General features: G+C 47.8%; 1 protein-coding gene and 1 long non-coding RNA gene across 4 annotated transcripts; both read left to right on the top strand.

Annotated features, from left to right (window-relative positions):
* Positions 1–54,349: 54,349 nt before the first annotated feature.
* On the top strand, positions 54,350–56,144 carry LOC144166397 (uncharacterized). The gene is made up of 2 exons (XR_013321667.1): positions 54,350–55,032; positions 55,667–56,144. It is a non-coding gene; the product is annotated as an uncharacterized LOC144166397 (long non-coding RNA).
* A 26,008-nt stretch (positions 56,145–82,152) lies between these two features.
* On the top strand, positions 82,153–121,312 carry LOC144137605 (cysteine/serine-rich nuclear protein 2-like). Of its 3 annotated transcripts, none has more exons than XM_077669549.1 (6): positions 82,153–82,363; positions 92,891–92,964; positions 93,240–93,481; positions 98,399–98,559; positions 102,786–103,067; positions 110,902–121,312. In XM_077669549.1, the coding sequence occupies exons 3-6, from the start codon at positions 93,250–93,252 to the stop codon at positions 111,541–111,543; spliced, it is 1,317 nt and encodes a 438-aa protein (XP_077525675.1). In that variant the 5' UTR covers positions 82,153–82,363; positions 92,891–92,964; positions 93,240–93,249; the 3' UTR covers positions 111,544–121,312. The 3 variants fall into 3 exon arrangements, with proteins under 3 accessions (XP_077525675.1, XP_077525668.1, XP_077525684.1); XM_077669558.1 differs by lacking the exon at positions 82,153–82,363 and adding an exon at positions 89,391–89,829; XM_077669542.1 differs by lacking the exon at positions 92,891–92,964.
* The last annotated feature ends 18,228 nt before the right edge of the window (positions 121,313–139,540 follow it).

The following is a 139,540-nucleotide window of genomic DNA, read 5'->3' on the forward strand; positions in this document are numbered from 1 at the left end:
CGGGCGAAGCTGGCCATTGTCGGCCTGCAGCTGTCAACCAAAAAGACGGGGGTGATGCATCGCCGCCGGGACCGCGGCTGCTCGCAGCGAACCACCCTGTGGCTCTAAAATGCCTCGGCCGTGCGGCTGCTCATGTACGCGCTGCCACTGGTCACCCTAAGCAAGCCCAGCTGGCGGCAGCTGGAGGGTGACCAACGCAGTGGCGTCCGCACCTACTTAGGCCTACCTCGACACTCCCAGTGTGCGAACACTGTGGCTGAGGTGGGGGCATAGACGCTCCAAATGATGGCGGAGCAGCGCGCCCTGGACCACACTGACCGGCTGCGGCGGGCTGAGGGAGGCAGCCCCCTGCTGCAGCGGTTGCTCACACACCGCCACTCGTGCATGGGGCGCATGCTGTCGTCGCGATGCTCGCCTCACAAACCCGCAAACACATTGCACTGGTTCCGAGTCTCTCGCGGTTGGACAGCACAGCAGGTTGGTACCTAGGCCCGGGGGTGGCCTGGAGCCGCAGCCGACGAACGCCGGGGTCGCGCCATGATGCGACCCCCACTCCCAGCTCGAGGTGGTAACAGGAACGGCCGCGCCCACTGCGGCTGCCCGAAGCCTCGCGCCGCTCGCGTGGGCGCCAGATCCCACCGGCTCCTGGGTTCCGTGGCCGCTTCGACCGCTGGACCTCCCGAATTGTAGGAGAAGCAACTGGCGGTAGCGCCGCAGGCCGCACTCGGTCCCGCCGGTGATTAAGCAGGCCATCCTCGCTGTCCATGACAGTGATGACTGGCCTGGTTCCGGCCACCACGGAACCACGCCAACCAAGCTGTTCCGACAAACACTGAAAAATGACACGAACATACCAAAAATAAAAAACACACAAAACCCCCTTAGAAGAAACCAACAAAATACCTAAAACAACAAACACACAAAACACCAAAAACAGCAAAACACGCCAGATACAAAAAACAATAAACACATAAAATACCAAAAACAACACACACAAAACACCAAAAACAGCAAAGCACACAAAATACCCCAAAAACCAAACCCTCAAAACACCAAAATCAACAAACACACAAAAGACCAAAAACAACAAACACACAAAATGCAAAAAAGAACAAACACATAAAATACCAAAACAAAACACACACACAAAATACAGAAAAATAAGAGTCCCCCTCCAGTTCCCTTCGCAGTCCTAAGAGAGCACCGAAAGCCACTTCCTTGGGCAACGTAACGCAAAAGGAGGATCACCATCAGCGCTCCAGAGAAGACGAAGGTCTTTTACTTCGGGTCTTGATTTTTATTGGAATTACTGTGAGTCCGTTTTTTTCTGCTTGTGAGTTAGTGTATTGGTTTCATAACGTTCCAGTGTTGGTCTGTACAGCTGTGGCTCCCTTCAGAATGGTTTCTTTTTAAAGGAGACAGTGCTGTTCGGTGGTTCGGGGCCGGAGCTCGCTTTTGGAAGGTATATTATACTTTGCATTTGGGGCGCCAAGTATGAGTTCGGACCAGGGATGGGGCGTCATAACACTTCAGCCTTCTCCGTCTCTCAGTTCCTTGGGGACTGAGGATGGGGCGGCATTGCTAGCTGCAGTGGATGCGGCAGGGGAGGGGGTGGATAATCCCCCCCTGCAGAACTCAGAGGGCGCTGCGTACGGGGCCAGTCCCTCGGGCGGGCCTGTTTCCCCTACTATCAGCTCTCGAATTCCAGATTTTACTGAGGAAGTCTGGGCACTGGGTCGTGAGCTGTTTAATGTACTTTCTGATCCCAAAAATAAGATAACTTCTGTTGTGCGCCAGTCAGTAATGGATTTATTTTTCGACCTTCAGAGAAGGGCGTCGAGCCTAAGCGTCGGGAAGGCCCGTGCTGAGGGCCAAGTTGTGGAGCTCCGGAGGCTGCTGGATGAGGTGCGTGCGGGGTATCCTGGTGCTCCGGTGGTTGGTGAGAGGCCCTCTTCGTTCGCGGAGATGGTGGCGCACCCGGCGACGTCCTCCGTTGGGGTTGCGGATGCGTCTCCTGCGTAGGTCCTGGCTTCTCCTCCGGTGTCAACATAGCCGGAGCATGCCCTGCAGCTGCGCCTCACCGCGCCATCGACGTCTACAGGGAAGGACATTGCGTTACTGATTAAATCGACGTTCAATCCAGCTCTGGGTGGGCCCAGTTACGTTTAAACCAAATCGCCTCTGTCTCACAGTCACCTCCAGGGACAAATCAGACATTGACAAATTCGAACTAGTGATTACATCAACACAGTTTACTCAGTCGGCCCTGGAGGTTAGGCGACCAACTCGGCGTCTTCCACAATTTCGAATCCCGGGTGTGGATCCGGACATTGTACATGCCATGCTATTAGAACAAATCAATGTCCGAAACAACCTAAACACTTCTCCAAATTAGTTGAAGCACCGCGCGCAGTTCCCCGATCGTTACGGAAACAGGGTGCAAATAGTGGAGGTGGTTCCCTCTGTGTACCCTGTCCTGAAGCAGAGAGAAGAAATACTCATCAGATGGACGCCGTGTCATATCAGGCAAAACTTTAATGTGCCCACTTGTTTTAAATGATCCGTATTGGGCCACGCAACCGCTCACTGTACTGAATCATTTGAGACTTGCAAGGACTGTGCGGAGCGCCACTCCACCTAAACCTGCACCATGCACAACCCATCTGGGTACAAATGTAATGAGTGCTGCAAATGGGTACGCCCACAAAACCAGTATTTTAAAGCTTTGAAGCCTCCTCATGCCCATCTGTGCTTGCGTGGGTTGAAAGGCTGAGGGCAAGCACCGAAGACGGCTGTTAATTCTTTTTGTACCGCAGGTCTTCTTTTCGCCTCGTTACATTGAAGTTACGTTTTCTATATATATATATATATATATATATATATATATATATATATATATATATATATATATATATATATATATATATATATATATATATATAACACACACAATAAGAGTTGTCAGTCAAGAAAACCTCGGAAAGTAAAGGGGAGGAGGTGGTAGGTCCTTTAAACAGATAAAGAATTTGGAATTTTTTCTCCACTTTCTTTCTTTCCAAATTCTTTATCTGTTTCAATGACCTACCACCTCCTCCACTTTGCTTTCAGGGGTTTTCTTGACTGCCAACTCTTATTTTCTGTGTTATTTTCAACGAGCCCCTCATTTCCTATTCTGATTCGCTATATATATATATATATATATATATATATATATATATATATATATATATATATATATATATATATATATATATTGTAGTGCGAAAGACGAGCAAGTGGCGCGCAGCCACCATGCGAGCGCTAACGAACAACTGATTTGCTACGCGGCCACAACAGTCAGCATTGTCCTTGTGATTGGCGTATGCCCGCTCAAGGGGATTGACCACCTGGTTTGTACAGACGACGACGAGGCAACAAGGTCAGCCACCGCAGCGGCATCGTCATCGGCACGAAGCTCGTGAAGTGCTCGAGACATTCTGCCGGCTGGGCCACCGATCCGTTTGCCACTTCTGAGTGCCCCTCCTTCCTTCCACTGTCAAGGCAATAAACCCGCCTTACAATATATATATATATATATATATATATATATATATATATATATATATATATATATATATATATATATATATATATATATATATATATATATATATAAAATAAAGGTTGGCAGTCAAGAAAACCAGAAAATCTCGGAAAGCAAAGGGGAGGTTGTGGTGGATCATATATAAACAGAGGAAGAATTTTTTGAGTCAGAAAGACAGTGGTGAAAAAATGCCCGCCCGGTGGGATCCGAACCCACGACCTCCAGAATACCGGTCTGGTGCGATAACCACTACGCTACCGGCGGGGCTGTTTCCCCACCACTTTCTCGGGTATTTAGGTTAATGTATTTTTTTTTTCTGCACTTGGGGGTTGTAGCCAGCGCCACTCGGGCTACTCGGGGGGAAGGGGACCTTCTTTTTAACCCACGGGCCGTGACTCGAGTGTCTACGACATGTCGAGAGTGGTCGACCAGCGTTGAACCCCCTTGTGATCCAAATTCTCCTTGTGATCCAAATTCTCCAAGCGAATTTGGATCACACTCGTGCTGCAACCACGCATTTAATTGATTATATTGAGGCAAGCTCCGTCAATCTGGCTATAATTGGAGAACCGTATGTTTGGTCGGGACGTTTGCCTGGACTGCCAAATTCTGTTATTCAATTGGCGCTACCTTCTGATACGGAAGTAATATTGAAATAATACGGAATTACGAAAGTAATACGGAAATAATACGGAAAGTAATAATAATAATACGGAAATAATATTGACTCTTTCCCGGTTTTGATCTCGCAATACGTGGTTCCTGTGCGATTTTCGGCTAGGTCCTTTTCTTTTCTACTCGTTGCAGTGTACGCAGCTTCATCGTTACCAATCTCAGACAGTCTGGATTCAGTAACACCGGTTCTGATTACTGCTTCGACAAATCATATCATAATTGCGGGGACTTTAATGCCACGAGTCTATTCGTTTTACCTTCTCGTATAGTGCCTAGAATATTCTAGGCACTGTAGTTTTCGCTTCCTTTGTGATGGCGGTGCACAGTGTCGCCGGAATGGCTTACTGCTCCCCCGCTAGCGCTCGGGCAATCTTGCAAAGGGTGTATTGAGTGTGTGAGGGCGTGTGGACAGTGCGATGGGCGTGTTAGTGCAAGGTTGGAGGTTGCAGACAGTTCATCGAACACCGTTACATCGAACGCCACATCATAGAAGCCGTTTCATCGAACGCCGTTTGGTAGAAGGACGTTTCATCGAGGACATTTCATCGAATTATGTTATGCACAATGGAGCAGGGCTTTCAGAGCACATGGGTAGAAATAAATGATATTGTTATTTTTCCTCGGGCTATCTTCATCCTTTGTTTCGACTTTGCAAACTGCGCACTTTTAATGCGGTAGAAACTCTTTTGTTTGTTCAAGTAGGGGACCAAGCGCTTTGGCACGTGAACAGGCTTTGATGAGTTTGCAAGATACTAGCATCTATATAAGCGCCTCGGCTAACGTTTTTTCACAACGGCTTCAAAAATGGAATTGACAACTACCGTACGTGGGAAGCCTAAGCTCTGTCTCGACGGCTACGCATACACTGTCGACAAAAAGGTCGACAGCAGAGTGTACTGGAAGTGTGAGCGCTACGATCAGTGCAGAGGCCGCGTAGTAACCATTCAACAAGGGCAAGCCGACCAACAAGTACGCAGAACGCAAGAACATAACCACGCTCCGGACAGCACCAGGGTGGAAGTCTTGCGTGAGACCGAAGCTTTAAAACGAATGGCTACCCGCAGTACTACCGCTCCTGTTCAGATACCTAGGTAAGTACAATCCGGAGGCACTTTCATGTGCTAAGCTTCTCAGCGCATTCTTTTTTTTTTCCTACGCAGCAAGTGTCCGGTTCCCTGAGTGCTGAAGGACGCCAAGCCATTACATGCCACGACACGCTGAGAAAGGTTATTAATGGGGCACGAACGTCACTTTTTCCTCCAGAGCCAAGTGACCTAGCCAGCCTAGTCATTACAGACTTTTTCCGGATTGTTGGTGAGAAGACCTTCTTTCAGTTTTACGGGACATCTCAAGACGGAACCAGGATTTTGTTATTTGGGACGGATGACAACATAAAGCATCTTGCCGAGGTAGGGGCATATATGGTGCTTCCCGGTCTAGCAAAAATACATATGAGCGTTTTATTTGATTAGTCGCCAACAATTCTGTGCGACGGAAGTTCAAAGCTGTTCCACTGCTTTATTACCAGATCTACAATGTCCACGGGGTTAAAAAATATTGCCGCGAACCATGCATTGGGTTTGTTTATTTGTGTTTTGCTTTTTCCGCCCGGCTGCGCCGGTCTGTGTTATCGGTGTGAGAGCGTTCCGAACTAACACTAACAGCTTAGAATAATCTTCGTTGATGTAGAGTGTTCTGGATTCAATTCGACTATTCCAGAAACTCTCGCGCAGAGTGATAAGTTCCCGCTGAGCAGATGCCCCGGCATTCGAAATCGTCGACACCAGTCTACGCACGTCACTTTGTTGACTGCTGTTTCGCCGCCTGTGTATTCGTTGAGTTATTAGGGGAGCAAAAGTTCGCTCCAATAAACTTGTTTTTTTCTCCGTCCTCGTAAAGAAGAATTTCACCCCCAGAACGAGAACGAATTATCTACTTGTCATCCCCGCAGACCTTCGTGACGAACTTTTGGAAGCGTGCCACGACGACCCGTCTTCAGGACATCTCGGAACAGCTCGTACTATTGCAAAAATCAAGGCGAAGTACTTCTGGCCCCGACTTACATCCGACGTCACCCACTACGTTCGGAGTTGCCGTGTGTAAGCCCGCTGCGTAATTCTCGTTTTGTTTACCGGCGAGACGCGAAGTTGGAAGCCGCGAGCGCATGCCTCGCGTTCCTTCCTTTTGTGCGGCGAGAGGAGGGGGTGCTTTTCCCGAGAACCTACGTTGCGCTGGTATGCGGTCAGCTCTTCCCGCGGGTCGGGCGGCGGCCGTCCTTGGCTTCGGGAGGGGATTAGCCCCGACTCCCTCATTGTGCCGGCGAGTGCCCGTGGACAAAGGCGAGGCGGCGAGACGTTAAGACGTTACTGTAAGGCGTTAGTCTAGACCGTTCTAAGCCGTCCGGCTTTCTCTTTGGAGCAGTTACCGCCCGTTCAACCTAGTGGGGTGGCTGCTCCTCACGGTATGCGACTTTGGGTAGCCGAGGCCTTGCCTTGGCTTAGCGGTGGCAATAACGTTCGCGGAAAGCTGACTAGGAGTTGCATGAGAGAGATTATCGGGTCATGTGACCGCGGGGTGACATGTTTACGATTGGTTAGTTCTTTTTTTGTGTGTGTGTTTTGTTTGTTTGTAGTGGACCAATCGGGGCTTTGAGAGCTGATGTCACCCTGATGTCAGCCCGGATATCCGCCTGACATCATGTGCACTCTCGCACCAGCAGGGGCGCTGCCCAAATCCTATAAATGCTAGGAACCCCATTACCGGGGGTCGGATTTTACTTCTTGCAGGCGCTTCGCGCCATCGGCTATGCCGAGCGTTCTTCTAAGATCCACCACTTCGGTCCATTCTCGTTTGTAGGTACCCTGTACCTTCGGCTATGCCGAGAGTTGTAACGAGTTACCCCATTTTATGTAAATATTATAAATTTCTCTTGTAAATAGTACTGCCTATAAACTCCAAGTTATATCGTACCCAAGCCTGCGTCTAATGGCTACCGGAATCCAGCAACCACCGAACCCATCGACTCCTCGACGGCCGCCTCCGGCGGCTTAACAGATCGTCGGCCGCACTGGCGAACATCTCGCTGCTGGTCCTCATCGGCTGACGGCGGTACCAGCGGAGCCACCTTTGGGGGAGGAGTGCGAAGGAAAACTTTACTCATGACTGCCAGCGACACCAAACGCCGCCGACAAGACACGCCGGAATACTGCAACCGATCGCCGTCTAGTCGAAATCATTTCAACAGATCGGAATGGACCTTCTAGGCCCGTTCCCCACGTCACGATCACGGAACAAGTGGATTGTCGTAGCGACAGACTACATGACGCGCTACGCAGAGACCGCCGCTCTTCCGAGGGGACTGCACAAGAAGTAGCCAAGTTCTTCATAAACCAAGCTGTGCTGTGACAGGGAGCCCCTGAAGTCCTAATCACGGACCGCGGAACGACCTTCACTGCGGAGCTTATGCAAGGAATCTTATACAGCAACACGGATCACCGAAGAACTACGGCGTACCATCCCCAAACGAACGGACTAACGGAACGCCTGAACAAGACAATCGCGGATATTCTGTCTATGTACGTCGACGTTGAACATAAGACTTGGGACGAAATCCTTCCGTATGTCACGTTTGTGTACAACACGTCTAGGCTATCCAGGAGACCACACAGATGACACCGTTCGAGCTTGTCGACGGAAGACGGCCGACTACGATGCTTGACGCCATGCTTCCCCACGTGGAAGAAGACGACCTCAACGCCGACGTCCAAGGATACCTTCAGTGTGCGGAGGAGGCCCGACAGCTCGCTCGAGTTCGCACAACGGACCAGCAGCTGGTGGATGCGTGACGCTATAACCTCCGACGCCGAGACGCCGAGTACCGCCCAGGGGATCGTGTGGGGGTTTGGACTCCCATCCGACGACGTGGACTCAGTGAGAAACTTCTACGACGGTATTTCGGACCCTACCGGATTCTACAACGTGTTGGCCCCCTTACCTACGAGGTGATCCCCGATGGTGATTCCGGAACATCACGACGACGCACGCGGCCCGAAGTCGTTCCCGTGGTTCGCTTAAAACCTTTCTACGCACGATGACGGACTATGCACTTTATAAGCGACCCCAAACCATCCACCGCCGCCGGCGGCGGCGGCGGCGGCGGCGTCCGCAGTGCTCCTCTATATTTAAAAAAGAAACAGCATCCGGCGCCAGGTTTCGATCCGAGGACTTTGCGGCCGCAGCGCGACGCTCTACCGACCAAGCCACTGACGCGACGGTGATATCAGTGTTAGTGACGCGCCTTATATCTTTAACGCATTTAAACTACGTCGTCAGCGGCGTGCGTTGGCGACTCAGCGGCGTTATAGCGGCTTGATAACTGCGTGGTGTACACGTGATACTACAAACCCGATGGAAGAGATGGAAGAGAAGGCGGCGAGGCGGTGGGCTGCGGGGGCCGAGCGCAAGCGCCGCAAGCGGGCCGACAACCGTGCATTCGCACTTTCACATTCTCCCCCTCGGGGAAATGCGGGGGAATTTTTTTATTTGTTCGGACTGTCGCTTGTGGTAGCATCGGGTCCATGCACTCTTAGAGGGGGGAGTGATTCCGCGAACCATGCATTGGGTTTGTTTCTTTGTGTTTTGCTTTTTCCGCCCGGCTGCGCCGGTCTGTGTTATCGGTGTTGTGTGTGCCAAGGGAGGCGCGTGTTCCGTTCTTTCTTTCTGTGCCGCATGTGTTATCTCTTCTGATAGGGAGAGCGTTCCGAACTAACGCGAACAGCCTAGAATAATCTTCGTTGATGTACAGTGTTCTGGATACAATTCGGCTATTCCAGAAACTCTCGCGCCGAGTGATAAATTCCCGCTGATCAGATGCCGCGGCATTCGAATCGTCGACACCAGTCTACGCACGTCACTTTGTTGACTGCTGTTTCGCCGCCTGTGTATTCTTTGAGTTGTTAGGGGAGCACAAGTTCGCTCCAATAAACTTTTTTTTTTCTTCAAGACAGCTGCGTCGTCTTTGGCTACGTTACAATATGAGACCGAGCACTTACATTTCCGTTTGCGTTCGCCCTAGTTTCTTCGAAGACAGACGACGCCTATTTATGCTTGTTCAATATGTGGCAGCATTATTCGTGATTAGCATCAAGACTAGAATCCCTGAAAATAGGAAAACAACTCGTCTTTATTTTCAATGCAGGTCCTCATAGACATCTCAAGCAGTCACGGCGTGGTGTTGGCGCCTGGTTTTATCATTACTGATTTCGAAGCGGTGGCAATCCGTTTACTGAGCACCTTATTTTCTAACAGTGTGCATCACGGTTGTTGTTTTTTTTTTCATTTATCTCAAAATGCTTATAGACGCGCGCAAAAGCTTGGCCTACAGACACTTTATGGTAGTGACGCCGACTTCTCTGCCTCCATCAGGCAGCTCTGCGCTTTGCCTTCCTGCCACCCCACAGAATTCGGCGGGTATGGCAATAGGTTCGAGGTACTTCGTGCATTGCTAAAAACGTGCTATCTCGCATGGCTTCGACGAGCTGAAGAAATTCTCGCCAGCCGCATGGCAGCTGGTATACTGGTTCGAAAAGAATTACGTCGTTGGAAAGCCACGCCAGCTGCCCGGTGGACTGGTGATCAGCGCGCTACCCCGGTTTCCGTTTGCCTTCTGGTCGGTGCAGCCCGTATCGGAACAAGGGTTACCACGTGGAAATAACTCCGTAGAGAGCTGGCACAGCAGGTTCTCAAAAGTTGTTGGAGCCTCGCATCCTGGCGTTCGGCGGTTCATCAGCCGCCTAAAACAGGAGCAACAAGCTACAGACGACCGACTGGAAGCACTGCTGCGTCGCCAGCAGCCGCCGAGGCAGAGGAAAGGTGTGCTAGCCAGAGAAGCGGCCATCGAGCGCATCTCGAACAACCGAAGAGACATGCCTATGAAGGACCTTTTGAGGGCAATTGTTCATCAACTGAAACAGTGACTGCGTTGTCGGACACTTTTAACTCGTGGTACAATGCAGTAGCATATACAGCTCGTATCGTCATTACAAAATAAACTCTTATTGCCAGTAAATTCATGATTTTAGTGCGTCCTTAAAATGTGTGCCTTCTGGCAAGTGGTGCGATGATCGATAATCACTACGGGAAGTGGTAGCGACAAAGACTTGTACTTGAACATGCGTATCACAGTAATCACAATACAAAAGGCAGCACCACCAGGAACAACTTCAACGCATTGCATGTTACCCATAATCGCCACGTGAAGTGGCAGTAGCCAAGACTTGTGCATGAGAAATGGGTGGCTTTCTTATGCTACCCTAAATTATAAAGCCTTTAGTCCTTCATGCTTCTTTTTAAGACGAGAAAACATTTCTAGCACCAATCCTCATTGCGACCGCAGCTTCCGCGACCGAAGAGCATTCGATAAAACGGGCGACGTCACTTCGATGAAACGGCGTTCGATGAAACGGGCATGCCTTCGATGAAACGGCCTTCGACGAATTGTCACGTACCCCAAGGTTGGTGGTGCGGATGTGCATTGTGAAATGTTAGATGGGACATGGAGCAAGCAAAGAGAACTGTGTGGGTTTTTTTAAGGGGGGGGGGGGGGGGGGGGGACAGGGGCTAGTGTTGGGTTTGTGGGTAATTTCTGTTGAATAATAAATGTGTTGGTTCCGTGTTGTGTTGTTTGCTGAAGACCGAGACAAGAACCTCCTTTTTTTCTATATTGGTTTTCTTTTCAAAATTATTTGCGGGGCATGCCTCCCATTTCATTCATCTTTCTAATCGGCTTTAACCTGTGATAGCATTTGCAGGTGCAGGTTTGTTCCCGTTTTTATTTATTTTGCTGTCTTTTCCTAGGGAACGCATAATTTTTTTGACGTGGTATCCGTTCGCAGAATGAGTCGCTCTCACCAGCTGGTGCAAACGATTCCCATACTTGAAGTGGGGAGCAGCGGTACTCCGCAATCTCCTGTGACTGGCTGGAAACCTTATCGACGACCTCCTCAAACAGGGTAACAAAGCTGCATGCCCGAGGGTTCTCCCCCTTGCATGTTCGCTGGGGCGCAGAATCACGACTCCGGCAACTGTGCTCCAGCAGCCCCCCCCCCCCCCCCCCCCCCCCCCCCCTGGAGGCAGCTCGCCTGACTATTACGGGTTGGCGGCATCGAAACACCCATCCGAGTTATTGCGTTTGTCGGCAAAGCTGCGCCAGCATCAAGCAGGCGGGGCTCCTGCAACTCACTCGCAGCAATACAAGCTGCCGTAGAGAAAGCGCCAACCACAATACCAGCGGCTTACGGGCGCACATCACCGGTATAGGTCACCTGAGAGTCCGTATCTTCCAAAGACTGGCGATCTCTCGCGACCAACGAGCCCCCTGCCGAGCCGCGCGAAGCACGTACTGCCCAAACGCAATCTCGAGCGGAGACTTCACGGCATCGAGACGCACGCACTGCGGAAGCGCGGAGACAACGATCCCATTGCTCCCGCTTCCCCCGCAGCGAAAGGAGACTGACCTTCAGCGTTCCCCTCGCTCTTTGTCAGGCGTCAAATCGGCAAACACTCCACCTCGAACTCGAAGTGCAGTAGCGGCGGGCTTATCGTGCGGATTTGCGAACTCCCAAACCCTCGTTCGGTGTCCGCCGCACCATCCGATGCAAGCGGGAAACTTCGACCAGTCAAACCCGATTATAACGAACCCGGATAGAGCGAATTGTGCTATATATCGGACAAAAACAAATTGATTACGAAAATGCATGCGAAGCAAATTCCTTATAACGAAGTTCGCATCGAATATATCGAACTCGGCGCGCCTACAATTGCCACCGAAGTGCATGGTCTCGGAGCGGTGACTGAGATGCTGATTGGCCACGATTGAGGTGTTGAGCCTCGCATGGAGCGACGTAACGACTGACACCTTCCGTAACTGTTTCCGACGCACGGCATTCACGACGGAACCCTCCCAGTCAGCGAGTCTGGACCAAGACGGCATCATCCGCGATCTGTGCAAAGAGCTCGCCAACGTTCCAGATGCCGTACCGAAACGAGTGTCCTTTGGGGGTTTCCTCAGTGTCAACGATGACTTTGCCGTCACTGTGAGCCCCCCAGGCACAGACAGCGTCACTGATGTCATGACAGCTGGTGCTGCTGAAAGCACCGATGAGACTGAAAATGTCACGAGGGGCATCCTCAGTCTCTTCGGTGCTTTAATGAAGGTTAATGAAGCGCTTTAGCCAGTCGATGTGCTCTGACAATATTACTTCGATATAGAAGGCCACGGACTTGAACTGGTGAAAACGACGTCTCCACCAAAACGAAAATGAAAGAAAAAATCACCGCTCTTTTGCGAAATAGGCAGTTAAGGCGGAAAGTAGCATTATCGCATGCAATAAACTGATTGTTTTGTGAAGGTAATGGCATAATTTATGCGTTTGTTTCTCTACGTGGGAATGGCAGTGAGGGTCCCGCGTATTGCGAACTCGTAACAAAAAATTCGTGCTAGGCGGGTTCGGCTATATCGAACTATTGGCTTTATCGAACTAATCGCGGTGCATATTACAGTTCGCTATAACTGGGTTTGACTGTACTAGGAAGGCGACCCGCCGCCGTGTTGGAACAAGACCTACGCAGGGATTCATACACACACCCCCCAACACCCCCCCCCCTCGAGAAGGATTTTGACACCCCCCAAAAAAGCTTCCCCGACCACGTGCACCCTGTCCAGATATACACCACCACCCCCCCCCCCCCCCAGGAGGCTTTCGACACCCCCCAAAAATCAAAATTCTGGATAAACCCCAGGGCCTACGTGCCAACTGTCCCGCAAGCGAGCCGCGACTGTGGCTGCTCGGAGGTATCCTTCGGAGGTACCACCTGGTGCTTCTAGGAAGGTTTACAGATTTGCCGTCACGGCTGTATCGGGCACAAAAAACTGTCTGCCTGCAACCAACTGGCGCGAGGCGTTTCGTGCGAGAAATATTCCCGACAAAGTGTAGCGGGATGCGACTTCAGCAACGCATACACCGCCGAGCGGGTTGCGTGAACCACATCTGTGGTCGATGTAGAAGACGCAGTAAAGATCGGGAACCCCCGTTCTCACGCAAATGTCCGCGGACACCATCGGCACCAAAGGCTCGGCATTGTTATCGGGGAGCTAGCAACCTAGAATTCATCTGAAGAGGAGACCAACATGCGGGCACTATGTAGAATACGTGGGGTTCTCGGGGGCGACCTACCCAGTACTCTGGTGCAGGCCACCACGCTAGCTGCCGGCGTGTATACCGCGTGGGCTCCCGCTCCTACGGAAGGCGGGTGAATGGAAGGGTCTGTTCCACCAAATCCCAGTAGAGCTTCCTCGGCTTCACTGCGCGCAGGTACTCCCAGGACAAGCGTTCCTGCAAGAGGGCCACTTGTAAAAGCCTGTTGCACGGGCGCCATGTGCAAGCTCTGCTGTTGTTACGAGCCAAGGGGCCTGCAGGTGTACGGCGCCTACACTTTGGAGAACCGCCTGGAGGAAACCACTGCGATCTCGGAAGTACATAAATCTCTGTACAGCCAGTTTAAGTTCCATGTTAACAAGACCAAGACCCCCGGCTTCGGCACTCCAGAAAATGTTGGTGCGCCGCATGGGCTCATACGTGGATCGCCAGACGAAAACCGCAAACAGCCGGTGTAGCTTGGCCACTGAGCCTGCATCAATAGTCTATGACACGGGCCGCGTACAAGATGGCCGTATATGCCACGGCGTTGCAAACATGTGCCCTAGAAAAGAGGGCAATGTGTCGCGCTCTCCAGGGCTCCAAGTTCCTTCCAGCAGCTGCCAGTTTCGTCTGCCACCAGGGGCGATGGCTGTGCCGGTTTCTAGGTTTACCCCAAAGTAGCGGGTGATGGCCCCCTTCTATCGAACTCCGTAGAGTTGTTGGGGTTTGGTGAGCCATTCGCCTAGCCATGCTCCCTCTGACTTCAAAAGGTTGAGCTGAGCCCCGGAGAATCGACAAAATGCTTCGGCCAGTACAACGACCTCCGCCCGCCCCCTTCCCGCCTGCTCTCTCGATGAGTACATAAAGACGACATCGTTCGCATAGGCCAAGACCTTTAGCTCTTCGTCTCCGAGAACTAAGCCTCGGTTCGCCTTGGACGATATTGCCAATCTGCAGAGTGTGGTTCTATATACAGTGCGAATAGAATAGGGGACATGGGGCAGCCCTGCCTGACCGTCGACCTTCCGATGTTGATGGGCGGCCCCACTCCCCCGTTCATGATGATTCTGGTAGTGATTTCTGTGTAGCAGATCTTTATCCAATCTACCATTGCATCATCTATCCCACATTGACTAAGGCGCCTGAACAGAAAGGTGTGGTCTACGTGGACAAAGGCCTTTTTAAGGTCGAGTTGTAGGACAGCTAAAGGGTGAGTGCCAGACTCTGCCACATCACAGACCGTCCGCATGCGATGCAAATTGGTGTTAATGGAGCGGCCCCTTAATCCGCATGTCTAATGTGGGCCCACCCAAGGGCGTCCGCAGAACTTTTTGCAAGGGGGGGCATCCATCAGCGGGGGAGGGGGGGGGGGTACGGTTGGATAGCACCAAAAAGGCGTTATTTGTGGTTACAAAAATTACAAACAGCGAATTGGAACCAGACTTGGAGAATATTAATTGGATTTTATTACCGAACAAAGAAATAAAGTTAATAAAGAAAATGCCAAAAGTTACTGTCACTTTGTCACTTGTAAGTCTCGCTGCGTGACGGTTGTCGACTCACGCCAAATGATCACCAGCACACAGCCCAATACGTTCACATACACACAACTGCACTCCGTCAATCTTCCTTGGATAGCAGGTGCAGAGGCCTCGGGTTTTTCTGGGCAAATTGCGAGGTGACATGTGTGATGAAGTCTTGAAATGGCTCATACAATAAATATACTACTGGACTCCCTGACTTTCAATGCAGTACAGGCATACAAGCGTTTTGAGGGGCTGATTTATAGGTTTTGTTTCGGGGCTGCTTGGGTGGTGCCGACATCACGCAATTTCGAAGGAAAGGGTGTACAAGGTGATGGGACGGCACGGGAGGATGTTACACTCTCCCTACTAAGTGTAGCGGTGAAGATTTTCGCTAGATATAGCTGCAAATTTATCCGAAAACTGAAGTTCTTGGGGTAAGACTGCATAAATCTAGAGTTTAGAAAAAAAAAAACTCAAACCTTTCATAATTGTTCGCTATCATCAATAGCCAGCACAGGCAGTCGTTTGACTGCCGTCATATGACCGACTATGTCAGTCAGTGTCTAAAGTGCAATGTTGACTGCAGTCCTGAAGGGCGTTCCATTCGGATACGCAGGAACTGAGTGTGCTAATCATTTGAGTAGCGTTGTTGGGCTAGTTGGTTCGTGTGCATAATTAAAAAAACTTTGCGCTAAAGGACGGGACAAAGGAGGGAATGTCGGTGTCGTTCTCTCCTCTCTTCCGTACAGGGCAACCAAGCTGTGGGCCAACCAAGCTGTGCAGCTTTTTTGTAGTGCATAAAAATATCCGAATCTCCAGGGAGGGGCAGTTGCCCCCCCTTGCCCCCCCTTCCGGACGCCCATGGGCCCACCACACTACTGAGGGCCATCTCGAGTCGTCGGGCCATGATACGTGCTAGGATTTTATAGTGTCGACAGTAAACTGATGGGCCTGAAATCTTCCACATTCGGTATCATATTGTGGACGGATTTTTTGGGTGTGAGGACCAAATTACTGCTCCGCATTGATGGTGGCAGCACTTTTGTGTTTTGGATATATCGAAGACAGATAACAGAACAGGGGCGGTATTCTCGAGTTTTGTCCCTTTTGCGTCCCTTTCAAAAGTGTCCCTTTTGGCAAGCCCTGATTGGCTAAAAGCAAACAACCGGAAGTGACGTAAGGCAAGCGCGCAAACTTATTGCCAATGCTCATTGCTTAACCGGAAGTACGTCACGAGGAAGGGGCGCAAAGGGGACGTTTTCAAAAGGGACAGTTACAAGAATACCGCCCCAGGGCTGATCTCTTCACGGAATACCTGGTAGAATTCAGAAACAATCCAGTCAGGCCCCAGTGACTTATACTTTGGCAGTTTTTTTATCGCGTGTTTTACCTCGCGTGGGCACCCACGCGTTCCAAGGGCTGCAGGCGAACGGAGTAGGAAAGCGAGCGCGTGGAGCAAAACGACCATGAAGAGCGACGTTTGAAATGGTGGCGCCCTCTATTGCACACAACATAAACTAGAACTAAGGTTACAAAAATGTGCTACCAGATGTCCGTAGTGACTTGGGCTTTAAAATTGTCCCTTCGAACTGCGTACGTTCTTTCCTTCATCGCCGGTGACGTGCCGCTGCACTCGGCAAAACTGCGGTAGGCTTTACACGCGGCTAGTGCTAGAGTAGTGACAGTGAGAGCGCGAAGCTGCAAGATTAAACAAGCGCCGAAGCTCTGCGAACGGCTCGAGCGGCGAGGACATTACGCCATCTCTGAGTCGCCTTCGTAACAGCGCGAGAGCTTTTGAAATGCGCGGAAAGTTTAAACAATCGCCGAAGCTCTGGGAGCGGCGAGGACGCTGTGCTATTAAGTCGGTCCGAGTTCTCCAGTGAAAGCGTTGGCTCGTGCTTTGAATCAAATAAAACATAGAGGAGGAGACGCCAATATGCCTGCGTGATTGGCGATTGCGGTTCAACGCTCTCAACCGCGGAGCTCGTGCGAAGAAACGATCTGTAGCAAATGCGTAACCGTCACGCCGGAACCGGAACCGAAACTAGTTTACTGGTAACTATTGTGGTGCAGTAACACATAACAGTGAGCTCCCCCTCCCCCTCCCCCCGTAGCTATCTCTCTATAGACCTTATGCAAAAACTGGCGTCTTCTTGCGGGAACCGCGTGCGCTTCCGCCATGTTGGGGGATTCCCGGATCTCCGGATACCGCTGTGCACATGACAGCCCGGGGTTAGCGACGCGTACATGGGCATTTATCGTTGTCCAAGATGCCCAAATACTGCCATGTAACTTGCTGTGCAAAAAGATGATACCAGGACGACCATGGAAATAGCGTACACATCTCTTTTTTTTTATTTCTCAACGGAAACATGACTCGAGCGCTGCGTGAAGTCGCTTGCGGGTGTCGACTTCCCTTCGCGCAGTAATATTATAGCTAGATCGCATGCATAGTCACGAAACGAATAATATGTGCAGGACTAAAAAGGTCCCAAAGTGAGTTTTTTTCTAGCCCTGTATTTGCCGCGGAGCACTCCTCCCTGCTGATAGTTAACATCGGTCAGCTCGTACTTTATCGTGCGGGTAGAGTCTTGAGCCTACCGTTCGTGCTTTGCGCGCCCGCGTTTTCTTTTTATTTTGGACGTTCGGTAGGCTTTTATAGAAGTACGACGCATTCTTTCGTTTGCCAAACGTTCCAGGAAATAAGGGATCCGCGAGAGTTGCAACTTTCACGTAGCGGCTTTAGTAGTGCAAGTAACGTATACGTAGTAATTCTGTGTATCGGTCATTTACCGCTCGTCGCCTGCTGTTCGTCCGTAACCTATTTCCCCAAGATCAAATTTTTCGAGCGGAATTTTTTAAGCGGTAGTGTGCGCCCAGTTTTGTTGTCCAAGGCGCGAGCAAAGGACGCTCAGCGGTCGCCGCGAGGCACGCGTTCACGAGCGCTCGGCATTTTCTCGCTCTTTCAAGGTTCTCGCAGTTTTTTTTTTTTTTTGCTAAATCCTTCGCGTGTGCTGGGGACGCTCGGCGGTCGCCGCGAGGCACGCGCTCACCAGCGCTCGGCAATTTATTAATGCTTTAATTATTCATTGGCAATTTATTGATAAGTTATTGGCAATGTTTAACGTTTACACGCCCCACACGTTATGCGCTACACGTTACAACAGCTCCGCTGTTAAAAAATGCCAAGTATGCAATTTATTTTTTAAGTATTGTTGTTTCTTTTGCAGTGTCGCGTATAGAAAAAGCAGACTGAGATGCTTCGATCTTCGAACGCAGTACGCGACTACGTGCGGCAGAGGACGAGCGTCCGAGCTAACGAGGACAGCGGGGGAGCTGCCTCAGGCGCTAGCATTCGGCGACGGCGGTTAACTGCGAGCCTCCGTGCATAACGAGGGCAGCGGGGAGCTGCCACAAGCGTCAGCCTTTTGGCGGCGCGAAGCGTGGGCGGAAGCGAAGAAAGGACAGGGTCCAGCCAAGTCTCGGTTCTCGCTCCTGCTCACGACCGACCGCTGTGGCTCACCGCGCCCTTTTTTATACCCTCCCGTGAGTGCCCGAATGGGGAACGCACGGGGGAACGGTAGCTTTTCCTGGAACCCTCGAACGATATGCTGCGCTCTCTGCCGGACCCTAGTGCGACTGCTCTCCTTTATTTTCTGTGTCAGAACATAGGTGGCACCACACTACAATACATTTTCGTTATACTAACATAGATGGCACCACGCTACGCTACAATCCTTCCCCGCCAAAAAAAAAAACGTAAGTGTCCTCACTTTTCTTTAAAACCAAACATGACGTGGGGAGATCATGACACGATGAAGATATTAGCAACGACAGGGCACACAGGACACGAAACGCCGTAACACAAAAACGTGGATCAGGGTACAAGGCACGGAAGTTCCTAAACATTGGTGACTGTTGTTATATGCATGTAGTCGTGATATGACATGTAAGAGCACAGGAGACACTAAAACTTCAATCAGAAAACGGTCCAAAGTCTCTAGGGCCGCTACTGAAGGCAAAGTTCGCTGACGTGGGAGGCTTGCAACGCTATGTTTTTGTTCTTGGTTCTTTTTACACGTGCACACCATTCTGTACGTGGTCGCTAGCACCGCTGTCACACCACACTGATGGTCACACTTAGGGCCACCAGATAGTCACACTCACACAACACCCACAACACTGGTGGTTAGTTTGGCACACAACACCGATGATCCTGTTCCACTAGTAGTAGACGAAATCGTCCTGTCGACGCGGCACTGTCTAACGACGAGATCTTGAAGATGGGGGCCGTCGGCGGGGTTCTATCATTACTATCACACGGGGTCGCACTTAGGGCCACCAAATAGTCACACTCACCCAACACCCACAACACTGGTGGTTAGTTTGGCACACAACACCGATGATCCTGTTCCACTAGTAGTAGATGAAATCGTCCTGTCGACGTGGCACTGTCTCACGACGAGATCTTGAAGATGGGGCCGTCGGAGGGGTACTATCATTATTATCACACGGTAAGAACTCCACTGCGTCGAAAAATTCGTCGTCGTCGTCGTCCGTGTCTTCTGCCTGAAGGTTCGATGTGCCCGGGTGTTCTTTCGTAGTGCCGGGACCATGAGGTTGCACCTGTTGACTGTCTACCTTCAGAGGGCCGGGTTCCGGGCTGTCGCCACGGTCGATGTAGGGCTTCAGCCGGTTGACGTTGACCACATCGCGACGTCCCCGGCGATTTTCAACTTCCCAGTCGTTTTCTGCTGTTTGTCGCACGAGCCGGTAGGGCCCATGGTACGGGTGTATAAACTTCGAAGTTCTACCACGTTTCCCGACAGGCATCCGCAGGTAGACGAAGTCGCCTGGGACCAGTTGCTGTTCGCGGTGCGTGCGGTCGTAACGTTGCTTGTTCGCCTCCTGCGCCCTCCTCTCTCGCTCCAACACCAGCTCTCTTGCCTTGCCCCACCGGCGAAGAAATTCTTCGTTACTTGGTTCCGTGTCCGGTCCTGGATTAACGTGGAGGGCGGCATCGATTGGCAATGTTGGTTCCTGTCCATACAGCAGAAAGAACGGGGAATAGCCAGTCGTCTCTTGCACCGAGGTGTTGTATGCAAACGTCGCGAACGGAAGGAATTCGTCCCAATCACGGTGATCGGTTTACACATACTGGCTGATCATTTCTGCGATGGTTCGGTTAAACCGCTCGCAGAGGCCATTCGTCTGCGGATGGTAAGCCGCTGTTCGAGCGTGGTTTGTCTGGGTCAGGCGAAACAATTCTTCCATCATGGCTGCTACAAAATGACGGCCTCTGTCCGTGACCACTTGTTCCGGTGCCCCATGTCGTAAAACGACAGCTTCCAAGAAGGCCTTCGCAGCACATGCTGCTGTTGCTTCGGGTGTAGCGACTGCTTCCACCCACTTGGTGTGGTATGACAATCACGACAATCACATGACGACAATATCATGACAATCACATGGCGATTGCCGTTGGAAGACGTAGTGAGGGGGCCGAGGAAATCCATTCCGATCCGCTGAAAAGGCCTCTGTGCGGGTGGCAGGGGCTGCAACAGACCGGATGGTCTCACCGGTGGCGTCTTCCTTGTCTGGCAGTCTGGGCAGGACGAGACATATCTCGTAATCTCTGCAAACATTTTCGGCCAGAAGTAGCGTTGGCGGATCTTGTCGAGCGTTCTCCTCATGCCCAAATGCCCTGCCGTTATGTCATCGTGACAAGACACCAAGATCTCACGCCGAAGGGCCTTGGGAACTGCCAAAGCCAGCTTGTCTTCCTCAAAACCCTTCGCTCTTCTGAAGAGCACTCCATCCCTCAGAGAGAAAGCCCTAGCCGTCCGGCGAAGCTTCCTTGGAGCCGGAGCCCTGGGATTCTTCAGATGATGAATGATTTCCTTCAGGAACTTATCTTCTGCCTGGAGCTTGATTACATCCACTCGTTGTTGCTCCGCCCCAAACACTGGCATCTCCTCCTCGTGGGTAGGGGCGTCGTCGTAGGGAAGGCGTGACAAGGCGTCTGCATTCGAGTTTTTGCTCCCTGGCCGGTGCCTGAGACTGATGTTGAACTCTTGCAGGAGGAGGCTCCACCGCGTGAGCCGCCCACTTGGGTTCTTGGTAGTAATTAGCCATGTCAGTTCGTCCGTAACCTATTTCCCCAAGATCAAATTTTTCGAGCGGAATTTTTTAAGCGGTAGTGTGCGCCCAGTTTTGTTGTCCACGGCGCGAGCAAAGGACGCTGCTCAGCGGTCGCCGCGAGGCACGCGTTCACGAGCGCTCGGCATTTTCTCGCTCTTTCAAGGTTCTCGCAGTTTTTTTTTTTTTTTTGCTAAATCCTTCGCGTGTGCTGGGGACGCTCGGCGGTCGCCGCGAGGCACGCGCTCACCAGCGCTCGGCAATTTATTAATGCTTTAATTATTCATTGGCAATTTATTGATAAGTTATTGGCAATGTTTAACGTTTACACGCCCCACACGTTATGCGCTACACGTTACAAACAGCTCCGCTGTTAAAAAATGCCAAGTATGCAATTTATTTTTTAAGTATTGTTGTTTCTTTTGCAGTGTCGCGTATAGAAAAAGCAGACTGAGATGCTTCGATCTTCGAACGCAGTACGCGACTACGTGCGGCAGAGGACGAGCGTCCGAGCTAACGAGGACAGCGGGGGAGCTGCCTCAGGCGCTAGCATTCGGCGACGGCGGTTAACTGCGAGCCTCCGTGCATAACGAGGGCAGCGGGGAGCTGCCACAAGCGTCAGCCTTTTGGCGGCGCGAAGCGTGGGCGGAAGCGAAGAAAGGACAGGGTCCAGCCAAGTCTCGGTTCTCGCTCCTGCTCACGACCGACCGCTGTGGCTCACCGCGCCCTTTTTTATACCCTCCCGTGAGTGCCCGAATGGGGAACGCACGGGGGAACGGTAGCTTTTCCTGGAACCCTCGAACGATATGCTGCGCTCTCTGCCGGACCCTAGTGCGACTGCTCTCCTTTATTTTCTGTGTCAGAACATAGGTGGCACCACACTACAATACATTTTCGTTATACTAACATAGATGGCACCACGCTACGCTACAGCAGGTTTCCTCTGCGTCCTAGAGGATCCTGAGCGTATAGCTATATCGCGAGTGCCCCCCCCCCCCCCCCTCCTTCATTTCACGCTCAGGACAGCCCGCAAGTTTCGAAGCGTTCCAGGAATTATATAATACCTCCTGAGAAACCCGAAGGATGCAAACCAACACGGGTGTACTTTCAATGTTTGCGTTCTCAAAGCAAAAAAAAAAGGGAGAAGAAACGCGACAGCCTCTGAGCTTCCCTGCCGGTGCCTCCCCGACTTCTTTTTCAATGCATAATGCGTATTTACGAAGTCGCCGACAAATGTGAGCAACAGAGAAAGGTCCACAGATCACTCGTCGCTCATTTTGCTGTGCTTAAATCTGAATATAAAAGGATCGCTAAGTCGAGAAAGCCCCTCACACGCTCCGTACCAAGCAATCCCGCGACCGCCAGCCCCCAACATGGCGTCGCGTGCTCGTTTCGTTTTTCTTCCGGTAGATGGCGGCACTTTTGCATAAGGTCTATTGCCACAGAGAGTTGTCCCCGAGTATAGTCGCTCCACCTAGTCGGTGTTGGCCCCCGACATACCCCCCGTTCGAATGAGCGAAGTGCAGTTGAAATGTGCTTCGTCTGAAAACTTGTACAGGGTCTGTTTTGTTTGTTTGTTTGCTTGTTTGCTTAATTTCTCACTTGTTTGTTGGTATGTTAATTTTGTTTTGCAGGATGTCGTGTCGCCTTGATTATGATCCTGCCGAATGTGTGTGTAAACTATGGAGAGCAGACCGGCTTGGAACGGAACGACAGTCAGTGGTTCAGTGCAACGAGCACCTTTGTAAGGATGGCTCCATTGTAGACAGCGCCAACGAGGAAAACACGCCCTGCCAACAAATCAGGCAGGATTGAGTGCGAGAACTCAGCGGGCTGGATTTACATTGGAGCCATTTCATTAGAAACAGACAGAGACAGAATGCACAACCTTACCTTGCATTGTGTGTCCATGGATCACCGCTATGCAGGCGAAAGGGACGATGGACACCTCGCGTAGCAAGAAAAGTATGCCCTTGAGATTGACACCTGCGACACAGTGGATTAAAATGCTCGCGGAAAGGAACGAAAAATTGAAGACAGTAATGCAGCCGGAGCGCACACTCCGCGAGCAGTTGTCCACGGAGATGACGGCACTCAGGGAAAAACGTCGCAGAAAAGCAAAAAAAAAACACAGGCACGACGACCCGTCTTCCTCAAACGACCACACGCATGGTCATTCTGGCAACCAGAGGAGAAGGAATAAATTTACTGAGCAAACGGTGCGGTGGTTGGAGCCGTTTCTCCTGTGGGCTTCTCAGGCATTTCTGGGGACGTCTGACCGGCCTCGACAGACCGTAGTCCACCTGCCGGGCGCTGATTAGTGCGTCCCCCACTGGTCAATAGTGGGTGAAGGGTTGGAGGGAAGGAATCGGATGTGCCTACAATTCAGGGCCGTAACCAAAAGGGGGGGAGGGGGTTAGGGTGTCCGACCCCACCCCCCCCCCCCTGCAAAATTTTCTGTCTTCAACATTTTCGGTGATCCGAAAATATATACTGTGAGGGCTCCTGTCGACCTACTGCCTTTCCAGTGATTGTAACGTGCGCCTGCCCCTTCATGTTCGTTGACTCCATGCTCAGACAACGCTGCCTTGCGCGGCTTGCCCTTCGTGCCACCCTTCGACATACCCGACACCAGGCGTCCTGTTCGAACCACTTCGTTCTCCAATGGAGCAACCGACCCCTGCTTGCGCTGCTCGCACCGACGTGCCCACGGCCCTCAAACGACGGCCCTCGAGGTCCGACCATCCCTACCTTGCTTGTACCGGGCCAACACTTTTAGTGTTATCATGTCAGGTGCCACCGATACGCAGGGCTCAGGATCTCGCAAGGGATGTACGGAACCCCGCGAAGCACTTAACGCAGATATTTCGTGTTTGTGACCTAAAAGAATTACGAATAGAATGGATAGAAATTGCAACTGGGGTTTAAAACTTCATGAGAGCGATTGCTCTGAACTTGCAAAACTATTTCGCCGACAGTCGTGGGTAGGTCTTCTAGTCGTGGTGGTAACACCGAAGCAGCATGGCCAAGGCAGCTAGCTACCGCACAAAGACGCATTGTCGTCCCTAGCGGCTGTGGCAAAAGTTATAACCAGAGCTTTGATTCCTTTTGTTACGAAGCTTTGATACATTCGCTGTAAAGAGCGCACTAGATGCGCTGTGCCGAAGTGGGATCATCATCAAGGAGGGAAGATGACGAGGACGGTGACGGTGATGCGCGTGTAGTTCGTTCCCTTGCTTGCGCGGCGCTCTCTTCCACCGTGCCTTCTGTATAAACGGCAACTAGTAAATAAGTACTGTAAATACACTTCTGCAAATACCGCTTTATCCTTTATCATTTGGTGGAGGTACAGGGTATCGATTCCAGTACCTCTCGTATCACTTTACTTAAAGGCCAACTGCACTCAAATTTCACCTCGGCCAAATTTATTTTTAATGCGTAGTAAGTACCCCCAAATAAGCTGGGACACAAGTGGTAGCCCCGTGAAACGCCTCGTTAATCAGTCAGAAGCGTTTAAAAAAGCTCCGCCGCAGACCACTCTGCACCTGCCGGCGGATCGCGTAAACAGGCATGACGCGCCTCTGACGTTCCAACCGACGGTGGCTTTTTCCTCTGGCCAGCCACGCAGCGGGAGAACCGGTCGAGCTCTGCTGCCCCGTGCCAACGCCGCCTGTATTAACATTGCCTGACGCGTCGCGCGCTTTTCAATGGGAAGGGTAGGGACGCTTAGTTCAGGCACTGATCCACCATGTGGCGCGTTCCGGCGGACATCTCGCCTTACGTCACTGCTCGCGAGTCGCGAACGCTGCACCCACTTCTACGACGTGTGTCTGTCAGCTTACCTGTTGGGCTTCAAGGGCCGTTTCGCTTACATCTTAGCCGCGACGCGGTGCTAGTTCTGTGGCGCACGGGGGGATCTCGTTTGAACGTGTCGCTCGCTTCATACTTGCTGCATTTTTCGAAAGATAAAGACGGAGGCGAACTGAAACAGTGTAAGAACATACTGATTGTCGGGTAGACATATAGCTAACAGAAAAACGATATTTTCTGCTGGGGCAGCCATTATTTTGCTGATTTTTTTTTTCTGGGGTATTTAGAGAAGAAAAACTTGCGTGCGCGTTTTTTGTTCAGGCGCTCACTTCTACGATTACTTTCCAATAATATCACGTAATTTTAAACTTCAGCAAATTATAGGAAACAAAAGGATAAGCAGCTGGGATCCCGCCACGCTGTCCGGGCGCTTGTACAGTACAGTCCTCAATTTTAGAAGTGCGTACCAATTCGGAGTGCGAACAGCGGGGTTAAAACAATACCTAAATGCGGAGGGGACAGAGATGGGATGCCCCACTCAGAAAATTTCAGGGCCTGTGATCCGAGTAGATAAGCGCGCAAAGCCGGCATCAGCCTGCTGCAGCGCAAGGGATTTTGCTTCGTGACAAAGGAAGTTTTATCAGTGACAGACCAAGACAGACAGGCATGGTGAAAAACAAGAAGGCGTAGGAGCGCCGCCTCGGGAACGCTAAACAAACTTTCCACTATTTTGCATAGTTTCCGAGAAGCGGCGCTGGCTGGCGGACACAAAAGCACGCTGGAAGGCTACGGAGCGGGGAAGGGTAGGAGAGAGCAACAGGAGAGTGTCTGTTTGGCCATTTTTCGCTCACGCGTTAGGCACTGTTTATAGAGGCGGCGTTGCCCGTGCGCGCGTAGAGCTTGCGCGCAGACATTCTCCCGAACTGGTGACCGTCCGGCCGCTCGCTGGACGGCTGCAACGTCACTGCAATGGCCGCGCTCTCCTCGGTTTCGGTTTCAAAATCGCCGATTTTTGCTGGCCGCTTGCGGCGTCCACGTGCGTATTTCAGCTGTTGTATTTTGCATGTTGCTTTCTTTTTAAGCAGACTATACGGAAATAGGGTTTTCAAGAAGTCGAAATTTTGAGTGCAGTTGGCCTTTAACAGGAAATTAAATTTCGGACAAAGGTTGTTTGTAAAAAAACTAATTTTGAAGTACCCTTTTATTACAGAGTTATAGCAGAGCGGAGAACCGGTCCCGTACGGCGCTCGGTACACGGTCGGTACACCTGCGCATGTGCCAAGCCGGTCTCTCCCCCTCTGCGCACGTGCAGTGGTGCCGGTCGGCTACCGGGTACCGTACCAGGCCCGGGTCTCGGCTCTGTTTAGGTCACCGATGCGCATGATTCACATGCGAAAATAAGCCAATTATAAATTTTAAACATGGCCGCCCTTGTGCCAACAACCCCCCCAAATAAATTTCTGGGTACGGCCCTGTTTGTATATTCCCGTGTTCTGGGGTACAAGGTGGCTGGTACGGGGCAGTTTAGGCGTATGTTGAATAATTGAGTCGGTAAGATGAGGTGGAGGCGTGTTCCGTGTGTGCGCCGTAATGTAATCTCTTCTTCCTTGGTGAGATTGGGATGAGAAGTTCAGACTGCGGCGCGAGAAAAGCGCGAGCGACGACGGCATGCACCGCGGCCGGCAGCAGCACGATCGAAAACCCAGGCTGACAAGCGAAAGGGAACACAACACCCAGACCAACCCAAAATTATCACAAAACGGCGATTCCACTCCGTGCGATAACCATTAACTGCGAGATAAACAGCACACGTACCACAAACCCTAGAAGCAAAGCCGCACCAAATCCTCGAAAACAAGAAACCAATGGAATCTCCTATGTCGACGCACGATGATACTTGCGACTCAAATGTCGGCTAAAAAAATCGACGTGGAGCGTGAGTGACTGAAGTGTCAGTATATATAACAAACCAAACCAGGTGCATGTTTGGAGGAGGTACTTGACTGTGCTCAAGGAGACATGGCACGAGCCAAAGGCTTACACTGGCATTATAGTATACCTCATACTCCATGTTGGCAGCTCAAAACTCCCTAGTGAAAGGACATGCACGACACCTCCCGTCGAAGCTCGCGGGTTGGCCCCACCATGGACCTCAGCATAGTGACGCAGTATATGTATAGCCCCGGAAATACAGACAAGATCCCAAGAAGTCACAACCGCCTAGTTGTACATAAACGTCCAAAACATGCGCGCCCTACCGGAAACCGCGCAGTATAGTTTGTTCGCAGTTATCCAAAGATATTCTCAGCCGCAGCGCAGCCACAGCTAGAGCAGCCACAAACATCAGCCACCAGCTGCAGGCAGGATCTCCGATTTTTCAGGACAGCAGTAAGCCATGCAGTGCAACCCCACGGCGCAGAGGCAAGCGCCATCGAAGTCCAGACCTGCAACAGACAGGCATCCCGATGCTAGTCGAGGCGATGCCCACGACATGCGGACGGATGTGTGAACGAAATACAGCAGGTAAATTCCACTACAATAGCTATGGAAAGTCTAACGGAAAAAAGGGAACTGCAAAATCAGGTGCAGGCAGAAGAAACAAAAAAACGTAAACCCTATCGCATTTCTCTCAGCTTGCAGAAAGGCTTACTGTTGAACGCCCTAACACCCGTTTTTAAGTAGAAAACCAAAATGAATTCACTACGTCCACTTAAATAGCCAGAGTGTAGCGTCGGCCGTTGTGCAAAGAATGCGGGGTTGGCTTGCGTTCCGTGTACGCCCCGTGCTCGAGTCCTAAACCCAAAGCCAACTTTCTTTTCTTCGCTTGTATGATCGTAATGCTTTCCCGTTCCCACGTTCAGTCGCAATCGATGTAATGCAGCTCCCCCACGCTTGCTTAGCACAGGAGCCTGCATTTCGGGTCAACTAGATGCATAGGCGCATGTTGAAGTCTTGTGTCAGTCCAGCTGTGTCCACAGGACAATCGAGGATGCGAGGGCTACCGTGTGTGAGGGTTCTTGCAAATGGAACTGGCAGCGGTAGAACAGAGGCTGTGGGCCGATGAGGACGCATTATCAGCTGCATTACCGACGACTCCGCAGTGCTCAGGAAGCCATTGCAAGGCATTTCCTCTTCAAAATTCAGCAGGCCTCTTCAACTCTTTGTTCAACATGTGACGGAAGGGAAGATGTCGAGCATTTTACGTACATATGCTCAAAATGTAGTGCCAAGGCGGCGGCGTTCCACAAGCTGAGTGGCGCCCCACATAGGCGGCAGACGGATAAACAGAGCAGCTTACGCTGCCCTATCGAGGCGCCAACTATCGGCGCTCATTAGCGTAATGACGCACTACTTCGCATCACCTCTCCTAGACGGTAGCACCACCTCAATGGACAAGTTATAGGGAAGGACATAAGGCGCGTTCGTACAGCTACCCGTGCATGATTTCATGGCTCAGTCGGTAGACCGCTTCACACCTCCCGTTCGGACTGAGTATTAGTGGCATGAAGGAAAGAATACTCAGAAGAGGCCTCTAGCATCCGAATGCATTGCGAAAAGTGTGGTAGATGTGACGCCATTTTCATTGAGTCCATAGACAATGTTGCCTACTTGTTTACAGCTACGGCGGTCAAATCTGGGCGAATGGAACGGACAAATTTTTAAGGCGCTTTGTCTGTGGCTGCCTCGCTACGCTTGCAAACCAGCGCAGTCGCTACGGCAAACGTTTTTAGACTAGGTCAGTTTGAAAACTCCCCCTTCGGAGGCGGCCTTAACTCGTATCCCGGCCGCAGCGGCGCTTACGTCGCGTTGAGATCGGCGGAGCGAGCCGCTGTCGCCGCCGGCGGCTGCCGGGAAAATCCACTTCGCTCAGCGTTAACGAGAGCCACAGTCCGTGCTTTGCTCACTTTAAGTTTCTTCGTTGTGAAGTGAAGTGAAATTCATCGCTGCTGAGACGTAGCGCGCAAAGACCGCCGTGCTGTACGGCCCCAAACACTGTTCTCGTCGTCTGCATTCGTTTTCGCGAGACGCCCGTACCGCGAACCGGAAACAGCAGAGGAGAATGGGGAAGAGCGCTAGGCTCAGTGGGCTCATCGACATGGTGGGTGCGGCTTCACAAACGTGAAGTCAGGGCCTCTTCTAACCTTTTCTTTCCTCCATGGTTCGTGGGCTCGAAACCTAGCGCCACTGCGCCAATGGCACTTTTTTCTGATGATGTCATTTCCGTGACGGATATGACGTCGGTGAGGTTTGTGTACCCCAGCATTAAACACTTTTGTGTTAAAAAAGGCTAACGTAATCGGTGCCGATCGTGCGTAAAAATCAGCGAGACCGGCGGACAGAAAGCTTGTCTGCTGCGGTGCGCAGCGCTTTTGGGCTTATGCGTGCACTTTCATCCCTAGTGAAAATGTCGAACTGGTTTTCGACTGGTCTGAACTGGGATCAACTGGTCCCAACTGGGAATCAACTGGTCCTATTTGGGAGGCAACTGGTCCCAACTGGGAACGAGATGGGGAACAACTGGTCCCAGTTTGGGAGGCAACTGGTCCCAACTGTGAAGGAGATGGGAAACAACTGGTCCCAGTTGGGAGGCAACTGGTACCAACTGGGAAGAAGGTGGGACACCTGGTCCCAGTTTGGAGGCAACTGGTACCAACTGGGAAGAAGGTGGGGACATCTGGTCCCAGTTTGGAGGCAACTGGTGCCAACTGGGAAGAAGGTGGGGGACAACTGGTCCCAGTTTGGAGGCAACTGGTGCCAACTGGGAAGAAGGTGGGGGACAACTGGTCCCAGTTGGGCTCAAGCTAGTCCCAGTTGGGATGCAACTGGTCCCAATTGGGAAGGTGTGGGACAACTAATCACAGTTGGATTCAAGCTAGTCCCAGTTGGGAGGCAAGCGGTGCCAACTGGCAAATTGGGGAACAAATGATCCCGGTTATGGCAGGCAATAGATGGCTTGAACTGATGCAGCTACGAAACAACTAGCTGCCATCCGATACCACAGTGGATAAATGCAGTAACGATCGATCTGATTCCAGCAAAAGTTAACCAAGAGATGGCATAAAATATTCGGGGTGAGAATTAAGCAACTCGCCATTAGTTGTCCACAGCTAGGACGTAGCTGATGAACTAGTCCAATAACTTGGGGAAAGCTAGTGTCCTGAACGGGATCTAATTATTTCAAATTTAGTAGGCAATTTAGTTTCAATTTACTAAAGCAAGGGCCCTAACATATTCATCAATTTATTCACAAATACTGCAGCTTTATTCAGGCTAAAGCAGGAGTGGTGTCACAAACAAAACAATACGAGGCAAATCCCAAGCTGTATATCATATTTATTAGCTAAAAAAAGTGGCACAAACCAAACAAGGATTCGAAGAAAACTGATTCTATAACAATCGAGCATTGCACAGTAACACTATCTTCATATGATTAAATTCTCCACATTCTAAAACTATGTAAAAAGTTACAACACTACAACAAGCTCTAATTGTTCTCAGAAGGTAGGAAAGGCATTTAAAAATAGAATCAGGAGCAAATGCATCAAGTGTGATTGACAAATACACATATATTTAGTGAGCTGTCAGTAACCAGCATAGAAGACGGCTTGAACCATGCAGACTAAAAGAAAATGCCCTGCAACTTGCTGTAAGCTGCATTATAAGGCAGCAGTAACACTACTTGGTGACAAATACCCCAGAAAGAAGACTAAATTACGGACAACAAGAAAACTCGCTCAGAGGAAATACACATACAACAATCACATATGTTTGTTCGACAATAAATATAGAAAAATGTTAGAAGGAACAGTAACCAGTTTTAATTGCACTAAATGTAGGGAAAAGAGATAATAGGAATTATGAGCAAGCTACCACTACCCCATTTGAAAGATTCCCTTGTTAAAGTTATACTGACACCACTTTTAACGCACACTTCACTCAAATAAGCTATATAATTAGAAAAAAAGGGAATGGCCATGCAACCCTCTAGCTCATTTCCCTCAACAGAACCTATGCTGTCATAAATGCCCAACTTCGGTAGAGGGAGGAAAAAGCAAACCCAAATTACGCACGGCCTATAAGCTTGCCGAACGAGCTATTTGTACTTAAATGTATTTGCACTTAAATGTCATGCATATTTATTTTACCGCAGTAAGAATGGTGTGGTAAGCAATGACAGCTACGAAAATACACATAAGCATGGAAGTACCGATCCGCACTGCTGCTGGAGCTGGGCACACTATACTTGTTTTAGATGCACTGCAGTCCGCCACTTTGGAGTTGTCCTACACGACACTGGCCGATTGGCGTAGGTGATGTTGTCCTACGTGACCCTGTTTGTCGAGGATACCACATGTTTCACGAAACGATTACTTTCTACACTAACAAAAACAAGCCAGGTGCAAACACGGTCAAAAACAAAGCAATGGCAGACAACAGTCCACGGCTCCGTAGGATAGTGCCATCTGGGAGGACTGCCGGCAAGCAAGCTGCAGAGCCGAATGACGCAGTGGCGCGCACTTATGACTTCATTGCTAACGTGAAGAAAACACGATTTGGCGGGAGAATAAAAAATTTAACCTAAATTGATTAATTTCTCAGTGAATACAGCATCATTTGCTGCCGGACAAGTGCTACGGGCACTTTAAAACACAATCTTTAGAATAAAAGAAACTTGTATTTTGCCTACATGGCTCCTTAAAGTGTATGCCAAGAGAAACATGAAATTACAGACTTGCACACAAAGCCTTCTGAGTTATTTTCGCAAGGTATATTTGGTCATTAATGTTCATGTAGACGCATGGCATTGCTCCTGGCTGCATTTCTACCAGGCTCCTCTGATTGAGTCTTCGGCACTTCACGATGTGCTTAGTATCGTGCGCTGCCGTTTATACGTATTTGTGCGAAATGGCAAACACCTTTGTGCTGCCTTCTGGGTCTTCAACAGAAACAAGATGCTGAATTTTGACATATTCCCCTGTCGGAATTACCATGGCTGTACAATCTGTTTTGTTGGGCCTGCCGTACTGTTCACTGTGGAACACACGGCCAGAGACTGCAACTCGGTCATGTTCCACAACAGGCCCAGTGATGTTGCCAGCCTCAGTTTGAACAAAGTCAAGCAATAAGCCAGTCTCGGCTCGTGGCTTGCCCAGGGCAAGCACTAAATCACAAGGGGATTTTGATGCTTTTGACAAATATTTCTGAGTCTGCACACTAGCTAGTGATGTCAATCGTGATCTGTTGCTGATCATCATGAGGCGTTCAACAATTTGTAGTGGAACCCCCTTGGCTGATGTCACCAGCTCCTTGAGCTGTCCAAGCTTAGATTCGAAGGCAAAACATGAATGCGCCCAGAGTGGTCCTTGCAAGATTACACTTTTTCCCAGGTGCAAAAGCAGGTGCACATTAGAGGTCATGTGTCTATCGGGGTAGATGTACTGTGTCCAGGAGAAATGTTGCAAGGCAACGAGTGCTTTCTGCGACATCTGCCTCATCCACAGTGTCCTGAAGTAAAAGAAAGATGCCCTTAATGAGCAGTGCGAAATGTTCTAGGTACGCAGTGGACAAAATGCCATCAAGGCAAGGTAATGCAAAAAATAACAACCATTGCTGCCACTCCTTTACTTTCCAAAACCTGGGCAAGAATAGGGATCTGGGAAGTCTTGAAAAGCATTGGGGTGGTTTGAGACCTCTCAACCGCTCATTAAGTAGATCATCAAGACCTGACTCAATAATTACCTTAATCCACATGTCCGCAAACTGGCGTGTGACTCCCAACAACACCCATTGCATATAATCTGGAGAATAGCTCCAGATTATATCAAAGTGCTGGAGGTTTATGAAAGGAGATGGCCCTTTTATGCCTTGCACCATAGCACCTTGCGCAGCAGCTTGGGCCATCGTCTTCTTGGTCTCTTCCTGGTTCCTTTCCTGGACCACTTCTCTGATCGGATACTTGACATATCCTGTATGTGCAAAAAAATTATAGTATAAGTGAACATGTATTTGTTGTAGTGAGCATTTGATAGTATACCCCGTGCTGTTAATCAACTATAAAAAACAGGTCATGAAAAAGTTGTATTAAGCTAAATATCTAAATGAAAAATGAGGTTCTTGAAATGTTTATACCCGCCATGGTGGCTCAACAGCTGAGGCAATTTGCTGCTGAGCCCAAGTTCGCGGTTTCGATTACCAGCTGCGGCGACCACTTTTTTTGATGGAAGCCAAAAGCGAGAACGCCTTTGTATTTGAGATTTCGGTGCACATTAAGATCCCCAGGTAGTCAAAATTAATCCGGAGTCTCCACTACGACCCGCCTCATAACCTTTGTAGTTTTGGCAGGTTAAACCCCATAATCAATCAATCGGTCTCAAAAGTAAAATTTTGTCATAGCAGGCAACTATTTAACAAAACTTGTTGCTGAGCTAGTTGGTACATAGTTCAAACAAAGTTAAAAACGTGGCGCAAACTAGACGGGACAAGAGAGACGGCGCAAGAGAGAGTGGCGCCTGTATCTGTGTTTCTTGTCTCTCTTGTCCCGTCTAGTTTGCGCCACGTTTTTAACTTTGTTTGAACAGGCAACTATTTTTAACTAGAAAAGCATGCACTGTTTGAAGTGCACTAAAAGCATATACGCGCCCATTTTACAATATTAGACAAAAGTAATGGTGCCCCCAACTTCTCTAACTAACAAAACTGATAACGCCAAAAATTGCGGGATGTTATATTAGCCACTTTTTCGTGCTTAACTTGTGCATGCACACGTAGGACATACAATTAAAACTACAAGTCTTAGCTTCTTAGCTGACTTGGCCAGCAGGCAGAAAGGCAACATGAATAGAAAATAGGACAATAGGTTTACTATTAACAAAACAGTTACTGGTATAGGGGTCTGACGTGACTACGATGTGACTGGTCACTCTTTGCTACAGGTTAATCGGAACACAATAATTAAAGGGGCATGCAACCAACAGTACATAAAAGAATGCTCACCCTCAACTTCCTTGCCGGGATGAAGACACGAACTGCAGCCGTAGTAACCATCGTATTGTTTCACATTTTGCATCAGATGATGATGATGGTTGGGTTTTTATGGCGCAAGGCCGACTAAGGGCAAAGAGCGCCAGAGAAAAGTTTATTTAATGAAGTGAAGTGGTTACCACACAAAAAAACACCGTGTCAATTGAACATAGCAAAATCAGTTAAAGATAATGGTGATGGCTGGTGTATAGGGCCAGATTTGATTATGCGTGATAGGAAATGAGGTTTAAAAACTTAACGTCTGACAAATACTCAAACACACGTTTCACAGAAACACTGGCATCGTCACCTAGAAACAGCGACGGATGGAGTGGGATATGTTGTCTGTAGAGTTCTCTGAAGTGTTTGTGTCGTGTTGTGTGTAGTGCCTTGCATGTGATTAGTATGTGCACTACGGACAGGGCCTCTCCGCACCTGCTGCACAGAGGTCTTGGAGATGCAGTGAGAAGGTGCGAGTGCGTTGCATGTGTGTGCCCTATCCGTAATCTGGCCAAGGCGACTTCAGAGTATCTATTGCGTGTGTCGGTGGTGTATGGTCCCAAGTGAGGTTTTATTACATGTAACTTGTTGTCTGTTTGTTCACTCCAGTGTGTTTGCCATGTTTTGCGAAGTTGTTGTCTGATGTGTGGTTTCACGTCGGTGTAGGGTAATGTGGTTATGTCTACTGTATCCAAGAGTGTAGCAGCAGCAGCCATTCGGTCCGCTGCTTCGTCCCCGGCTATACCACAGTGGCCAGGGACCCAGCAAAGAACCAGTTCAAATTTGCGTATATACACAGACATAATACCCGTGACGATCAGATTGACAACGTGGTTTTTCGAAGGCATTGTTGACGACAGTGCCCGCACAACACTGAGGGAATCTGTATAGATAATGGATTGTGGGATGTGGCTTTGAAGTATATGATTGACAACAAGAAGTAGACCGTAAGCCTCTGCCGTAAAGATACTAGTATGACTATTCAGAGTTCTAGTGACACTAAGGCCGGGCCCATGCGCCGCGCAGGACACAGGGGTGGCAGTTCTAGAAGCGTCCGTATAAAATTCACAACATTGGTACTTCTGCTGCAAATACAAGAAATGCTGCAGAATTGCACATGTGGGAGCTCGGTTTTTATCTATATGTGTGAAAGATGTGTCGCATGATACAGAGCGGAGATGCCATGGTGCTATGAAATCTGTTACAGAACTTTGGATGGTGTCTAAAAAGGAGACAGCAAGCTCTGACGCTTTCTCTCTAGCTCTGTAAGAGAAGGGCGCAGAGAACGATGGTCGATTTAAAAGGAGTTCAGTCATGGATGTATCATGAAAAACTGATTTAAAATGATTGATTGTAGGGTTTAACGCGCCGACGCAACGCAGGCGATGAGGCGCGCCGTAGTGGAGGGCTCCGGATTAATTTTGACCACCTGTGGATCTTTATCGTGCGCCGAAATCTCGTACACACGGGCGTTTTTGCTTTTCGCCTCCATCAGAAAAGCGACCGCCGCGGCCGGGAATCGAACCCGCGACCTCGTGCTCAGCAGCGCAAAAAAAACTGATTTAAAAGGATGGTGTGGCATGGATGAAATTTTAAAGGCATAAAGGAGATCTGTGTATGCTCGCTGACGTTGTAGGTTCCATTTGTTGCACTCCACATAGAGGCTTTCGACCGGGCTAGTGCGGAAGGCGCCACACAATACAATACAATACAATTTTATTTTCCAGAACCTATACAGAACTGGATGGTCTCCTGGACTAAAAGCTACGCGTCGAGCTTGACAGGGCCCAGGAGGCCACTTTAAGGCAAGTAGATACAACTAAGAACTGTGCACTTGACACACACACACACACACACACACACACACACACACACACACACACACACACACACACACAAATTTCTATACAGTTCCTATAAATGTCTACAGGTGCATACAATATACATACAGGTAATATATACATAAAATATAAAGGTAAAATAAAATATAAAATATATACGTAAAATGTACATACAGGTGCAATTGGAGGTACAGACATTTCCCAACGAATTCGACAAATGTTCCGGTATATAGATATAACCAAAAATACATCCGCATTACTGAGTGTTGCTTTGCCAAAGAAAACATGTATAAAACAAGTATGAAACAAGAACAACTCCTAAATACACTCTCAAACGTGCGAACAACCAAAATTTTCAAGGTTTCAAAAAAAAAAAGGAAAACAAGCGATCACTTCAATTTTGCGCAAAAAATGAGCGCAATTCTTTCCGACTTTTGCAACAAGCATTGTGAGAGAATTCATTCAGTGCAATAGGTAGGTTATATTTCAGTGTCTGGTATTTATAGAATGTACGAAAGTGAGGGATGGCCCAAGTGTCTGCATTTCGTGTGTTTATATTAGCAGTCCGTCGTTGTAGTTTGGCTGCAGATGATAAGTAGTTTGCAGTGTAGGCAGTGGAGAAGCAGAACATTTGAAGTAGACGACATCGGTACATACTATTCACAGGAACAAAATTAAAATGTTCAAATAAGCCTTTAGTAGTGGTCAAGGGCTCAGTATTTGCTATAAGGCGAATCACTTTTTTCTGAAGAATCAAAAGTCTACCTAAGTTGGTTTTAGATGTGGTTCCCCATATCAGTGTACAATAATTTAGGTATGGTTGAAATAAGGCATAGTAAATTTGAAGTTTTACTTTAGTTGGGAGCAAATTACGACAACGCAAGATTATTCCAGTTGTAAGAGAAACCTTTTTGCACAGGTAGTTTACATGAGTATCCCACGTGAGACCGGAGGAGAAGTGCACACCGAGGATTTTATGGCTGTCAACAAAGTCTATTTTTTTATCGTCTATGTAAAGGTTGTGTTCAACCGAACAAGGTTTGTTTTTTGCGCGAAATATAATTGCTTTGGTTTTCGTAGAATTAATCCCGATGCGGTTCATTTTGGACCAGTTAGATAGCTTTTTTAGAACATTGTTGCAGCATTGAATCAAATTGTTAACGTTAGGACCAGATAACAGGAGTGTGCTATCATCAGCGTATATAAAAAATTTAGCCTCACTATCAATGTCTACTATGTCATTTACGTAAGTGTTAAATAAAAGTGGTCCAAGTACACTGCCTTGAGGAACACCTCGGCGTATGTCCAAGTGGGACGACTTGTGTTTATTAATTTGCACACACTGAGTTCTGGCACTCATATAGGATTTAAGCACATCTAGGCACTTTCCTCGTATCCCGTAATTTTCAAGCTTTGTGGTTAAAATGGCATGGTCGAGGCAGTTGAATGCCTTACTAAAGTCCACAAAGATGGCAACGCAGTATTTATTGTCTTCAAAATTTTGCAAGATATCTTCTTTTAATGCTGTAAGTGCTGTTTCTGTTGATTTGCCTTTCCTAAAGCCAAATTGTGCGTCAGTAATAATGCTATGTTTCTCAAAAAAGTTTGATATCCGAGTAAAAATTACTTTTTCGAGCCTTTTGGAGAAAACTGGAAGGACTGAGATAGGGCGGTAATTATTTGGTAAGTTCCTATCGCCACCTTTATAGATTAAGGAAACCCTGGCTTTTTTCATTTTGTCGGGAAAAATGCCCGACAACAATACCTGGTTAAAAATATGTACCAGTATTGGGGTAATTACTGACAAAACGTATTTAACAGGTGTAACTTGCAGGTTATCAATGTCTAGAGCTTTACTATTTCTGAGACACATAAACGCGCTATATATTTCGTTTTCATCGGTGGGCTGTAGAAATATGCACTCGGAATTGGGGCGGCCTAATATTACTTCTTGGGGATTATTGTCATGGGCGGAAGCAACATTCACGAAATAGTGGTTCATATGATCGACCAGCGCACTGCCTTTCATTTCCTTTCCATTAACCACTATGGTAGAGGGATCACATTTGTTTTTATCTCCTCGACCAAGTACACTGTTTATAATTTTCCATACGGCGTGTGGCCTCTCTTCAGTCGCATTCGAGAACAGCTGTTCATAGTAGGTGTTCTTTGCGCGTCTACGTTCAGCATTTACGTGATTCCTGACGCTTTTGAATTGTTTTAGCGCCTTTTCTGATCTTGCACGAAGAAAGGACTGATACAGGCGATTTTTTTCTTTTATAATTTTTAGGTGATCTCGAGTAATCCATGGTTGTCTAGCTTTCCGTGAAGACTTTAACGTGTTAAAAGAAAAATGTTTGTTGTAAATTGACGCAAAGATACTAAAAAATGTATTGTAAGCATCATTTGGGTTAGATTCCGCTATGACAGGCGTCCAGTCTTGAAGCAAGATTTCATTTTTGAAGGATTATAGCTTATTTTTTGTAATGCACTGCATGGTTATCTCTTCCCTTGCTCGAACAGTATCACTTTTCCCGTTACGGTATGTTAGAAAGACTGCACTATGATCACTGATATCGCAGGCAATGGTTCCGGCGCTGTGAACAGGTTTATCGACGTTCGTTACGATAAGATCAAGTGCGGATGAAGTTGAGCGTGTAATGCGGGTAGGGGTGGAAATAACATTCTTAAAACCAGACGGAAGTAAAACAGTACCAAAATCCCGACTGTAGGGGGTTTCTTGTAACACGTCAATATTAAAATCGCCACCACCTATGAGTTCAATGTGGTTTTTGTGAGCAAAATCTAATAGGCTTTCATAATATTCTAGAAAACGAGTAATATTACCAGTTGGGGGGCGATAAAGAACAGAAATTGCCTGATTTTTATTTCGCAGTGTTAGTGTTTCATAGTCTTCAGTAATCTTAGTAAATTGGTGGACCAATTCATAGTTCAGTTCCCTCAAAGCCAGAATACCAATACCACCGCCTCTTCTGTTTGAGCGGTTGACGAAAAAAGTGTCGTAACCAACAAGCTTAATCTTTTACAGTCCTCTGAGTACCATGTTTCTGAAAACATTACAGCATCAAATTTAAAGGAAAACTCGTTCAAGAAAAGGGCTATATCATCTTCCTTGGAGCATGCTGAGCGCACATTCATGTGAAGGACCGATCCGCATGAAGGTTCAATAATAATTTGAGAAGGCAAGGCTAGCTCATGATAATTCATTATATATGCGAGGTTGGTACTAGCAGGCGAGCACCGGCTTACACTTTCTCCTATCAACTGGCTTGGTTCTGAGGGCTAGGAACCCCCGCCAGTGGATGTGCCTCGGCGCTGCCCTGCACAGCGGGCGCGTTCCGCACAGCGAGTGGTGTCAGTACAGTGGTGGAGTCATCATTTCTAGCACTAAAGACCCTCTCAAGGTCGCTTTCGCAAGAAATGTGCACCTTTGCTGAGCCATCTGATTGCCTACCAAAAATTTTCCCATTACTCGACCACACGGACTTCCACTTGTGCTCATACTTTTTCTTCACACTCATGGCTAGAAGTCTCTTCAGTGTAGGGCAAAGGTGCTCATTTACAAAAACCGCCGCCGTGCTGTTTAAACCAAGATTTTATTAGTGAGGCGCGTGCTTTTAGCTTTTTTCAGGACGTTATCGCGCTTCGCTCGCAAGCGAAACTGGACAAGGATGTTAGTTTTTTCAGCGTTCTTTGTTGGAACGCGATGGCAGGCCTCAATATCACCCTCAACAATCGGCTCGCTGATCGCGGTGCCAATCGCTGCAACGATATCGGCAACAGATTTGTGTTCTGTCTCAATGACGCCTTGTATTTTTAAGTTGCTTCTTCGGAAGTATTGTTCGGACTGCACTAATCTGCTTTCCAGGTCCTGCATTTTTCTTTCCATCGGCAAGAACTTTGCACGAAGAGCCTGGTTTGCTTGCTCAACTTTTCTGTTTGTTTCAGCAGCTTGATCCAGTGCCTTTTTCAGGTCGGAAATTTCCTCATGGGCGTTCTCGAGACTTTTGATTATTTCTTTTTGCTCAGATTTCAGCTCACGAATATCATTTCGCAGTTCTCGCTCCATGGTTTCACGGAAGCACTTCAGATCGTGCTTCATTTCGTCTTTCAGTTTGTTTAGTTCCCCTCTCATTTCGTCTTTCAGTTTTGCTACGTCTTTAGCCATCGAAAAAGCCCTCAACAGAACTCACAAGCACAATGGGACAATACGCTCTACTGTATCAATGCATACACTTCTACACTTGGCAGTAGCGAAGGGTACAGAGCAAACAGTGCTTGCAGTATAGGCTATTGTTACTAACCTGTGCAAGGAAATACCGAGTGTTTAGCCCGGTGCGCAAGTGGCCCGTCGCAACCGCCAAGTGAAGCCAGCCGGAGCAGGGGGATGAAACTCCGCCGTTTTTCTGTCCCGTGACTGCAGCGATCCTAACGTTTGGGGGCTGTACTACATACGAGCATAAATGAACGTTGTTGTTGTATTTTATATTTATTACCAGTTTACTTATTAATTACGGAGTTTTTAATATACAAGTGAACTGAAAAGTTGAAGTTGGATACTGCGAATATACGAGCGCCACCCGGAGTAGAAAACCGGAACCGCACCTTTCTGCTTCGCACCGCTGAAATGGGGCGTTTCTTGTCGCGCCCACAGATATGCTGCGATCCACAGTGTTCCGAAGGCCGTTTTTACCACCGTAAAGTTCGTTCCATCGAAACAGACGCATGAATGGATTCGCGCCGTCATCAAAGATTGTGCTGTGCTGAAAATTCTTCACGCCAGGCCGCATAAAATTCTTTTGGATCCCGGCGGACGAAAGGTACGATCTGCATGCCACTCGTTTTGCTTTTCTACGCTTGCACGAGATAGCAGGATGCGGTTGCAGCAGTAGCTTTATAATTTAAGTGAGCATACACGTGCACTATTTATTTATTACATTCTGATTGTCTTCGTTGACTCTTGAATTGCACATGAAATGCGCGGCAGAGCATCTCGTAATTAATCCAATGTCTACATTAGCTACACACGTTTTTTTATACGTGGGTTATTATTTGATGCGTTTCAAATGTGTGTTTTGCGTTTTAGCGCAAGTGAATGCACGGTACGCAGCAATATGTATATGAGGCAACATATACAATAACTAACAGTGTGAGCCTATCTGCACTCTTTTTATTAGCTTTTGATTGCCTGCGTTTAGTTTGTTTTCGTAGCATTGATTGTTGTTGTTTTTATATTATTAATATTATTGTGAATATTATAATTATTTTCAGTATTTTTATCGTTTTTATTATCAGCCTATTTGGGTCTACAGCTGGAGGAAGGCATCTCCCGTACACTTAAGGCTCAAATGGTGGGTCCGCAGGTTCATATCGTGTTGTTAGCACTAGGTTAACTAAGTAGTGACTACATAAATTATTTTATTGCGTTTAAATTGTGTGTTCTGCATTTTCTCTTCACGTGAATCAGCGGAACATAGCAGAATGAATTTGTAGCAATAAATATACAAACTAAGCAATTACTGTATATGCTTATAACACAATCATAACTATGATTCCGCCACTTATAATTTATAATTTACGCTTCAGTTCCGTGCTTCGAGTTTCAGCTTTAAGGACAAGAACGAAAAAAAAAATACGCCGTCACAGCTATAAGCCGATAAATACTTAGACAATGCAGGCTTAACCTTTGCTAATAATTGTTTAGAGGTTTTTAAATAAGGTTTTTATAAGCAATTTACTGCAGGGCCCGAGGAATACCTGAGGAATACATAGTGCGCGAAAGTATATATGCATGAATAATTGCTTAGCGATTGTGGTGTGGGATGGCTGCTTTTGTCTGCAGAAATGTAATTTGGATTAGGAGGAAAGGTGGGTCGTTGCCACCGAACATTATGATCGCACAAATAGAAAAGCGTATCCGCGTCTCTTAATAATAAAGAGTGGTTTTAATTTAAAATTTGCCTTTACGATTGGTGTTGTCAAAAGTCGTCTTTGTAGCCAAAATCAATTTAAGAAAGAAAGATTCCCAATATATCAGATAACGCTTATTTCGGATACAGATGCCAGATTTCACTCAAAACTATGTGCGTCTGAAAGCAGCATTAAAGTTAGTATTCATCATCATCTTAAAGCTAGTATTCATTTAAAACTATTAAAGCTTGTATTCATTCTAACCCAAATATACAAATGTGCTTGTTGATGTTCCAGATCTCGCGTTTGGCTACAGTGTGCGAGAAGGCACGACCTGGCTCATTTACCACCTCGACAGATCTACAGCAGCTACCGGCTGTGTCCTGCCCATTTCCCCAGCAGAGACTACACGGACCTTGGACAGACAAGGCACAGGACACATATGCACTGGCTGGATACCTATTATTAGCATGCGGCCATGTGCCATACACTTTTGTTTGCCGCTAAAAGCGCAAAATAACCAAGTTGTTTTTTTACTGTATGAATGGTAAATTTAGGCAATAAAAATTAAAATAACTCTACTCTTTATTCTTGTCTAGATTGTGTGTACCAATAAACCAAAACAACGTCGTACTTGGAAAAAGTGGTGCAAAAAGAAGTGGACGCGCAAAACTTCACCAAGCAGAGCATGCGTAACAGGAACAAGGTCGTGCGCTGGCCATTTGAATATCTTCCACTTGCTCAATTTACCTTGCGTGTGCGTCCAAATTGAATTTGGCGCTAAATTGCCCCCCTCCCGCTCGGCTTTTCAGTCCTAATTAAGATGGCGCCTCCCGGTACATGTCGGCAACGCGCCGCCATGTTTTTAGTACCGCCCCCAAACACCAGGGCTTTGTCTGGCGCTGCGAGAGAATTTCGCCTCCCATGCAAGGTATAGTAAGTTTCACTCCCCTGGCCGGAGTGTTGGGTCCCCCTTTATACGGTGCAAGCCGTGACGTAAAACGACACAGCAGGCCGCTGGTGATGCAGCTGACGATCGCTCCTCCCGGTGCCAACAATCTTGATTCTAGCGTCCGCGATGGCGCAGTGGTGGACCTTATCGGGCGTTGCGTGCAGCTGCTCCGGGGAGGGGGCCTGTACAAGGAAATACCGAGTGTTTAGCCCGAGATGAAGCGGAGCCCGAGATGAAGCACTGGGTCCAGCATTTTGAGGGATGTTTTACTTGCTGACCCATAGACAACGCTACCATAGTCCAATCGTGAACCTATCAAGCTGGTAAAAACACGTAAAAGAAGTAGTTTGTCAGCACCAAAAGAAATGTGCGACAGAACCTTCAGGATATTCATTGTTTTTAAGCACTTATGTTTTAGTTGTTTTATGTGTGGGATGAATGTGAGCTTTTCGTCGAAGATTATACCTAAAAACTTGTGTTCCTTTTTGACAGGGATCGAGACACCATTGAGTTGAATGTCCGGATCCGGCCGGATGCCACGCCTCTTGGAAAACAAAACACAAGTGCACTTCCCTGGATTAAATTTAAAACCGTTGCTATCTGCCCAACCAGCTAGCTTGTTAACACCAAGCTAAACTTGGCGCTCGCATACAGACAGGTTACAAGACTTAAAGGATAATTGTACGTCGTCTACATAAATTGAGCAGGAAATCGACGGTAGCAATGCCTTCCTGGGGGAATTCATTTTCACAATAAAAAGGGTGCAACTTAAAACTCCACCTTGTGGCACTCCATTTTCCTGCACATGCACCCTAGAGAGCGCAGTTCCAAGTCGCACGCGAAACGTCCTTTCGGACATGTAACTGGAAAGCGTGTTCATCATGTTACCCGTTATGCCGAAGGACTTCAGATCGATGAGGATACCATACCTCCAAGCAGTATCATACGCCTTTTCTAGATCAAAGAGTACTGTCATACAGTACTGCTTATGGAGGAAAGCATCTTTTATATAATATACGCCTCTAATGCAACGAGTTGATCGTTGGTAGATCGCCCCGCCCTGAAGCCTGCCTGGCAGCTCTCGAGAAGACCATTGTACTCTAAGAAGTACACGAGTTTCCTGTTTATCATCTTCTCAAAGAGCTTACACAGGCAGCTTGTCAGGGCAATGTGACGATAACTGGAAGGAGAGGAAGGGTCCTTCCCTTCCTTTAGGACAGCTACTACTATGGCCTCCCTCCAAGAGCGTGGAATGTGCCCCGAAAGCCATATTTTGTTGTATAGGTGTAGGAGTGTTTCAAGGGTGTCTCAGTGTAAGAATTGTATCATTGTGTAAGTAATCTTATCTGCACCTGGAGCTGAAGGTTTACATGTGGTCAAAGCAACCTTCAGCTCATAAATTGAAAAAGGGGAATTGTAAGAAGTGTGCGACTTGTTGCTATCACGCAGTGACTTCTCCGCAGATGTTTTGTGTTTCATGAAAGTGTTTGTGTAGTGTGCTGAACTGGACACGTGTTCGAAGTGTTGTGCAAGCGTGTTAGCCTGGTCTTCCAGTGTGTCCCCTGTTTTACTATCCAGGGGCAGGCTGTGTGTCTGTTGTCCTTTAAGTTTTCGTATTCGTGTCCAGACTTTGTGTGTGTCAGTGTATGAGTTGATGGAAGTGAGGAAGGTGCGCCAACTCTCCCTTTTCGCCTCACGACGCACTCGCTTCCCAAAAGCATTTGCCCGTTTAAAAGAAATGAGGTTATCTGACGTGGGGTACCGGCGAAGGACACCCCACGCCTTGTTCTGGGCCTCTCGCGCCCGCCTGCAGTCCTCGTTCCACCAGGGCCTCCTTGGGGTGCGGGACTCACTGGAGGACTGGGGAATGGACTTTTCGGCGGCATCGAGGATGTGTGCCGTGACGAGTTGGGCGGCTTCCTCCATGTGTAGGTGTTTTATGGATGTGTGGTGTAGTTGAGATGTTTATGTGAATGTGCTCCAGTTTGCTTTTGATTCATTAAACCTTTTATGTGAAGATGGACTGCTCGGGCCTATACCTATAAACGTTAATGAAGTGGGGAAATGGTCACTACCATATTGGTCTGGGCCCACTTCCCACTCAAGACATGGAAAGAGAACTGCGGAACCAATAGCCAAGTCAAGATGCGAGTATGTATTGTGTCCTAGGTTATGGTATGTAGGCTGTTTTTTGTTGAAAAGGCATGCTCCGGAGGATGTAAGAAACTTCTCCATCAGGCGACCTCGGGCATCCGTTCTGGAGGAGCCCCAAAGCGAGTTGTGCGCATTAAGGTCGCCTGTTAGGATGTATGGTTCGGGCAGCTGGTCGACCAGCGCCTCGAAATCAGAGCTCGAAAGTGCGTGATCAGGAGGAATGTAAATGGAGCATACCGTTATCAACCTATTAAATATTATCTTACGGATTGCTACAGCCTCAAGGACAGTGTTCAGAGTGACAGGGTGGCAGGCTAAGGATTTCCGGGCGACAATTGTCACACCTCCTGAAGAGTGTGTGCAGCCAACCCTGTCCTTTCTGAATACCATGTACCTATTATTTAAGAAATTTGTTTGTTTAGAATTGAGGTGGGTTTCCTGGAGACACATGATACTTGGCTGACTGGCATGCAGAATCTCATACACATCGTCAAGATTTTTAAGGAGGCCTCTGCAGTTCCACTGGATGATGTTTTCTGTTCCCATTATTTAAATTTAAGAATAACTGGAGTGTGTCTGTGTTTGTTCATGTGTCGTCTTTCGGGGCTGTTATTCTAGGATTTTTAGGCTTTTCTGTCGGCTTGGACACCGGAGGCCGCTCCTTGCGCTGCGTTGCAGGCAGGAACGGCGTGACATCCATCTCCTCGTCGGATGCCAGAAGGGTGCCCGGCGGACCAGGCCCCCCGGACTTGGCCCCCTTTCGGGAGCCCTTCGTTTGAGCCGCCACCGCCGAGGGCGTCCGGGGCACCAGAGGTGGCACGGGAGGTGCGGTGGCGGTGGGAGCCGATGCGGTGCCCCCGGTGTCCATCCGGTCGGCACCCTCCAACGCAATGGAGGACGGGGAGGCAGACGCGGGAGCGGCACCGGTCCCTACAGAAGAGGTTGTCACCACAGCCGCTGCTGCCTCAGCAAGCGGCGTGGCAACGGATTGGGATGCCTGAGTCACCCCAGGGGGGGGGGGGGGGCGGGGGAGGGACCAGGTCAGACTCGCTGAACTGGGTCCCTGTGGACACCAGACGCCGCTCCGCCCCCCGGCGAGCCGCGTCGGCGTACCTCCCCAGGGGGAAAGAGGCGAACCTCTTCCGCGCCTCTGGGAAGGTGATGTTCTCAGTGACCTTCACATTTATGATCACCTTCTCCAGATTAAAATTCTCAAATTTTCGAGAGTAGGCAGCGTGGGGTCCCTGGCAGTTGGAGCAAGTGAGGGTTGATGATGGACAATTGTCAGATGAATGATCATGCTGGGCGCACTTTGCGCAGGTCAGACGGCCACGGCTGGAGTTGGTTCCGTGCCCGAACCGCTGGCACTTAAAGCAGCGGCGCGGGTTCGGAATGTAAGGACGAATGGAGCATCGGATGAACCCTGCGTTAATATGGTCAGGAAGTGAGGAGCAGTTGAAGGTCAGGATAATATGTTTCGTGGGGATTACCTTATCATCTCTACGCATCGTGATGCGGCGCACGGCTTTGACACCCTGATCCTTTAGACCTTCAAGAATGTCGGCATCTGTCTCGTTAAGAAGATCTGCCTCAGAGATCACACCCTGCGAGCTATTGAGGCTGCGGTGGGGTGTGACCCTGATGTCCAGATCGACCATTTTCGTCTGACCAAGAAGTGTGGTTGCCTGCTGCTGGTTTTTTACTTCAACAAGGACTTCACCTGTGCGTTGTTTTTTGGCGTTATAGGTTTTTCCAATGATTCCATCAAGGTATTTTGTAATGAAAAATACTGATTGTGAAGCAACAGGGCGGGCTGTGTCAAGAGATTCGATAACAAGAAAACGAGAGTATTTGTCTGGCTTTGGGAAGCTCATGCTTGGAAGTGGAGGAAAAGATACTTCGGTGCGGCCCCTTTTCAGGGACCGATCACGTTTGGAGGGCGGTTTTGAATTTTCAATACAGCATAGAAAAAAGCAGGGGACGGGGATACTTTATTCTCAAACGTTACCCTGATAGCCTGAGAGGTCCCGGAGCTCCCTGCCTGGTAAATAGACAGGGAGCCCATCCGCCGGAGCTTGACCTGGGCTCCGACGGCCACCGTTTGAGGCTTCTACCCTTCACCTTTAAACACATCACCACGGTAGGTTACAGTTTATGTTGGGGTTCGGGGTCCGCGGTTTCGCCAACACCGTCACCATGAATACTCAAGGTGCCCCGTGCGGGGACATTTTGCATCAGTGCTCGCGCAGGAGAGTGTGGACTGCAGGCCAGGGCATACACCTGCAATAGGCGCTGGTATTAGCTCATTTTTAGTTCAAGTATGAAGTATTATGCAATAGGAGCAATTTTCAGCTGATTATCTAAGTTACCTGGGAGTGAATCCCTTCGGAATTCCCATTCCAAGTCAACCCTTCACTTCTCAGATGGTCTAATTGCTGCACAAATGTCTCCAGAGTCATTGCCATGTCGGCATGTTCTTGCCCATACCACAGCACAGGTACTACGACGTTCTTTTGGCGTAGATGCATGGGCAGTTCATTGATCGTGACCTGAACTGGCCACACAGAATACTTCGAGGACTTAAATACAGGTGCTCCATCTGTATTTATCAGCAGGGTCAAGTCAAACATTGAGAGATGGCTCCTGACACTTCGGTAAAGCTCACCATCTGTTATGTCAGAAAGATTGCCATCATAGGTCTTCACAGAAATTTGTTGAAGACGGTAATACAGGGCCCTAGCTGTTGCCCCTTCGGCTAGCACTGACTCAAGTTGCTGCCCAAGGGGCAACGTCACAAAAAAATGTCCGTCAAGGTGCAGCTGCTTCCCATTATACTCGGTTTTGCAGAAGCAACATTCTACTTTGAGGCTGTTTCGCTCAGAAAGCTTGCCAGACGTCTCGGCTAACAAGACTAGGCAGACTTCACAATAGTAGTGAAACCTTGCAGCATCAATGGATGCTCCTACGTGCTTTTTAAAGAGGTATTTCGTCGCAGGAATGTCATCTCTTTGCAACACATAACCCATAAGCTTTTGCAAATCCTCAATGCCTGTTCAGGGCAGCCCATACTTAATGGCAAAGTCAACAGTTATAGCCAACACATCTCCTGAAGCAAGGTCCCCGTGGTCACTGGCTAAGTCTGGGTCATCTCTTGGGTCATCTCCTGGGTCATCCCCTGAGTCATCCGGGTCATCCTCCGCGTCATCTTCAGAACTGGCATACCCTCGATCATCATCTTCAGAGCTGTCATACCCTCGATTATCATCTTCTGCGCAGGAAACGTCATCGTCAGAGCTAGCAGTTGTTCTGCTGCTGTGAGATTCCTCATTGAGTGCTGTGTCGGCCGCAGAAGTCGATCCAGTGTCAGTGCAGCATTGGTTGCTAATGCTTTCACCTTCACCAGCTGCGCTTACTGTCCGCGTCGTTTGTACATCGCGTGCGCCAGATTTCATTATCCTAAATCTCCAGTCTTTGGCACATCAAAAATGTCACTATCACAGTCCAAGTAGCGTTTCCGGGGCTTCATACTACACCTTCCCGAAAGATAGCGCAGTTGGGATCAGATGGGCACAAAGGCAAGTTTACGGTCTGATCACACCAGAGATCGCTCACTACTGTTTACATGGGTGAATGGTTGGACGATCACCTTAGGTGAGCAAACACGATCACTTTTAACTGCAGCGCACACGGCACTAACTTTACTGTGCAATTGACGTCGCCACATGGGGTTAATCGAGGCGCACAATGTCGTTCCTCCAAGGGCGCACACATACGGATTTAGATATGGATGGTGTTGGCTAGTGTAGGCCTCAGGAACCACCAACGTGACTTTAATATCATTAATTGGATCCACGTAGGTTACATACTCCGATGGCGGCTATGTACGAGGTTACGAGGTTACTGTAACGTTATCTTTATTCAAAATTTCTGCAAAAAAACGCTCTGTGTCGGGCGCGGTTACCAAGCACCCGATTACGTGTGAAAATCAATGTAATTCAACAGTCCTCTGGTTACGTATAACACGCACTCACGCACGCAAAAAAACACGTCCACCGTTCTTAACCGGTGATATTCGTATCGCCAAAGCATAGTGAACATTAACCGCGCAAAAGTGGCGTCGTTTCTGTCCGCCAGTGGTCGCTAGTGTTTCCTCGTTTTGAGTTTTGGTGGCATTTTTCAATGGATGCGTTTTTTCTTCTTTTCGCCCTACCCGTCTTAGCGTGCGCTTGTCTGTGTCGCTTCGTCGCCTTTTTTCCTTTCTTTATTGCAGCAATCTGTTCGTTTTTTTATTGCGGAGAATAGCTATCGACATACATTTTTGTTTTCGCAAAGTTCCATGCACGCTGTGGTAAGATTTATAGATGATGAAGACAAGCGTCTCCACATTGTTCCTGTGAACGCCGTCGTAAACTTTCAGCCGAAAGATGAGCGTGACTTTAGTAAGAGTACTTTGTACAATGTTTTCTGGCAAGGCCCGGTAGAAGCTAACACGGGCATGTACCGCGCCCAGGTGCTGATGCTGGCAGGTAAGATTTTTACTTCGGTGACATTCACTCGGTGCACATGGTAATTCATTTGTCTTATCGGGCATTTTAGTATTGTCTAGCAACGAAAGAAGAGCTGGACGCTCGCTTGGCGAGCAAGAGGCTCTCGATTCCCAAGGTCCATGACCGTGATGAAGACAGCAGCGATGAGGCGGTCGGAGATCCTCGAAAGGATATGCTGGTAAACAGTCCGGCATAGACAACATCATTCATTACTGTCGTGAATAGGGAGACTACAAGTTGTACAGGATGGTTTGTAAACTGTAAGTGATTAACCCGCGTAATAATTGACGGCGATCTACACAGTACTGAGTTGAAGCATAAAAATTAGGTATCGTGTTTCATCGTGTCAAGGAGTGAATATATAGACTACGATTTGTACATGACCTTGGCAGAGCTAATTAACGGTACTCTGTACTACAGATCGAGCATAGATATTCGGCTTATCATGCGTTTCATTATGTCAGGGCAGTATGAAGTGAAGCTATGTGGGTACGGTCGCATGTATTTTTGTTGTTCGTCTAGGCTGCATGTGTCCTTAAAGCGTGAGGCGTTGCAAGACAAACGTCCTTGTATGTCCCCTTGCTTTTCAAGCGGCTTCTGAATTCTATGGTGACAGCACAGTTATTGCATGAACACACAGAGATGTTCGTTTTCATCACGAAAGGAGCTCGGTACGTGGGTTCGAGTGCGGCCCACAGGCCAAACACATCTAGAAAGCATTTGTTTCACTCGTGTGAAGGACATCGGCTAGGGTTTCATGCATTTATGTCTGCATATGCAATAATACTCTGTGGAAAGGCCAACTGTGTCTGTGTTTCTTTGTGATGACCAATATCAATGCTTATAATTTGCTCCTACCTTAATGCAAATTCGCCCCTACAGCCCACTTAGGCCCATTGTAAGGCGAAGGCCTCTCCCATTGAGTTCCAACAGCTCTGGTCTTGCGCCACTAGAGTGCACGTACCGCTGGCTACCTAACTTGATTTGTATGTCTGTGTATTTTTTTAATCGCGAGTTGATTTACAAAGCGCTGATGTATGTGCTGAATTGCATAATTGTGCTTATGTATAATGTGCTTGGCGCTTTCAATGCTTTTTTTTTCTACTTAATTTGCTAGAAACGCAAACAACAGTTTCGAGCAGCTGCGAAGGCTGCTTCATACAATAAAATGCTTAGAAAAACTCTCGACAATGCCCTCCAGAGTATTAGGACGGCTGGCAGTTCTGCCAGCTCTGCCAGTTCTGCCTTCACTGGGACGGCTTGCAGTTCTCAACGACGCAGTGTGGTAAGATCCTATTCTTATGGATCAATACCAAGATTTGAGTGACCTAATTTGTAACAATTGTATTACTCTTTGAACTAGACAAAAAAGCAGCGCTTGGGGATGACACGTCGTCGGACAACGACGCTGATGACAACCTGTGCTCACGAACTGATCTACAAGAGGCCCTGAAGAATAAAACAACGTGGCGAGAGAGGGCCCGGGAGTTAGAGAAGCAGAACAAGGCTCGGCTTGAACTTTTGGCCTCACAACAGAAATGCCTCGATGCCAAAATTTTCAACAATGAGTGATAATGATTTTGTTTTGTTTTTGCTAAAGTAATATTTTTTATTTGAAATATATGAACATATATGCCATGAAATTCTTGTTTGTAGTCCATCATCAGAAAGACGACCACACCGTTAGAAGCTCCACAACCAGACAAAGTCCGGGAAGTTGCAGATGGTAAGTTTTGTCATATCAGGCAGTGTAAAAAAATTGAGAGCTTAGAATGAGTAAAGCATGTATTTGTTTTTTGAGCTGTCCTAGAAGTAGCCTACAGCAAAAGTGTTCAATATGCAACCTCAGGTTATTTAAACCGTTTGTGGACAACTTTATGCATGTCTGGGTAAGGCCAAGCATCACATGCATGCATGTGTACCATCCCGGTTTGCATGGCTACACAGCCAAATTTGTTCTGTGAATTGGTTATGGATGTCATCTTCAGTGAAGTTAGAGACGAGCAGATGAACTTTCTGTTTACCAATTGTCTGACAGTCTTGTGTGCTTAATTGGAGAGGCTACCGTAATGTGCCAGTTATTCATGAAAGTTGCAGCCATCATTCACCTTTTCTTTCTTGGCTTATATTCGATTCAAGTAAATGTATTTATGCAAATCAAACATTTTTCACGGTAAATACACCACCTACAGGGCCAGCTGACACGATGCCAGCAAGCTCAGGCAAGTCTTGCTTCTTAAAGTTTAGTATCATAGAGAAAAGATTTGAACACTTTGTGTGTCTCATTTGTTCAGCAGTGCCTCGCGCTGAAGTGCACCAAACTCAAAGTGCTGCCGCAGCAGAAGGAAGTTCAGGTAAATTTTTATAAGCACGTATTTCACCTTGGTTTGGTTGTAGTTTTCCATTTAAATAGTTTGTAACCTTTTCTCTTATTTTATCAAGGTGCTGCAGATCTTCCAGATGCAGCCATCGACATTCCTGCTCACTGTAAGTGAACTTCACTGCACAATTTGTTTAACTGTGACCCGAGCTTGTTGGCGAATTTTTTTAAGACTCCAATTTTAGTTCTCTTCAGGTTTAGGGTAAACTGTTTGCCTACAAGTACCACTTGCAGGCAAACAGTTCCCCAAACAGCAAACCAAAATTTCCCAACAAGAACTGGAGGTGTTTTTATTGCTTTGTCTAACCATTTTTTTTCAGTGGAGGACTTTTTGTGCACTGAAAGTGGTCGCATGAGTACCACCAGACTTTGAATTTTTAGCACCAATTAATTGTTCTGGTTGCGGGACTTGATGGCTGGTGATTTATTGCACTGGACAAAGATAGAAACTGTCATCCTGTAGTACGTAGCTCGTTTCCATGAATTTTGAATTCTTAACGTGCTGAACAGCATACCGAGGCGGCACAGAAAGTGTGTCCCAAGACCGGCCCGTCTATGGCCGCTTTCTGACATGTCCGGCCAGCATCCAGGTTCTGGCAGCCACTGATCATACGATGAGCGGCCAACATTCGCCAACCAGCGCTTCGGTATTTTTCCGGCCGCCTGTGTTCAGACGCACAACGGCAGCTACCCGGCTGCCAGATATTCAGTTCACTTTCGGTTGCCGATGTTTAGAAAGAGAACGGCCGAAGAACGGCTTTGGGGCATCCATTTTTCTTTCGGGAAGCGGTGTTCAGCCGAAGCACGGCAAACGACCGGCCACAGAATATACGTATTCTTGTGGCAGTTGGTGTTCGAAAGGAGACCCGCCAGAGTGCGGCTGCCTCGCATTCGCTGTTTCAACGGTGAACCACGCTGCCGGCGGCAGAATATTCGTTTTCTTCGGGCAACCGGTGTTATACAGGATACCGGCCGACGCACGGCCCCAGAATGGCCGCAGAATTTTTGGCAACCGGTGTTAAAGAGGAAACCAGCCTACGTAAGGTCTCAGGCTATACGTCATTCTTTCGGTAAGTGGCGTACAGCCGAACAACGGCACGGGTCTGGGCGCCGAGAATTCATGCACAGACAGAATCAATCAATCAGAAAATTTCTTTGCAAGAAAAATGGGCAAATACTGGACATACTTTTTGTGTGAAGGAAATTATATTGAATGCTCATCAGTTTTTGTGGAGTACTACGTTTTGTAAAGGCATTCGCGCCGGTTTTATTTTTAACAAAACTGGTGAAGCAACTGTTGTAAAAATAGTTGATTTAATCAGAGCATGAAAGTGCTCAGGAAGATTGTCCTAAATGAAATTGGCTAAAAGCGGCACTTTCATCTTTGTGAAATTCAACAGCCTTCCCCCCCCCCTTCTTCGTTTATTGCAGGAAACCCGCCCCACAGAAGATATCAGGACATAAACAATACATCTATTCCAGCTCTACAAAGAACTGAATTTTTTCTGTATTCGACAGTAAAAGAGGCACAGCAAAAAGGGACGACGATTTGTAAGCACTGTTTAATAAATGAATTTTGGTGTCAACTGAAGCTGATAATTAAGCAAGGCTGCGCTGAAGGCTGGACGGCTGGTGGTTGCGTGTGGGCTCACTTTGATGTGGCTGCATTGGACCCAAAATGCTGGGTTTGTGCTGTTGCACAGCGCGACTGAGTCATTTGCTTGCGCTAGATGCAGTGACCGGCCTCACTACAGTTAACGTACTGTGGCTCAACTCCAATGCTCGTAGCACGGCCCTATTTCCGGAAGCTTTAGTCCGGCTGGAGTCCGACGACCGCATCACGGCTGTCCTCTGGTGGCCGTACTTCGGCCGTACACGGGTGGCTTTGGAATGGCCGGAGCCCTACGGCTGGAATGTAAGCCGGTCGACTGGCCGACGGGCACTGGCCGTTGGACAGCCATGGGAGTACGGCCGTATACGGCCAAAAGGCCCACATTTGGACACGGGCCGAACATGGCTGCCGGAAAAAGGCCAGACAGAAAATCACCGGCCAAAGTACACCGGCTTGATTTAGGCCAAACAGTCCTGTGCTGACTGGGTATTGTTTGTTCTCCGAGTGCTGTCGTTGCCAGCACTTCGTGCGCATGTCAAGTTAGCATGTCCAGCACAGCTAGCATCTTGTAGCTCAACCGAACCTGTTGCACTGCTGTAATATGGCAATCCCATGTGTAAAAAAAGTGTGATCACAAGCACTGCTAGGGGAAACAATGTCTTTTTGGGAAATTTAAGTTTATAGGCTTTATTTTGTTCCTTTCGGAAGCAAGTGAAATAATGCACAGAGAAATGAAGGAAGCTCACACTAACGCGTAAGACTTAGCGAAGCTGTACGCGATCTTCACAACCATCATGATGGTTTAGGTCCACGAATGCATCCGGTTTGCTTTTTTGCTGCTGCCGCAAGGACCTGTACTCCATCATTGTTGCTATAAGTGTTGTCTTTTTAATGAGTGATAATCATTGGACATCACCTTGGAGGGGTGTACACTATGACACGTCTTTCTCGTTCCAAGCAAGTGTGGCCACGATAATGGCAAATGATGGAGATTTCTTTTTCTTTGCCAATCTCCCTAAGTGGGTATGCTTGTCTTGACAAAAGTGCGCAGGGGACCCTGGGCGGTCGTCGCAAGGCACGCACGCACGAGCGCTAGGCATTTCGGTTTTGTTAACTGCCTAGCGGTTGCCATGAGGCCCTGGCTCACGTGCACGCGCTTGGCAATTTCATGGTATTTTTAACTGTGAACATGAAAAATTATGATTTGCTGAAGAGCTTTGCTCTTAAAATAAAGATTTATCAATTTTGAAAAAAAACTACCAGGCTGAGAGAGTTTGCACATATGAGACCGCCATCCTACCGAGTTGCCTGCTTTGTAGCCCTGCCCTGGTAGTTTTTTTTTTCATGACTTGAAATAAGCTTGACAAGTTTACAAAGCCAGACTGGGGGAAAATACTGTCTTGTTATGAGTTTTCATGTTACAGCATGTTATAACTTTTTTATGCAGTTCCATATGAAGAATGGTGTCACCATTAGCGGCGCGCAAGCCGCTAAAATCCTGAGTAATCGGAAGTCGACCTTGGTCTGCAAAGACACGGCGCAGGCCATTTGGACGGCTGAAGTACTTGCGACAAGGAGTGTGAGTGGCCAGGCTGCCCCCAAAAGGCAAGGCCACTGGGGAGACTGCAGAGCTTGCCCTGACACCCATGAAAGTCAACGTGGTGATAGGTAAGTTCAAGAGGCATTTGTTGCGTTAAAATTCCTCGCAGAAATATTGTTTTGCCATTCAGAATTGCGCATCTGGGAAACTTGAAAGCTTTGCTGTTCTTTCTTTACACTTCGTTGCCCCACTTTGCTGACAGTGAAACCAAATTGCTCAAATGATTAGCTTAGCTACCCACCGCCGTGGCCCTGTGGCTATGGCATAGTGCTGCAGAGCCCAAGGACACAGGTTTGATCCCTGCCACGGTGGCTGCTTTTAAGATGGAGGTGATAAGCAAAAATGTCTGTTGAAATTTGGCACACGTCGAAAATCCCTAGGTGGTCAAAATTACTCTGGAGCCCCTCCACTATAGTGTACTTCATAACTGGGGTGTAGCTTTAGTCAATCAAACTTTAGTCAACCCCAAAGTCAATCAATATTAGTACTTAGAAGTTCCTTAACTGTGGCAGTGTTTAAATTCCACGGTTGCTTGGGGTATAAGAAGTTATTTTCTAGTATTGCAAGGTGTAATTTAACCAATGGTCACTAAAACAATCCCACTAAATGCTGTTACTATTCCTAATATTATTTGAAATTTCATCATTGGCTACGTAATGTTCAATTGCTATTTCTGGCTTTACATGTGTGTCCCTGTTTCAGACATGCTCCGGTACTGGGGCGACATAAAACAAGTTGACGTCGCGACTGTCGTCCCCAGTGTGCCTCACCTTCTCACAGAGAAGATTCAAGATGTAAGAAAGTCACAGAAAAAGCTATCTGCGAGCACAGTGGCCAAAAACCTGGCCTCCAAGGACCTGGCCCCCAAGGACCTGGTCTCCAAAGACCTGGCCGCCAAGAACCTGGCCGCCAAGGACCTCACCGCCAATGACCTGGCTGTCAATAACTTAGCCTCAGACTGAATGCCGAGCGAGAATTCCCAGAGTGCAATAAAAATTCCAAGAAAGTAAAGCTGTGTTGTGCAGGTTGTTGCTGCTCTCTTCTGCAGTACATACAGCCAGCACTACCAGTTGGCAGCTGGAAGGAACAGACCATGTTGCTTCTGGTAGTGAGTGGCCAAAATGGCTGCAGCTGAGAGTAGCTGGGGCTTGTGGGATCAGTGGGGCCAGTTGCAGCTGGTCCCGATTGGGACCAGTTACAACTAGTCTGGCTTGGGACCAGTTGCAACTTCTCCTGCTTGGGACCAGTCGCAACTGGTCGCCATTGGGCTAACTGGGATCATTTGCAACCGGTCCCAGTTGGGCCAACTGGGACCAGTTACAACTGGCCCCAGTTGGGCCAGCTGGGACCATTTGCAACTGGTCCCAACTGGGAATTGTTCCATAACCCAGTTCAACTGAGACCAGTTGGGACCAGTTGGATTCCCAGTTCAACATTTTCACTAGGGCTGCTGGTTTACAACGCCGTCACGAGTATGTGGTGCAGCGCTACCTTGCTTTTTATTGTATCGTGGATCAGTGGTCAAATGCCACGAGCATCAGCAGCGCGAATCTGTCTCGTGATTCCGAAAGTAGGTGCCGTACGAGAACAAAGCGGTGGGTCGAACTGAGTGGCTGTTCTGGTTCCTTGTTTGCGCTCACTTTATTTAACTGCGCTCTTGCTTCATCTATCCCCAGTTCGCACTTAATAGACTAGAACAGGTGTCGGCAACCTTTCGAGGTGGAGGGCTGAGTTGCATGAAGCCGACACGGCGGAGGACGGCAAATCGGGTGGGAGAGGGAAGGGGATTTGAAGGCACAGAAAAAAATTCTGCGAATTGCCAATAATATTTGGCAAATGAAAACATTCTGCCTGAGCGTATAGAGGGCGGGCGCGATCAATTCTCTGTTTTTGTATCCGTGACCCCATTCGAGGCCAAAGCTGGCGTGGCGGCCTTGACCTTCAGATAGGAAGTGAGGGGGAGGGATGGGGGTTCTGACGGCGTGCTCGGGACCGCATGATACGGCCGCAGGTTGCCGACCCCTGCACTAGAAGATAACCAACACAGTCAGTGACGATCGTATACTTGGGCCGCGCACCGTGTATGCCGCTGTGTTGTGTATACAGTTCGTAACGCATCTATAGGCAGCGGACGTGCGATTTGCAACATTTGTTTGCAACATTTACTTGCGCTTAATTTGTTTATTTGGCGTTATTGCCTCACCTTCTATCCGCTAGTATACATGTACTCTACCGTTTCTAAATTGTGCTGCTTAAAATGTTGCCAGGAAAATAATTTATTTTGCGACAATATAAAACAAAATTTCCACTCGTTTCCAAGGCGGTGCCGGGCCGGTGGTGTCAGCTGAGCCGGCTGCGCTGCTCGCGTCCGCTTGCATGTCCCGTTGAAGCAACCTTTTGCAGTTACCTCAGGCTATACAGAAAAAGAGAGAAGCTCTTTATTAAAGAAGGAAATGCAGAGAGGTTTGCCAACATGCGTACGTCGACATGCTAATCTGCCGGAAGGGGAATTGGGAAAATATAGATGAGTAGTAAAAGGAGGAGTAGTAGGTGAAAGGAGAAAAAAACGAGAGATAGGGTCATATGGAGGGACATGTGATGTAGCGAAGACTGTCCGCATAAGGGGGGCTAAAAGTCTCAGTGACACCAATATCGTCAAGATAGTCAAATAACGCATTCAGGACTTTCCGCTGAGATGATGGAGAATGCCATGGTCCAGGTAGAAGGCTCAGCGTATTGGTCCAGGGTGAAGACATGTCATCTTCTGCTGTAACCAGCTCCTTGCGTCAGCGGAGGCGGAGCACTCTAGGAGGACATGCTCAACGGTTTCGGGGGCGCCACAGTTGTCGCAATATATGGGCTTGTACTTTAGCCTATGCGACGTAAGTAGGCATTAGTGAACGCCGCATTGAGTCGCAGTCTATATGAAATACCGTTTCACGCCAGCGAGGTAGTCGTTCTGGCAGCCTCAGTCTTATCTGTGGGCAATTGAGTATAGAAAATCATGACGTTCCGGAAGGGACCATAAGCGGCTTCTTTCTGCTAGAGATAGCGCCTTGGTCATAGTTGAGGCATCTTTTTTTGTGAAGAAAATCGTTTTTTGTTTTTGATTTCTGGGCCCCTACGTGCAGCCTCATCTTCTCTCTGATTTCCTAGGACACCACAGTGTCCAGGGAGCCACTGAGGGTTATGCGATGGCCAGCAGCGTAAGCGAGATGGTGCAGGTATTTTACTTCGTGCTGGATGTGGTCGTGGATGCTGGAGCAGCTAGCATGTCGCAGGCTTTGTAGGGCGGCTTTCGAGCCTTTGAATACGGTCCATTGTGTCGGTGGCTGAAGAAGTATGTACCGGATGGCTTCTTTAATTCCATAAACTTCAGCTAGCGTGGAAGATGTCACTCGCTCAAGCCGGCATGACAGTGATTTGTTAGCTGCCGGAATGGAAACTCCTGAAGAACTGCGCTCAAATGCTGCCGATCCATGTGTAAAAATGTGGGTCGTTGCAGAGTAAAATTTGTGAATATGGGCAAGGGTAACCTAAAGTAGGACAGGTTGGGATATGCGCTTTTTTTAATCAATTTTTGGTATAGAATGCTTTATGGTAACAGGTGACAAAGTCCATGGCGGAAAACCCAGTGGCATGGTCTGCGGTGCTTGATTTGGCACGGAAGCATCCTTTATTGTTCGTCCAAAGCTGGAAGCGTCTTGATCCGCACTACGAACCAGGAAATGGGCTGTGGCATGTAGCCTGTACCTCCGAAATAATTTCGTAGCGTCTCTTTAAGCCGTAACACATCCATGGGCAGGCAGCCAGCTTCTGCAAGGGACCCAAAACATGACGAGCCTGCAGTAAGGCCAAGGCACTGCCTCAGAAAGTTGTTCCTTGCCGCTTCCAGCTGTTTTTTGCTTGTCAGGGACAGTTGCTGCAGGATGGGAAAGCTGTAGCGCAAGACAGCATCAACGTAAGCCTTGAAAAGGAGCACTCAGAGTGACAATCACTTCCCCAGCGAGTGCCACAAAGATATCCAATAATTTGGGATGCTGCTGAAATTCGCGTACGTAATCTTTTTACTTCTGGGGACCAAGAGGGGTTTCTGTCTATTACAATGCCAATGTATCTTTGGGTTCGTACGTAATGTAGAGGCCGGCCACTGAGGATTAGAGGGTATCGGTCCATGCTCTTGCGGGTGAACGCCATTGTGACATTTTTTTCTGAGGAAAGATTGAGTCCTCTCGGCGATAGGAGTAGCTTATTTAGGAGTAGCTTAATTAATTTTTACGCATTTATTCCAATCAGTTTCAAATTCAGACGTAGCGCGCCAAACTGCCGTTCAAATGCAGGACGGCGAATCTTACGTCACGGTTTCCGTGACGTCAGGGACGTTTGCCGCATCGTCTGCTACGATTGCACATGCATGGTCCGCACTTGCCCGCGCAGTCGACATGTCGTCTGAATCGTCATAGTCGGATGAGTCGCTGCCACCCGACAGACAGACACACAGACAGAACAACTTTATTTGGCCAGGCGATTAGGCTGGCGACGTCTTCGCCGTCGTCCGTTTTGTAATATCACTGCGGCTCGAACCGGCGCAGACCGTGATAGCAACAGCTTGTCGCCACTCTTCTAATCAATCTGATCGCGAAAAAGAAGTTCCACATGCGAGAAAGTAGATGTTAGTGTGGTGAAAAATTGTGCTAGGGGTTGTTATCAGCGCTGAATTTAAAAGCGGCGTTCAGATATTTTCCGCGATGTCAAGCCTACGCTGACCGGCAGCGGAGGTTCGGCGCTCCGACCCAGCACTGCCGGCACCGCGGTGCGGCGAGCGGCCGAAAGATGGCGCCACCTGCGCGCTAGAATCAAAACAGGTCACGGCAGATGTTTTGGTCACCGATCGCTGAAACGGCAATTATCGCCAAAATAAAGCTCCACATCCGAAAAAGGGGATGATAGTGTGGAAAGTTGTGTAAGGGATGGTCATTCGCAGTTGTACAGATAGCGGCGATCAAATATTCGCCACGATACTAAGCCTAAAGTTCCCAACACCCAAGCTGACCCGAGCAACGCCGAGCCCGCTGGCTTGGGCGACAGTTCTTGCGGCCGCCGCCGCGCACGAACTCAGTCCACGTTTAGCGCTGCATGTCGTCGCGCGAAAATAATGCACCTTGGCGTCGTCCTCGATTTGCTCGGACAGGCTTCGGGTGAGCCTCATTTCACACCCGATCTCTAGACACCCCCTCGCGCTCCTGTCACGTGATCATAAAGGTGGTGACGTCAAGACCGAAAGTCACGTGACAAAGATCGTTTCGTCACTTTCTTGTTTAACCATGTTTAACCCAAAACAAATCGTGCCGTGCGCGTTTTCTCTACGTTGGCGTCGGCGTTTGTCGGTTCGGTACTATCTGCATGCTACGGTGTCAATGCCGGTTATTTAAAACAAGTGCAGCGTCGATCTGCAAACGTTTCTGTCAGGTTAATAAGCGAGCGAGAGTGAGAGAGAGCTATTTTCCCCTTGTTTCCATCGTTTCGTGGTTTCGGGCGTCGCGTTCGTGCGTGGCGGTCGATCGTTCCGAGTGCGCGGCTGGCCTTGCGCGCCGGGAAGCTGACGCCCACATGTGGCAGTTATTAACCTTACCTTACCTGTTCTTGCTTCTAGCCCAGAGTACTGGAACAACGAGGAATTTCGCAGCTACTTTGAAGCGGTGTGGCAAAGTGTGAAGGTGCTGTGGGTAATGTTTCACAGGCTTGAATTTGACGTTGTTCTAACGACAAATAACGGCATTGAAGCCCAAAACAGGGTGCTCAAGGCCCACTATGTCAAAAGTGCGAGTGGAAAGGGGTCACCGACGTCTCTGATCGCAGCCGTTGTTCGTGGCTACCTTTCGGACATCGAGAAAAGGTTCCATCAGTCGACGATGAGGCAGTCGTCACTGTACAGACAGTAGAGAGTTTTAGTACAGCGGAAAGCACCACTTTAGCGCGCCCATTGCGTTAGCCGGCACGTTAACTGTCGTGTAACGAGGCGTATCCGTTTGCGATTGCGGCGCGCAAACGTTAACGCCTGTAACAATTTTTGTGGAGGCTTTGTGCAATGCCCGTGACTTTTAATTGCACAGAGGTGCAGTGTCCTGGTACCTGTACAACAAAGTGCGAGTGGTCTTGTGTTCTTTGATTTCCATATTATTACTCCACATTGGATTCTTTACCTGTGTATATATCAGTTTGTCTTTCAGCGTGTTATTTGAATTTGAATGTTTGTACACCGACACGTACCTGAGGCCTTCTCTCAAATAAATTGGTGTCTGCTCAACTATCCTGTCTCACAGATCTGTAGCATTGCTGAGAGCAGTTAAGTGGCTTATAAGCTACACCTTAGACAGACGTAATGAATGCTTCACACTGTTAAGGCAGAATTACAGGTACAAACAAGAAGTCAGTCACATAAACAATAAACTACCTATTTGCAAGATATTGTTTTTATTGCACTTTTTGCATAAAAATACTGTTTTTTTTTTCTTGTGTTTCAAGTGTACTTATTGAGTTCTAATTTTACTTTCGCAGTTAATGGCCTTTTTGTACATTTGCTGATTTTATATTTTATATATTTTGTTTTACATACCTGTGACATAGTACTTATGCCAACGGGAATACTATCGCAATAAAAAAATGTGGGGTATGCTTGCTGTCATTCTAACTCTGCCTGATTAATGTAAAGTTGCAACGAAACATCCTACTGTATGTGCCATAATGCAAGCATAATGTTTGGTACAAAGTTTGTTTACAGCAAGGCATTTTCAGCTGCTGCTGACACACACAAAAAAAATGTAAACTTCCTTTCAGGCTTTGGTAACTGTTGTGACTAACAATAGTGCAGTAGAAGTGTGGCGGTTTCACAATTAATTTGCCAAATTGGTTGCGAACTCGGAATACGCTTACTAACACTGTGAAACTATGCAAGTCATTACGTTAACTTTGTTTCAGTGGATTCAGCATCTAAAGGTCCAATAATGGATATTCCGTCTCGGACATTCAGGCTCGATTGGACCTTCCGTCTCGGAGGATCTTTCGTCTCGTTGGACATTAAGGCTTTTACTATTAAATGGATGTCTGGGGCACTGTGAAGTTACCTTGAATGCCCTCTACCGCAATATAGTTGTGGGACCCTTCTGCATTTTCACATGCAATAACTTCTACACGATAATTTGAAGTGAAATATACGCCTGGCACCTCTGATTTACGTCATAAAATTTGAGTGTGCCTGCAACGCTATTGACGAAAGCAAGCTTGGACGCGAGTACGTTGCTGAGGGTGCCGAAATATGACTCCAATTTTTTCATTCGGGCCTGTTTTATCATTCGGGCAAACCGTCAGAGTTTTTCTCGTCGTTTTGTTGGTGTGCACTAGTATCAGCGAAAAAAATAATGTTTCCGACCTTCATGCCATGGCAGACACGCGAGCGCTAAGCAAACAAGCAAACAGTCACGTGTTCGTCCATCCAAAAAAAGGAGGGTGCTACGACAGTCGCCTGACACTCACCGTGTACGCGCGTGAGTGTCGGTCAACTGCTCGCAGCCCGTAAGAAGCGGTCGATGCGGATGAGGGTTGTATATTCTCAGTTCGGTCTCGTCAAGGCGTCAGTTTTATGTGTCATATTTGTCATCCAGGATTTCACATATTAATCAGTTATTGAGATAAAACATCCTACTTCAATATCTTCCCTTCTGATATTTCGTCTACATTTCGTGCCCACTTACAAAAACGACGTTATTGTGCTTCGCGCTGTCACAAGAGCAAGCCCAAATACTAACTTCAAGCCTTGGAATTATCATAGTATTCACTTTTCAAAAACCGTCTTCTTTTCATCGATTCCCTTTCCTCATCTGTCCGCAACACTAGAAATGTGACGATGCCCTCAGCAGCATAGACTCAGCACCAGGACATGTGTTACATATGTGTTACATCGATAAATGGAACACTTCCTTAGCGTATAAAATGAAAATACGCTCAGGAAATTTTAATTTCCTGAGCGTATTGCTGCTCCGCTCGCGCTCAAACTTCACACAGAGGTTGCATTTTGTGGTCTATTTTGTTTGGCAGTGGGAGCAACAACAGTAGATACCTGTTTATTCTGCAAATACATAATATCGATCTTTGACTATGGCAAAATGGCGGCCATTGCAAAATGATATGCAAAATGAAATGAGCAATGACAATTCACGGTGGGAAGGAGCCGAATGAGGTAGCAGAGGATCAAGCTTAGGATGGCCACAAATACTAATTACACAGCAGCTAGTACAAATCATAATACTGTACTCCTGCGGTTCATTGTTGTCGATACCGGTCATCTGGTTGCAGATAAGCTGTCGTCTTCTGTGTCAGGTTACCCCACTTTTCGAAATAAGGATTACGATTCTTTGTTCACGTTTGTTGCTTTGTTCTCGTTTTACTTATATTACAATTCTGTGCGTAAGTGTCTATGCGTGTGACAAGGCGCCATGAGATCATTCACAGCATACGAAAAGGCATATCCTGTTCACCTGCAGTGATCGATATTATGGTGTGATGTCACAAGTACAGAATGTTCGCCGTTCGGCTGGCTTGAGAGACAGGTAAGGTGTGCCGTACGTGCCTCATGAGAAAAGCTTAAGTCGAATGATGTCTGGTTCCTTCACTCCTGCCCGTTTGTGCTTGGTGCGGTGGATGAATTTGGTTAGCTGAGTCGTGGTCCGTTGAAGTTGTAGTACTGCATGGGAGCCTGTTCCGTCCTGTGGGATGGTGAGTCCAGGTAGGCTCAAAGGCCCATTGCGCTCAAAATTTCAACCTCCTGAAAACGTTATTTCTGCATAGCCAGCCTAAAAAGACTGCATGCATGCTTAGGCAAAAAGGACTAAAAGTTGGTCTTCTGGGGGACTACTTGACTTTGCCCCAATCATTACACCCTTTAGGGACTAAATGTGAGCGGACGAATGGTTAATCTGCCACCCGGTTGTTCAGTTCCCATACTCCCCAGGGATGGACAACTATACTTCAAACAAAGGAGTGAACAAGAGAGAGCGCCAAGAGATGCTGCTCGAAATGCAATTATTTATTCTCATAGCGGGTCAGATGATTTTGTGTGCATGTTAATTCTAGTCAACCATTAAGGAGTGCTCCAGCTAATTTGAGAAGATAGCCCCTACGTTGCTAAAAGAATCAATTGAGCAGAAGTTCGTTTTTCTGGCCTAAGAGTAATTGGCGAAATTTTGTCATTTCCGGTCCAGTCTTCACACGCCATCAATCATATGATGGTACCCTGTGCCGCAAACAAACAGATTAGTCATATAGATTTCCATAATCACAATCACACTTTTTTGTTTGTTTTGTGGTGGAACTATTTTGAGGAGGTTGACGAAAGCCATCCGGTATGGCACGTTCATGTGCAACACTTTATATTGACGCAAAGGTGAGGCCCGTACACGACTACCTGCACTGTCGCAACGCTCATTTTATTAACGTAGCGTAACATTTGGAACAACACGCTTGAACCTACCGCTATCGGCTTAATCTTCACAACAAATGCATGTCTTGAATAAAATAGTGGGGCCTTAGTATTGTTGGACCCTTCGTCTCAGTGGACTGTTCGTCTCGTTGGACATTCAGGCTCGATTGGACCTTTCGTCTCGCCGATCACGTGACGAATTGGACCTTTCGACTCGTTGGACATTCAGGCCAAAAGCAGTTTTTGTGTAGGTTGAAATAAAATTCAAGAGAACAAAGAGCAGAATGCACATTTGGTGGTCCTTTCAATGCCCACAGGAGGATATATATTAAAAGGCGGGGGTAAGTGCGAAAAGGTTTAAGCGGAGGTTGTTCAGATAACATGCCTGATTTATAGCATCCCTAAAATGGCACTTGTAAAGTGGCCTTTTAGTCCAGTATAATTGCTGGCGTTTTGTAAATCTGACATTCGAACCTGTTATTAGCTACAGAACCTACTTTTTGTCGTTCCTAAAGCTAAGTTACGACGTCCTAGTAAATTGGCAGAAGTCTAGCCTTCATGCTGGAATAGATTAAGTGCATGGGCGAGGGATAAAGAAAACAAGCGTCCTGCTGTCACCATGGTCTCCGTACCCTTTCTTTTGCCACCACCGCTGCCATCTTTCGTCCCCGCAACGCGCAGCATGTTACGCGGGTAGCAGCTCTGTTGAGCGAAAAAACCTCGGGCGCTAACCGAACGCCAAAGCGATCGTAACTAACCAGCGCAACCGCGCGATGCTTGCAGCGGCTGCCTGCAACAATCGCTGCCCATCGCTGCCTGCAACATCGCTGCCCATCGCTGCCTGCAACAACCGGCCAGATACGCCGGCCAATGTTTCGTCACGCCGAAAGCAATTTCGCTAGTGCTGCCGATTTGTGGAAGCTCGCGGCCGGGACAATCAAAATCGATTTTACATGTGATTCCAGCCTCGGATCGCTACAAAACTTTCTGTGAGGCATCTGTACAAACTACTGAAGCCAATTATATCATTTTTAGGCGTCAAAATTTGGTGTCAGTACTCCTTTAAAATACATTCCGAGTAGTCAACGGTAAGTGTTGCAGGGTCCCTTTAAGAGGGTTCAACGCTGGTCTACCACTCTCGACATGTCGCAGACACTCGAGTCAGTGCCCGGGAGTTAAAAAGAAGGTCCCCTTCACCCCGAGTAGTACGAGTGGCGCTGGCTACCACCCCCAAGCGCAGGAAGCAAAAATACCTTAACATAAATACCCCAGAAAGTGGAGGGGAAAATAGCCCCGCCGATAACGTAGTGGTCATCGCACCAGACCGGTATTCTGGAGGTCGTGGGTTCGGATTATATATATATATATATATATATATATATATATATATATATATATATAGTTGCAGAGCAGAGACGTACGGGACGAGGGATTCCGTAAAGACACATATCAAGGTTGCATTCGTTCTTGCCAGTGATATTTGGTACTTTGACAATGTTTTTATAGTGCCGAATTGGGTATGATTGCACTTTTTTTGACACGGGGTACAAATAATTGAAAATACAAGTCGAGAAAAAATCCGCAAGTTTTCCGGAGGCGGGACTCCAGCCCACAACCTCCGCATAACGCGTGCGGTGCACTACCAATTGTGCTATTCCGTGACGGCTTCCCTCTCGACTTTAGGGTTTATGTTTAGGACTGCTCACAGGCCGGTCAATAAATAACTTATATTTATTTATTATTATTTTATTTAAATTATTTTATATTATTATATTATATTATATTATTTTTATATATTATATATAATATAATATATTTATAATATTTTATAGTATTATATTATATTATAAAATTATTTAAAACCTATAAATAAACAATTTATAAATCCCGCAATAAAAAAGTTAACCGCAGTTCTTATCTTTTACCTGAACGTTTCTTCTTGCCCGTTGCAAAACTCATCGAAATCTATATATAGAAAGGGAGTCCTCTCCCTGAAACGTCAGTAAACGTATTTTTATTTTCTAAGTCTTTCTCGTTTGTCTCTGTCTCTACTAACCTTATTTTTTCGCGCTCTGTGTGAGTTTTTATCTTTTCAGTCTATATAGAAAAAAAAAAAAAAGTTCCTGCGTTTTTGCAGCCGCCCCATTCCATAGGGGCGATTTCCCGTGCAAGCCGGGTGAACTTCCCAAGCGTTGTAGTCCCACACAAGGGCCGAGCGCCAGGCCGGGGAGTCGCTTGTACCTATTTTACCGGTAGGTTCCCGGCGCCACCAAGGAACACGAATTCACATGGTGCCTTCCACAGCCACGATGGACGCTCAACTCGCAACCGCCTGTGGCAGGACAAGCCGCCAGACTCTTTCACCCCCGGCAATGGCGCAACGCGGCATGATGGCCGGGGGCCCCGCCAGATGGACAAGGGTCAGGGGCCCCTCGATAGGGTAAAGGCAGCTTTCCAGACGTGAAATCCCCTTTCAAGGGTCCGCACTCGACCAGGGACGCCTGTACCCATTAAAGAAACCGGTGGGTGTCCGGCGGTACCAGGATTCGAACCCCGGACCTCCCGCATACGAGGCGAGTGCTGTACCTTTGAGCCATCGCTGCTATATATATATATATATATAGACTGAAAAGATAAAAACTCACACAGAGCGCGAAAAAATAAGGTTAGTAGAGACAGAGACAAACGAGAAAGACTTAGAAAATAAAAATACGTTTACTGACGTTTCAGGGAGAGGACTCGGAGTCCTCTCCCTGAAACGTCAGTAAACGTATTTTTATTTTCTAAGTCTTTCTCGTTTGTCTCTGTCTCTACTAACCTTATATATATATATATATATATATATATATATATATATATATATATATATATATATATATATATATATATATATATATATATATATATATATATATATATATATATATATATATATATATATATATATATATATATATATATATATATATATATATATATATACCCGTTGTGGGGTATTGGAGAACGCCTTATAAGCAGAAATATGTGTGGTGCTCTCGCACGATATTCTGTGGTTGGAGCATCCAGACCGTCCGTGTTTTTTATTATTTAATTTTATTTACTCAGCACTTTTTAGATTTGACGAATAAAATACTAGGACAATTACAAAAGCTACAAAAGAGTCACTTGACGGTCTTACCCAACCCTTCATGCTACGTTCAACTGTCGCGCAGCTGCCGCACAGCTGCGCGGAGAATCTGTCACTCTGCCAGACTGTCGCGCAGCTTCGTCTTCTGCCAGACACCGGGGAGAGAGAGAGAAATTTTATAGTGCACAAAAGTATACTGTGGGCGGAGTGTCGGTATCATGATCCTGTTGGATCCTGCTGCCACCTCGCGCACAAATCTAGTAGAAGCTGGATCTCGCGCTCGAAGCGAGTCAGTTCTCCCTCCCACTCTCCCTCCCACTCCCACTCAAACGATGGATTGGGGATCGGGTCTAAGTCGGGGCTTTCTTGGTAGGCGCGTGCCCGCAATACCATGGAAAGAGTGTACACAGTGTTCCGCAGTGGCGGGAGAGTGGCTCGTACTGCATGAGCGAGGCTGCGTGAAGTTTAGTAGGATGGGCGTACGTGAACCATGAAGACAAAATACAACTTTGTTTACTTTAAATAACTGGCCATCGGTAATTCACTCTGCTCCATTTCGCACACGAAAGACGTTTTATAACCGACAAAATGGATGACACATTGACAAACTTTCGAATATGGCGCTACAGTGACGTGTTATGGACAGAAGTGACGTAAGATGGGCCAGCAGTAAAAAAACCCGCCCGCATCTTCCCACGGGGGGAACTCGAGTAAATGCATCGCAGAGTGGTGGGGGTATCGCGTGAATGTTGCCTAATTGGGTATGGCTTGGGATTGCTTAATTGTTATTTCGTCTTTAATATTCTTATTTATTGAATGAAGGAGAAGCGAAGGCAAGGAGTGTTAAGTTAAAGTCTGTCTTTATTGCTTGGTGCCGTCAAGCAAAGCGTCAAGTCAAGCGAAAGCCAAGCAAAGACGCCCTTGACTGAATTCCGAACGCGCGCTCCGCCGCTTATATACACACCGCCCGCGTTCGAGGGAGAGGAGTACGGGGGAGAGACGCGCAAGCGCACACTTCCGTACACAAGCGCGCGAACTTTCCACGCACCCACCACGCCGTTATCACGTGTACACGCCCTGCCGCCGTTACTGTTGAGCGCGACGCAGCGCACGGGTAGCTACGACACATGCGCGCGCAGACGCGCTCCCCCCGCACCGCCGCAGCTGTTGTTGAGAGCGATGAGGGTACGGGGGAGAGACGCGCACCTGCGCCTCGACGCGACGCGCATGCGCAGTGAGCGTGTGGGCGGCGCCGACAACATCGACGAGTGACATCGCGAGCCTAAGAAATGCTCCGCATTTAAAACGTAGTTTTCAGCGTGTCATCTGCGCGCTAGCCCTCAAGTGATGCGACCAAACGGTACTAGAGGCCCCACTACAATCGCCCAGACATTTTTCTTTGAGGTGGCTTAGGTCGGCGGCCGCCAATCGCACAAGTTTCTGTGACGTCATAGAAAAGTGGGTGGAAAGAGGCTGGGAAGTCGCCACTGCTTCACGTGTTTCCTTTAATATCTCGATTATTTGTTTGAATTTCGCGATAAAATTGGTACAATTGTTACCGGGACAAAACGGTCTCTTTTTTAAACCAAACTTGTATTTCGTCTTCATGGCTCCTTCAAGGGCCAAACACATGTGCGGAAAGCGAGGCGTTTGGGCACGCGTCTTTTCCCACTCCAAAACCGGTCCTGTAGCATTCGTGCGTGTTCCTGACCGACCGCTGCAGCCGCACCGGTTTCCAGAGAGGGAAAACACGTGCGCAAACGCGTCGCTCTCCACACATGTGTTTGGCACTTCAGTACACGCTTTGGCTCCTTACTTTTTTTTTTATTATTTGCATTTCCAATACTGCCATTTTTCGTTTTAGAACATTTTAGCTGGGTGCAAAAAAAAACACATTACATGAATGAGACACGGGAGTAGCAAGCAATAAATGGAAGAAAAAAATACATGAACAGACATTCGTGACTTTATCAAGACAGTTCGCAGCAAAATTCTTATTTTATAACGTTCGTGTGTCGAGATTACGGGGTATACGTCAATAGTCCCCAAGGGGTCAAACTTAATCCGGAGCCCTTCACTGCGCTCGCCTCATAGCCCGGATGTAGCTTAATTGGGCGCGTTAAACCCCATATTTTTTTTTTCTTTTATAAACCACAATTGCCAATTCTTTAATTCCAACATTTTCAAGGAAACATGGTAAAAATGATAAAAAAGCGAACAAAAGTGAACACTATCTAAACATTCGAAGAAAAAAAGGTGTACAATACATTTTATCAAATAACACTGTAGTGTTCCTTCAGAACTGAAGTAATCTGAAAACGAAACGCACAGCTGTCGCGCTTGTGTGAGGAGTGGGGAGCAACGTTTTTAGTTAAGGTCTAAATCTAGAAACGTTGGTTAATCTAAAAACGTTAATCTAAAAACGTTGGTGGGGAGTGACTGGTCTCTCATCGCGTCCCTCGACAGTGCCTTCGCTACCCCGAACGTTGCTGCTTGACACCGACATTGACGAATGCGCCGAACATTTTCGTCTGTAGCTGGTTCCGCCTTACAACTTTTCGCCAGTGTGCGTTCAGCCTGTCCTTCGCCGCCTCCTTTCCCCCCTGCATTGCGCTCCGAGCTGTTGTACGACATACCTCCCGAACTCTCTTCCTTTCCCTTGGGACTGCAGTTTTGTGCCGCCGCTTACGTATTTCTCTGTCCAGTGTATTTAACAACCCGGCCGTCTTCCCCCGGGCGTCAAGCAGTTGTGACAATACAGTTGCCCTCCCCGCCCATGCCTACCAACCGACCATCCCCCGAGTCTCGTGCCCTCTCATTCGCTAAACCGGACATATCCGGAAATCCACCGCCGAAATGCAAAGCAAGAATAAATGCCAATCTGTAGAAAATGATCGGTAAGAGGGCACGCAGAGATCTCCTGTATACAGGCTCTGAACTGATCATTGAACGAATTGCAAGTGGTGCAGGTACATAGCGGACCCGCCGCGGTGGCTCGTTGCGCTGCTGAGCACGAGGTCATGGCGGCCGCTTTTCTGATGGAGGCGAAAAGCGAAAACGCCCGTGTGTACGAGATTTCGGCGCACGTTAAAGATCCCAAGGTGGTCAAAATTAATCCGGAGCCCTCCACTGCGGCGCGCCTCACCGCCCGCGTTGCGTCGGCGCGTTAAACCCTTCAATATCAATCAATCAATCAAGATATCTGAGCGGTATGCTTTAAAGAAACCTCAACTGAACTTGGTCCGCCATAACTTCCCTAGTGCATTCAAAGGTGGACGTTTATATATTTAGGGGCACACAAAAAATTCCTTATCACCGGCTGAAAAAAACCTATCTAACAACATGTAAAAATGTAGGCGTGTGTACATCTGCGCGCAACATTGTGTTACAACTGTCGGAAAACTTTGTGCAGATTGGAAATCTCGTTATGCACACTAAAAAAATTTCAGGGAAGCTTGCACTCACGCGCAAGACATGAATAGCGAAACGGTTGTAGGAGAGCATTGCCGGGCACATAGTTAAGTTTCAGCATCATTGTTTATTTGCATAGTTGTGGCGCTATAGTAATCGTCGTTCTTCTTCGCGGCGAGGGGTAGATGCGAAATCATCCTCAGCATTCCACCAGCTCACAGCGAAGCTGCAGGATTTCTTTATACGTGAGCACACAAGGACACATCCCCACGCATTTGTAGAAGTTTGAAATTGTTTACGTATGCATGTTCTGTCGTCGCTTTGCACTGTGCTAGTAGTAGTCATCGTCATATGCATAGATATCGTCGGGTTCCTCATGCCAAGCATTACATGCGCGGTGGCCCTTGACGACAGCACTGGACTATTTTTGTTTTGTTTTGCTAAAGCACTGCGCGGAGACCCGGCGGTCGCCACGAGGCACGCGCTCACGAGCGCTCCGCATTTTCTCGCTCCTTTTTTTTTTTTCTATAGCCACTGAGCGTGCCGGGAACGCTCGGCGGTCGCCGCGAGGCACGCGCTCACGAGCGCTCCGCATTACCTTGCTATTTTTTCCTGCAACGGCGAACTTTTGGCTTGTACAACAGTTCCGCTGTTTAAAAAAAAGTGGCGCAGCTTGCACTAGGGGTGCAATTAAGTCTCGAAAAACAGCAGAGCTGGCAGCCCCTCTTCCTTCGTCGGATACCCGGCTGTCGCACCTCGCATGGATTTCCGAACTTGCCGCTGAAAGTTCTCCATGACCGGCAGGCCCAGATCGTTTTGTCCGCAGCCTTTCACATCTCCCCCAAAGTGGACCCGCATTATCACGCGCTAGAACCTGCCACAACCGGCTTCGCGAACTCGGCGTCTGTAGCGGGAGCTTTTCTGTGCTTCCCACTTCAGACGAGAACGCACGTGAACTGGCAAGTAGAAGTGCACTCGAGAGATGGTGGGCAGAGTGTTGTCGAAGGTAGAGCTGGCCTACGCCAGGCGCTCCTCACGAGGCGCACCCTTACATGTGCTCGGCTGAGCTGAGTTTTCTGGTAACGCTCCATGGTGGAACGGAAAGCTTAAGCAGCTGCTCTGCTGTCAACAATTTATCGCCTCGCTACTATTTGTACGAACTTATATAACGATCATGGGCATCACCCGAAAACAGCGCATAGTAAATTAGTGGCTAGGCCACGGTGGAAGATAGAATGAATAAAAACAGTGTCACGCCTCATCTGGTGAAGCCCTTACAACATGGTTAGTTTCTCTTTTGCGAATCAAGTGCTGAGAATATAAACGCCCCTTGTGAAATTCACACGGCCTTCAACATGATATGGTGGTGGTGGCCCGAAAAATGGCGCATACCCACTTAGGGGAATTGGCCAAGAAGAGTTATGTTTTGATTGCAATCAACAAGCGAGGCAAAATAATGGAGCAGAAGAAAGAATTTGGTCTAGGTTAATGAAAGAGAGAGAGAGAAAACACGAGAAAAAAAACCACAGAGAGAAGAATAGGAAAACTATAGTAAAAATCAGCCTAATCGGAATGTTTTTAACACTGCAGACGAGCTGTCTCCGAAATGAAGGAGTGGATGGCGTTGCACACGTCCCTATGGCATCGGCCCAGCCTAGTACCCCCAAACGACAAAAGCACCGGTACAGTTAAAGGCAGTCCAAGACGTAGCAGGGGAATCTCCAGCAGCCTTTTCCGATGGTTGGAAAAACGGCGGCAAAAAAGAAAGAAATGCTCTTCGGATTCAATTTCTTGGCAAAAGTGGCACAAAGGGGTGGTTATCAGATTTGCCCTGAATAAATACCGATTAAGTGGTGGCACACCACAACGAAAAGAAGTTATCAATACTTCGCACAAGCGAGTTTGGCATAAACTTCTCTCCCAGCGGTACCTGAGGTGTTCAAGTCCAGGAGAAGTGTTCAGACCATGGTCGGAGGCATCTTGATTGAACAGGTATTGGCGATAGCGTGCCAACAACACGCAAGAAAACGGGGGAAGAACCTCGACGATCGGTAAAGCCAAAGCTGTTTTAGCTAATATGTCAGCGGTTTCATTGAGGGTTAACCCACAGTGGCCGGGCAGCCAAACGAGCCGAATCTCCCGCACATGAGTGGGGACGCAGGAATAAAAAGTTTTGGCAATAGGATGTAAAGTTTCTGAAGAGAGAGCCATGCACACGGACAAGGAGTCGGTGAGTAGCATCACGGAAATTGAATCCGAAGAGCATTTCTTTCTTTTTTGCCGCCGTTTTTCCAACCATCGGAGAAGGCTGCTGGACATTCCCCTGCTACGTCTTGGACTGCCTTTAACTGTACCGGTGCTTTTGTCGCTTGGGGGTACTAGGCTGGGCCGATGCCATAGGGACGATATGCTTTCTAAGCACCGGTCATGCAGAAAGAAAAGGAAAGACGAGTAAGCACTATCATCATCGCAGCGACGAGAAAGCCGGAGGCTAGACTTGAAGCAACAGCCGTCCGGTAGTCAACCGCCTTCCTTGAACCCAGCTATATAGTTCCCTTTAACTTATTCAAATAAACCCTAATCCAGCAGGAAACTTAAAAATATTTGTTCTCAGGGGGCTTCAAATAATAACATAAAGACCACTGTAACGCACGCGGTGGGCAATCAAAAAACGAAAATCGAAAAAAAGGACACTTGAGGAAAAAATAGAACCGACAGGGAATTCAGTTCCGTGCAAGTGTAATGAGAATGCCTTAAGCAAAAATTGTTCGCAATTTTGAATGAAGTTCCGAGGGGCCGCTCGTAGAACGAACTCTGCGGCCGAACCCTGTCCCTGCAGCCCCGCTGAAGGAAAGGAGAGTCGCCACTGTAACAGCGATCCCCAGTCTGCAAAGCGGAACTGCGAGGTGCTCTTGCCGGATGCGTGAAAACCAACGACAGGATACTCAGGCATGGTGTACGAATGCACGTCCCTCCTTATCGCGACAGCTTCGCGTGGCAGAGGCTGTCATCCGAGGCCTGTGAAAATGTCCCTGTCTAACCGCGGTACTCCACACGAAACGGCAGTAATCGTGACCTCAAGGGGTCGACGCTAACGGCATTATTTAAATGGTCTTTAGTGGATCTCGGATGCTTCAAGCCCTGCAAGGACAACTAAGGACGTCCTTGCTTGCCCTGCAGGAGAAGCATCCTGCCAAATCTGACAGCAGCCCTGACTACTAAAGTAGAAAGCGCCATCAAGGCTGCAACTTTGATTGATTGTGAGGTTTAACGCGCCGACACTACACAGGCGATTAGGCGCGCCGTAGTGGAGGGCTCCGGATTAATTTTGACCACCTGGAGATCTTTAACGTACGCCGAAATCTCGAACACACAAGCGTTTTCGCTTTTCTCCTCCGTCTGAAAAGCGTCCGCCGCGGCTGGGAATCGAACCCATGAGCGGAGAGGGACGCGTATCCGCACGCGTATTCGCACTCTGGAAACCGGCTCGGCGGCGGCCAGCCGCACGCATGAGGGCTACAGGACCAGTTTGGGAGAGGGGAAAACGCGCGTGGGAACGCGTCGCTCGCCGGATATGTGTCAGGCCCTTTAGCCACTGAGCCGGTTGCAACTTAGTTTAAAGAGGCCCCCGAGGGCCCAGGAATCGAAACAAGGTGGGCTTATCTTATGAAGCGGCAAGCGCAATCTTTAATTATTAACGCCCGTCGAATGAGTAACCTTCAGCGGCCAACGAAAAGGGCTGGCCAAACGCAAAGCGAATCTACTAGAAACAACGACTGTGAACTAAAAGCATGCATTTAATTTTATAAGGGCCAAATCGAATGCTACGAATTCTGGGAGGGGGCGGGGAGGGGGGGGGGGGGCGAGTTGAGATCAGCCAGGTGATTAGAGAAAAGCCAGCTCAGCGTTAGAAGAAAAAAGCCTATTCTGCATTTTTCTTCACCCAGGGAGGCGTCTGTAGCAATTTCTGCACCAGCTTAAAGGGAGACTAAACGGTCTTGTAAAAACCATTGTGATTGTGAGAATTCGATACTTCGTAATTTGAGGGGGAACGTAATCGGGAGGGTCAGAAGGGAACTGTCCCATCAACACGGGGAGGTACAAATGATGCTAACAGTGCAAGAAGATCGTGTATACTTGCAGATGCAGCGTCCTTGGCAACTGCAGTTGACTCGGAATCAAGCTCCATCCTGCGCGCCAACGGCCGAGTTATATGCTCTCTGGAAAGTCTTCACAGTAAGGGTACGAAACCTAGCCTACAATGGAGGCACATGCACTATAAAATAAAATACTTGGTCAGTTACTCCAATGGTAATTTAAACAGATGGCCACTAAGCTGCACGGCGACTGGCTGCTGTCACACGGATTTTCTACGACGATTGACTCTGGTGCGTGGTCGTCCCACTCGGTGGAGCTCGCGAAACTTGGTTGAAGTGGTCGACACCACTGAGCCGCTCGACTGGCGTCGTCGTTCTAATATCATCGTCATTATCATCATCATCAGCTTATTTAAGTCCACTGCAAGATGAAGGCCTCTCACATCGACCTCCAGCCGCTCCTGTCCTGCGCTGCTCCAGTCCATTCCCTGCCTCCAAATGTCCTTATTTCGTCTCTCCATCGAGTTATTGGCCTTTTACTTCTAGTTTGCTTTCTAGTTGTTTAGAGGTCGCCAAGTTTCCGCTCCATAGGTCATCACTGGCAGGAGGCATTGGTTGTATATAGTTCTTTTCAATTATATAGAAATAGCTTACCTTTCATTATTTGGGAGTGCTTGCCGAGTGCACCCGAGCCCGTACTTATTCTGCGCCGAATTTCATTCACGTGTTTGGGATCAGCACTGACCGCCATCAAAAAGTTACCACAATTAGCAGGCATAGTTTCTCGCAACCGCCTAGCATTCCCTCTCCATATTGTAATGGTGGTTTTCTCAACAACTAAGTAGTCAACAGCTAAATCTAATATAGACAGACGTACTGCTCACTCTGCAAAACAGTTTTTACGAGCTGTTGAAAGTGTACCGAAGCACCATCATTCATGTGACTTATTCACAAAATACATTGTTGTCCCCACCTCAAAATCATACGACAATCGACTTCGCAAGTTGTTTAAACAAGGAAATAAATGCGCTGATGGTATTATTCAGAAAATAGCTAAACTTGAAAGAAAAAAACTAGCATCTTATAAGACACGTCATTTTGACCCATGGAAAGTTACAACTTGTAGAATGACATGCGGTTTACAAATGATAAAAAACAGACTACTTCGGATATTGAACAGTTAGATGCTGGAAACATCAAGCGTGAGAACACCACTTTTATAACATTGATCGCGCTTTTCAAAATGTAGTACATGTCATTTCTTTCCTGTTTTTCAATGTTGTTTTTCCTGTTTTTCAACTTTGTACTATAGTTGTGGTAATTTGTTCATTGCGCTAATTAATTTGTTCATTTGTGTTAATGTGCTAATTTGTGTTGTGGTTTGCTTGCGTTCGCACGCTATCAGCCGCAGATCTGTAATTAAAAGCAATCTGGTATTCATCCTTGTGTTACAAATAACTTGTAGCGCGCCTATAGTATACAGTAATGCTTTCGTGTTTTTCGTCATTGCAAAAAAAATGCTGTTGCTCTGTCAACTTTTATGTACCATGCCAGTGAAGGGGCCTGCGGCCATGTCAAGCTGGTTTTTTGCAGCTTTTCCTGCAGGTCTGGATCCTAGCTGCATGCACACGATGTAAAATAATGTTCTATTCTATTCCAATCTATTTAACGTTTTGATTTGGGCTGCACTAATAGGCTCCACAAATTTCGATTTTTGAGTTGGCGTGGACGCCTGCCACGGCAAGATGGAGCCTAAAAATCCCCTTCTGACGACACTGGAAAACATTCAGGCGGCTAGAGGCTTTGGCTGTGGGGCTCAAGAAAATAGACGACGACGACACTGATGATGATAATAATTATGATGATTTTGTGGTTCTAGAAACCAGAGTTCGTTTTTTTTTTTTTTTTTTCCGCGTCCGAAATGACGTTTTTCTTCACAGAGGTTGGCCCTGCCTTTCAACTTATCCTTGAACTAATTCGAAGCACAATTTGTTTACAGTTGCAGCTTTCTATTCCCTTCAAACACCCGACATACTGTGATAATTAAAGGTATTATTTGTTCGGTTAGGAAACAGCCATCGTACTCGCGTGGCACTCTAAATGAGCTTGTAATTCACCTTGACGCGCGATACAATCGTCGTCGAGTAAAAGTAAAGGAAAATCGCTTGCTCCTCCTTACAGGAACACCAAAACTCTAGGGATGGTAAATGTGCCAGTATATAGCAAGTTACAAGAAGAATTGAAAGAACGCGACGAGGGAATTGAGTAACTGTTAGCCTTTGCAGGCGGGTCGTGCGTTCTGGCAAAATGACTCGGTGGTATCGAGCCTCTCGTTTTGCACCACGTACGCGGGTCAGTTTTTTTTATTTATTTATTTCAAAGCCAAGATTTGTCTAATTGTGACAAGAGCTAGAGGGCTGAGCCTCTCGTTTTACTGCAAAGCAGTATATGTCTAACCCCCCAGTTTTCATTCCGGTGTCATCGATTTACTCGGCACCCCTCTCAGGCTCCTCCTCGCCACGCTGACACCTCTTTCACAACTATTTTTCCCCTCGCCTCTACCGATGCCCCTTTGGCAAGTTGCGCAGTCGGCAGCTAACGGCGGTAGTGCGGTTATCAGGTGATTGCGAAAAATGAACAGTAGCACGGGTAGGCGTGAAAAATTGCACTGACGATTACTATACTCCCTAATATGAAATTTCTGCGCAGCGCGAACTGCAGTCTTCTCGGTCACGGTGCATTTCTGCTGCGTCTCAGGAAGTTTTCGCGTGATCAGCGAACGCCCGGCGGCATGCGCTACTCTGCTGCTACCTCGCAGCGCGCTGCAGCCACCGGCCAGCATGTTGCAAATCGTGTTTGAACCTCCCGCGTAAATGTCACGTGGTTCAGATTAGCCCCGCACAATGGAGCAGCGAGGACGTTGTTTCAAGTCGTGTTTGAACCTCCCGCGCAAATATCACGTGGTTTGGATTAGCGGAGAATACAACAGGGCCTGGGAACGTGTCAGGGGGAGGGCGCTCCTTGGTGGCGACGCATGAGACGTGTGAGGGAAAGGCAGTGAGAGATGACGTCGTAGCCGCACCTGTCGTATTCCATCTCACTCTTCGCTAGACGCTCATCTGCGTTTTCTTTCTTTCGTCGCTGCTGCGTTCCCTCACTCGGTTAAGCGGCCAAAACAGACTCCGCTACCGCGAAGTTCAGGTATGGCTGCCAAAGGGGGGCCCCCTAAAACGACCGAAACCCGCCGTCGCCGTTTGCGCTGAAATTCCACTTCGCCAAGTAGCTGCAAATCCCTCCCGGTTGAGAAGAAACTTGTCTAGTTGTAACGGCGGCGTGAGCCCATATTTCTTTTTCAGCTTGGATGGCCTCCTGAGCGACATTTTCGCCGGCGTCTTTTACGCTTAAGTATGCGCCGACACCGGTTGCCGGTTTATGCGCGCATGGTTTGCGGGCGGAAAAGGGGGGGTGCACGCACAGGAACGCTTCATGCCGCTGCCCATGAAATTCTGGTTGTGCTAGTGGGAGATTTAGATGTCGAAATTGCATGGTTCAATGCGCTTAGTCGGCTGTCCTCCTTAATCGAGCGGTTCGGTGTAGGTTGATGTGTTGAACAGACATCTTACACAGACAATAAGATGTCTACGAGGGGGAAGGGAAACGTACAGCCACATGTTCGTACGCGAGAGTAGAGCTAAAGGGCTTCCAGACTGTAAATCTTTACGGAGCCCTATGCATGCCGTTCGTTTGGAGGAAGAACAAGAATCGAAGCGTTGTTCCGAACACAAGCGCGAACGGGCGCGAAAACAACGAAAAGCTGCTGGCGCAGCCATTACCGCCTCAAGTTCAGTTCTTCGAGTAGCGGCGAATCCCTCCCGTATGAAGAGCAACTTGCCCGCTTGGAACGCCGGCGTGAGCCAATATCACTTCTTCAGAGGGCTTTCGGGGATACTTTCGACCGCGTCTATCACTTCTAAGCACGCGCACATGACCGGTTGCTGGTTTATCCATGCGCAGGTTTGTAGTGGAGAATAGTGGGAGGCAGTATGGGGGAGCGTGCACGAGCATCTAAAGGTTTCATGCCCGTAATGATGGATGGCACGTCCGTTGTGGTGGTGCGATGTTTAAATGCGGGCGCTAAACGGCCCGATTGAACCTGTCCAGAGTCCTTAGAGATAAAGCGGATTGTGTTTGTGTGTTACGCAAACACTAACATGCTTACGACACGGGCGATACAGGCAGCTCCATGTTTGTCTGCAAGTCAAAGCTTGAATCCTTCAGAGGTTCATTCAGCTAATTGGCTAGGAAATATGCTCCTTTGCAAATTACAACAAACGTGTTTTTGTCGTGCACTCCATGGATTGCGTCCAGATTTGCAGGTCATCCTTCTTCACAGAGTGGAAGGGCACTAATTTTTTGTTAACAGGATACCCCCCTCCCCCGAATGCACCAATTCTGAGCCCCTGCAGGTGGCGACAGCAGTCAGCATGCTCTGTGCAAGCGCAGTGGCTCTAGGCACATCTAGTGTCACCATGGAGGAAAGAAAAGGTAGTGTCACTAAATAAGACGCCTCGAGCGCGGCCTGTAGGGGCGCCACTGAAATCCCCCTAGCGGCTCGTTACGAAAGCAGCCGCGGGAGTCCGCGCCCCGCTCCCCAGTGGCACCGCTGCTTTTGCGGCACGTTCACGACTGAGATTTACCGTTTGCGGTAGTTTGAAATCCATGTTTATGTGGAGCAGTCACTCTGTTCGCAAATGGGGTGTGTTTACGAGAGTGTAAATGTTTCTGACGCGATTGGTCTGTATAAGCGCCAGGTGTGTGCCACAGGCCAGCGTCGCGGAACCGGCGTACGGTGGAGCCGATTGTAGTTACACTGACCTAGAATTTACTAGCCGTGTCTGCGTAACCACCGGTTCCTCAGATGTTCATGCTACGGCTATACACTACGATTTAAATCGGTTTTGTGCGCTTACATAATCAGCAGACACTAATACCTGACGGCACGCCAGTTACGTTTATTATACCTCAGATATTGATCACCACCATTTACAAACCAGTCTGTTAATTTCGGGAATATTCAACAAAAGTACTATGGACAATGCATAATTATACTCCGGGATCAGCACACGACAGAGTCGTCTTGTCGTGAGGGGAGCGCCCGCAAACATTCATCTGCTACATGTATCCCCTGCGCGCAGCGCGGAGACGGGCTTAGAATATAATCCGCATCCGCGACTAAATGCTTCTTCGAAATATCGTCATATGGCACAGGGAGCCTGCAGAATAAAGCAGAAACTGAAATCAGAGGGTCTTATCACATACCACACTCTTCCAACGACACCTTTCATCGCTTAATTGTTGAACAGCCTACCCTGTATACTTCCACCGCAGTACGATCAGGCTCTTCGTTGAAGTAGAAAAACAAAAGTAAAGTGAACGCGAGATTTGTGTGTGGAATTACTAAAACGTTCATTGCTCGATTTCGCTCCGCATTTGTACACAGCGTCCCCTCACATCTCCCCTGCCCCCACCGATGTCTCGCGAAATGGCCGTGAATTTCGCGTATAGTTGGACTAGTGAACCCTACCTAGCTTAAGTTTCGACGAACGTCTTTAGCATGTCAGAAGCTGCACTGTTTTTTTTTTATTTCGGTTAGAGCTGTTAGGTTTCTTAATTCCGCACTTGCACAGCAGTTATTTTTCCGTAGTTTCATTAACTTGCCTTGGTTCTTGCTATATGGCGTGTGTGGGCACATATTTAACGACGCACAGGCTTGTAATTTACTTAACATATTTGCATGGTTTATATTCCTAAAGCAGGCATTAGTTATTGTCCGGGATTGGGTAATCACATCCCCGAAACACATTTTTCTGCGACGTACATATTCGAAACGAAGCCGCGTTCGTTGTCCACGCTGCAAAATGAAGCCAACCTCTCATTGTGCCAGTATCAGGTCTAAACGAGGCGACAGTAGAATTCATTCGTGCCTGATGTTTTGGAGGTGACATGGGTGATATGTTGCTGCCGTCGCCGACGCCCGGAAGAGCGGCGACGAAGCGCGCAGAACCGCCTCGCTGGGTAGCTCTTGCAGGCGATCGCGTACTCTACGAAGATGCAGCTGCTTTTTAAGTGACCTAAACGTACTCTTTGCCTATAGACGTCACCATAACAAGTTTTTTTAGGGCGCGGAAAAGCGAAAAGAAGCGAAACAGAACCAAAACACTGCAGGAGCTCCTATCAGCCACGCAGCGCAAATCCCGTCAACGCCGCGGAGAAGCGGCGGCAGGCGGCGCAGCGATCGCGAAGCTACAGCTAAGCACAGTCCTCCCTTCGCCTGTGCCAGCGAATGTGACGCGCGAAAACATAATCTAATTGCAGAGCCAAGGCTACACCGGCTACGCCGGGGGCATCACACAACAGAGCAAGGCACGTCGCTTTCCGTACACCATGGTAATTCAAATGCGAACATCTTCGACAGACCTCTGTTTGGTTGTGTTAAGCTTGAGGAAGAGGACCGCTTTTAATAAAAAAGCCCTTGGTCGGTGTATTTTCTGGTAATTTTCCTCCGTGAAGTTCGTGGCGCCACACATGTCAAGCGAGCGGATGACTACGCCAGTAAGCTATGCGGCGTAAAACCTGCCATGGCTTTCTCATTAATTATTTCTTCAGGAACTTATTAGCACAAACCACAATTTTTTTACTATAGTGTAGCAAGCACGAGAGAGAGAAAAAAGTGAAAATGAGAGAGAAGACACAGTCTGTTAATTAAAAGTGGACAGGTCAACACAGCTTGTGGTAGACCTTATCGGGCCTTATTACGTCAAGACGGGATGATTATTTGAAATACTGGTCACAGCAGCGAGGTAAAAGAGTAAATCAAAAATAGAATAACAGAAACTACTAAAGGCAAAACACTAAGGGAAACAGCAAAGGCGGAAACACTACAAACGTAACTTTGAGAGTCGGAAAAGGTTTTGAGGTGGCGCCATCGTGCGGGCTCCAGCAAAACAAAACAGGAGAAAGGGCAAGGGGCCGGTTTCGACCTGGCTGTGGCGGCAGGCATTGCCACACTGTAGGATACAATGGTTTGGGGTAGTCGGAGGAGCGGTTTGGCGTTCGGTGTTGGGTTCATTCGGTCGCCATTCATTCCATTGGAAGCTTAGATCGAAGAAGTGTTCGTCGCGACCCATTTCCGATCTCTTCTGACCCACAGTAGTGCTCTGATATTCTGCAGCCAACGGATTAAGTTATAGTAGGGGTCCACGGAAGGCCTGCGATGCAATTTTAGGAAGGTGAGTGCTATGACGGCTGGTCGCGTTTATTGATGTCTGATCTGGCCTACTGCTGAACTACTTTGACTGAAAGGCGCCTGTTTGTTGTATTCCCTCCGCGTTACTTTTCTCAGAGTGTCGTGTAAATCGAGTTTACGAAGGAGCCTGTGGCCTGCGCCGGTGTGCCGAGATATTCTACTCGACGTGCGCGTTCGCTCATTCGGACGTTACATCTGTGTGAACGCTGTGTGAAGCTAACAAGAGTTGTGGGCCTTCGACTTGTTATATACGGCAACGGAGCTGAGAGCGCTGGTACTGGCTATTTTCCTCGCCCGAGATTGGAATCCCAGCTCGGCCGATATTATCGTCCGCCTAATCGTGCTACATAACACACAAATAAGGCTCCGCGGCGCTGATAGTAATAAAAGGCAGGTTAACAGCAGCGAAATATTCGAACTCTTATAGAGTACCCAGCCCTAGACAGCTGTGCGAAGCTCGGGTAATTTTTCTCGTCGTTTTTGTCATGGCTGAAGCAGTGACGCAAAAAAAAAAAAAAAAAATTCAGCTGGTGCAGCCATATCAGCGTTCCCCCGTTTCAGAGGTAGAGAGAGACGCTGTGGTGGACGCGGTTTGACTTGCGCTGCGCTGATCAATGCGTGTTTTGTTTCGTTTTCAACTCGCTGCACCCCACGAGGCATTTCAAATGAGTAACCGTGAATGTCGCCGGCAGGTTTTTGAGTGCCAAATTTTTGAACGTGACTATCCTGCCAACGGATCCCGTGAAAGGACGCGGAATGCGTGCGCGCAGCACGTGTGTTGTAAACTACCGGCGTGCTTTCAGCATGTAATGGTGGGTTTGATCGATCAGGGGCCGGCGCACGAGCCGTAGGCTAGGTTACCGTACGCGGCACCTTGATGGCTGGTTAGAGAACTCGTTCCTTCTGAATACGGTTATCGTGCTCGCTAAAGCGCTGTATCCGTGGTCGTGATAATCCTGGCGTCGCTTTCCGTCAACGACGCGGTCTTGTGGTTTCACCGTATTTCGATAAGCATTGTAGGCAGTACGTGAGCCGCGCGCCTCTCCCTATGATCACTTGATCATGATCACCCTTGCGAAAACGCCTTGCGTCACTGGTAGTATAGCAAGGTTTTTCTCGGGCAAACAACTGAGGCTGGATGTTTGAGGACATGCGCGATTCTATTTTGAGGGAACCATAGCGTCTGGTGCGTAATGCATGGTGCTGATCTGTGGCGACGGCCCCTTTTTGTTTGGAAACGTTTGCCCTTCATTTCTCAATCTACACCCCGCGGGTAATTGTTTTAACTACATATTGGAAGCTAGGGGTCAAGGGGAACTCCTGTGGGCTTTGCAATCATGCTAGTGTTTGAAATGGGCAAACGTGGTGCCTGACATGCCTTTCAACAACACTCCTATTTGCCCTTGGAGTGCTGTTGGAAAGCTTTACTCGGCACGCATTTGTAACCTCCATACGGTCAGTCTAAACGGTGGTGCTTGACTAGCAGCTTGGCTTTTACTGCAAAGCAGTTTGTGGTGCCCTTTCTGAAAATTTTTTTGTTCGTCGTCGTCGTCATGCCAAAACTCCGAAAACAGCAGGCATCGTCTTTTGCATGCTTGCAGGCATGTGTCTGGGACAGGCCAAAGATTGTTGGTTGATGGGGAGGTTCGGCGACAATCTGGTGTGGTTGAGAAATACCAGGAAACGTCTGCCGATGTACACCAGAAATATTGCCCATAGTAGCCGCACAGCCCTTCCCATATGAAAACTGCGGTAATACGAATGCCAATGCCAGGTGACTGTGCTGCCAAGTAGGGGCACAAAGCGCACTGGCGACGAGGGCCTCGTAGTGCGGTCTCATCCGCAGTTTCATACTTATGTATGCCAGAGGGAAACCAGTTGTGTTTGCCTCAGGAGCCGCCATAGCAGCTGATGGCATCCCGTTCTTACTTGGCTTGGCTTGCAGCATGTTATCTTGTGGCGCCTGGGATGTGAAAAAAGTCTTGAGAAGAGTACAGCTGTGTGAAATAGAAGTGCAATACTTCTGAGGGGTCCACGACACCTCTCTTGTTAAAGCGCGGCTCGCCTAGGCACCAGTAGCAGTTTTCTCTCTGGTATGCAGGGTGTTACGACGATAATTGGAACAATTTAAAATTTTTTCCTGAGCAAACCGCTGCTCTGTTCACACTCAAACTTCGCATAAAGGTCGCATTTTGTGGTCTATTTTGTCTGACACCGAGAACAACGATGGTACTTCCCTGCTTATTGTGAAAATAAATAACGATTTTTGCCTATGAGAAAATGGCAGCCGATTTGGACGTGCAAGCCAGTGCAAGCTGATTTTAGGACGGCGCCACCTGGGGTATGCAGAGCAAAACGGACTATGGGATCCATGATAGGAAGGAGCCAAATGTGGCAGCAGACGATCATAAAATCTCTTGTCCCTAGTTTACGATGATCACGAGTAGTTTTCTCAACAGCTGATACCAATCATAATAAAATATTTCCACGGTTCATCGTTGCCAAGAAACATTGGATTTGTTTCCTCACCTGCTTTCACATTTTCTGCTCGTGTGCTACCTCATTTGGCTGCTTCCTACTGTGGAAGGAGCCAAATGAGGTAGAAGACAATCAGAAAACCTGCTTTCACATTTTCTGATCGTCTGCTACCCCATTTGGCCCCCTCCTGCCGTGGAAGGAGCGTGAATCCCCATTGTCTGTTTTGCCCTGCATACCCCAGGTGGCGCCGTCGTTCCAAGATCAGCTTGCAATGGCTCGCACGTTCAAATCGGTCGCCATTTTCCCATAAACGAAAATGGCTCTTATTTATTTTCAGAATAAAAAGGTACGTACCATCGTTGTTTCCGGTGTCAAACAAAATAGACCACAAATGCGACGTTCATGGGAAGTTTGAGCACGACCCGAGCAGCGGTTCGATCAGGAAAAAATTTTAGTGTACCAGTTATTGTCATAACACCCTGTATATTGGTATGAAACTCTGTGGTCTTGTCAATATGGGGCCTTGTATGAGGCATGTGGAGGATGTGTCAAGCGTATGGATTTATCTCTTTAACTCCTAAGAGTGAGTGGCACAACCACAACAAAACAGGCTGAAGAGATGCAAGTGACTTGCAGGGAAAAAAGAACAAAACACAACGAAAGCTGCCTATGACACTTCAAACACAGCTTGAGGTGGTGGCGGCCGGCGGTTTGGGCACATTGTAAAATTGTTCCTGCAGCACACCGGTTATGAATATGAAATAACCCAAAGGGACACTAAAGGGTAAAAACAAGTTGGCCTGTATCGATGCGGTGCCGAGAATCTAAATACACTATTCGCGACTAGCAGATGTTAAATAAGGCAGAAAACGCCAGAAACATGTAAACAGGCAATGACGCCTCATACACTTCTGGGTGCTACGGTTTGTGGCACCACAAAAGTTCTGAATAGCAAGAGCTCACTTGAGAAGCATCTATAGATGGTTTCCTTAAATAAACAGTTCCCAAGGGGTCGAGCACATGATATACACGTAAATTAAAGCTTTCCATGAACTCGTCGTATCTAAGAAACACAAACGCAGCTTTTATACGCTGTGGGGCAGGCTGCCTCCCTCACTTCGGTCAGCCATGATTGTTTCAGTTTCATTTTCGAAAAGCATTGGTGCGCAATGAGGGAAGTCAATAACCTACGACAGCGAGTGCCGAAGCTTCTGCAGGCAATATACTCAGCAGAAAGCAGCTGAAGTCCCTTCATTTGAAGCGGAAAAAGGAAGAAGATGCACTGCAGGTGGTTAAACGACCCGCCCGTTCTCTGCGTGCAGATATTGCTAACGGTAAAGTATGCCCGCGCCCGGTTTGAACATCGTCAGTTGTGAAATGAACTTCCTGCGAGTGCTTAGCTGACCAATCTGCCCTTGTGCTTTTCCATTCACCTCAAACTGCAGTTGGTAGTCCGTAAAGCGCGCATCGCTCTGCCCTTGTATGTTTTAGCCAGGGGGAGCGCTGGCAGTGACGACTTATACTCTTCACGCTAGGTTCGCGCCGCGTGAGAGAGGGCTGTGATCGCCAGATGATGTGAAGTGAAGGCGCCCTCCTGAATGGCACCAGCCGGTTGCCTGGGACGCCGTGATGGGGTCTGGGAATCCGAAGTAGGCGGGCACACTGGCTGCTCGAGCCATCTAAAAGCGTTTCTCATTTTGTCAGAGAAAAATCATGAATGTCCAAGCCAGCCCCCTCGGCCAGAGAAACGTTGCCATAGTCTGCCATGGCTGGGAGGCGTAAAAGCTACTGTTGCCAGTGTTTATCAGGGCCGTACCCAAAAGGGGGGTTTGGGGGTTCGAACCCCTCCCGAAATTTTTTCCAGGCAGCATGTAAGCAATACTTACAGTTGCTTTCAGCAAAACTACCCCGATGATGATGATGATGATTGCTATTGGTTACCCCTTTGAAGCGGGGTGATGACATGTCATCTTACCAAAAAGGACTAATATAACCATGTTTTACACTCTTGATTTAATACTAGCGCTGCTTAGGGCAGGCACTAAAGTTTATTAGGCCCGAAATACTTTCTTTTCCATGTTACAGGTGGTAACTGTCCTAGGCAATATTCCCCTCTCTGTTTTTCGTCCACCAGCATTCTAATCTTCTTTTCGTCCCCTCGACAGCCTTGAAGTTAACTTCCTCACTGATACCCTTAAATCCTAGGGCTTCTGGAAGCCCAATATTCCCTTCATGTAGATTTGGATGGATACCCTCACATTCTAACACTATGTGCCGCATAGTTTGTTTCTTTTCCGCAGACCACACATACCCCATCATTTTGTGAATACTTCCCCACAAAACTCTTAGTTCGTAGGCAACCTGCTCTAGCCTCAAAAAGCAAAGCACTGCCCTGGGAATTATCGTAGAAATTTTCCTTTCTGATGTTCATCTTCTCAGCCCTGTACATCTCTAACGACGTTTTAGCTTCCATTTTTTCCCTCCATTTATTCGTTTCAATCTGCCTTGCCTCTTTTTTGGTTACCTTGGCTGTTTTGGATTCTCCATTGTTCTTTCCGTATTTCATCGTTAGCCTTCTAGTCTTTCTTAACCACTGCGTGTCCACGCTTTTCAAGTATAGGTACCTAAAAACCTTAGCTGCCCACCTTCGTTGATCCATTACCCTCAAACCCTCAACCTCATCTCAAAGCATATTTTACTCTGAGCTTCTCTAACTTCAAACGACGCCCAGCCCATATCTCCCTGAACTGCTTCGTTAGTTGCCCCCTTCGTTAGTTGACCCCCTTCCCAACACCCCCCCCCCCCTAAAAAAATTTCTGGCTACGGCCCTGGTTGCCAGCGTTTATGCTCTAGACTGCACCGGTGCTGCCTGTGCGTCGCTCGTAGTTGTGATGCAGTGGCTACGTCACGATAAATGATAGGGAAGCGGGTGAGAGAAATGCCAGCTTTGTTTGCTTATTTCTCAGCAAATAACACATTGTTGCTCGTCGAACAAAAGCCAAGAGAGCCACGAAACATGATCTTTCAGTCAAAAGAAAATTTCATTCAGCCTTTAGGGTCCCGTTAAGCTTATCAACAGTGAGAATTACAAATTGTAGTGAAAAAGGTACTGCCACTTACACAGTTTTTTTTTTTCTGAATCTGAGACTAGTTTTGTGCTGAAACTGCATTGCTACTGCGGGTTGTATTGGTGCCTTAGTTTGCTGATGACATGCGGTGCACTGGCAACTGGCCCACGTCCTCATGTTAAATAGGCACTGACCTGTGTACTGGTCTTCCAGGTGGTAAATGCGCAACTGTCATGGCTAGGGGCAATTGCTTTTGAACATTGGGGGAAACTATGGGCTCTTTGCTTGTAGGAGGCTGTTAAAGGGGTCATTAAGACAAAATGCAAGTTTCGTTTGTTAAAAAGTTTTCTTCGTCCTGAAGCAACCACGTTTTTCGTACGGCCAAAACATGAAGCATATCAACGAAATCAAGTACCTTGGCATCACGTTCTGACCGAACTTAAATTGGCACAAACATATAAACCTAGTTTTCTTAAAAGCGCTTCAGAAACTGGGCTACTTGAAGTGAACGTTCAAAAGATGCAACTCGTGGAACGTATACTAACCGGCTACAAATCCGTGATACGGCCTGTACTTTAATACGCCTCCATTGTCTGGGAACCTCATTGCGCCTGCGATATAGCATAACTGAAAAAAGTTAAAAAAGAAGCAATAAGATCTAATGTCATCGTTCTGATCTTTTAGATGCGATGCTGAGAGGAGCATCTCTTGCCGGCGGCCCTGTTCTGCGTGCGTCCGTCGTCCGCGTCCGCACAGCTGCGTCTCCTCCGCTCGCCTCCTCTCCTCTCTCTGATAGCGAACACTCTCTCCCAACATCTGCAGTCGCGCTGCGTGCGGCGCCGCACGCGGCTGCGCACTGTGCGCATGTGTAGTACTCTCTCTCCCCGTGGTCTCCTCTCCTTTGGGCGCGCTGCGCATAGAAGCGGAGTGCTGCGCTCCGGCCGGTCTCTCAGTCGACGGTCGTCCGCGCTTGCGCTTGCGTGCTCTCTTGCCGTACCCGACGATTGCTTGATGCGACGCCAATGGAACCGCCTTCAGCGTCTCATCACACCAGGGTTCCCGCGAGGGGAGGTGGGCGTAATTTTTTGGCATTAGTTACACGCTATTCGTCTGTCAGCTTGAAACAGATAATAGAGATGTTAGGGAAGGCAGATGCAGCAGTGGCTCCTCCTTAGCCAGTTTCCGGCAACTTTCCTATGACGGCACAGAATCTTGTTCGTGCGATTGGTAGCTGCCAACCTAAGAAACATGACTGGTTTGCAGTGGGGGGGGCCTCTACTTCCGTTGTGTCGTTTGACTTGAATGCTGACGTGCAGTTAACACACTGATAACTGTTTCTAGTGCTGGCCCAGATTACATCACTCCTACCTATATTACGTGGGTGTAGCACGAAATTTGAAGTTTTTTTTTTTTTGTTATCGCATTTTTTCTGTTAATAAAATGCATCTTTTCTGGCTGGAATGGAAGGCTAGTTCTTTCAAACTGAACACGTATTTTGTCTTCATGGCCCCTTTAACTGCTTTGTGGCACCTTTCCCTGCGAAAGACAAATTTCAGTACATGCAGTGCACAACCTGCTTATCTGCTAAAACACGCGGCGAGTATAATGCGTATACATTGTTTTAGGAGTTAACCCCGGGGGCTCAACTTCTTAATTCCCCGCCTTTTATATTGGAGGAATGCAAACCGGTTGGGTGAGGACTAAACCTGAAAAGGGGTTTTTATGTGTGTGAAAGATAAGTGGGCCCTACAAGAGGTAGCCGTTTTTTTTTCCAGATGGTACTAGTGACAAGCCTACTTGTGTCTTTGAATGGCCACACCACTTTGTCCCGCGGTGCAGCCGTCATCTTTGTAGACTGCACGGGATCGCCCGCCACAGCAGCATCCTGTCATTGTGTCCACTGGTATGCTGCCACAGTTTGAGACTGAGAATGTGTGTACGCACTAAATTACCACTGCCTAAAGTAGGTCTGGTATTTTTTTTTTCTTCGCAGTAATGTTTTGCATTTTTTGTAGTTCCCTAGGCAGTTTGGAACGAGCAGACCTGAAGCGTTTCTTTGACGACCCTATTGTGAGCATTGCAGACATTGCACAATGCATTACCAATGCAGAGAGTAAGGCTCAGGGGAAAAGCAACCGAGCCACGGATGTGTCAGCAAAATTACAGTAAAAACTGTGCAAATCGACGGGACGGATGAAGAAGGACAACAAGACAGGCGCAGTCTTGTTGTCTGCGCCTGTCTTGACTGACAAGACTGTGCCTGTCTTGTTGTCGTTCTTCATCCATCCCGTCCATTTGCGCAGTTTTTACTGTAACTATGCAACAACATGCATTACTTAGTATCAGCAAAAAGTGCACATCTGTGATGCAAGCCTAGTGTCCCAGGATGGAACCTCACTTGCTGGCTTGGGCTGGAGCTGTGTCTTGGAATGTTGTGTGGTTCGAGATGCTGTGCACACGGAGCATGCAGCATTTTCAAGACCACGGTGACTTCACCCAGCCATGCAATACACAAGCCAAGACAGCTGGCTTCAGGCCACCTAAGCATCTTGTTTAAGAGTCCCAGAGAAATGATTAGGGCCGAACGCCTCTTCTAGGTGCATACTGCAGGCCAGAAGCCCAAGCAGGAGGGGCATAAAAGTGAGCACCTTCAAAGATAACAGCTCAGAATAGGAACACCTCTTAATTCGTGGCACCAATTGTAATGATCGAATGTTCCCTTAACCTGTTGCTTCGACAGGTAAAGGCATCGGGGTATGTGATTGTTGCACTTGATTGGGTGCTTGAAGATATTGGCGAAGGCATATTCAGACATCCGCCAACTTTCTTGTTTTACTACTTTGGCTATGTCTAAGATAATGAACTTTGGAGCGTAACACGAAGCATGAATTCCCAAAGAGTATAATGCAGGAAAATTCCGAGAATACAGGAAGCGACAAGTTTCATCCCTTGCTTATTCACAAAGTAAACCCACATATTCAAATTGATTTGGTTTTCCTTTTTCTATTTAAGTAGTGTAAACCGTGAAAGCTTTAGATGTATGGGTGCGTGTGTACACATAAACAGGATGTAATTTCCCTGTGGAGGCATAAATTCAGTCTGTGTTGTGTCCTCCCCCCTCATTTTTGGTGTGACGCTGACTGTGATTGCTCTCTCCCAAGTCCTTGAGGCAGAATATGACACGTCTCTGTCCACACTATTTTCACTCCCATTAGGGCCGCAAATGCTTCACGAGGCATTTGCGGTCCATTGTGAAGCATTTTCGGTTGGGTGTCCTACTTCTTAGTAGTGTCATCGTTTTCCATATGAGGTCTGGCCTTATTCTATTCCTCACGAACCTGTAGTCACTACCCTTGCTCTTGCTCAGCACCTCAACATCCTCTACCGCATCTTAATTTGCACTTGGAATGAAGTCGATTTCATTTTTCGTTTCATTGTGGGGGCCATAAAATGTCCACATCCTATTCCTTCGTCTGCGAAAGAATGTATGCAGGTTAATCTTCAGGTCATGTCTCTCCCCAAATCCAACCAGCACATAATTTTCCCTCTGTGTGTTCACCTGCTTGCTTGCTTGCTCCTGTCATATCAAGTACCATGCCATTCCCTTATTCATTCATTGCTTATTCGACATTTCCGTAGAAACTGTTGTCCTCACCATCGCAACTAGACCTTGGTGCCTAGGCTTGTACTACCTTTAACTTCTACCTCATATTAGGTTGACCACAGCGGCTGCGACTCTTTCGATAATGGCATATAATCCTTTCACATTTGCTGCTCCTTGTAGATCAAGAATCCACCCCCAGCTTCCCATGACCTCAGTAGTAAAAAATATACCTGCTATTCAGCTCTTTTAATCCCTCACCGGTTCTAACCTTGCTTGATCCTATAAAGGTATCCCAGTTAATGCCTGTGGGCACCTCTAATAGCACAACTGAGCTGCCGTCACTAGAGTGAGTTTGAGTGTTGGTGCCTTTTATGTTTCTTTGTGAACCTTGTGACTTCAGCAGTGTTGGCTGTCGTGCAGGATGTCGGGCTACGTGGCTCGCCGCTTGTAGTGCTGGAAGTCAAGCAAAACACTACAAAACCAGAGCTAGTTTGCTGTTTAGTATGGCTTGCATGTTTGTAAGTAGTATGTGCCAATCGTGTGATTGCAACTAAATATAGCACTCGGGGTTCACAGACTCGTTTAACTTCAAAGTGTACAGGCATTTTATTGCCTCTCAACTTACTGGTGATGTCATAGTCACATTTTTCTTTTGCTTTTAGATCTCCCTCACTCGTGGTTCACAGACGCTTTTAGCTTCAAAGCGTAAAGGCATTTTATTGCCTCTCGGCTTAATGGTGATGTTGTAGTCACTTTTTTTTTTTTGCTTTTATTTCTCCCTCACTTTTGTATGCAGCTTTGTTTTTCTCCCTCGGTCAGTACTGGCACTGCTATGCCCGCCCAGCCGCAGTTACAAGGCCTGTGATAAACTTATCATTTTTGATTTATAGGTTTCCAAGTTTATTGCCATTGGATTGCTCGAACTAGGGTTATCTTTATCCAGATAAGATCACAACATGCGATGCCATAGCATGTGCCCTTTTTTTTTATGGAAGTTTCTATGTGTAAATGGGCAGGTATCATGTATGTGGGAATTTGACTTTTTAGTGTCGCTTTATTTGTGGTTACAGCTGCACAGGAGTAAGAGCAACACTAAAAAGCACTTACGGAGTTCATTTAAAAAGAAATAAAAAGGAAACCACAAGCAGTAGTCTTCTCTAAGTTCACTTCATATGGAATTAGGTCAGCAAAGTTCCCCCATCTACGTGTTGGCTACACGTGCACATGGTTTTTGGCTCCGCTTTATGGGCAGCGACAATTTGGTTGAAACAACTTCCCAGACTGGGCAGCCGGGGATTCCCTTTTTTATGGGAGGTCTTTGAAAGTGACACGTGTTTCCTTCGCGATGTTCTCGGCTCAGTTCCAGTGTGACACCCTGGTGTTCTCAATAACCTTCACGCCTCATGCTCAAACCTCACGAGCGACCACTAACACGTAAGCCCGATTTTGAGCAGCATTCTTGTGTGGCGTCTTGTGGCTCTGGGAAAAATGTCTTGTGCCTGGGAACGAAGGCAGTTTAGTGCTCGGGCATGATTAATGGGGATGGTTCTTGTGGTGACGGGGCTTGGGTGTGCATGCCATTTTTCAAGTGCTCGAGGGCCTCTGGTGGAAGCTGTCTTCTGGTTCCCTGAGGTGGCTGGGGTCTCTAGTTTAAGATGCTACGAGTGTGTGTGTGTGTGTGTGTGACAAAGCAGGATTGCCTTGCCCAGGGGCGGCCCTATGTCGGAGGGCATCCTGGGTCTGGAGTTTGGCAAGCCACGGGCTCCCTCTCCTCTGGCCACGAATGGGGACCAGCGGCAGGGGGCCTCCCGGCCGGATGACCCAGATGCCCCGCCGCCCAGCAAGCGCAGCCGGCACCGCAAGACGGTCGGCTTCGACAGCGTCACCGTCTACTACTTCCAGCGCATGCAGGGCTTCACCTGCGTGCCCAGCCAGGGGGGCTCCACCCTCGGTGAGCCCACCACGGAAGACGGCAAAGGTCCACCTTTGCTGTCCACCTTTGCTGTTCCAGCTCTCACAGGGGTGCATTTCTGTCCGGCCCTTGTCCTCATCCCTGGGTTGCTGTAAATGAAATTGGGGGGCGTAGCGTGTGCAAATGGACAGGTGCTGTGTTTCTGGGGTGACGAAGCGGGAAAATTGTGGCAGGGTGGCTCATCACCTGGCTGAATCTAAGACTAGCTGTGGCAGTCATTTCTGAGCTTCACATCCCAGTACAAAGCAATTTAGCTATGGCCATGGGATGTCCTGCCGAGTACTGCTTCTATTTGAGCCGTCAGTGGCAGAATGTTGTGTGTCAAGTGACACAGTAGCAGTGGCTGGTAGCCTGTTCAGCTTCCAAAGCATTTCATCTTAATTTATCCACTAAACAAATGCGCTGTGGTGCAGTCACACTGGCACAGTAGAAGGAAACAGTTCTCAAGCCTACTGCAACTGTGCCTGGTGCGACCACTTGCAGCTTCATCATTACGTTTTGGGCAGTTAGTTAAATTTTTCAGTGGTACCATTAAGTAAAGTGGAGGGCACAGAAAAAGAGCCCACATGGTCTGGAACTCAACAGAGAGCCAAGCTGCAGAGCATCTTCCTGTGCCCTCAAACCTAGTATGGTCCAAAAGCTCCCTTCCTCAAGACTTGCTACGCATTGATCCACTGGTGGGTGCCACTCCCAGTTTCTCTCCTGCGCCTCCAGCAGCTGTACTTTCAAGTGGAAAATCCGAGCACCTTTGTACAGAAACTTCAGCGCTGGTGTGAGGGTCCCAGTGTGTCTAGCTAATCTTGTTCACTACAGCCCACTTCATAGATTGCATGAATGATTGCAGAGATAGCGCCCCTTTGCAGTCATTCATGCAAGTGACTGAAGCGTTGACCATTTTTCTTCTCCTCTTGCTTCCCGGAACAAGAAATGTGTACGCGTAATGGGAGACTGGGGAGAACACCTGTGCAGTCTGTCCCAGGGCTACCATTCCAGCGCCTCCTGCTGTGCTCCCTTGCACGCTTCCGGGGTGGGGAAGGGGGCGGGGGGGGCATCTGGTCTCTGCGTTTTGTTGCCCTGTGTTACAAATGCGGTGGCTTGAACAAAGTGGGCAGCATCACCAGCCGGACTGCAGCAGTGTGTCCGATGGTGGACTCGCAAGAGGAGCCGTTTGCTTACCACCAATCTTCCTTGTCTGCTGCTCCCTGGTGCTGGTAGTGGTAGCCACATGCAGGTGTGCCTTCAAAGGTGCTTTCCACAGAGCTGAGAGGCTGCTTTACTGTATATCATTTCAAACTGTGCTTTGCGTGCCTGTGTGGGAACTGTGCTTTCACCACCCTTCTTCTTGAGCTCATCTCTGCAGTGCTAGTAGAGTAGTACAAAGGAAAACGTGGTGGGGCTTCTTGATGGTTTGGGGCAAGTCTATTCTAGTGTGCGTGTGTTCCTTCCTTGTGTCTGTATTAGTGGCCGAGGAAGTGTAGCCTGACTTACCTCGCAGAGTAAGTCGCACAGCACATGGAAGGTACCCAGAAACATTTCCCTTAAGATGGTATTTGAATGTGTTGAGTTGATAAAACAGATTTCAAGTGGAGGCATAGGCCTTCGAGGCATTTTTTTTTTGTTTCCTGTTTGGATTTAATGAGACTTCACAGCATTTGTTCAGTTTTTTGTCCAGATGATAATTAAAAATACCTTTGTATTGTTTGCCAGCAATGGGAAAAACTGCTAACCAGAAAATCAGTATTAACGTATGGGTGCACTGAAGTGTATCACTAATGCAGTGTTGCAAACAGATTTTAAATCACACCATTATTACTACTGACATTACAGCCACTTTAAGTGTCCATAACATGGCAGTTGAGTGATAAGGAAAATAAAATTTTTAGAAGGTCAAATGCAAAACACGCTTGCAAATTTGCATGTTTTATACATTGAGCTAGCTTTATTTTTCAAAGAAAATTTGGACTAGCTATCTCAAATCTTGAGATAGTTGCACGAAAACATGAAAGGTAGCCTAAAACGCTGTTTTGCAATAACGAAAAAAATGTTTGTGTGTAGGAAAAAAGTCATTCAGGGGGCTTTGGGATACGACAGCTTGGTTGATATTCGAGATAGGGCTGTAACATTTTGTAGGTCTTTTCTTTAGGAACTGTAGATTGTAAATAAATATGGCACATGACACTGACTTTTTTGGCGAGTTTTCAGGTCTCGAGACCAGTGCCTCTCCCCCCCCTTCCCCTCGTTTAAACATACAAGGAACACTTTTTTTACAGAGGCCACTCAATGCATTCATTTGACCAAATGGGTGATTGGAAACATTAGAACGGCATGTGAGCCCTCTATGCTTGCCATATCGATTGAAAACAATGTTTAAAGGCAGTCTTTATCAAGCAATGGCACTGCAACTACACGTGTTTTTGTTGTCACCTGGGAGTGCTGTCTCTTTGTAGCCATGTCCTACGTAGAAGCAAATTCCTTCCAAGCAGTCATGCTGGTTTGGTAGTGTACAGGAAAGGCATCATATAATGCCTCCTCCTCATCTCCATTTTAGGAATCTAAACCTGGATCCAACTCACCGCAGTGGCTCAGTGGTGAATGCATTGTGCTGAAGGATATGGGTTCGATGCTGACCACGGTGGCTGCTTTTCTGATGAAGGCAAAAAGTGAAAACGCCCGCATGTTGAGATTTCGGCGCATGTTAAAGATCCCCAGCGGGTCAAAATTAATCCGTAGCCCTCCACTACGGCGCACCGCGTGGCCAGTGTGTAGCTTCAGCCCGTTTAGCATCCAAAAATGGGAAATTTAAACCTGGATTTGGGCTGCCAAAGCACAGGGCTGTACATTGGAAATCTTCCCTTTAGCTCAGTGACCTATTCCAAAATAAGGGCACTGCAGGTCTTTGTGCACCTCTTGACAGCAGCGACTTGAGCTTGCCAGTGTACCTGTTGATGTGCTATGTGCACTCCTGCCTTGCGAACCACCCATGTTTACCTAATCGGTGGCTGCGAAACCCACATCCCAACGTGAGCGTGATGGAAAGTTGGGCGAGTTGGTTTTTATACATTATGAAAAAAAGGCGCGAAAGAGGATGGTAGCGCAGAACAGAAAATGCAGAGGATGACGCGCTGCTAGCAACTGGGAACTTTATTAAGAAACAAATATATAGTGTGACAGACTGCCAAACTGATTGACACACACACAAAAATATCAATAAAAGTACGAATAAAAATACAAACTATCAGGTGCAAAGTTTACTATCTCAGCACGTGCTGCCCCAGGAATGCCAACTAAGCGTCCTGCAGACTGAGCGAAGGGTGCCTAATGTACATTGACTCCTCCCGGCTGATTTCCCAAGCTTCTGCAATCTCCCTTTGCATCCTGCCCTTGTGCCTAAACATCACGATTGTTTTTTTTTTTCTAAAAGGGCTTGACACCCTTGCACCTTGCCCTCCTTACAGTGTAAGGCCAGGTGCATGTATGGCCTGCGCAACAGCAAACTATGATGCTCGCGCAAACGTATGTCACATGATAGTGGCAGGTGATACATAACTGCTTGAGTGCGAGCCGCAAACTGCTTTTTGTGTTGCACTCTGCAGCCCTGCTTGCCAAACGGAGAGCAAATCTGGCCTACCTTTCTCTCAGCAGAAAACACAACGTTCACGCCGTATCGGAACCCACTCTCTTGATGCCATGCGACAGCCAATGAACATACAGAACCTTTTCTACTCTTTTCCTTTCTTGGGGTGCAGGCTTCTAAACAATTGTGGCACGTCTGATTTTTTTAACGCATGGCTGCGATGGCGCCATTTGGAAGCTATAGCACAACAGCAAAGTTCCCAGTTGCTAGTTTGTCGTGGATAGCAATGCAAAAAGGGAGCCCGACAGCTGGTCGCCCGTTCGCTCGGCTGGTCACGAGCAATTGCCCCGAGCACGAGACGCGAGCTAGCGAGGCCCGTACCCCCGTGCCCGTGCAGCCCTGCCTCTTTTATTCATTATCATCCTCAACACTAGTAGCGCGTCGTCCTGTGTATTTTCTTTTCTGTGTTGCCATCTTTTGTCGTAATCATCACAGGCTGCCATTCTTTCAGGCGGGAATGTAGCTGCAGATTGTGCAACCATAAGACGAATGCAGAGTGCGGTGGACAGGGTTCCGCTAGCAGTGAGTAGTGGAAGAAAGTGTTTCAGGGCCCCTCAAGTAACGCCTTAGCACAATGCATTAGTGGTCATGTTGTCCAACAGCTCGAGCAGCTCAGAGGTGTGCAATAGAAGTTTCTCCCGAGCATGTACCCACTTTGGGTCACATGTCACAGTGCTAGCCACCTGTAATTGGTGCTCACCCCCCCAAGATTCATCCATGCCCATATTTCAAAGGCCGGCATTTTAAACTTCAAGAACAGTGCTTTCTTCTTGCAGCACATCATTGATGGTCATAGATTGGCTTGTAGCGCAAAGCAGATTTCATGTGCTGAATATGGCAGCCGTAACACACATGACTGAGCGGGGCATTGCTGCATGACTTTCTGTGGGTCAGTCATTGTTGGGGTATCGTATGTCAGCGTATCTACAAGGAACCAACCAGATGAATTGTAGTGAATGACGTAGGGTCCCATGGTCAACAAGCGCAACTGTTGTCTGCCACTTCTGGCAGTTGCCAGTTGCCGGTTGTCTTGCAAAAGAAAGAGTGTTTGGAACACCAGAAATTCAGTCCAGAATTTCCCGCAATGCACTTGGGTTGAGGAATTTCGAATGCTTTTGTATGGCAGTGAAAATGAGTGCTACCGGCTGTGATTGAAGTGGGGGGACGCTACGCGTGCTTCGCACGAGAGTGATGGCCACCGCTGCTTGGCCGCCGGTGTGTGGTGCATGCGGGGCCGTTCACGCATGTGTGCTGTGGTGCAGGCATGAGCCCGATGCACACGGAGAAGCGCACGTTCAGCCTGCGGCAGCACGCGCACGAGCGACGGCGGCTGCACTTTGCGGACTTGGACTCCAGCAACACGTCGTCGTCGTCCCTGGACGAGGGACCCAGCTGCTCCAGCGGAGGGGACCCCTACCATGAGGTGGGTGTCTTGTGGGGCGCACACACCTCTCTTGCGGGCCATCTCTGAGGGTGGGGTTCAAAAGCGGGCAGGTGCTGCCACCTTGAGTGGGACGGGGAGGATGGAGGCATCTCCACTCCTGGGTGGTTGCGTGCATAGCTGGCGACCACTAGCAATGTGGGGGAGTCGTTCCAACTGTTCCACTCGGAGCCAGCCGTGTAGTTTTTTGCTTCTACTAGAGGAACATGGCGGTAGTGTCAGTGCAACTTGCTCAAGGCCGTCCGTGTCACCGTGGGAATGATGGGAAGAGTTCACATGTGCATTGGCTTTGCAATTGGCTCGGCTTGTAATGCTTTAGTGAGTGTGAAAACGTGTAAGGCACAGCCAAAACAACAATAAAAGGGTTTATTATTGTAGATAGGAAATAAATCTATAGTGTAGCTATGACAAAAGAAATAAGGCGCATTTTTTCCATTTTGTGCTTTTTTTTTCAGTGGGATGGCTACATGAAAATTTATTGTGTACAGTTGTTTGCAATCGGGACTGGCCAAGCCAGCTGTTACAAAGGGCTTTTAACTTCTGCAGTACCCCATGATGACACATTTAATCATTTCATCATTATTTTAAAGCAATAAATTATCAAAACAGTACGTAAATGTTGTATACATGTGACCGAACATTTTGCAATGTTCAACCACACTAACGCACCTTGTCTTAGTTTACAAACTGTGTCAGCGAGCTGCAGGTTGACCTCGGTGCCTATGTTTTGTTTCATGTATTACATATTGTTCCGATACTTTAGTGCTTTGACACAATGGTGAAATGATTAAAATGTCTTCATGGAGTACTGCACAAGTTAAAAGCATTTTGTAACAGCTGGCTTGGCCAGTCGGAATCGCTGTCATCTGCACTTGATATTTTCACGTATGCATCCTAGTACAAAAAACAAACAAAATAAGATGGGCCTTATTTTGCTTCCCCATTGCTGCTTTTTTTGCCTGTGCAAGTAAAAACTTTTTTCGTCAACTTTGTTGCGCTGTGTGTTTCACATTCACCAAAATGCTTCAAGTCAAGCCAGTTACAAAGTAATACTCTTCCCCTTATTTCCATGGCAACACGTGGTTGCAGAATCAATGGCCGGTCTAGTGCATTTTGTAAGGAACTCTTCGGAAGCAGCATCTGGTAGTCCGACTGCTGGTGTTGGTACTCACGGCACACTTTGAACTGGCGTCCTGTTTCTGTTTCTCACAAAATGTATGCCCTAACGGGGGGAACGAGGTAATACTCACTTTAAAGATCTATGTAATTGAGGTCTTAATCGCGTGATTGAGAAAACTTGTACTTCGGTCCGTGAAGCACGCGTCACCTTTGCAAGGTTTGTGCTCGTCCAGTAGGACCCAGTAAAGCCAGGTGCCCTTCCTTGGGCAAACCTTGGGGCAGATCAGGACCGCATGGATCTTTTATTGTTTAGTAATAGAATGGAAGGTGCACCATGGGAAGGTTTTTTTTCATAAATGGAAGATGTGACATGTAAGTTTGCAAGAGACTGCAGCCTTTCGTAAGCACAGGTTTTGTGAGACCTGATGTTGTGTAATTTAACCACAAATGTGCAAGTACTGTAGGTCGCACTGAAAAAAAAAAAAAGAGAGAGAGAGACTTGGGGAATTGTTGAGGAATGTGCTTAGCCAAGTGCTAACACAGAATCAATTTGCGAAAGCATTGTGAAGCCTGTAATGCTGGATATTTGAAGAATCACTTGGGAGGTTGTGAAGTGTTTTGGGCCTGTTTGATTCGTTTTCAACCCTCCAGCTTTGAGACACCTTCTTTTAATGGGGCATTCCAGGCAGTAAAGGTGTTGGTTTGCATCAGTGCAATAACATAATAAGCTTACACATGCAGTTGAACCACGCTGCAACCTAATTTAAGGGAATGAAGAAAATTTAAGCTAGAACTTTATTGGAGTGAATTTGACCAAACAAATTACCGTATTTACTTGCATAAGGAAGGCACTTTCTTAATAAGAAAGCTATGCTCATTTTCAGATGTATTCATTACTCTTTTTTTTTTCTTCTTTTTTTCCGCTGCACATGCTGGGATGAATTTTCTGACTTAATCTGCAAAATCGCGCAAAAATCACGTAAATGCCACACCCACTGCTCAGCTATAACTGCAGTTACTGAACATGCCCTATTAAAGAAAACCTGTCACAACCAGGAAGTATACTAAATCGAGACTCGTGAAGGAACTAAGAACTAGGAACAGAATTTGTTTCACATGTGGAGGTTTCCTATGACCGGAGTTGTCTGCCTTGCTCCCTCTCTGCGCTATCGTTGTTCAAAGGTCAAGTACTCTTGTAGGGGCATCGGAGCGGGGAATTAGATAACAGGCATCATTTGGCTGGGGAGCCATGGGAGTGATGAAAACAAGCTAACTGCTGTGTTGGTGGCACTCTGTAAAATGCAGCTTCTGAAAATGGAGTTCATTGTTTGAGTTAATGCGACAACAGCTTAATTGAAGGGGGGGGGAGAGAAGCTTTTAACGTAATTACTCTGCACAGGCTGTTTTTCATTTCTGGGATAACAGTTCCGTTAAAAGGAGGCTCAAGTGAGTTTGTCAAACTTTTGTGTATGATTGTGCAGTGTGCAGTTTGAGCCAGGAAATTCTTAATGCTACCTTTCAGCCGAAATCTTTATGGTAATGAGCCTCAGTCCATCTGTGATGAGCAGCAGAGGAGAAAAGGCCATGCATACTTAGTAGCTACCGTGTTGGCTGCTGTGCAGGCTTGTTTGCAGTCTTTTTCAATGCTATCCCAAAGCTTGATTTGCACCTGTTCGGTGGCAAATATCAAGTTTGTTTGTTCGCACATGGGTTGTCCAGGTACAGCGTACTCGCTATTCATTAGATTTCCCCTTGCAAATTAGCAGATGTCAGCAAAATGGTGAGTGGGGATGGTGCGAGTGAAATGCGAGCGTCAGTAGCCTGAAACAACTGAAAAAATGTTAACTTGCAGTGTTTAAAACTCTCAATGCTGTGCTACCCGGGAACTTTGTCAGTTGACAATTGTCTAGTTACCAGTGCACCCTTTAAGTGTACAAAATGCGCCCCTCAATGAAGGCCTTTGAAATGGTCATGTAGCACAGACATTACTCGTATAGCGGTGTGGTTTACTCATTCTGCCTACCAACACTATTCGGCATGGCTGGAGCAGCCACGGCGAGCAGCCCAGTGCAGTGATCAGCAGCATTGGGAGCAAGGCCTAGAGCAAAGTATGCAGGCAAGAAAAAGTAAGAAAACAGAGAATCAGCCAACAAGGGGCCATGAAAACAGCAGTTTAGTTCTTTAGAAAAAGATTCCAATTGCGAGTGTAGTGAATGCAGTAAGAGGGTGCGGCAGAGGGTGCTGCTGGTGTCCCTTTCATTCGCTCGGTTACAATGAGGGACGCCGACGCCGTGAAACTACAGAAGCGAGCACTTGCGTGCTTCGCACTAAAACGTGAGAAAAGGGGCGACCGCCACTGTCCCTTTCAGGCTCCAGGATTTCTGGCATTTATTTCTCCGATGGAAAACGTCGGTGTACACACAAAGGATACCATTGGATTAGCGTTGTTTCTCATTAGGGGAAAAAGTGTCGTGTACGGTTGTTACTCTAGCAGCCTACGCATTGCGTTGGCCCAGCACTCACAGGCCCTGAGTCACCTCACTTGCAGCCGACTCACACCTATTAGACAGCAAAGCATATTTTACCATTCCTTTTTTCTCTTTAACTTTAGTTTTTAACAAACAAGTGCTACATGACCACAAAGCTCGTTACCAGATGGGCTGTCTGGGCATAACAAAAACTCACATTTTCGCCCAAATATTTGACTCATGCGGAGGACATTCTAGCTCAAATTAAGCGAGGAAAACGGGCATGATCGAAACATGGGCACGTGATGCATGTGATGCACATGACAACAGGTGGACCATCCGTTTAACGGAGTGGCTGCCAATAGACCGTAAACGCGATTTGGGGTCGGTCAGACTCGACAGACATTCGGGGGCAAAGGCTGGACTCAGCCAGCACTCGATAGACGCTGAAGGAGATCTTTGAGAGAGGCCTTCGTCCTGCAGCGGGCACAACCAGGCTGATGATGGTGATGATTTCTGCTCGGTCTATGTTAGAGCTTGATGTTCACAACCTCCGTTGGCGAGACAGAACAGCCTGCGTGTCTGAGAATTGGCGGGGGCGCTTCTCGGTGTGCTTGGCAGGGCCTGAGCAGCGCCGACAGCCCTCCGGGCGAGATGATGGCGGACAGCACGGACGAGGACGAGGATGATGCAGAGGAGGCTGACCCGCTGAGCTACCTGCAGCCTGTGCCAACGCGGCAGCGACGGGCGATGCTGCGCGCAAGCGGCGTGCGCAAGATTGACGCGCTCGAGAAGGAGGAGTGCCGCGACATCCGGGCCTCACGCGAGTTCTGCGGCTGTGCCTGCCGGGGCCGCTGCCTGCCCGACAACTGCTCCTGCTCCCTAGCAGGCATCGCCTGCCAGGTATGCCCGCCCTTGCCTCTCAGCGGGGGATCGCGGTTGTAAATAAACGCCTCTCTGACTGCATTTAATGTGCGATCAAATGGGGAGATCGTAACACAATCATAAAATGTGCTCTGCCAGCAACACCTCACAAGACCCAACTTGAGCACAACTCCATGGTCTCCCTCACTGTCCATCAGGACAAAATGGTGAACTCGCAGCTGAGCACTGTTGTGTTAGCCTACCGCATCAAAGTGTTTTTTGTTGTTGTTGTTGTTGTTGTTTGGGTCTTAGGGTACAGGAGCAACCCATTCGGAATAGAGGTGTCACTTACTGCCATAACCAGCAGTGCTGACATAGCACAAAACAGATACAGCTACACTTACCGTCCTGATCACCTTTTGCGACACCCTCTAGGTCTCAGTCCTCTTGACTGGCTGAGACTTAAGAAGGTTAAGCCTTTGTTGCATTAAAAGAAACTATGCATGCAAACTGTGGTTACTTTTGGTTTTCTATTATTGTGCATCTAGAAAAGGCAAAGGAAAAAGTAAAATGCAGAATGTTTGCTACAGTGGACAAGATGAACACTAGCTTCGGTGGAAAAAAACTCGATAATTTTTTTCAGCGGCTAAGCTTTTTCCCGCGCACTTGTACGCTTAAACACAAAAATTTGAAAGCGACGCATGCTACGCAGCAATTATGGAAAAGGAACAAACAATCACGATTGTCGTCCACGCACAAGTGCACCTTGCACTTTCCACACAGGTATTCAGTATTGCGCTTGCATTTGCTCATCTTACATCTCTAGCTCATCACTTCTGTACGCTCTGAAGGCGTTCGTCATCACTGCCAGAGGGCACGTATTCGTCGATCAGGACGCCACCCAAGGCCCTGGTGAAATGAGGACTGTAGGTGGGTGTGAGAAGCCCAAAACAAGGCTTGGGGTATCTCTCCTTCGCCGATACCCCACGTCAGGTAATGTTGTTGCTTTTTTCAAAGGACACTAGACACACAGCCTTCCCCTGGTTGGCACAATAGGGGTTAGCACAACAGGGTCAAAATTAATCCGGAGCCCTCCACTACGGCGTGCCTCATCGCCTGTGTTGCGTCGACGCGTTAAGCCCTACAATCAATCAATCAACAACAGGGGACACACTCGAAGATCAGGCTAACGAACTTGCACAGCACTTTGGACGTGTTCCAGCTCTTCACATTACATGAACACATTCATCCAACAAAGAATATGCTGTGAAAAGAAGTCTGTACATGACAAGTCAAGCATTTCTTCTGACTCTCAGTTTTTGCTTCAAGAGCTGAGGGTTGCTCTAAGCACAAACATTACATACAGTATATGGTACAACACTTAACGCAGACACTCTTGAAACACTCCTACACTTAAAGGGGCCATGCAGGCAAAATGCGAGTTTGGTTGATTTGAAAGATTGCGTCGTTAGAATAACACGGATGCCACTTTTAGCGCAAACTTCACTAAAATAAACTATGTAATTAGGAAAAAAAGGAGAATGGCCACGCGACCCACTAGCTCATTTCCCGCACTGGAACCTATGACGTATTATGGGCAGCTGTGCGATATGCTGAGGCTGGCAAAAGCAAATGCAAGTTAGGCAGGGCTTACAAGCTGCAGAACGAGCTATTTGCGCCTAAATTTAATGCATATTCTTTTTATAGGAATACAATGGTGGAGTAAGCAATGGAAGTTACAAACACACCCGTAAACATAGAAGCACCAGTGCGTACTGCTGTTAGTACTGCGCGCACTATGCCTGTTATAGCTGCAGAACAGTCCGGCATTTTGGGGTTGTCTGACACGACACTGGCCAATTGGCGTAAGCGACATTGTCTTAGGTGACCCTGTTTGTCGAGCATACCCAATGTTTCACGAAACGATTACTTTCGACCGTAACAAAAACAAGCCAGGTACAGACACAGTCAGAAACAAAGCGAGGGCAGACAGCGGTCTTGCGCAGTATGGTGGTGCCATCTAGGATGACTAACAGTAAACAAGGTGTTCCCCAATTCATTGCAGACTAAACAGCGTACTAATGTTTGCTTGAAGACCTGTCCTGGTTACATCATCGCAGATGTCACGAAACGCGATTGGGTGGGAGAATCAAAATTTTAGCTTCAAATGGATACCTTTCTTAGAGAACAAAGCATCGTTTGCTGCTGGGCAAGTGCTGGGGGCACTATAAAACACCAAATCTTCTAATAAAACAAATGTATTCCATCTCTATGGCTCCTTTAAACAGTAAAATAGTCAGGGTGCCTTCCCAATTCTCTGAGGGAGGCCATTGTAGTTGATGTTCTCAAGTATGCTAAGTACACATCTTCCCCCACAAGTTATCGTCCCATCACTGTTACGAGCTGCCTGTGCAAGCTTTTCAAGAAGATGATAAATAAGATACAATGGTTTTCTCGAGAGCAGCCAGGCAGGATTTCAAGCAGGGTTACTCACAAACTATCAACCTGTTTCCTGAGAATCGTATGTAAAAGATATAGTATTCTTTGACCTCAAAAAGGCTTATGACACCACTTGATGCTACGGCATCCTCGGCGACCTGAGGTTATTCAATTTATCGAGCAACGTGCTGACACGCTTGGAAGCTTTAATCTAAAAGAGCATTTTGGGTGAGAATATGTTCCGCACTCTGTAAGGTTCATGTGCAAGAAGATGGTGTGCCTTATGGAGGAGTTCTGAGCTGTACATAGTTTATTGTAAAAATGAACTTGCATGAGCAAGCACTGTTGCCAACAATCTTTTCTTCTGTGTATGGAAACAATGTGCAAATATTTTTCAAATCGTGTAATCGGTCCATTTGTGAACGTCAAATCCAGAAAAAATGTAGGCGTGGAATCTGGCCAGATCCAGACATCAAACTAAGCAGTGTCTCATCTGGTCAAAAAGGAACACAAGTTTTTGGGCCTAGTTCTTGATGAAAAACTGGCATTCATCCCACACATAAAGCAACTTACCAAGGTGCAATGGATGTCACTCCTATTGTGCGGACAAACTTGTGCGTGTTTTTGCCAGCTTGGCAGGCCCACGGTTGGACTACATAAGTGTCGTGTGTGGATCAGCAAAGGAAACAACTCTAAAAATGCATGACCTAGTGCTGCACGTGGGGCTGCAGCTTTCATCTGGCGCTTTCCACGCTAGCCCGGTAGCCTGTATGTCGAGTGTGACACATGGTGCTTAGGGTACCAGCGAAAATACGACTTGTTATTTACTTTTAAACTTCCGAACTTGCTGTCTCCTATAGATGCCTTCGAAACATCCATCATCAATTTTTTTCTCACCTTGGCATCTTTGCCCTGTATCGTGTGACTTATGTTTTACCCAATTCGAGAAAAACAGTGCCGAGGACTCCAATTTGACTGCTTTTTTTTCTTTTTTTGTCTTTGTTGGTAAATACAGGTGTTCAGAATTTTCTGCTTCTTATGGGCTGAACCTTCATGCCTGCAGAACTATGAATGTGCATACTGGTATTTTCTTGGCAGAGGCCTGTGTGTTCTTCAGGCATTATCATCAAAAAAGCCTAGTAAAATCCACATCATAAATCTTGTTTTTAACGTGATTATGGCCGCATACACTCGAAAACTTGAATTAGCAGTGTGCTGGTTTTCTGGCCACACGCAGGTTGCCGGAAACAAGGTGGCTGATGAAAGGGCTGTTGCTTTGGCACTTAGCAGCGCAGTCGACATAACACTGCCGTACACCAACCTCGGGCCGCACATTGGGCAGCAACTTCGTAAAACATGGCAAGCAGACTGGAGTGAACAGACAGACAAGAAACTGCACATAATAAAACTACACTTGCGACAATGTGCAACTGACACCCAGAACAGATACATGGAAGTCGTCGTAGCCAGGTTAAGCGTAGCCCACACTGATGCACACACTCCCACGGGACCTTTGACCCCTGTATAGCAGGTGGAGAGGGCCACCCAGTTATTCACGCACTAATTAGCTGCAAGGCTCTCCACACAACGTGACACAAACACTTTCCAAAGTTGTACAGGCACAGTATTCCAATACATCCATTATTCTTTTTGTCTGACGATGCTATGATTTTCTTATGTCTTTAGGTGCGTATCAAAGGTCGAATTCTTGCAGCTCATTTCTTACTGCACATACGTACAGCCTGGCCTTATACACCAGCCATCTTTCTCATTTATGTCATTTCACGCTTACTCTGTTTTAGCTATACTTTCATTAAACTTGCTCTTTGCCCTGTGGCGGCCTTGCGCCATTAAACGGGCAGCTACCATCAAAGGCTGCCATGATTTGAAGCGCAACAAAAAAAAAAAACATGGACGATGAAAAAGAAAGATTAGACAGACGCCATCTTGTCTACTCTGTATTCTTTGTCCATGTTTTTTTGTTGCGCTTCAAATCATGGCAACTATTCACCAACTAGCCCAGCAAGAAGTTCTTCTCAGTTACCATCAAAGGCCTGTACTTCAAAACTCCGTTCTCTTTCTTTCTTCCTTTACCTTTTTTTTTTTTTTTTTTTTTTTCAGTTTCGTTTCTTTTTATTTATGTATGGCCGCTAATTTGTTACTGTGTGTAATATCGAGGCCTTCCTTTACCCTCCGACCACAGCTTTCCAGAAAAGTCAGGGTAGATGTCCTGTGCGCCTGGCCATCATATGCCATTGTAAAATTGGGGCTCAAACCCAGGGTGTTTGTTCCAAATTTTACAATTCTGCCCCTTAGGCTAGTGAGGCAGAATGGCAGTTTTTTTTTTAGTGGTTGCGTAAAAGAATAGGAGGAGTGTTTTAAACGAAGCAGTAGATGGCGCTGGGTGCACACAGGAAATTAGTGCTAGACTTGTTACCCACAAAGGAACGGAATCTCACATAATGACCCTGCCGCCTGGCTCAGCTATAAAAGTTTCGAATTTTTCGTGCGCTTGTGATAAAACACCGGAACAAGTGCTCTGCTATTTCACACTGTAATCGTGACGTGGGTTTTTCTGAAGAAATACAAAAACTAATGTGTGCCTCTTTAGGGCCTGTTTAAGATGAACCAATTTAAAGGTAATCCCTAACGTGGAGTGGTAATCATGAGTGAATAGAATCGTTTATGTGCCCACCAGGGTCCCATCTTACGCACAGGAAAAACTGTGCGTAAGATGGGACAGTGAACAGGGCACTATGGGCACAGCCCTGTCTTGTTCGCTGTCCAGTTTTTTTTACGTGGATTTCTTTCTTTTTGAAACGCAGCACCAAGCTAGCCCCAACAATGTGCAGTTTTCACATTGATAGTTCTAACTGTTCAGAACAAAACTTTCGTTCTTGTTTTGACGCAAACTCTGGCCCTTGTATAGCCTTTGCAGTCCTTTTTTTCTTTTTTTTTTCTTTTTTCTCAGGAAAACTTGCTTTGTTTGCTTACGAGTTGATTCTCTTGCATCTTCTGTGGTGGGGAGTAAGGTGCACAAATGGCGAGGGGTGCCCCTTAGCGCCAGTTGGAAAAGCCGTCTGTGAGGAGTTCCTGGAGGAATTTTTCGTGCACACCCAGCAGCAGTGGTTCCCCGTCAACTGCTGCTTCTCTAAAATGCCTCGTGAACTAGCACAGCTAACGCTGCGGCACTTCTCAGGGGCCATTCCTTAACGTCCCCCCCCCCCCCCCCCCCCCCTCCCCTCCAAAGGGAATCTGCCCGTGTTATAACAGGGGCCTCATGTACCGTATTTACCCGATTCTAACGCGCACGTTTTTTTCCAAAAAAATAGGCCGAAAAATCACATGCACGTTAGAATCGGATACAAAACCGAAATTGCCAATACAGCGGAAATTTCGTCCCACCCATCGTCATCGCCATCTCAAGATGGCGCCAAAGCTTTTAGCAACGATTTTCCGGACGCAGCAAGCCTAGGCGTCTAGGCTTTTCTATCGGCGTTCACACAAATCATCAAATCGTTTCACTTGCGCGCTTGATGACAGCAATGGCAGCAGCGGCTCCCACGTGTTCAAAACGAGCGGTCGGCTGAAGCGTGCACCTCTGGAGAAGCTCTCGGGACGGGCGTGCGAGGCGTGGGCCACGATCCCATCGACCATGGTTGAATGTTCATTCAGAAGTGTGGCATCGCGAACGCGCTTGAAGGCACCGAGGACGAGATGTTGTGGTCAGAGAGAGAGAATAAACGTTTATTTAAATCAACAGCGAAGAGCGACGAGGAGTGAGATGAGTGAGATTACTTCGGGAAATAAATCGCCCATTTCTCTCGCATTCTTTTGTCTGGGTCACAAAGTCCCCTGCGCGTTACAATCGGAGGTGCAAGGTTTTCGGTTTTTTTGCCAGGAAAATCGGGTGCGCGTTAGAATCGGGGGCGCGTTAGAATTGGGTAAATACGGTAAGTTTTACTAACAGTTTAAATGGCAGAGGTTGACTTGCGAATGTGCGAAGTAGTTAATAATCATTCTCAGTGGTATGAACCGTGTCACCTTTGTTTTGCATTGTAATGAACGGTGAATATGAATTAGCCACCACCAGTGTCAGTGTGCGCGTGCATGGCTGCAATTGCAGGCTGCTCCTGTACTTCCTGCTGTGCTTCTGCCGCACTGTGGTGGCTCTGTGGCTGACTTGTGCTGCTGGGCACAGAATCACTGCTTTGATTCCTAGATGCAGCGGTTGTTTTTCTGGTGGAAGCAGTGAACAAAAACGCCTGCGTGTGCAACATTTTGGTGCACATTAAAGGCCAACTGACCTGAAATTTCATTTCTGGCAAATTCCTAAATTGGTCGCAGTTAGCACGGGACCGGGATAGATGGAGGTCTATGGGAGAAGCCTTTGCCCTGCAGTGGGCATAGACAGGCTGATGATGATGATGCTGGCCCCTGGTGGTTCTTGTTGGGGCCCGCCATCTGCTTGTCCAAGACACAGAAGAGCGAGATTACAGAGCGAGTTCCGTAGGTTTGGGTGTCAAAAAAAAAAGGTGGCTCGGCTTATGCTGCAGCACCCTGTTTCCAAGCACCCAGTTGCAAAGCTTTCTCCCCCAGTTGTGCGTGCTTCCCCTCTGAAAGGTTGAGGGGAAAATTCGGCAGGGCTTCGTATCCCTTTGAGCAATGTGGCCATGCAATGCTGGAAGTGTTCCACAGGGTTCCAGAAGGGACGGCGCCTCTCCGTGTAGGCGTCATCGCACTCCCCGCTGTCGGGGAGAGCCAGGTGCAGAGGGGATCACCATCAGATTACTCATCTAAGGCATGATGCACACTCTTGCATCGACACGTGCCGTAGCGATGCTTCCTCCATTGGCCGGGTTTGGCTGGGCGTGAAGCCTGGACCACGAATGTGCGAGGAAAACCAAATTTTCGCCTTGGCCCTTGATGCACTGCAGTAAGGTGGACACAAAAAGAGAGGGAGTTCTTCTCGCAAAACAGGTGTTCTACCGATGCTGAGCAAAAATGAAGTGTTACATGTCCTTGGTGAACGTTGTGCAGCACTCAATAGCAACTCCTCAGTTTTCTGAGCTTGGACTTAAAATTGCGTTTGACGGCCCTTAGCAGTTAAACGATGGCAGCTGCTTGGTTTCTGTGGGATGTAATAGAGGGCTGTGGTTTTTTCTGCTCGTGTGGATACTTTCATATTCAGTCTTCTTTGACTCTCATCAACCGGGCTCCTTACCAAGGGGGGATGTAAACGCTGACGAAAAATGTCGCCATGGGCATTCATTGCACTGTGTCTCAAGTGGGCAGTAAACGGCAGAGTGTCAGAGGTGAACCCACTGCTGATGATGTGGGCTCAGAAGCTGGGCCGGTTTCGAGTGCCGAGCCCTGGGTGGTGAGGGGTATGGCCGGTTGGGTGCGTGCAAATGCCCGTACCCCTTTCCGGCAGGTGGACCGGCTGTCCTTCCCGTGTGGCTGCACCCAGGAGGGGTGCGGCAACACGTCGGGCCGCACCGAGTTCAATCCCGTGCGGGTGCGTGCCCACTTCCTGCACACGCTGATGCGGCTGGAGCTGGAGCAGCAGCAGGCGGCGGGCAGCCTGGCTGCCTACCGGCACGTCGACCCCCGCCGCCTGCTCTACTACGGTGCTGCCAACGGGGTGGCGCCCGGCGCCCAGCCACCGCCCACCGCTGTGGCCACCCGCTACAGCTCGGAGGAGGATGAGGAGGGCACCTCGTACTCGGAGAACTCTGACTACTCCACCGAGGAGGAGGAAGAGGACGGGGGGCGGCCCACCGAGGCGGCGGCGGCCGACCTGAGCCCGCCCCGGCGGGACTACACCGACCTGAGCTGTGCGGTGGCCAGGGGTGGGCGGAGCAGTGCCGCGCTAGCCTCGCGGGGCCTCGTGCCAGTGGACCCCGTGTTTGTGGGCTGCGGGGACTGCGCCACCGACGGACTGCTGCCGGCCTCACCCGGGGGGCGCACCTCCCCCGTCGCCACCACCGAGGACGGCTCCTCGTCCACGGCCACCACTGACAGCACCTTCGGCGAGATCATCAAGGCCTCCTTGGGCGAGGTGGCCACCCTGTGAGCTGGCCCCTCCCGTGGACCGTGGGGGGGGGGCCACCGTGTGGTCCCCTTTCCTTCTGCTGTTGTTACTTTCGTTGAGACTGGCTGCCTAGCTGCTAGCCTGTCCATTCTGCCATCCCCCGAGTGCAGTGCATGGCACCTCTTCTTTACCCCCCTGGTTGCTAACAGCTGTCCAGGGTTTATTTTGCGACGCGAAGCAGAGGTTGTCCCCTTTTTCTCTCCCCCTCCCACACGGACAGCCCCGCCCCGTTGGGCACTGCCAGTGCTAGCGCTTGAACACTTTCTCTCAGGAGGCAAGTCATGAGCCTCGTCACGGGGTTGTTCAAGGTTTGTGAGTACTCTGAAACCGGCAGGAGCCCGGGGAAAGTAATGACAGGGGGCATTGCTCTCACCGGGGCCAACTGAGTCCTGTGCTCGTGGTCTGATGGAAGCTGAACAAAGGCTGATTCTTAGCGCTTATTGAGGATCGATTGAGCGGAGTTGGAGAACTGTAAGACAGATTCTTGCCAACACATTCACAGGGAGATTCGAATTGTGGACATTGCTGCCGACAGAATCATGCCACTCGCGTTCTTTGCTCGCATGGCTTCCCAAAGAGAATCGTGTGCACATTTGCCTTTTCTCCTTCTCTTTCTTTCTTCCGCCCTCCTGGCCATGAGTGAGACTTCTAGGCTTGCTGTTGAGCTTGCTTATCGTTGTTGGTGGGTACGACCACTGGCGTTGCTGCAAAGAGCACTTGCGTGACGTAGGCTAAGGGACTCCCCCTGCATCTGTCGTCTGCTGTTCATGCGGAATTTTAGCTGCTATCCTATTTTTATCCTGTTGTAAGGCTTCAAAATTGTGTGAACATCTAAGCATGCCTTACAACATAAATGCCCTAGTCACCACTCCGTGGTAGAATTGCCCATTTCGCTCTCTTTTGTGCAGTGCGAGAAGCCAGCACTGCACAGTGTTATATCTCTGTGTTGCACTAGCTTCTTTATTTCGCAAGGTTCCCAGAAAAGGGAACAAGCCAACTGCTGTTACTTGCTTGTTTACTTAAGAACGTCCAGTTCCAGGTGTTAAAAAAATGCCAAAATGAGTCACAGGCATTGTTCAGTTGCCTTACCGTGTTAAGGTTTAAAGAAACAATCTTTGAAGTTCTTTTGGTTGATTTACACACATCCTACTGAGAAAAGTACGTTTCTTACGTTTCTTACAAAAAAAGTGTTTCCTACCACCTGTTTGTTTGCCGACGTCGGTTACGATGGCACACTGGCAGGTCCTCTGGGCTTTATTTAGCAGATTGCTGGCAAGGTTGCTCTGTTTAATTTGGGCATGAATAAACGTGTTAGGGAATGTCACAAAAACACGTTGCAAGCCAGGGAAACATCATTACGGTAGATGGCACAGAAGCCATGACTGGCTCATGGTGTGGTTTCTCTGCCACCTGTAGCTCCGTAGTCAGCTAGTGAATTGCGGGGATTAACTACACAATGGAGCCAGAAATTAGACTCCAACAAATTCACTTGCGGGTGTCTTTGAAGCAAGACAGACTTTTCCATGCAGGGTTGGTAGGCTTTGGCAAGAGGCGTTACAATTTTTTTCTGTTAGGGTGGCAGCCGTAAATACGGGAGGGTTATTATTTCCACATGCGTATCCATGCCCGCGTAAGAGTGCAGCTAGTAAATGGCACGCTTGCCAGCAGGCTGGTATGGCAGCGTGCCATGGTCTTGTAACCATTCTCTGGGTTCACAATTGGCCACAATCGGCCATAAGGGGGCAGTCTTGTTTGACAAATATCAAGGAAATGTGTAGAGCAAATTTGAAACGACTGTCAAACAACTGTTTGTACAAATATAGGTGGAGCTTTTGTGTTAAATTTTTTACAACCACCTGGACGACGGCACATCAAAGTAAAACCGCAGTCGTCAGATAGGAAGCACGTTTTGTTTATAAATACAACGCGAAGTCAAAAACGAATCTACCTGGTCGCACCTGTTGAAGCCTGAGGCATTTGAATGGGACCGTCTTCATCGGGACTAAAATCTAACGAATCCACATCGTTGGTGGAGTCGTCACTGCTGCTGGGGTAACAAAAATGAGCAGCAGCTGCTACCAAAGTCCCTGCCACAGCTGTCCGCTTTTGCGGAGCGCGCCGTGAAGCGGACGGCATTTTCACATAACTCGCTGCTATCGCGGGTTCAAATTTAACTCTAGGCGCTATCTCCGCACACGAAATGTCAACAAAACATACTAAAATCGAAAAAGAAGCTGTCGGTAAATACGCCAGATTTCGTTAGTTGTTCGCAAGATCCTGTTTTTAGCGTTTGTAGGACGTTTGAAATCATCGGAACTCTGTGTCCGATGGCCTATGGCACCGTAAGGAACAAGTTAAAGTCCAATTATTAGGTGTGTGTAAAGGTATGCTGCTTTCACTTACTGACTGGGACGCATTTTGTGAGCTTCGATTTTCTCAGCGGGTTTCCTCAGACACGGAGATTGATCCGCACATCTCAGAAATAATTGACATTGAGCGATGGGTGGACCATCTCCTCTGAGATATTAAGCGAGCAACCAAGGACATACCCGAAGAAGCAGAGCTATTGTCAGGCTGACACGCGGCTTATCCACATGTGGGAGCCAAGATTGGCTTGCAACAGGGACTCCGCAAGCACAAACTCAATTGCAACTTGCATCGTTGCCTGGCTTGGCTCGACCGAGACATTGAAGAACTCACAAAACAGTTATTGCAACCAAAATTGGCAGGCAGCTCGCGACTGCTTGGAGCAACAAACAGGTCTAGCCAAGACACAGAACATCATATGTTGCCTAATCGATCCCAACAAGAGCAAAGACGCGCAATGACACAACCTCAGTGTCATTCTCCATCTCTACATTGCGAGCTCTGCTGCTGAAGTACTGCCCCCCTACTCGGGCAGGGATAACGCCTTCCTCGACAGCCTCATTACTTCGAGCGAGGTGGGTGGCACCATTTCGGCCCCTGTGCACAGAAAGCACAAGGTAATCAATGGGGCACAATGCTCATCGCTAGATGCTAGTGTTATTCTCAGTATCAGCCTCACTAAAGCTTTTCATGGTGTCAAACATTCAGCGATCTTAGAGAAGCTAGACAAACGGGAAATGCATTCAGTGTCCTACTAGTTTAAGCTAGTTGTTGTAAAAAGTATATTTCTCGTGTGTTTTTAGCGGGGAATTCTCCTTTTCAGCTAGGCATAATTTTATGTGTCCCAGTTAAATGAAACAACTGTTCCTTTGCATTTTCGGACTTGTAAATACTTGGAAAATGTATTTGGAAATATTTGAATAGTGCTACTTGATTTAAAGGCGAATCAAAGATGGTGTTATTTTTATATTAAAAAGTTTCAAATACAGTGAACTCGCATTGAGACGAACTTGAAGCAACCATGGTAATTTGTTCGGCTGATCAGAAGAATTGGCGCACGCTCAGGTGTATGTCTTGCTTCAAGGAGGTGAATGAGGCAGACTTACAGTGGAGTTTGAGAAAGACAAAAAATCATTTATTTGAGTGCGCAACTTGAAAGAAGACCGTCTCCAAGTGCTCTTGTCTGGTTTTATCCAGTCCAAGCAGCGACGGAGAACGTACACCCGCTACCTCAAGCGACAACGCAGCAGAGACAGGGAGGGAACTCCTCGCTGTCTCAGCGGTGATGCGGTGGGACTCTCGACGCATTGGTTGATTGTAGGGATTAACGCGCCGACGCAATGCAGGCGATGAGTCGCACCGTAGTGGAGGGCTCCGGATTAATTTTTACCACCTGGGGATCTTTAACGTGCGCTGAAATCTCGTACACACGGGTATTTTTGCTTTTCGCCTCCATTGGAAACTCTCGACACAAACCGACGCGAACTCATATGCTCCCGCTGAAAGACAGCATTGGTCAGGAGGGTTGCTACGTTCACAAACAAGAAGTCTTTTTTAACTTTTTTTATCCTCCTAGTTTTGGGCCTCTCTCCTTCAGAGAAGAGTGGCTACAAAACTTGCCCTTGCTCCCTTTTTTTTTTTTTTTTTTTGCTTTGCTTTACCGCTGGCTCCGTAAATTGAAGGTTGGGAGAAGTGGTAGTTTTATCCGCATGTCTTTTTTTCTTGCTCCCTCTCTTCCTCCGGGGTGCGAATTCAGCTTCGCGCTGTGGTTTTACTTTACTTTTCTTTTCCTCTGGTCGCGTGAGTGCCCCGCCGCACCCCGGCAAGACTGCCATGTTTGCTGCCTAGAATGCCCCGCCGCACCCCGGCAAGACTGCCATGTTTGCTGCCTAGAATCGCCAGCAGTAGTGGTCACCCCGAATGTTCTTCTTTTAACCGAAGAGTACGGCAAGACTGTTCATCTTTAAGCGGATTTCTTTTGCATTGGGACGATGGAAAACCAAACAAACGTTCCCATTCGCATAAGCGAGAAGTCGTCTTAACCAAGTTCGTCTTAACAGGAGTTCACTGTATTTGCACACCCTCACCGATTATCTCTTGTCGAACTCACCAATTATTCTTTCTATACAGCTGAAGAGATTGCTTGTGTATATTTTTTTATATTTAGTTGATGTTCTTGTAACTGGCAGGCATACTTAATGCACACAAGTTTCAAGCCTCGATGGTTTGATTTTTTAATCAATGGAATCTACATGAATCGTGACATTGCCATGCGAGGGTTAAAAGGCTGATCATGTAAGTAATGATGGCCATGGTAGAGAATCAATGCTCAAAATCTGCCATCGAGTGCTTCAGGCGTGTTTCGTGCTGACCTCGTGCAGATCTGCTCCGTGTACCTGCATATGCATCGACAATGCACCTTTTGAACGTACTATAACAGCTTCTGTGCATCGGCCATGATGCGGTTTGCTCGTGTCCAAGTGGTTGCTCTGACACCCGACGCATAGGTGATAAGGACATCCCATGGCCTCCACCTGAGTCTTTGACAGTGTCGTGCAATTACTAAAAAAGTGGGGCACTCGGAAAAAGGAAGTTTACGTTGGAACAAATATTTCAGAACAAAAAGAAAAAAAGCCATTTTATGTTTGGCACTGCGGTGCGATTGTTAGTGCTTATTGCTTGGAGCGCAGGCATTTAATGTTAAGCTTTCTAAAAAGCTATGCAAAAACAAACAGAAACAACGGAGTATAAATGCTTATTATGCAGCACTGGGCATTGTGCTTCACACATAGGAGAATCAAGATGATGTTACCTGGACGCGTTGAAAACTATCTTTTTGCAGGACACAGCTTGAGGTTTGTTCACATCTTTCTGAACTATGACACGGCAGCACTTCTGTGTTTTTAGATGCATCCAAGCATCAAATGGGCAAGTTCAAAGGGGAGTGTAGCAGGAGGCAGTGGGGCAAGTCCCCAAGCTGACGTCACGAGCCAGGAAGTGCTTCTCAAACATCTCACCACCAGTGGGTCTCCAATCGGTTGTGTTTTCTCGGAGAGCAAGCGACAATAGCCTGGCATGCGAGCCAGGCAGCCTCAGAACCCTGAAGCCTCACTCAAGTCGGTTTCTTAAACCTTTACATTGCCCTTCATTGCTATCCGCTTATTGGGCAGTTTGCAAAGCCTTTACGCCTGCATTCAAGTCTGTTTCTCATTAAAAATTTTTATTTAGACTACCGAGCAGTTTGCTGTACTTTTTAATTGTTATGCAATTCTGCCAGGCAACGGAGGTTGAGGAACCTGCAGGCCATCATTCAGAACTTCGGTTTTATACAAATCTGTCTTAGCTTACAAGGCAGTCTGCATGACCTTTAGCTTATGATTCAAATCTGTTTTGCATCAACAGCTGTTTTTTCTACTAGGCATTTTGCGAAATGTTGAGATCTCCAATCAACGTTTTGTTTACCAGGCAGTTTTGCAAATGCTATGCATATCTGTTGTCTGACATGCACTTTACAAAACCTTAATCTCCCCATTCAAATCTGACCTACGGGGTACTTTAAAAACCTTATGGTTTTCATTGACATTTGTTTTTTTGTCTTCCAGCCAAATTGCTAAGCCTTTAGGTTATTCAAATGTGTTATTCACTCAAATTCATTTTTGCTTAATTAGGGTGCCAACACATTCTGCCCTTCCACTTTAAGAGTGGTGATACTGTTTGTCATAGCTGTTGGCAAGAAACCAATGTTATCATCAGCTCTGTTACCACAGCAACCCCCCTGCTACAATGTTCATTTTGTAACACGGTGAAATTGAAATTAATGTTCATGTTGTAACACAATGAAAGTGAAATCTGTGGTTAGAAAAGCTGTGTTTGCAACTAGGCGTACCCTATTTTCACGCGTATAACCCACACCGATAATTGACAAGGGCAAGTCTTGTGGAGAGTTTTTTTTTTGGTGCCAAGTTATGTCCGAATTTCTCGCCCCAAAGTGCAACTTCACCGCAGTGAATGTGTCGTCACCAGCTGCCATTGCATTCTTAATCTGATGGGAAAAAAGTAAGTTTTGCCATTCAGTCCTGAACTTGGTGTTGTTCTATTTTTATCACGAGTTGCACTTGCCATTCCAATGTCTGACTTTGCCTTTTACAACCTAGGAGCTATCTACAAATAGTCAGATGAGCAGGTGTGCCTTGCCATACAGCAGGAAGTTTTCTGGCTACGTGCTTCTTTTTTTCCTTTCGGATGTGCTTTTTACGTGTGGGATCAAACAATTTGCTAATCACAGGTATGTTTGTTACCTGTATAAATGCAACATAATTGGATGGTACCCCCTCACCCGCTTCTTCTTTTTTGTTTTTTTAACTCCAGTGCTTTTTCCAGTGCCACTCACTAGTGCGGCACTTTGTGAACACGAGGCCGCACACGAGTGGAATCAGTAATGTTTGTAAAAATTCCGCTGGAAATTGTCACAGCTGTATGTGACCAAAGTGCTCGATGCCAAGCCTAGAGTGCGCAGCGGCACTCTTTGCTGCTTTCAGTCATTCAAAATTGCCACCGCAGGTGCTCCTACGTTGTTGTAGCATGCAGCCAGGCGATGCTGCGGGTGGAATTTTGCGATTATTGGGGCCCTCCCTCCACAAGCTTGTCCTTTCTGAGATCACCACACACCCAGTGCTGGTCGCAGGTGTGTGTGTGTGCGCGAAAGTTAGTGTTGCAGCATCTTGTCAGAAGGGACTGAAGAACAAAATGGCAGCAGGAGGGAACGAAGGTACTTGGCGCCGCCCTGCAAACGGACTCCTAGTACCTGCAGGTACCCTGGCTTTAATAGATTTTTTATCCACCCCTGTTCTTTCTTTATTACACGTTTTTCAGAACATTTAGAACTTAATTGTCACTTCTTTTTGTTTGCCAGGGGCAGTTCGTGAAAGCTCTAGGTTTTCAGTCAATTTTTGTTTTGTTTTGTTTTGGTTTTATATGAAGCCATTACCTTCTCATCAGAGATATTTTTGCCTATCAGGCAGTTATACGGCCTCGAAAACATGGTAGTGCAAGTACACAAGAATTTGTTGAGAGACGATAGCACGGTGCGCTGACTTTCCCCTGTCAAGTGCAGAAATATCTAAAAAAGGCTGTATCCTCAGTCAGTCTCCAGCCCGGTCTTTTTTTTTTTTTTTTCTTTTTTTTCCCCCTTCCCCCCCATGCTGTAAAAAAGACCCCAACGACTCCCAGAAAATGGTTATATGAAATCGAGGCCCACATTCACTTTAGCAGTGGTTTTATGGAACCCCTTCTGCTGGGGCCCCTTTCTGGAGCACAGAGAGAGGAGGGGGAAAAAAAGGGGCTGTGGCCGACACAAGTCCTTATTGCCACCACTGCTGCTGCTGCAAAAGCATTGGTGTCCTTGATTAACATGTCGGAGGAGTGATATTCTGTTCCCACATAGGTACGAGCCCGGCACTTCCGGCATGATGAAGAACGTTAGTTGAACGTTGTGCGTTATAGGCTGTGCCCCGCCCCTAAACCGACGTAAAAGATAGTAAAGCACCTTTATTTACGAAAACTGTGTAGAATCGATGTAAGAACGTATTTTTAAAATTAAGGCAAAGCAATTGTTAGAACTGCTGGATCTCGGACACGGGCTGTCGGCATGAGAATGCACGAGTCCGAACGGCGAGCTTGTTTTAGCGGTTCCTCCAGAAAGTAGCGGCAGTGTTCAAGGTGAACCAGTCGATGGTGCTAGGTTATACAGTGCCCGGCTTGTACCCACTGGGGAAGGGAATGTTGCGTCAGTGAGAGGCACTGCTAATACACATGGCGCTGGCTTTTCTAATTACATCAGCTTTGTTTATTTCTCCTACAATCTTACTCACCTTTGTGACGAGCGAGAGAAATGGCGTATTGAGCAAACGGTGGCATGCAGCTGCGCTGACCTTTGTTTTTGCTAACCCTCCAGATCGCAAAAACCCTTTGGTCAGAGCTGTTCCTCATTCACATTTTCTTTTGCCTGCTAGACATTTTGCAAATGTCTAGTAGGCAAAAGCCCTAAAGGGGTCCTGAAACACCTTTTCAGTGTAGCATGTAAGCTTGTGCAGTTGTTGGGTTGCACGTTTAAGGACATCCAAGCCCAGCATTGCCTTCTTAGGAAAATCAGAAAGCCCACAGTTGTACTGCAAGGTTGGTAGCTGTTTTCCTATGTATTTTAATTTCCAACCCTTCGTACCACGTTTATGTCACAACCGTATTTGTGTGTCATGAGAGGGAAGGTGTCCGCCATTGGTCTCTGCATTGTGCCGACTCGGTAGTAGTAAGGGGGTTTCGCAGGAGTGGGGTGAGGTAGGGGAGTACGACGTTTATATTGTGAGAGTACTTTTTTTGAGGCTCCAGTCTGTCTGAACAAGTGTTTTTTGGGCCTTTAATCTGTACGGTGGAGCAGTATTGCATCCACAGCTTTTGCTAGATTAATAAGGACACGGGAGGGTAGGGAGGAAAAGGGGTTTGTTCGATATATAGGTAGTAACTCTTTTTAATACTCATTGCCATAACAAAGTTCTTGCAGGAGCAGATTAATCCAGCCGTGTTTCAGCCGACCCCGTCTGCTCCGTATTGTTGGTGCGCAGTGTTTCAGGACCTCTTTTCATGACCACATCTTGGCTTCAATCAGAACCGTTTTCGCCTGCCAGACTGTTTGCAAAACTTTTTGTTTTGTTTTTTTCCTGGGGCACACTGGAAATGGGGTATGCTGGTCATTGAAATTGGTCTTTGCCTATACCTGGCAGTTTTCAAAATGTCTAGACGTGTGTTCAAATCTGCTTTGCCTGTAAGGCTGCTTCTGCAAAGCCCTTAGGCTTTCATTAGTGTTACTTTCTTCGAGGATATCTCTATATTTTACACGACGCAAGATGAAGCAAGTGTGCAAGTGCCGACTCGGGTATGTGGAGAGATTTTGACCGGGTGCCCATTGAATGGCTCGAAGCATCAGATGGGCGCTGTGGGGGTGTGTAGAAAGAACTGGCGTGAGTGTGAGTGGTGCGTTTCCATACTGCCTCAGTTGAGATTGTGTAAGGTTTGTGTTTGTGCTCAATCGAACGTGCTTCGTTTCAAACCCAACAGCCAAGTCTTGCTAAACTGCCGAGTCGTAGAGTCTGTACTTGTGAACAGATTCGAAAATTCACAGGCTACTGCCAGCTTGCTGTGGTGACTTGTGCTAGATTTCTGTTTTTTCTTAAGTTGTGCAAATTAGATTGTGTGTGTATGGAGGAATACGTGCAGCGACTTGTATTGTTTTGTTCTTTTTTTTTCCGATGTAATATTGCAGTTTCACATTCTAAAGTAAAAAACAGTAAAACCGAACAAAGGAGCTCTTGTTGTTCTCTGTTTATTCCGTTTCCAGGCAGTCAGTCCCAAGTTCTTGTTTTGTTGTTTTTGATTCATCTATGTCTATCCATGCACCGCCACTGGAACCACTGCAAGGTAAGTGGTGCTAGACTATTATTTTTCAGCACCAGGTTTTGCTTCCACTCTTCAAAGGAACGTCATAGCTGTTTGTTTAGCAAGAGATGCAGGTATTTCCCAACATAGTGTGTCTCTGCCACCACCGCACCGAGCATAAAGGAATGCCAAATGCTGTGCATATGGGAAACCAAATGAAACATTTTTTTTTTTTTTCCCTAAAATGAGCCAGATCCAAAAACCGAAAGTGGGTCGGATAGAGCTGCACTGACAAGAAACACTCGGTGGCTTTCTCCTAAATAGGGGCGGCTATCAAATAGTTGAGATAACGCCCTCAAACCGTGTTATGCAGATTGTAGTTCGTTTCGGAAATGAGCCAGATTCTGCTGTTTCATGGATCAAAATCAGCCAAATGCATTTGCCCAATGGGAGTGTGCTTTTGGTTTGAGTGTTCAGACTGTTTCATGGGAGTTTTCGGAAGTTTTTTTTGCGTTTCGGAGTTGGATTATTATGAATTCAGACGGCAATTAGAAGATCGGCTAAAGATCTGCCCCCAGATGTCAACGACGAATTGAACGGAAGAAATGGACGAAATGAAACAGAGATGTGAAACAATGATTTCATTTCGTCTCCCTGTTCTGCCGAAGTAACCCTGGTTATATGTATTTGTTTTTTACTCCCATATTTACCATTTCAGTACTTGAGAAAATAAGCGCCGCTTACAAGGCGTGCCCCCCACCACTCTGAGAGTTTGAACCACTTTATTAAGCTGAAGAATAAGATATGAGCAGCGTTCTAGTGAAGCGTTTTTGGAAATTCATGGCAAAGCAATGGAAAGCTTGCTTGCTTCGTTAATGCCTTGAGGCGTGCCCAAGATAATTATCTTAGGGAAGAGCTCAAAAAGAGCAGCTAATGGTTCCAAGAGGACTTGCCTGCTCTCCATGTATGCTCTCCATGCTCTCTTCTTGACGCCCTGTTGCATATTTTTAACGCCTTTTCCAACAAAACTCAATCGCACAATGCTTGAAAGTCAATTTAAATAAAGTTTTCATAAGAACGCAGCATGAACTTGAGTATTTCAATGCAACATAAGCCAAATCTAAACTTATCACCCCAATATTTAATTTTTAATTACATGTGGCCATAAACTTCCCCTAGCTGACATGTAAAATATAAAATAGTTCTGACGGCGCTGCATTTAAGTCCGGTTACTAAGTTGCGCTTGCTACTCAAATTCGCGTTAGGTAGATCTGGCTCATTTCGAAAAAAAAAAAAAAAAACATCTCAAACGCACCTGTTTTTGTGTTGCCAAAGCTCCTGCATTGTTTTACAGTGAAGATGCGTACCTCTAGTCCCTGTCCTCTGATCCCTGTCCCTAGTCCCTGTCCCTAGTCCCTGTACCTCTGGTCCTCTTGCATGGGTTCCCAGGGGGCCACCTGAGCTGGGAAGTGTCCTTATGCAGAAAACAAGGTAGGGGGAGAGGGCGTGGCGTGACAGCAGCTGAGGTGCGGAAGAGGGTATTGTCGGTTACTGGCACTTAGTAAGAGCTGCGAAAAGGGGGAGAGGGCACACCAGAGCGGAAATGCGGGTAGGGAGGAGGGAGTGGTGTCGAACGCGACGCAGCCGCTCTCGCTGCCAGTCGGGGACAGCGAGACTGTGCAGCTTTGTGCCTTACTTTGAATTGCGCCGTGGTCAGTCGCCTTTTGTGCCGCGAATGTGTGCAACCCAGTGAAACCGAAACGGCCTCGATGGGTATTCACCACCATATAAATGGTGTGGCCCAACAATTTTTTATTATGCCTACTTGTAAATTTATGCGCTTGAGATTGGTCAACTAAGGTCTGAATTATTGATTTTAAATAGATACGCGAACATTCAATACTTCATATACTTCAGAAATGGTGTTTTCTACTCAGTTTGATTTGTGGCACAGTTTACTGTTTACAGTACGTATTCAAAGTTTCCAAATATTCAAAATTTATGAATAATAAAGCAACACATATTGGCTCTGCCACGCAACATATAACTTTTCAAGCTTCACCGCACGGCATGCCTCTTGGGGTTGGCTTTTTTGCAGGAGGCCAAAACTTTGGAAAACAGTGGCCGACAAGTGCAAGCCTTATATGAAACAAGTGTGCTCTGGATTACGTTAGCTGAAGCAGAAAGCTACTGTTGTGCAATTTATTAGCTGAAAAAAAAAAAAAAAAGACTTCCACAAAAGTGGCCCTTTGTAGTGACTAAGAAAAGAGCCCAATAAATATGAAAACATGTCGCAAACACCTGTGTGATGTTGAAAGGCCTTCACAAAACTGGAAGAGCCGTTATTTCCAGCTTGTCCACAGTGCTTCTCATTGGCGTTAGCTGTAAGACGGTAGTGCTGTCACGACCGTCCATACTAGGAGACAACAGACGTCTAGGAACTGCCTTTCTGACGACAAGAGAGATTGTGGAAGAGGATGCTGGGGAACGGTAGTAGCAATTGTTGTGGCGTTTCTGTAGCCTGATGTGAATATAGTAGCTTACCTCACTGAAGGCGTTGCTGTTGAGAGGGAGAGAGAAACTTTAATCAGAGTTGAAGTGGGCATATTTGTGGTCGGGGTCTTTAGTCAAAGACTCCACTGGTACGGCCAGCTGTCTTTGCCCTTTCCACTAGGCAAAAGCTGCGTTTCAGGCCAGGGGCTGGCTAGCGTACTTTCCCACTGCTCGTGTGAGGCATTGGGAATTGGGGAAGATCTGGGTTTAGTTGACATTCCCAGACAATATGGTACAGTGTGCCTGGGGCTTGGCGGTGAATACATAAGGGATCATAAAGAGTAGGATGGATGGCGTGTAGTCGTGTTGGGTGTGGGTAGGTATCAGTCTGTAGTTGTCTCAGGACGACTTCCTTTTCTTTTGTGGCCTGATCGGTGACTGGTGGATGCAATTGTCTCGCTAGTCAGCAATGTTGAGTTATGTTGGCGTATGTGAAAAGTGGTTGCCAGGTCCGCTCTGACTCTTCTTACGATGCCCGGTGCGCGAGTTCTCGTGCCAGGACATGTGCCGTCTGGTTGCCGCGAAGAGCAGGGTGGACTGGAGTCCATGTGATTTTTTACTTGCTTCTGTGGGGGTCTGTGTCCTTGGAACAAACAAGGTGCGTTAAGTTCTTCAGTACAAGCTTGTTTGGTTTGTTCCTGGGTTTGGCACCATGTAGCCACGAGCAACACCTTCTGCAAGGTAATCAGCTATGTTTACTCTATGATTAAGATCGCTGCCATCATCTGCCCACGCTCTTCCACCAGCTCCTGCTGCCATCAGGAGGAAAGTTCTAGCAAGAGGTGAGGTAAGGCAACATTACTGTAAAAGCTCGCTTCGTTATCGCGAATTAGGCGCTACTACACATTTGTGGCAGATGGTTTCGTACATAATGTTTCGTTAATAATGGCATGCGCCGGACCACCGGCACCGGTGGTGCGGCGCCCTCTGTAGAAGCGAAATGAGCTGTTGCAGGAGCATAGTGCACGCGCCACGCTGCTGTTTTTCTGCTTCATTGTTTTGCACCTTTAGAAAATTTAGTTTGGTTTGGATCTGCAACGCATTGTAATCACTCTGGGCTGACTTCTTCTGCGAGGCGCAATTTCTGGATACCGACGGGTTCAAATTATCGGGAGCTTTCCCCCATTGATATGTACAGGGCTGTGGCGGGACCAGGGCGTGAGTTCGAGTTGACCGGCAGTTCAAATTAACGAGCTTTTACTGTATTAAGTTGCGGCACTTGAACGCACCCCATTGGAATTTCTCAAGACAATCCCAACTCGCAGATGTGCAATGGCTGAGGGAGGCTTGACTTGGACTACGGGCTCCACCACATCAGGGAGCAAACAAATTTTTGCTCTAGAATTTATTCCTCCTCGGGGCAGCTCGGGCCATCTAAAAGCAACAGGCCGCATACAGTTCTCCGCGAGTGTGTTGTGAGCTGGGACAGGCGACTGCAGCAGCCCAATCCCATGTTTGCCCGGCTCGTACGAATGCATCATGTACCTGATCAGAGCAAGCAAATTGAACTGAAGACGAGTCCCACCTTCAAGCGACAAACATGTGGGGATCAGGGTTCTTGCGGCGACCTAGCCCGCTCTCGAGACCAAGCTTTTGACTTCCTGCCCGTCATAAAACTGCTCCAGGAGCCGACAATATTACATGCGAAATGTTGAAGCGTGTCCATGAAGACACACAAGAAACAGCTCTGTTTTTATTCAACCAAATGTGGCAAGCTAGATGTCTTGTATCATGACAAGAGGCCACTGTTGTCCCTATCCTGAAAGACTGAAAGGAGACCTCTTTAGCAAGCAAATATGGAACGATTTCATTAACGAGCTGCTTGTGTAAGCTTTTAGAAAAGATGATAAACTGGCACTTAATTTATTTTCTAGAACACAATGAAATGTTTCTGGGTTCCGGTCGGAAAAAGACGCAATTATACATAAACAGCGCTGCGTTCCTATTTTCGTCGATCTAGAAAATGTCTACAATACCGTATGGCGTTACGGCATTTTACTTGACCTTGCCTCATATGGAATTTGTGGCAATATGTTCGAAACCTTTCTCACATAAACAGTTTGAGTGCGGCTTGACGCTGTTTTATCACGAGAGTTCACTCAAGAAAATGACGTGCCTCAGGAGGTGTTCTGAGTTTCTCACTTTTTATCATCAAAATGAATACTTTTACCTAGCTGACTTTTTTATTCCGTTTACGTGGACGACATGCAGATATGTTTTTAGTCATGTAATCTGTCCATCTGCGAGACACAGATCCAACTTGGAGTGAATAGTTTCTCGAGGTGGGCAAATGAAAATGGTTTTAAATTTAATGTGGGAAAAACTTCATGCAACCTCTTTTCAAAACTGCAAGGCATGCGACCAGATCCATCTGTCCTTTTGGACAGAAAACTCATCCCCGTGAGAAAAAAAAGAGCAGAAGTTCTTGAGCATTCTGCTGGATGAGAAGTTAAGCACCATACCCCAGATGAAAAGACTAAGACTGAAATGCAAAAAAGCACTTAATGTTTTGAAGGTTTTCTCATGTCAGTCATACAGGACTGATCAATCTCATTGAAAATCTTAAATAGCGTTGTCAGATCAAGGCTTGACTACAGCAGTGTTCTAGTACATCAATCAGCCCCAAAGGCCCCTTCTTAACTACTGGACCCAGTACCAACTAGGCCTTCTATTGGTGATGGGTGCTTTCCGAGCAAGCCCAATAGAAAGCTTGTTGTACGCAGTAAAAAAACTTTATTTATAAAACACCCGTCAAATATCTTAATACATGATATATCCACCTTAGGTATGTTCCTAAAACGGCCTTCACTTCCGCAGCCTTACGCAATATCTGTAAACACTCTGGAGTTCAACATGGAAATTTCATTTGAAGACACCTACAAAGCCATCTTTACTGACCATGGAAACGGTCACCAGTTGCATGTGACATGCCATTTGCAAAAATATACAAGGTCCCAGTGCAATGTACCAACGTTTTGTAAAAGGACACTGAAGGCGACTAGAAAGTTTGGTTCAAACAAAAGTATAACTGCCCCGTAGCCCTTTCAGCATTTATTCGTCAACGAAAGATGGTTTAGTTGCGGAAAATTTACCAACCAATTGAAAAGCGCGTTTCTTTCCTCGTGCCATGTCATGACGTTTTGCATGACGCAAACCGCGACTGGAAGCGAGTGAGGCAGCGGTGTAGTTTACCTACCAAGTGAAGCATCGCAGATGCAGGAGCCACTAGTCGCGCTCTCGGCGCATACGACAAAACAACTTGCCCTCCTTACACGTCCGTAGTTGCGGCTCTGTGTGCGCCAATCTTGGTGCCGCACAAAACTTGCGATGGTGGTTAAACAATGTGAATGTGCCGTGCGGCCTTTTACTTTACCTACAAAACATCTAGTGGACAACGCAACCGCAGCGAGAACGACATCAGGGGTGCTTTTTGCTTTGCAGTCTCGTCGCGGAAGCTCAAAAACGTATGCGCGATTTGTTTGCGTCCACGACATTTTCTTTTGGTAGAGCTTTTGCGTACACGTTCTTTCCTTGTTTCAAGGCTACGTAATATGGCCTGGGTCGACATCGAACAATATAGCGCCTGTTTTAGATGCGATGTTGAGAGCATCTCTTGTTGGCGGCCCTATCCTTCCTGCGTGCGTCCGTCGTTGTTGTTGTCCGCACCGCTGCGCTCCTCCTCCTCTCGCCGTGATAGCGCGCCCTCTCCCCCAACATCTCTGGCGCGCGCAGTGCGGCGCGCTCTCTCACTCCGCCGGTGGGCAGTGCTGCGCGCAGCGCAAGCGCGCTATGCGCATGTGCAGCGCCCTCTCTCTCCGCGGTCTCCTCTCCTTTGGGCGCACTGCGCATATAAGCGGAGTGCCGCGCTCCGGCCGGTCTCTCAGTCGACGGTCGTCCGCGCTACGCTTGCTCTCTCTCTCTATCTCTCGCATTACCCGACGATTGCTCACGCAATTTGAGTAATCGACCCAACGGAAACGCACAATGGAACCCCCTTCAGCGCCGCATCACACCAGGGTTCCCGCGAGGGGAGGTGGGCGTAATTTTTGCTGTGGGTTTGCATATAGAACTCTGGACTTTGGTTATACTTAGTGGTTAACTGGGTTTATTAAAGCTTAGAGAGGGACAGTGAGTGCAAGCAGCTACATAGCAGAAGGATAGAAGTGGAAGTGAAGTGACGGCAGGGCACGGACGAAACCCGATCCGTCGTCTGCTCAAACTTGCACTCAGCTTGACTATGTGGCGCAATCTGCAAGTTCCTCGTAACAGCGCCCAATGCTTACTGTAAAAAAAGCACTGCGGTACTCGGTGTACAAACGCCTGAAGGGCAGAACACGTGCATTTGCATGCTATTACTATGGAGGCGTGCGTGTGCACTTTCATCTGAAAACTCGAAAAAGACATTAAAATTTACGGCTTGACAGATGGGCTTGCCTATAACAGCCTTGGTATACATGTAGTTCCAACCTATTCCAACTGCCCGGCTAGGTCTCATGAATGTTCCCTCTTAGAGATAATGGGAAAAAAAAAACACTTCTCTAGGTTTGAGGCTTTGGCTCTGCTGAAAAGTCGTACCCAGGGTTATGCGGCAGCAGTTCACAAAACAAGTGCCACTGCTGATGCTGCATTTCCAGCCACTTTGAATACAGTAATTGAAAAGTCCACCACGTAGGTAATGCAGCAAGTGGTCGCTCCGCTTACTTTCGGAGTTTGTTTCGGACCTTCCCACACCGGTGAGATCCATAGTACAAGAACTTATCCCGTATCTGAACCCAAAAGAAGTTACTGCTATTGAAACAGAGCAAAGCTTGAAGTTACTCAACGGGGAGAACAACCATGTCGAACAGCAATAAACTTCTGCTACTGCAATGGAACTGTCGTGGCCTCTGCGCGGCGGCACCCAAACTAAATGAGCGCATTAAAAGCATGGATACCAAACCATTGGCAATTTTGCTCCAAGAAACACAGGGAACCGGCCCCAGCTTATACGGCTACAGAGCGTCCACAACACCCAGTATAACACATTCATCCCCGTCAGACCCTTCAGAGACTGTTTTCGAATGCCAAACAGTCCTTTACGTTTTGAAGGCAGTAGCCCACTGCCAGATCCCAACTGCTGCTTCTGGTACAGACACCCAAGAGGTGGTGGCTACTCGGCTCCGTGTTGGATGCCGCAACTCCACGGTTGCGTCCACATACGTGCACCCACGCACTGCTTAACATGGTTCCACGAGGGCGAACTTTTCCTTGATACGGCACCTTCGCGCGTTTTACCCTCATGATGCAGTGGTGTTCGCTGGCGATTTCAATGCCGAGCACAAGGCCAGGGGGGGGTTCCAAATTTCTCAAGGTCGAGGATTACAACTGCTGGAAGAGGCTGATGAGGCAGAGCTGCACCCTGTAAACAACCTTAGTCAGGCAACTTGATGAAGACAGAACCCTGGACAATGTACATACCGTCCCAGGCTGGACATGGGCAACAGGGAATGCTGTGGAGCAGCGATCACTACCCCATCTGGATCCAGCTCTCTGGTATAGACAAGAAGTGTCGGAAGCGTGTGCTCTACATGAACTGGCAGCGTTTCAGGGGCATACTTATCAAGCCGACGGGACTCTACGGACCATACAAACCCTGCCCGACAATGGTAGATCGCATTCTGAGGACTGCGGAAGCCGCTACTAGCACTTGAAGGAGACTCCCCATCACCGGATCGTCACCTGGTTAACCTTTGGAAGTACAGGGATGAACTGGAGAAGTACGTCGCCGGTGGCCTAACGTACCACGACTTGGTGAGCATACGGCAACAAACCGCAAAGATCTGCCGTCATGCAAAACCACTTGCTCAGCAGCGCTGGGAAGAATGTTGCGATTCTTTTTCATGACATACAGGAGCAGGAAAGGTTTTGTCAATGTTCCGGTCTTTCTGCAGACGCGGTAAGCTCCAGGGAACGGTGCATGCGGTGATGCTTCGCACCAGGATGGATCAGGAGCACTTCGATAAGGAAGCGGCTTCCATCTTGTTTTCACAACCAGTAACCCTGCCTTCTCCCAATATATATGCTCCTCTCGAGGTGAATGAATCACAGCCTATCGAGACTTTGTTCACGATTGCCGAACTTACGGCAGCTTTGGAACAAATCAATGTTCATAGTGCACCAGGGAAGGACGGCGTCACGTGGGCAATGCTTCAGGACCTTCCCACAACTTTACGGGAGGAGCTTCTTGAAAAGATAAATGAAATATGGATCCGCGGATAGGTGCCGGCAGCTCTAAAACATGCTGTAATAACTCCCATTCCTAAACCAGAGAAAAGCCCATCAGATATGGCCAATCTTTGACCTATCTCACTTACGTCTACCCTCTGTAAATTAATAGAACGGATGACAGTGACCAGATTGAATAACCACCACGAGGAGTAAGCTGAGTATTTCCACCCGTGTCAAACTGGGTTTCGGCACAATCTCGGGATGCATGATTCCCTGTTTCTCCTACGGCATATTCTACAGAAAACAAATCAAATGCGCCTGCACGTCATGGTTGCGTTGGATCTCCGCAGAACCTATGACACAGTTACCCACGCAGCCGTTCTTGAGGCGCTGGCGGACGCCTACCCGGGCAAGAGATTGAACAATTTTGTCCGGAGTTTCTTGGCCAACCGGACTTTTGAGATCCGCTCTGGACGCCACAACACTCTACACTTTGACAACCATTCAAGAGTTCCACAGGGGGCCATCTTATCTCCCACTCTTTTCAATTTGGTCATGACAGCTTGTGTGAGGTGGTGGCGCATATGCGTTTCCTAGTCAGTACAGCCAGCCGTCACCTGAGCTTGCTTATGGGGGTTATATTACAGCATAAACATACCTAAAGCATACAAACCACCCGAACTGAAATAAATAACAGCCAAAACGGACTTGCAATGGTTGAAAACCACGGTCTAGAAAAATATTCAACAGAAATAGCCGAAACCGACCTAAAAGGAAAAAACCCGCAAAAACGTACAAAAAGCAGTAGCTGAAACTGACCAAACGGCAATCAAAATACCTGAAACCCCATTTATAATGCATAAAGATGTTATAAATAGATTATATGCATGATAACAAATGTTAATATTCAAATATGACAAACCCTTTAAAATGAAAAAAAAAAAAAAAAAGCGGTAACGGGATTTGAACCTGGGTTAGGATGTTTGCTTCGCAGGAGCGGAACTACTACCTACACTACGAGACCAAGCGGTTCTCAGCGATTAATTTGAGGGCTACATGCACGTGGACATAGCTTCAAACATGCCCCTAGATGGCGCTACGTGTCGCTTGGCTGTGCTGACTAGGAAACGTCTATATGCTGTGAGGTGTTGTAGCTGTCCTTGGCGTCCATGTCACGGCATATGCCAATGACGTCACCATATGGACTGAAGCTGCGGATCATTCCTCGACAGAAAGCGCTGTGAGTAGTCTGCAACAAGCTCTTGACACATTCACTAGTCTCCTCCCTGCTACTGGAATTGAGGTTTCCTCAACCAAAACCAACTATATCATCATTAGGGGTAGGCCAGAGGAGCAAGCCCTAGTTGCTCTCACCATGGCAGGTCAAACACCTCAGCGTGCCCCAGGACGGTGGATCAGAGTGCTGAGCATTCCACTCCACGAGTCCGGAGGAGCTTCAGAATGGCTTCGACAGTTGAAGGCGGAATGGACTTCTCTGCTAAGCTTAATCCGAAGGATTTCTAATACCTTCGGTGGAGCGTCCCAAAACATCGCTTGCCGAGTAGTTCAAGCCATCCTGGTGAGCAAAGCCTACTATGGGGCTTTGTGCTTCCGTCTCATGAAACGTGAGACGGAACAGCTCGAGACGCTTTACAGGTCAGCTCTTCGTGTCATCACGGGGCTTTCCAGACACACAAAGGTCACTGAGCTGTACCGCTACACTGGGCTTCGTACTCTCGAAGAAACAGTCCTTGCACGGTCCCGAAAAGTCAACGATCGCCACAAACTCACACCGCAAGGGCGTCGATTACTAACCGCTGATGGCCACATTCCACCGCCGGACATGCCACTTATACAGAAGCACATCCCGCCATGGGAGGGCCCACTTGCTACAGCGCAACAACCTGCACCCTCTAAAACTCGGCGTTGGAGGCACACGTTGCAGCGAACCTCGCTGGTTGTAGCCGGTGATACTTCTCAGAGCAGTACAACACTTGAGATTTCTGTGGACACACCTTGCTGAAGCACTGAAGTGCCTCATTGGTCCACCAAGGCAAAACAGCACCGCCCACGCTATCAAGCAGACATGCGAGGAACTCGGGGCTGACTCTGGGGTACTGGTAACGGTACGTTCGATTCCTGGACATCAAGGACACCCAGGAAACAAGAAGTCTCATGGACTTGCAAGCGAGGCTTCATTACACCGTTCCCAGTTCATGCTGCCTGTAAGACCAATTATGCTGCCTACTGATCCAGATGTGGAGCGCCGCTGTCGATGTAATCGACGGAGGCAGGAATTATGAACTACTATTCCCCCATGCGACGACCCCACAGCCCCCTGGTATACCCCGAGGTGCTCAGGTGTTCAACCGGGTGAGGTTGGGGTACACTTATACAGACAACGTGGTTGCTCGATGGCGAAATTACCCGCACCAACCTACATCCTACGATGGAAACCCCCCCACCTAACGGTGGTTCCGCTGCTGCGTTTCCTGGACCAGTCCGATGCTTCGCCTGCAAAACAGGCGTGACCCCCACAATCTGCCATCTCGTTTGGGACTGTGGTGCCCTGGATCGGCTTCACGCAAAATATCGTCCCGCCTGGGTCCTCTCCTATGAGGACTAGATCAGGCCACGTGATCGGCACCAAGCTACGTTGGCGGCGTTGTGGCACTTCGTTTGTGAGGCAGGACATTATTAACCCTCTCCTTCAACCCTGCGGCCTTGAGCCATCCCCCCAAAAAATATTTGTCCGTCTGTCTCCGCTTACCGAGACTCTTGTCACGCTGACTCATATCACAAGCCTTTTGGCAACAAAGCTAGGATGCTCACTACCGGTTGTTGCTATTGACCACCAGGTCAAATGTTCTACCTCTGAATTTCCGATTCAAACTCATTCTGAAACACATGATACCCAGGCTATTGCAGGCTGCTCATCCGGGAATACAGCACTATCAGATACTGACTGGGATAGCGACGAGCTGGTCACTCCGAAGGGAGTTCAGGTTGTTAGTAATGACGAGGTTGGAAAAGCTGCCCCGGCTGTCGACATCGACGACTCCTACGTCACGGACGTGAATGACGTTTCTACAACCAAGAGTCTCCCCACAAAACAGAAGAGGCATATCTCCCCTATTAATGAAGCTGAGGCTGCATGTGGCAAACCAACAAACAAAAAGGTGTCCCCTATGACTGCAACTAATGGCACTGATATACTGGGGGCCATTGTTGCGTCGACAGTACACAAGTCAGTATAGCATCTCTGAAGGTTGTTCAGTGGAACTGCCGCTCCGTGAATTCTTCTTTTGCTGATCTCAAGTGTCCTGAGATCAGTCGCGTCCTGAGTCGAGTGTCCTGTCGAGTCGAGTGTCCTGAGATCAGTCGCGTCCTGAGGTACACCAACCTAAAGCACACCAACCTTGCGGTTCAAGCAGTGATCATGTATCCCACTAATTAGAATTGAAGTCAAAAAGCAAAAATTTAATAATGCTTAGATTTATCAGGGGGCATTGCAGGATTGCTTTACACCATTAATGCAGACCACTGATTCCATTGTAGACGCTCAGCGAACGTTGGAGCCTCTGCAAGCAGCAGCAAAAAGCGCTGAGTTAACATTCAATTGTTCCACACAGATAAAGGTCCTTGACTGGTGGAATACTGATAGTAGCCGAGATTGTCGCCATGGAAAAACAGCTCTGAGGTCTCCCTGCACAATCAGTGTCCGTTAAATTGGATAAACTATAAGTACATGGCAGCAATGTACAAACATACAGTTGCTAAAGCTAAAGTGGATCACCTTACAAAACTCAATGACTTTCTTTCGAATTCTAAAAAATAAAGCGTCACTTCATAAGTTGATGATAAGCAATCGGGCGGTTTCTCTCAAGCAGTTACAGTCATCAAAGGTCTTTTGAAGAGGCCCGGATTCTTGAGCGCTCTGCTAGAAGACTTGCGGTTCGGTTTTCTTCTCGTAGTAACTATCGCCTTATCAGTCCTACAGAAACGGATGATTTTATGCCAGTCTCATCTTTTGATCTGAAGGAGGCCTTATCCATCACACGATCTGCGGCGCCGGGGCTTGACGGCGTGACTGTTGGTGCTATTAAATTTTTGGATGAGGAATTTGAACCGGTTCAATTGAATGTAATAAATTCAGCCCTCAAGTTTTGTTGCATTCCACAAAACTGGAAAGTGTCCAAGATAATATTGCTTCAAAAAAGGCCAAATCAGGGTTTCGATTTAGACAACTTACTAAGGCCGATTGCTCCGGCCTCGAAAATGATAAAATTAATAGAGCGAATAGTTTATAAATGGATAGCTTCTTTCATGCAAGACAGGCAAGTACTTAGTCCTGCTCAGATTGGTTTTAGGCCGGGATGTTCTATTTGGAACGCTCATGTAGACTTGGAGGCGAGGATTCGCTTAGCACAAAAAGGAAAAATGGTGTCGGCATTAGTGACCTTAGATACAGCTAAAGCTTATGACAGTGTCGAGCATAGTACAGTGGAATCTCGGTGATACGAATTCGGTTGATACGAATTTCGCTGTGATACGAATTTTCAAAATTCCCCGGCGAAAATGCATTGTCTGCAATGTAAAAAAATTCGGATGATCCGTACGCATTTACCACTCCGGTGCGGGTGATACGAACACGCGAGCCGCGAGCAGACGACTGCGGCGTGAACGGGAGGCGGGAGCGTTGGTTCGCCCTCTCGACGCCTGGTCTTTCTCCCTCCCTTTTATCTCCCGCTACAATCTCTCCTCTCTGTATCTTTCGTTTCCGCTGGCTGCAGCTCGGGTGCCTCCAGCTTCCTTTTTTGTATTACATTTATTGAATAAACCACGGCAATCAGACGTTCCCTCATTTCCGACGGTGAATACCTTCGCCATTTTGCCTTCTCCGCATTCCTCGCTTCTGAGGTCTATGCCCCGCGCTCTGTTACCCCGTTGTCGCCTTGCCGTGTTGCCTGCGCCACTTTCGCATCGATTATGTTGAAGTGTGAACCGCATGGAACGTTTTCTGCTCACGAAAACGTGCCGCCGCGAATACCACCCGCATGCTGCCCCCGGCGCGGCAAGCGGCGGCATTGCCCGTGGCAACATGGCGGCATCGGGCGTCATTTTCCGAGCGAGGTAGAATCTGTAGCGGCGGCGAAATCGTCAACGCGGGCGTGAAAATAACGCGCGCGCAACGCCGACGCGCACGAATCGCATGCAGTTCGTGTGCGCACGTCGCGTCGACGATGAGCACGCTTTCTTTTGACTACCGAGTTGACGATTCGGGCCGGCACCCCGGTGCCAGCCTCTGCATCGGTTGCCGCGAACGGCAGTGGGAGGAGCCTCACGACTTGCGCCAATGGGGAGACGCGTGCCTCATGGCGGCAATTTCGAAGCGCTCGCACATGGAGGAAGCTGGCTGGGCCACCTCCGCGGATGTTTGGCGCGGATGGCATTTTATAGCGCAGTTTTCTCACACACTGTGAGCTCCTTTCCCACATGAGCAATTTAGTTTACACCTTGAGCAGCGTTTTAACAATAGGTTACAAGCGGTCACTGAAGCTACTTGCACCTCTTCACGGCATGAGCCGACGCCATGTTGCCGCCGCCTGTCATATGCGCGGAACTATTCCATTTTTTTTTTTTTTTCATTTTCTGATGATACGAATTTTCGGGTGATACGAATATTTTTGCCGCCCCTTGAGATTCGTATGACCGAGATTCCACTGTATTTTACTAAACAAACCAGCCCACATAAACCTCCCTGCATAACTTTTTGCTTGGATTAGGGAGTTTTTGGCCGATCGGCAATTCTTTTGTACAAACGGAAGGCTATTTTCAAAAAGATTTCTACAAACTAGAAGTGTGCCTCAAGGATTGGTTTATCACCTTTACTTGTCAACATCCTTATGAGTGACATTCCTCCACTCCCAGATGTAACAACCTAGGTTTATGCGGATGATATAGCGTTCTTTGTGGCCGCAGTCAACATTCATTCATCATATGAACGTTTGCAGGCTTATTTATCTCTGTTGGAGACATGGCTTGACAGCATTCAATTAACGCAGAATGCGTCGAAGAGTGCTCTACTTGTTTTCCCGGTTGCAATTGCTCTCGCTTACAAAAATCAAGACGAAGCAGTGATTTGAAAAGTTTGCTTTCTATAGCAATGAGCAGGGTAAGAAGTGTTCAGGATCCCCTGGTAAACAAGTGTAAAGAATCAGACAGCTTAGCCTTTAATCCGATGTGTAAAAAAAAATCTTTAATTAAGGAGTGCCTCTTTTGAACATTGCTCTCGCTACCATGAGAAATATTTGCTAAAAAATTATACGTATGCCGAATTCAATTTTTTTGTATCCAGCAGAGGAGTTTGCAAATATTTGGCAAAAAAAATTACGAAGGTTTAAAAAAATTGCCTTTTTGTTTTACAGGTCCCAAAAGTTGCCACACCATGCAACGTGGAAAGTAGCCATGCCTGATCGTGTCTCAAATATTTTTTTTACTAAACCAACCATGCCGTTTCTCACTAAAATAATGCCAGTTCCATATGAGCATACAGTGCTCTACACAATATTAAAGTTTCACCTCAAACAAAAAATGGTCATGGCACCACTTGGCTGTCCTTATCTGAACACACCCCCCAATCTTATGGAGACTCGGCCGTGTGGCCAAGTTGCTACCCGGATGTGACGGAATCGCCTGTACCTGTCTTAGTCTGTCCACTGGGCAGGAAATCAGGCAGCCCATTCAAAGGCTGGGCTTCCTTGAAGCCAACCCTTGGAACTCTCGGCGGCCGGGGGAGTGTGAGGGAAATAAAGGTGGAATGGGTGTGTGACACAGGCAAAGGCAGGGGGCGTGTGCACGATCGATGAAGAGGGGGGTGTGTTGTAAATATAGAATAAGAAGGGCGTAGGCAGAAGGCGATAACAGATGGTGAAGAGGAAGACAAAGCTGCGCCCACTGCCTGGCTCGGAGAGTGTTCCATTGTTTCTACGAGAAACAGACGCCTGGGTCCTGCTTTCCCTGCTTGATCAGCTATAACCATCGCAATTGCCAGCGACACCGCGGCTTGGCAGCTAGCGAATGTCACCACAGCTGGAATTATACCTGTACATTAATAATTGTTTATGACTAATGAAAGTTAACGTGTAAAGAAACATTTTATCTGTTTATTGGAGAGCTTGTGCGCGCGCTTCTTGTTCTGTTGTTCGTCACATGACTCTTGGCACATCCGGTCAGTCGCCGTTTACGTCATCTCTGCTGGGCGACTGATAGCTTCATTTTTTTAGCATTTACGAGATTAATTTAAAGGTACTGCCCTAGAGACTGGTATATTTGTTTTCTGGGGACGCCAATCTATTTAAAGACTTCAGTGCCCTTTGCCTTCAGTGTCCCTTTAAACCTTTTGCACAAATATCATTTCACAGAATTTGTGCTGTTTGTGCTGTTTGTGGACACCCATTTCTCTGCATCTGGAACACTCAACCCTTACACCAGCACATTCACAGGTGACGCCCATGGTGTTGCGATGGCTGTAGAACACACAATATTGCTCAACTCACTCTTAAACACCATCATGTCAGCATGCAGTATGGGGCTCGAAATCACAATCGCCTGGGCACCTTGCCCTCGCGGAGTAGCTTGAAATGAGGTTGCTGATGGGGGGCAGCCACAGCAACTCTCCAGGATAATGGGGACATTGTTTGTGCGCCTTAAACTGACCTCAAATCACTCGCTAAAAGAACACTCCGGGAAATCTGGCAGAAACATCTTGATACACAAACAGAAAGCAAGCTTCGTTATAAAATGTCGCACTTTGTCATCCAGGAAAGGGCACACCTAGGCACACACAGACATCTCTTGAATGGTGCAACACGGCCAACTTGTGCTAGATGCAGAGGGGCTCTTTCAGTACTGCATGCGCTAATTGAATGTTGAGAAGTTGAAACAGAGAGATGTACATGGTTCGCCGAAGTATGCACACACCACGTACCACAACACTCAGCACACTTTCTATCGGATGAGAAGCAATAGTAAAATTCTGAAGCGTGTTAGACTACCTTGAGGACATTGATTTTCTAAAGAAAATTTCATGCTTTGTGTAACCACAGCCTCCCCCTCAGTGGTGAGGACAGCGGTGAGGGCTCTCATGTGATGCTCAGGGGCCTCGCCTTTTTGCCTCAGCAAAAACGCCCTCCTCGAGGCACCCTGACTTGAAGCCTGGCCTATTTATACGCTCGAAACTGTTTTTATATTTGTTTCAGTCGCTAACCATTGGTCCTGCTGCGCCATCAAATCATCATCGGTGAACCGGTGCTAGCTCCGTACACATGCGCAGAAATAAACAAGAGGTACACGAAGGAAGAGGCACGAAAGCGACTGCCTCTGTCACTAGTCGACAGCCAGCCGGGCAGAGCGGGCACCTGGCGCACTCCATCCGGACGCATTGTGAGGACCTGCTCCATGCACACAACACTAGAGGAGTTTACGCAGCACTCTGCATAACATAGGACCAGCGTGCCATTGGCTGGAGAAAGAAGAAAGGGTTTGACGGTGCTGCTGTGGTTCGCCAGAACGTGCTTATGCTTCTAAAAGTGATGGTTAGCCGTATTGCATTGTACGCGTGGCACTATGAATGCCGCCGAGTTAAAGGGCCAGCTCACTGCCGGGAAGCTAAAGCTTGTCACCAAGCAAGTGAAAAAAAAGCCAGGTTTGTAAACATTTCCTGGAAATGGTTGACGTGCCAAGCAATGGCGTAACCAGAAATATTTTTTTGGGGGGGGGGGGGGGCGCTGTCTGCCCCCGGCAAAAAAAAAAAAACAAAAACAAGAAACTGACCCTGTGTCTAAAAAACACCTCAGGTAATTTTCCGCTTTAATAAAGCTTAAGGGTTAGTCCTTTCGTTCACGGTAATACGTATCTGCGTAAAAATACAAGTACGCACAGGACACCGAGTGCTTGATTCGTAAAGAACATTTAACGTCCCACAAGAAACACTCGTACAAAAATGAAAAGCCATCTGGTTTCTAGAACAGGAACCATTTTATCCACTAACCAAAGCCCTTACAATTTTTGTTTAACATTTAAGTACATCAGTGTGGTGTGCCAACAGCATGGGCGAAAAAAAGGTCGAAAGGAGGAGGGGGAAGCCGATGCAGCGCTCAGAATATTTCTGGAAGTGTTCAGACACCGAAACACCCCCCTGGCTACGCCCCTGGTGCCAACCCTGTCGCCAGTAGTGCGTGTGCAGTGCAAAAGCTGCAAGTCTTTCTTCACATGTGATGGTGGGAAGACAGGAACATCGCACCTAAATCACACGTGCAAGACTGCAGACAAGAGCAGTGCCATTTCATCGTTCTTCGAAGAGGAAAATAGTTGGGTATCACCTTATAGTTTAAAGGGAATGCGACGACTGCTTGCGTCAAGT

This window comes from Haemaphysalis longicornis, unplaced genomic scaffold, assembly GCF_048455015.1.
Source record: "Haemaphysalis longicornis isolate Haplotype H1 unplaced genomic scaffold, Haemaphysalis longicornis Haplotype H1 scaffold_1, whole genome shotgun sequence".
NCBI lineage: Eukaryota > Metazoa > Arthropoda > Arachnida > Ixodida > Ixodidae > Haemaphysalis > Haemaphysalis longicornis.

Bases quoted from the DNA above. Each gene is read 5' to 3' on its own strand.
- LOC144137605 (XM_077669549.1), top strand. From the start codon at position 93,250: ATGTCGGAGGGCATCCTGGGTCTGGAGTTTGGCAAGCCACGGGCTCCC. The intron at 93,482-98,398 runs GTGAGCCCACCA...GCTGTGGTGCAG, and splicing joins CCAGGGGGGCTCCACCCTCG to GCATGAGCCCGATGCACACG. The intron at 98,560-102,785 runs GTGGGTGTCTTG...TGTGCTTGGCAG, and splicing joins GAGGGGACCCCTACCATGAG to GGCCTGAGCAGCGCCGACAG.